The sequence below is a fragment of the Coregonus lavaretus genome, assembly GCF_964263955.1.
Source record: "Coregonus lavaretus genome assembly, chromosome: 2".
NCBI lineage: Eukaryota > Metazoa > Chordata > Actinopteri > Salmoniformes > Salmonidae > Coregonus > Coregonus lavaretus.
In genome coordinates, this window is record NC_139989.1 from 34,838,304 (window position 1) to 34,982,482 (window position 144,179).

The 144,179-nt window shown below is 40.2% G+C and overlaps 11 protein-coding genes and 2 pseudogenes across 13 annotated transcripts; all 13 read left to right on the forward strand.

Moving 5' to 3' along the window:
• Positions 1 to 551: 551 nt before the first annotated feature.
• LOC311101171 (sodium channel protein type 4 subunit alpha B-like) lies at positions 552 to 34,916 on the forward strand (the record flags this gene model as incomplete). The annotated part of the gene is given in 27 exon segments (XM_084142258.1): positions 552 to 683; positions 902 to 1,039; positions 1,358 to 1,480; positions 1,483 to 1,493; positions 10,329 to 10,409; positions 10,681 to 10,809; positions 11,440 to 11,531; positions 11,916 to 12,203; positions 12,857 to 12,920; positions 13,104 to 13,245; positions 13,468 to 13,682; positions 18,878 to 19,106; positions 19,804 to 19,924; positions 20,427 to 20,665; positions 20,860 to 21,033; positions 23,399 to 23,755; positions 24,556 to 25,029; positions 28,860 to 28,977; positions 30,889 to 31,043; positions 31,125 to 31,298; positions 31,473 to 31,595; positions 31,865 to 32,149; positions 32,300 to 32,353; positions 32,457 to 32,598; positions 32,753 to 32,850; positions 33,237 to 33,507; positions 33,643 to 34,916. Coding segments are annotated over 27 exon segments (5,703 nt in total).
• Positions 34,917 to 50,039: 15,123 nt separating this feature from the next.
• On the forward strand, positions 50,040 to 53,185 carry LOC311138850 (somatotropin; the record flags this gene model as incomplete). Its single annotated transcript, XM_084173651.1, has 6 exons — positions 50,040 to 50,049; positions 50,526 to 50,665; positions 50,801 to 50,917; positions 51,490 to 51,645; positions 52,779 to 52,925; positions 53,123 to 53,185. The coding sequence occupies 6 exons, from the start codon at positions 50,040 to 50,042 to the stop codon at positions 53,183 to 53,185; spliced, it is 633 nt and encodes a 210-aa protein (XP_084029777.1).
• A 2,324-nt stretch (positions 53,186 to 55,509) lies between these two features.
• LOC311138861 (RAD52 motif-containing protein 1-like) lies at positions 55,510 to 60,103 on the forward strand (annotated as a pseudogene). Its single transcript, XR_014615218.1, has 4 exons — positions 55,510 to 55,563; positions 57,115 to 57,292; positions 58,488 to 58,613; positions 59,211 to 60,103. The product of XR_014615218.1 is annotated as an RAD52 motif-containing protein 1-like (transcript).
• Positions 60,104 to 71,366: 11,263 nt separating this feature from the next.
• LOC311101186 (interferon alpha-4-like) lies at positions 71,367 to 72,349 on the forward strand (the record flags this gene model as incomplete). The annotated part of the gene is made up of 5 exons (XM_084142286.1): positions 71,367 to 71,492; positions 71,589 to 71,675; positions 71,807 to 71,956; positions 72,045 to 72,137; positions 72,242 to 72,349. The coding sequence occupies 5 exons, from the start codon at positions 71,367 to 71,369 to the stop codon at positions 72,347 to 72,349; spliced, it is 564 nt and encodes a 187-aa protein (XP_083998412.1).
• Positions 72,350 to 77,328: 4,979 nt separating this feature from the next.
• On the forward strand, positions 77,329 to 78,318 carry LOC311101194 (interferon alpha-7-like; the record flags this gene model as incomplete). Its single annotated transcript, XM_084142294.1, has 5 exons — positions 77,329 to 77,454; positions 77,551 to 77,637; positions 77,768 to 77,917; positions 78,014 to 78,106; positions 78,211 to 78,318. The coding sequence occupies 5 exons, from the start codon at positions 77,329 to 77,331 to the stop codon at positions 78,316 to 78,318; spliced, it is 564 nt and encodes a 187-aa protein (XP_083998420.1).
• A 4,545-nt stretch (positions 78,319 to 82,863) lies between these two features.
• On the forward strand, positions 82,864 to 83,853 carry LOC311101237 (interferon alpha-7-like; the record flags this gene model as incomplete). The annotated part of the gene is made up of 5 exons (XM_084142349.1): positions 82,864 to 82,989; positions 83,086 to 83,172; positions 83,303 to 83,452; positions 83,549 to 83,641; positions 83,746 to 83,853. The coding sequence occupies 5 exons, from the start codon at positions 82,864 to 82,866 to the stop codon at positions 83,851 to 83,853; spliced, it is 564 nt and encodes a 187-aa protein (XP_083998475.1).
• Positions 83,854 to 88,315: 4,462 nt separating this feature from the next.
• On the forward strand, positions 88,316 to 89,306 carry LOC311101203 (interferon alpha-7-like; the record flags this gene model as incomplete). The annotated part of the gene is made up of 5 exons (XM_084142306.1): positions 88,316 to 88,441; positions 88,538 to 88,624; positions 88,756 to 88,905; positions 89,002 to 89,094; positions 89,199 to 89,306. 5 exons carry the CDS (start codon positions 88,316 to 88,318, stop codon positions 89,304 to 89,306), a joined length of 564 nt encoding a protein of 187 aa, XP_083998432.1.
• A 4,513-nt stretch (positions 89,307 to 93,819) lies between these two features.
• On the forward strand, positions 93,820 to 94,809 carry LOC311101211 (interferon alpha-7-like; the record flags this gene model as incomplete). Its single annotated transcript, XM_084142317.1, has 5 exons — positions 93,820 to 93,945; positions 94,042 to 94,128; positions 94,259 to 94,408; positions 94,505 to 94,597; positions 94,702 to 94,809. The coding sequence occupies 5 exons, from the start codon at positions 93,820 to 93,822 to the stop codon at positions 94,807 to 94,809; spliced, it is 564 nt and encodes a 187-aa protein (XP_083998443.1).
• Positions 94,810 to 95,644: 835 nt separating this feature from the next.
• Positions 95,645 to 102,828, forward strand: LOC311138872 (uncharacterized protein; the record flags this gene model as incomplete). Its single annotated transcript, XM_084173666.1, has 6 exons — positions 95,645 to 95,655; positions 96,155 to 96,267; positions 96,601 to 96,623; positions 96,774 to 96,893; positions 97,078 to 97,185; positions 102,796 to 102,828. The coding sequence occupies 6 exons, from the start codon at positions 95,645 to 95,647 to the stop codon at positions 102,826 to 102,828; spliced, it is 408 nt and encodes a 135-aa protein (XP_084029792.1).
• LOC311101246 (interferon alpha-4-like) lies at positions 99,408 to 100,398 on the forward strand (the record flags this gene model as incomplete). The annotated part of the gene is made up of 5 exons (XM_084142362.1): positions 99,408 to 99,533; positions 99,630 to 99,716; positions 99,848 to 99,997; positions 100,094 to 100,186; positions 100,291 to 100,398. 5 exons carry the CDS (start codon positions 99,408 to 99,410, stop codon positions 100,396 to 100,398), a joined length of 564 nt encoding a protein of 187 aa, XP_083998488.1.
• Positions 102,829 to 104,523: 1,695 nt separating the features above from the next.
• On the forward strand, positions 104,524 to 105,513 carry LOC311101219 (interferon alpha-7-like; the record flags this gene model as incomplete). Its single annotated transcript, XM_084142328.1, has 5 exons — positions 104,524 to 104,649; positions 104,746 to 104,832; positions 104,963 to 105,112; positions 105,209 to 105,301; positions 105,406 to 105,513. The coding sequence occupies 5 exons, from the start codon at positions 104,524 to 104,526 to the stop codon at positions 105,511 to 105,513; spliced, it is 564 nt and encodes a 187-aa protein (XP_083998454.1).
• A 4,206-nt stretch (positions 105,514 to 109,719) lies between these two features.
• LOC311101226 (interferon alpha-7-like) lies at positions 109,720 to 110,717 on the forward strand (the record flags this gene model as incomplete). Its single annotated transcript, XM_084142339.1, has 5 exons — positions 109,720 to 109,845; positions 109,942 to 110,028; positions 110,167 to 110,316; positions 110,413 to 110,505; positions 110,610 to 110,717. 5 exons carry the CDS (start codon positions 109,720 to 109,722, stop codon positions 110,715 to 110,717), a joined length of 564 nt encoding a protein of 187 aa, XP_083998465.1.
• Positions 110,718 to 115,352: 4,635 nt separating this feature from the next.
• LOC311138883 (interferon alpha-13-like) lies at positions 115,353 to 116,473 on the forward strand (annotated as a pseudogene). The gene is made up of 6 exons: positions 115,353 to 115,374; positions 115,468 to 115,604; positions 115,700 to 115,784; positions 115,911 to 116,065; positions 116,169 to 116,261; positions 116,366 to 116,473. The product of its transcript is annotated as an interferon alpha-13-like (transcript).
• Positions 116,474 to 144,179: the final 27,706 nt, after the last annotated feature.

The window sequence follows — 144,179 nt, forward strand, 5'->3', positions numbered from 1 at the left end:
TCTCCGATCAGACACTGATTAGTACTGCTGAGCATAGAGAAACTAGCAGAGAAAACGGAGCAAGGGAACACAGGGAAGTGAGGGCATAAATACACAGGTGAACAGGTAGACACAGGTGACACCAATATGATAATGATTAGTCCAGACTGTGAGTGAGGAGGTGCCTAAGGTTGTCGGAGGATGACACCTAGTGTTTTACATCAGAACTGCGACCCCCTCCTGAAACATTCAAGGCTACGGATTGTTGTACAAAGTACAGATGAAGGCATGACTGCTCAGAACACAGAAAAGGACCCACATTTCAGCTGAAGCTGCTGCACAGTGTCCTCACCTAGTCTTTTCTCTGTGTCCATGTCCCTCTCCATGAAATACCCTTATGAAACAATATGCTAAAACACGTTGTTTTAAATAATGCATTTTAAATATGTATTTTTTCAACTTCCATTTTCGTGCCTAATATCTTTTCATCTTGCTGATCCATCCCTCCAACTCACAGCCCACTGCTGAGAGACCCCGGTGTGGTTGCATCTCTCGCCCAGCAAAATGTCAAGATGGTCGCCCTGCTCCCTCCCACAGGCACCGAAGTGTTCCGCCGCTTCACCCTTGAGTCGCTGGCGGAGATCGAGAGGCGGATGGCAGAGGAAGCAGTGGAGCAGGAGAGAAAAAAGGCCCTGAACATTGAGGTACATTTAACATTTTAGTCATTTAGCAGACACTTATCCAGATTCCAGAGTGACTTTACGATCAGTGGATTCAAAAAAGGTAGTTAAAACGACCACATATCACAGTCAAGCCATTGCAAGTAAAATTTTCTTTCAAAATAGCTGCTATCTGCTAAATCAGTGCTAGTAAGAAATGGTAAAGTGTTAGTAATCATGTTGTTTTTGTTACCATTTCGAAGGTGGCAGAGGAGGACCTGCCAAAGCCAGCTGTCGACCTGGAGGCCGGCAAGGCCCTGCCATTCATCTACGGAGACCCGCCACCTGAGCTGTTCAACACGCCCCTGGAGGAACTGGATCCTTTCTACAAATCACACAAAGTGAGCACTGCAGCCCCCATCCCTTAGTAGCCTGAAGACTGAGTGTCCACATAACCAGACATTGTCACAAAGTCATTTCCTTTACAATAAGATCAAATCAGATGTGTATTTTGACAGACTTACACATTCCAAATAATATTATTATACATCTTACGTTATTATTCAGAGGGTAAATGCCCTCAGATTACAACAAAAATTGATGTATCATGATGATTCATTCAAACTCTATTTGGCTAATATCCTTAAGACAAACATGAATACGTTCAGTTAAAGTAAAGATAATATTTTTTTTACTAATCTTTATTTCTTGTTTTTCAGACCTTTATTGTCATAACCAAAGGGAATACAATCTTCAGGTTCAATGCTGAGCCTGCCTGCTACATTCTGACACCCTTCAGTATTCTCAGGAGAGGATCCATCAAAATTCTCATACATTCATATCCTTTCAATACAAGTATCACACTGATCTACATGATAAATAAATTGAACTTAAATCAAATCGAATCAAATTTTATTGGTCAAATATACGTGTTTAGCAGATATTATCACGGGTGTAGCAAAATGCTTGTGTTTCTAGCTCCGACAGTGCAGTAATATCTAACAAGCAATATCTAACAATTTCACAACATATACCCAATACACACAAATCTAAGTAAAGCAATGGAATTAAGAATATATAAATAAATATATGGACGAGCAATGACAGAGCGGCATAGGCTAGAATAGTATGTACATATGAGATGAGTAATGCAAGATATGTAAACATTATTAATGTGACGAGTGTTCCATTTATTAAAGTGGCCAGTTATTTCAAATCTATGTATATAGGCAGCAGCCTCTAATGTGCTAATGAAGGCTATTTAACATGGCCTCGAGATAGAAGCTGCTTTTCAGTCTCTCGGTCCCAGCTTTGATGCACCTGTACTGACCTCGCCTTCTGGATGATAACGGGGTGAACAGGCAGTGGCTCGGGTGGTTGTTGTCCTTGATGATCTTTTTGGCCTTCCTGTGACATCGGGTGCTGTAGGTGCCCTGGAGGGCTGGTAGTCTGCCCCTGGTGATGCGTTGGCCAGACCGCACCACCCTCTGGAGAGCCCTGCGGTTGAAGAGGATCCTGCTGCATGTTCAGAGTCCAAGAAGTGTGCTAGTATAGTGTGTGTGTGAGTGTGAGTGTGAGTGTGTGTGTGTGTGTGTGTGTGTGTGTGTGTGTGTGTGTGTGTGTGTGTGTGTGTGTGTGTGTGTGTGTGTGTGTGTGTGTGTGTGTGTGCGCGAGTGCGTGATTGCATGTGTACTAAGGTGCGGAGAATCAGAGCAGGTGGTCAGTCCAGTTCAAGTGATCAGCAGTCTGATGGCTTGTAGATAGAAACTGTCTCTGAGCCTGTTGGTATCAGACCTCATGCTCCGATACCATGTGCCCAACAGTAAGGGAGTGAACAGCTCGTGGCTGGGGTGTGTGGGGTGATGATGCTGCTGGCTTTCCTCATCACCGTTTCGAGTAGATGTCCTGGATGGATGGGAGCACGGTCCCAGTACTGGGCCATCTTCATTACCCGCTGGAGGGCCTTGCAGCCATGGATGGAGCAATATCCATACCAGGCCGTGATGCAACCGGTCAGGATGCTCTCGATGGTGCAGCAGTAGTATTTGAAGAGGACCCGGGGTGGCATTGCGAATTTCTTCAGCCACCATAGGAAGTAGAGACACTGTTGCACCCTATTGACAAGAGTGGTGGTGTTGTTGGTCCATGTCATGTCTTCGGTGATGTGGACGCTGAGGAACTTAAAACTGCTGAGTCTCTCTACTGCAGTCCTGTTGATGTGGATTGGGCATGTTCCCTCCTCTGCTTCCTGAAGTCAACAAGTTGCAGAAGGTGGTGTCCAGACCCAGGGCTCTGAGCTTGGTGTCGAGTTTGGAGGGAACAATAGTGTTGAATGCTGAACTGTAGTCAATGAACAGCATCCTCACATAGGTGTTCCTTTTGTTCAGATGTGTTACGGCTGTGTGAATGGCGATGGAAATGGCATCTTCTGTGGATCTGTTGGAGCAATAGGCAAATTGGGGTGACGACCGGGGTGAGTGCGATGGGGCGATAGTCATTTGGGCATGTCACCTTGTTTTTCTTGGGCACTGGGACGATGGTGGTCTCTTTGAAGCAGGTGGGGACTACAGCCTGGGACAGGGACAGGGACAGGTTGAAGATGTCAGAGAAGACACCCGCCAGCTGGTCAGCACACGCTCTGAGGATGCGGCCAGGGATGCCATCTGGGCCGGCGGCTTTGTGAGTATTTACTCTTTTGAGAGTTTTCCTCATGTCAGCCTCGGAGAGCGAAAGCACCTGGTCGTCTGGAGCAGCCAGACTCTTCCTGGATGGCTCGGTATTGTCTGCCTCGAAGCGAGCATATAATTTGTTAAGCTCGTCTGGGAGGGAGGCTTCGGTGGGCACCACACAGCTGGATTTGCCTTTGTAGTCCGTGATAGTCTAGTCCTTGCCACATGCGTCGCGAGTCTGAGTTGTCCAACATCAATTAAAGTTTGAGTCTGTATTGTCTTTTTGCTTCCCTAATGGATTTGCGGAGCTCGTACCTGCTTGCCTTGTACATGTCGCAAGCCACCGAGTCATCTGGGTTTTTTCTGCTGACACCCCCTACAATGTCAATACTTTGTAGAGCCACCTTTTGCAGCAATTACAGCGGCAAGTCTCTTGGGGTATGTCTCTATAGGCTTGGCACATCTAGCCACTGGGATTTTTGATCATTCTTCAAGGCAAAACTGCTCCAGCTCCTTCAAGTTGGATGGGTTCCGCTGGTGTACAGCAATCTTTAAGTCATACCACAGATTCTCAATTGGATTGAGGTCTGGGCTTTGACTAGGCCATTCCAAGACATTTAAATGTTTCCCCTTAAACCACTCGAGTGTTACTTTAGCAGGATGCTTAGGGTCATTGTCCTGCTGGAAGGTGAACCTCCGTCCCAGTCACAAATCTCTGGAAGACTGAAACAGGTTTCCCTCAAGAATATCCCTGTATTTAGCGGCATCCATCATTTCTTCAATTCCGACCAGTTTTCCAGTCCCTGCCGATTAAAAACATCCCCATGGTGTTCCCGGGGAGACGAGAGGTGTTGGATTTGCGCCAGACATAGCGTTTTCCTTGATGGCCAAAAAGCTCAATTTTAGTCTCATCTGACCAGAGTACCTTCTTCCATATGTTTGGGGAGTCTCCTGCATGCCTTTTGGCGAACACCAAACCTGTTTGCTTATTTTTTTCTTTAAGCAATGGCTTTTTTTCTGGCCACTCTTCCGTAAAGCCCAGCTCTGTGGAGTGTACGGCTTAAAGTAGTCCTATGGACAGATACTTTAATCTCCGCTGTGGAGCTTTGCAACTCCTTCAGGGTTATCTTTGGTCTCTTTGTTGCCTCTCTGATTAATGCCCTTCTTGCCTGGTCCGTGAGTTTTGGTGGGCGGCCCTCTCTTGGCAGGTTTGTTGTGGTGCCATATTCTTTCCATTTTTTAAAAATGGATTTAATGGTGCTCCGTGGGATGTTCAAAGTTTCTGATATTTTCTTATAACCCAACCCTGATCTGTACTTATCCACAACTTTGTCCCTGACCTGTTTGGAGAGCTCCTTGGTCTTCATGGTGCCGCTTGCTTGGTGGTGCCCCTTGCTTAGTGGTGTTGCAGACTCTGGGGCCTTTCAGAACAGGTGTACTGTATGTATGTATGTATGTATGTGTATGTATGTATGTACTGTATGTGTGTGTATATATATATACACTGCTCAAAAAAATAAAGGGAACACTTAAACAACACAATGTAACTCCAATTCAATCACACTTCTGTGAAATCAAACTGTCCACTTAGGAAGCAACACTGATTGACAATACATTTCACATGCTGTTGTGCAAATGGAATAGACAACAGGTGGAAATTATAGGCAATTAGCAAGACACCCCCAATAAAGGACTGGTTTTGCAGATGGTGAACACAGACCACTTCTCAGTTCCTATGCTTCCTGGCTGATGTTTTGGTCACTTTTGAATGCTGGCGGTGCTTTCACTCTAGTGGTAGCATGAGACGGAGTCTACAACCCACACAAGTGGCTCAGGTAGTGCAGCTCATCCAGGATGGCACATCAATGCGAGCTGTGGCAAGAAGGTTTGCAGTGTCTGTCAGCGTAGTGTCCAGAGCATGGAGGAGCTACCAGGAGACAGGCCAGTACATCAGGAGACGTGGAGGAGGCCGTAGGAGGGCAACAACCCAGCAGCAGGACTGCTACCTCCGCCTTTGTGCAAGGAGGAGCAGGAGAAGCACTGCCAGAGCCCTGCAAAATTACCTCCAGCAGGCCACAAATGTGCATGTGTCTGCTCAAACGGTCAGAAACAGACTCCATGAGGGTGGTATGAGGGCCCGATGTCCACAGGTGGGGGTTGTGCTTACAGCCCAACACCGTGCAGGACGTTTGGCATTTGCCAGAGAACACCAAGATTGGCAAATTCGCCACTGGCGCCCTGTGCTCTTCACAGATGAAAGCAGGTTCACACTGAGCACACGTGACAGACGTGACAGAGTCTGGAGATGCCGTGGAGAATGTTCTGCTGCCTGCAACATCCTCCAGCATGACCGGTTTGGCGGTGGGTCAGTCATGGTGTGGGGTGGTATTTCTTTGGGGGGCCGCACAGCCCTCAATGTGCTCGCCAGAGGTAGCCTGACTGCCATTAGGTACCGAGATGAGATCCTCAGACCCCTTGTGAGACCATATGCTGGTGCGGTTGGCCCTGGGTTCCTCCTAATGCAAGACAATGCTAGACCTCATGTGGCTGGAGTGTGTCAGCAGTTCCTGCAAGAGGAAGGCATTGATGCTATGGACTGGCCCGCCCGTTCCCCAGACCTGAATCCAATTGAGCACATCTGGAACATCATGTCTCGCTCCATCCACCAACGCCACGTTGCACCACAGACTGTCCAGGAGTTGGTGGATGCTTTAGTCCAGGTCTGGGAGGAGATCCCTCAGGAGACCATCCGCCACCTCATCAGGAGCATGCCCAGGCATTGTAGGGAGTTTATACAGGCACGTGGAGGCCACACACACTACTGAGCCTCATTTTGACTTGTTTTAAGGACATTACATCAAAGTTGGATCACCCTGTAGTGTGGTTTTCCACTTTAATTTTGAGTGTGACTCCAAATCCAGACCTCCATGGGTTGATACATTTGATTTCCATTGATCATTTTTGTGTGATTTTGTTGTCAGCACATTCAACTATGTAAAGAAAAAATTATTTAATAAGATCATTTCATTCATTCAGATCTAGGATGTGTTATTTTAGTGTTCCCTTTATTTTTTTGAGCAGTGTATATATATATATATTGCGAGAGAGAATAAAACATATGTGGGATTGGAAGTGATGCAGACAATTACATTGATGGAAGTTACAATCTATCTGCAATATTAAAGCTGATCTACCCCCCCCCCCCAAAAAAACAAAAAAATAGATTTTAAAAAAAAGAATGAACTATAGCCATTGAATTCTACCGTGCAAATATACCGTGCGTAATAGGGAAATAATGCACGCTCTAGAATGCCCTTCAAGACAATCAGAAAGGAGTATTGAACAATGTCATGGTATAAACAATATTAATGTTCTAGACACGTTTCATGGGAATGTTGCAAGAACATTTCTGTGTATCAGTTTTCAAGACATGATGGTCCCAAAGAAACGTTCTCCCCCCCCAAAAAAACATTACACCTTACTGTTGCCAAGCCCATCAAATCACATCCAATTTTATTGGTCACATACTGTACACATATTTAGCAGATGTTATTGCGGGTGTAGTGAAAGGCCCTGATTGGTAATCCACTGATCCATTCACAGCTCTTTTTGTCTGTTGGCAAGGTTAGGCATACACACACACAGTGTTTTAACATACAGTGTTTCCAACTTACATATTTGACACACATGGATGCTGGCCCATGTTGACTCCAATGCTTCCCAAAGCTGTCCCACAGTGTCAAGTTGGCTGGATGTCCGTTGTGTGGTGGACATTTCTTGATACACACAGGAAACTGTTGAGCGTAAAAAACCCAGCGGCGTTGCAGTTCTTGACACAAACCGGTTGCCTGGCACCTACTACCATACCCTGTTCAAAGTCACTTAAATATGTTGTCTTGGCAATTCACTCTCTGAATGGCACACATTCACAATCCATGTCGCAATTGTCAAGGCTTAAAAATATTGTTTTACTCCTCCCCTTCATCTACACTGATTGAAAGGGATTTAACTAGTGACATCAATAAGTGATCATAGCTTTCACCTGGTCAGTCTATGTCATGGAAAGAGGAGGTGTCCTTAATGTTTTGTACACTCAGTGTATACAGTCATTATTATTCAACATGTCCTCACCTGGAATTTGAATTCACAACCTCATGGTTCAAGGCATTCAGATCTTCCTGCTACGCCACCATGTCTGTGTCAGTTATCAGTTAATTGAACTTTTCTCTCATCATTGATTTAATTGACTTATTTCAACATTGACTTTCTGTATTGTATGTAATATGTAATTCTGTATTGTATGTCATTGGCTTTCTGTATAGTTGTCTGATGTTGGTGGGGCATTTTAACCTGTTTTAAGGATACTCCTGAATCACTATGATCAATGAAAGTTTTTCTGGAGTGTACTTTTAACAGAGCTGAGATTTACTTCAAAGTGCATTCACCCTATTGTTTATGCATATTAAGTTATTTCAGATCTACATACAGTGGGGAGAACAAGTATTTGATACACTGCCGATTTTGCAGGTTTTCCTACTTACAAAGCATGTAGAGGTCTGTAATTTTTATCATAGGTACACTTCAACTGTGAGAGATGGAATCTAAAACAAAAATCCAGAAAATCACATTGTATGATTTTTAAGTAATTAATTTGCATTTTATTGCATGACATAAGTATTTGATCATCTACCAACCAGTAAGAATTCCGGCTCTCACAGACCTGTTAGTTTTTCTTTAAGAAGCCCTCCTGTTCTCCAGTCATTACCTGTATTAACTGCACCTGTTTGAACTCGTTAGCTGTATAAAAGACACCTGTCCACACACTCAATCAAACAGACTCCAACCTCTCCACAATGGCCAAGACCAGAGAGCTGTGTAAGGACATCAGGGATAAAATTGTAGACCTGCACAAGGCTGGGATGGGCTACAGGACAATAGGCAAGCAGCTTGGTGAGAAGGCAACAACTGTTGGCGCAATTATTAGAAAATGGAAGAAGTTCAAGATGACGGTCAATCACCCTCGGTCTGGGGCTCCATGCAAGATCTCACCTCGTGGGGCATCAATGATCATGAGGAAGGTGAGGGATCAGCCCAGAACTACACGGCCGGACCTGGTCAATGACCTGAAGAGAGCTGGGACCACAGTCTCAAAGAAAACCATTAGTAACACACTACGCCGTCATGGATTAAAATCCTGCAGCGCACGCAAGGTCCCCCTGCTCAAGCCAGCGCATGTCCAGGCCCGTCTGAAGTTTGCCAATGACCATCTGGATGATCCAGAGGAGGAATGGCAGAAGGTCATGTGGTCTGATGAGACAAAAATAGAGCTTTTTGGTCTAAACTCCACTCGCCGTGTTTGGAGGAAGAAGAAGGATGAGTACAACCCCAAGAACACCATCCCAACCGTGAAGCATGGAGGTGGAAACATCATTCTTTGGGGATGCTTTTCTGCAAAGGGGACAGGACGACTGCACCGTATTGAGGGGAGGATGGATGGGGCCATATATCGCGAGATCTTGGCCAACAACCTCCTTCCCTCAGTAAGAGCATTGAAGATGGGTCGTGGCTGGGTCTTCCAGCATGACAACGACCCAAAACACACAGCCAGGGCAACTAAGGAGTGGCTCCGTAAGAAGCATCTCAAGGTCCTGGAGTGGCCTAGCCAGTCTCCAGACCTGAACCCAATAGAAAATCTTTGGAGGGAGCTGAAAGTCCGTATTGCCCAGCGACAGCCCCGAAACTGAAAGATATGGAGAAGGTCTGTATGGAGGAGTGGGCCAAAATCCCTGCTGCAGTGTGTGCAAACCTGGTCAAGACCTACAGGAAACGTATGATCTCTGTAATTGCAAACAAAGGTTTCTATATCAAATATTAATTTCTGCTTTTCTGATGTATCAAATACTTATGTCATGCAATAAAATGCAAATTAATTACTTAAAAATCATACAATGTGATTTTCTGGATTTTTGTTTTAGATTCCGTCTCTCACAGTTGAAGTGTACCTATGATAAAAATTACAGATCTCTACATGCTTTGTAAGTAGGAAAACCTGCAAAATCTGCAGTGTATCAAATACTTGTTCTCCCCACTGTAAGTGCCTAGGGAGGAGGGGTTAGGGTTTATTCTGGACAGGGCCTAACTATACTGGCCAAATAAGTACATTCTCTAGAGATATCCCTTATTGGGACAGTGGTTAGGGTGTTCGTCATTGGTGCTGGTGGCTTGGGTTTGAGACCTACTCACACATCCTTAGCAATATAGTGTATGTTAATGTCATTATTTGGCGAAACAGTTACAACATACCTAACTGATCTAATTAAAATGAGTTTTAGCATCAGAAACTCCAGGTCGGGTGAACAGGAGCTCGAGATGTTTTCAATTTTGGTACACCAGTTGTTGATGAGGAATTATACCCCTCTTGTCACGATCGCCAATGAAGTAGGACCAAAGCGCAGCGTTGGGAGTGAACATGATGACTTTAATGTTGAATACACGACCAAACAAAACACGATCCGTAAAGTCCTCAGTACATCGACTGAACATAGAACAATAACCCACAACCACAAGGTGAAAACACACAGTTTAAATATGGCTCCCAATCAGAGATAACGAGCTGACAGCTGACACTCGTTACCTCCGATTGGGAGTCACCTGACCAAACACGGAAAACAAAACCAATACCAAACACAACAAATGAACACACCCTATACCCAACACAACCAAATGAATACACCCTGGCTCAAACAACACAGTCCCGGAGCCAGAGCGTGACACCTCTCCCTTACTCTTATCAGAAGCCGTCGTTCGATCCATACGGAAAATGGTGGTGATTTTATAATGTGATTTTATAATATTTGTATTATAAAGTATGTTGCCCATTAGCAACAACTGATTACTAGATTAATATGAATCAGAAGTTATAAATAAAATAAAAATTGTTATAATTAAATTGGTCCATAGAATTAGATTTGAGTACTATTGTAACTCCATGTTATTTCCTTAATGTGGGTACATTATTTAGCATGTTCATCATGTTAACAATCATGTCCAACTGTGTGTTTATGACGATGAGTGACCCTCCGGCATGGAGTAAAACTGTTGAGTAAGTTTCAAACCTACATAGGAGATTATTCATGTTTTGTGAAAACTATATTGGCTGCATCAGCATCCCATGTATTTTCAAGTCAATACTTACATTTTGGGGTGGGGGCATTTAAAACAAGTTTAAATGTTCATATAAATATCTGTATTTAAAAATATATATATTTAAAAGATTGGTCATAACATTATTGAGAGTAATTTTGACCACTACATAGTTTCACCAAAAGCTATTTTATAAAGCTTCTCTCTCTTCCCCTCTTTTTGTATTGCAGATATGTTTTCATTGGTATATATACCTTTGAGGCAACAATTAAAGTGTTGTCCAGAGGCTTCTGTGTTGGAGATTTCACATTCCTTCGAGATCCATGGAACTGGCTGGATTTCATGGTGATCAGCATGGCGTGAGTAATGGGAGAGTGATGCCGTCAGTCATCAGCTCAGTACCATTAGACACAGGGGCAGGTGTTAGAGAGTGTGTGTATTTGTGTGTTTCTTTGTGTGTCTGTGTGCATGAGTGAAGGAGTAAGGTCAAAGGTCAGGAAGGTCAAAGGACATCTCCAAAGGCTTGTTGAGTTTGACCATGGCCTTGTCTGCTTCCTTACCTCTCCTCCCCCCAGGTCCCAGCACCCCCTGTACACACACACTCTTTCCCAACACCCCCTGTACACACACATCATGACGTATGCCAGTTCATAACTAAATCTCCATATGGTGTCTTGCTGGTCTAGTCACACTCCTGCCTTCAGCAGTCGGTTTACAGATAACACTGCCATTTGGCTCTAGAAAAAAAATATTTGATAATGTAGAAGTGGACAGTTGCCCTGAGCTAAATATATCTTCCTCTAAACCATATATTTTACCATAGCAACCCTCTGATCCTCTATGTTAAAATAACAACTGAGCCAATGGTATTGAATTAAATGTACATTAAAAGTCCATGAAACTGAAAAGATTTTTGTTCAACTGACACATCAACTGTCAACTCCTCTATTCTAATGTGTGGTTGTGTTGTTATGTTTTGTGCTCGGCAGGTACCTCACAGAGTTTGTTGACCTGGGCAACGTGTCTGCCCTCAGGACGTTCCGTGTGCTCCGAGCCCTTAAAACAATCCCTGTAATTCCTGGTACGTGTCACATAAGAAGGTCCAAGTCCTACTGGGGTTTGTTTGTTAACTGCACCACCTGCTTTTGAACACCTGCTTTGGGTCCTGTGTAGCTCAGTTGGTAAGTGTGTGGTGCTAGCAACCCTAGGGTTGTTTTGGGTTGTATTCCCGCACTGTCCTGTAAGTCACCTTGGAGAAAAGCATCAGCTAAATGGCATCTGTTATTATATTATAAACACAAAGCCTTGCAAGCTACACAATAAAACATGGGTTATTAATTACACCATACAGAGAACAAGGATCAAATAGCAGAATCAAATATTCGCAATGTTATGTTATTCATTCTTCAACAAATAGTTTTCAGGTCACAGATTATTTGAATGTATTTTTGTGTGTTATTTTCAGGTCTGAAAACCATTGTGGGCGCTCTGATACAGTCAGTGAAGAAGCTGGCTGATGTGATGATCATAACAGTGTTCTGCCTGGCTGTGTTCGCTCTGGTCGGCCTGCAACTGTTCATGGGAATCCTGAAGCAGAAGTGTGTTTACTGGCCCCCTGCGGAATGGCGTTTAAACTCCACCAACATCACTATGGCCTTCAACAACATTACTGGTTTCAACAACATTATGGGCTACAATGGCACAAACAGCGGCAACAGTACGTGGGACTTCAAGGCATACATCGACGATAAAGGTATTGACAGGCTTTTGATGGCGCATTGATTTGTGGAAGGGGAGTTGATAATGGCTTAATTAACCATTATATTATATTAATTGGGATATTATCATGGCACTTACTGTAGGATAGTTCAAAATAAGTATATAAATGTGTATAAGTAAATGTGTATAAGTATATACAGTGGGGAAAAAAGGATTTAGTCAGCCACCAATTGTGCAAGTTCTCCCACTTAAAAAGATGAGAGAGGCCTGTAATTTTCATCATAGGTACACGTCAACTATGACAGACAAAATGAGAAAAAAAATCCAGAAAATCACATTGTAGGATTTTTAATGAATTTATTTGCAAATTATGGTGTTTATCGTCTGCTAAATGACTAAAATGTAAAAAATGTAAATGTTAATGCATCAGTGGCAACAGCACGTGGGACTTCAATGCATACATCAATGATTAAGGTTGTGACAGGCTTTTGATGGCACATTGAATTGGGGAATTGATAATGACTTACTGAACCGTTAACTATATATTAGTTTGGATTTTGTGACAGTACTATATGATATTACTGTATAGAATAACTATATAAATATGTAAAAGAAGTACATATATTTATATAAGTATATAAACTTGATGCGCTCTCTAATCGAGGTCCCTTTTCTGTTTTCCTCCAGAGAACCATTACTTCCTTCCTGGAATGTTAGACCCTCTTCTTTGTGGAAACGCTTCTGATGCTGGGTAGGTTTTTTTGGCTATCAGAGTTGAGCATATGGGGAGCTTTATAATCCTCCCTTGTCTCTGTTGATCACGCAATATATGGTGAAAAGAATTTCAACGTAGTTAAAATATAACATATCTTTGAATGCTGAAGATTATAAGTCCCATTCAATTTGTTGTGACACTTCATTGGCATTTTGATAGAAATTGCCCTGAAGGATACACGTGTATGAAGGCCGGAGGGAATCCCAACTATGGCTACACAAGCTACGACAGTTTTGGATGGGCCTACCTTGCCCTATTTCGGCTCATGACACAGGACTTCTGGGAAGATCTATTCCAGCTGGTGCGTATACGTCATGCGCTTCCATGACAACGACATAGAGATGTACGATTTTTTTGTTGTTGCTCCTGACGTTTTCTGAAATCTATATCTGTAACGTCAGTCGGTAGACCAGATTTGAATTTGAGAGATTGCAATCTTATGTGTCATCAGGCATATTGATACAGAAAGAGTGCTCTCTCGGTTTACTGGTGAGTTAACTGGCCGTTTCTCCCTTACCCATAGACTCTTCGCTCAGCAGGGAAAACCAACATGATTTTCTTTGTGGTGGTGATCTTCCTGGGCTCGTTCTACCTGATCAACCTGATCCTGGCTGTGGTGGCCATGGCATATGCTGAGCAGAACGAGGCCACCATGGCCGAGGCCAAGGAGAAGGAGGAGGAGTATGCCATGATCCTGGAACGCCTGAAGGAAAGGAAAAAAGCAGAGGTCAAAAAGGTGTGATCAACTTACTATGTATGTAAAGCACTATGAGCATCTGTGAAAAAAATGACCTATATATATAAATATATATATATATATATATATATATATATATTTTTTTTTTAGGGGGTAGATCAGCTTTAATATTGCAGATAGATTGTAACTTCCATGAATGTAATTGTCTGCATCACTTCCAATCCCCCGTATATGTTTTTCTAGCTAATATACAGTTGAAGTCTGAAGTTTACATACACCTTGACCAAATACATTTAAACTCAAATGTCAGAATAATAGTAGAGAGAATGATTTATTTCTGCTTTTATTTATTTCATCACATTCCCAGTGGGTCAGAAGTTTACATACACTCAATTAGTATTTGGTAGCATTGCCTTTAAATTGTTTAACTTGGGTCAAACGTTTCGGGTAGCTTTCCACAAGCTTCCCACAATAAGTTGGGTGAATTTTAGCCCATTCCTCCTGACAGAGCTGGTGTAACTGAGTCAGGTTTGTAGGCCTCCGTGCTCACACACGCTTTTTCAGTTCTGCCCACAAATGTTCTATAGGATTGAGGTCAGGGCTTTGTGATGGCCACTCCAATACCTTGACTTTGTTGTCCTTAAGCCATTTTGCCACAACTTTGGAAATAGGCTTGGGGTCATTGTCCATTTGGAAGACCCATTTGCCACCAAGCTTTAACTTCCTGACTGATGTCTTGAGATGTTGCTTCAATATATCCACATCATTTTCCTTCCTCATGATGCCCTCTATTTTGTGAAATGCACCAGTCCCTCCTGCAGCAAAGCACCCCCACAGAATGATGCTGCCACCCCTGTGCTTCACAGTTGGGATGGTGTTCTTCGGCTTACAAGCACCCCCTTTTTCCTCCAAACATAACGATGGTCATTATGGCCAAACAGTTCTATTTTTGTTTCATCAGACCAGAGGACATTTCTCCAAAATGTACGATCTTTGTCCCCATGTGCAGTTGCAAACCGTAGTCTATCTTTTTTATGGCAGTTTTGGAGAAGTGGCTTCTTCCTTGCTGAGCAGCCTTTCAAGTTATGTCGATATAGGACTCGTTTTACTGTGGATATAGATACTTTTGTACCTGTTCCCTCCAGCATCTTCACAAGGTCCTTTGCTGTTGTTCTGGGATTGATTTGCACTTTTCTTATCAAAGTACGTTAATCTCTAGGAGATCGAACACGTCTCCTTCCTGAGCGGTATGACGGCTTCGTGGTCCCATGGTGTTTATACTTGCGTACTATTGTTTGTACAGATGAACGTGGTACCTTCAGGCGTTTGGAAATTGCTCCCAAGGATGAACCAGACTAGTGGTCTACAATTTTTTTTCGGAGGTCTTGGCTGATTTCTTTTGATTTTCCCATGATGTCAAGCAAAGAGGCACTGAGTTTGAAGGTAGGCCTTGAAATACATCCACAGGTACACCTCCAATTGACTCAAATGATGTCAATTAGAATTTCAGAAGCTTCTAAAGCCATGACATCATTTTCTGGAATTTTCCAAGCTGTTTAAAGGCACAGTCAACTTAGTGTATTTAAACTTCTGACCCACTGAAATTGTGATACAGTGAATTATAAGTGAAATAATCTGTCTGTAAACAATTGTTGGAAAAATGACTTATGTCATGCACAAAGTAGATGTCCTAACCGACTTGCCAAAACTATAGTTTGTTAACAAGAAATTTGTGGAGTGGTTGGAAATGAGTTTTAATGACTCCAACCTAAGTGTACGTAAACTTCCGACTTCAACTGTATGTGTACAGTGGGGGGAAAAAGTATTTAGTCAGCCACCAATTGTGCAAGTTCTCCCACTTAAAAAGATGAGAGAGGCCTGTAATTTTCATCATAGGTACACGTCAACTATGACAGACAAATTAAGGAAAAAAATTCCAAAAAATCACATTGTAGGATTTTTTATGAATTTATTAGCAAATTATGGTGGAAAATAAGTATTTGGTCACCTACAAACAAGCAAGATTTCTGGCTCTCACAGACCTGTAACTTCTTCTTTAAGAGGCTCTCTGTCCTCCACTCGTTACCTGTATTAATGGCACCTGTTTGAACTTGTTATCAGTATAAAAGACACCTGTCCACAACCTCAAACAGTCACACTCCAAACTCCACTATGGCCAAGACCAAAGAGCTGTCAAAGGACACCAGAAACAAAATTGTAGACCTGCACCAGGCTGGGAAGACTGAATCTGCAATAGGTAAGCAGCTTGGTTTGAAGAAATCAACTGTGGGAGCAATTATTAGGAAATGGAAGACATACAAGACCACTAATAATCTCCCTCGATCTGGGGCTCCACGCAAGATCTCACCCCGTGGGGTCAAAATGATCACAAGAACGGTGAGAAAAAATCCCAGAACCACACGGGGGGACCTAGTGAATGACCTGCAGAGAGCTGGGACCAAAGTAACAAAGCCTACCATCAGTAACACACTACGCCACCAGGGACTCAAATCCTGCAGTGCCAGACGTGTCCCCCTGCTTATGCTAGTACATGTCCAGAACCCGTCTGAAGTTTGCTAGAGTGCATTTGGATGATCCAGAAGAGGATTGGGAGAATGTCATATGGTCAGATGAAACCAAAATATAACTGTTTGGTCAAAACTCAACCCGTCATGTTTGGAGGACAAAGAATGCTGAGTTGCATCCAAAGTACACCATACCTACTGTGAAGCATGGGGGTGGAAACATCATGCTTTGGGGCTGTTTTTCTGCAAAGGGACCAGGAGGACTGATCCGTGTAAAGGAAAGAATGAATGGGGCCATGTATCGTGAGATTTTGAGTGAAAACCTCCTTCCATCAGCAAGGGAATTGAAGATGAAACGTGGCTGGGTCTTTCAGCATGACAATGATCCCAAACACACCGCCCGGGCAACGAAGGAGTGGCTTCATAAGAAGCATTTCAAGGTCCTGGAGTGGCCTAGCCAGTCTCCAGATCTCAACCCCATAGAAAATCTTTGGAGGGAGTTGAAAGTCCGTGTTGCCCAGCGACAGCCCCAAAACATCACTGCTCTAGTGGAGATCTGCATGGAGGAATGGGCCAAAATACCAGTAACAGTGTGTGAAAATCTTGTGAAGACTTACAGAAAACGTTTGACCTGTGTCATTGCCAACAAAGGGTATATAACAAAGTATTGAGAAACTTTTGTTATTGACCAAATACTTATTTTCCACCATAATTTGCAAATAAATTCATAAAAAATCCTACAATGTGATTTTCTGGATTTTTTTTTTCTAATTTTGTCTGTCATAGTTGACGTGTACCTATGATGAAAATTACAGGCCTCTCTCATCTTTTTAAGTGGGAGAACTTGCACAATTGGTGGCTGACTAAATACTTTTTTTCCCCACTGTATATATACAGTGAGGGAAAAAAGTATTTGATCCCCTGCTGATTTTGTACGTTTGCCCACTGACAAAGAAATGATCAGTCTATAATTTTAATGGTAGGTTTATTTGAACAGTGAGAGACAGAATAACAACAAAAAAATCCAGAAAGTCGCATGTCAAAAATGTTATAAATTTATTTGCATTTTAATGAGGGAAATAAGTATTTGACCCCCTCTCAATCAGAAAGATTTCTGGCTCCCAGGTGTCTTTTATACAGGTAACGAGCTGAGATTAGGAGCACACTCTTAAAAAGGGAGTGCTACTAATCTCAGCTTGTTACCTGTATAAAAGACAACTGTCCACAGAAGCAATCAATCAATCAGATTCCAAACTCTCCACCATGGCCAAGACCAAAGAGCTCTCCAAGGATGTCAGGGACAAGATTGTAGACCTACACAAGGCTGGAATGGGCTACAAGACCATCGCCAAGCAGCTTGGTGAGAAGGTGACAACAGTTGGTGCGATTATTCGCAAATGGAAGAAACACAAAATAACGGTCAATCTCCCTCGACCTGGGGCTCCATGCAAGATCTCACCTCGTGGAGTTGCAATGATCATGAGAACGGTGAGGAATCAGCCCAGAACTGCACGGGAGGATCTTGTCAATGATCTCAAGGCAGCTGGGACCATAGTCACCAAGAAAACAATTGGTAACACACTACGCCGTGAAGGACTGAAATCCTGCAGCTCCCACAAGGTCCCCCTGCTCAAGAAAGCACATATACAGGCCCGTCTGAAGTTTGCCAATGAACATCTGAATGATTCAGAAGAGAACTGGGTGAAAGTGTTGTGGTCAGATGAGACCAAAATCGAGCTCTTTGGCATCAACTCAACTCGCCGTGTTTGGAGGAGGAGGAATGCTGCCTATGACCCCAAGAACCTATCCCCACCGTCAAACATGGAGGTGGAAACGTTATGCTAAGGGGGTGTTTTTCTGCTAAGGGGACAGGACAACTTCACCGCATCAAAGGGACGATGGACGGGGCCATGTACTGTCAAATCTTGGGTGAGAACCTCCTTCCCTCAGCCAGGACATTGAAAACGGGTCGTGGATGGGTATTCCAGCATGACAATAACCCAAAACACACGGCCAAGGCAACAAAGGAGTGGCTCAAGAAGAAGCACATTAAGGTCCTGGAGTGGCCTAGCCAGTCTCCAGACCTTAATCCCATAGAAAATCTGTGGAGGGAGCTGAAGGTTTGAGTTGCCAAACGTCAGCCTTGAAACCTTAATGACTTGGAGAAGATCTGCAAAGAGGAGTGGGACAAAATCCCTCCTGAGATGTGTGCAAACCTGGTGGCCAACTACAAGAAACGTCTGACCTCTGTGATTGCCACCAAGGGTTTTGCCACCAAGTACTAAGTCATGTTTTGCAGAGGGGTCAAATACTTATTTCCCTCATTAAAATGCAAATCAATTTATAACATTTTTGACATGCGTTTTTCTGGATTTTTTTGTTGTTATTCTGTCTCTCACTGTTCAAATAAACCTACCATAAAAATTATAGACTGATCATGTCTTTGTCAGTGGGCAAACGTACCAAATCAGCGACTTACAAATTGGTGCATTCACCTTATGATAAGTCTCACTCTTTGATCTGATGATAGTTGATAGAGTAAGATTTAGTTGGTCGATTCAACTCTAGATTCAAATGTCTGCTGAACTGGATAAATACAAAAAATACCTAGTAATCATACTAAGTGTTAATTTGCAGATTACTACTCATGTTGGTGGTTCTCGTCCTTAGTTTGTTTGATTCTTGTCAATGATTGACTGATTATTTGACTGACATGACAGGCATCATGAACACCATGAACACTCTGAAAAAGCTGGCAGTCAGACGTCACTGTCTAGTAGAACATCTAAGAAAGAGAAAGGTGAAAAGTCAGATCAAGACGTTGCTGATGATGAGGAGTTTACGTCCTCCAGCCTTGATAAGGACGGCGAGGCTATAAAGGACTCCAATGGAGGCCTCATGATCAGAGCCAACGCCGACAAGGTCCTGGAAGACCAGGAGGTGAGCCGCATGGCTCAGATGGGTTGCTGTGCGCTTGATGTTATGACCTTTTCACACTACTGTGCCGACCTGAACCAAACTGTGCTGGCTCGGATATTGTTTATTCACCTTTCCCTTTTCAGGACGGTTTCAACAACTATGATGAATGCATAACCAATTAATGTGTAACCAACTTAGTGCAGCTTGGTTTGGTTAGGCTCAGTTTGGCTCTGAAAAAGTGGGTTTCTGGCCTCCTGAGTGGCGCAGCGGTCTAAGGCACTGCATTGCAGTGCTAGAGGCGTCACTACAGACCCGGGTTCGATCCAGGGCTGTATCATAGGGCGGCGCACAATTGGCCCAGCGTCGTCCGGGTTAGGGGAGGGTTTGACCGGGAGGGCTTTACTTGGCTCATCGCGCTCTAGGGACTCCTTGTGGCAGGTCGGGCGCCTGCAGGCTGACCTCAGTTGTCAGGTGAACGGTGTTTCCTCCGACACATTGGTGCAGCTGGCTACCGGGTTAAGCGGGCGGGTGTTAAAAGCGCGGTTTGGCGGTTCATGTTTCGGAGGACGCATGACTCGACCTTCGCCTCCCGAGCCCTTTGGGGAGTTGCAGTGATGAGACAAGATTGAAATTGGGGAGAAAAAAGGGGGTAAAAATAAATAAGTGGGTTGCTATGCGCGTGATGGTTAAGTGTGTCTTGTTTCTCTTTGTTCTACAGTCTGCTGTTGTGTTGAAGAGGGCCAGTGGACCCAAGGGGAGTAAGGACCAGCTGGAAGTATCAGGCCTGCAGAAGAAGACACCCAGTTCACCCAGTGTCTACAGCCAAGATGACATGGATGGTAACTGTCAGAAATCGCAATGGATCTGTGTATGAGAAATTAAATGTCCTAAGGAATGTGTGGGACTGGAATGTGATGTATAGGACTGTTATTGCGATATCCACCCATACCTGTGTTCTAATTGGCTACTGTATTAGAGTAAGGGCTTCTTTTATATCCTCTTATGAGTTATGCAGAGTTTCATCATCACAGTTTGCCATCTTATGCACTGATGGCACATTGTGTCAGCTTCTTCAGCATAAGACCTACAACCTATGGCCTTACACATGTTTGAACTTTAGGTGCTCAAGACAAATAATACTTTTCAAAACCTACATAGACTTTAATAATACTTTTGAACTTTAGGTGCTGCAAATAATACATAAAGGTTGAAAACAAATCATGAACCCATAAAAAATACTTATCATGCAACGTTGTGTACAAAAAAACTACAACTCACAAAATGTACTCTGATGTTAAGCTTGACAAACAAAACCTTCCTCCTTTACCCTCATTCCAACAGATCTGGAGGAGGAACTGAGACCTTGTCCGCCCTTCTGGTACAAGTGTTCAGACGTCTTCCTGAAATGGAACTGCTGTGTGCCCTGGGTGACTTTCAAGAAGTGGATGTACTTCATAGTGAATGACCCGTTCGTGGACTTGGGCATCACCATCTGCGTTGTACTCAACACCATATTCATGGCCATGGAGCACTACCCCATGACAGCAGAATTTGAAGATGTGCTGAGTGTGGGGAACTTGGTGAGTTACCTTCCTTAATGATGCTCTTCCACCTTACCTCTTCTGTAGCCATGATAGTGATACCATAGAAATCTCTCTCTCAAAACGATCATGTTCAAAATTCAGGTTTACAGTGCAGGCAGAAACCATGAGAATCTGCATATCTACACTTTGCACAGTTTTCAATGTAATTCACTCTCTCATCTCTTGTACAGGTATTCACAGGAATCTTCACAGCAGAGATGGTGCTGAAGCTCATCGCCATGGATCCGTACTACTACTTCCAGGTCGGTCGGAACATCTTCGACAGCATCATTGTGACCATAAGCCTGGTGGAGCTGTGGCTGGCCGACATCGAGGGTCTGTCCGTGCTCCGCTCCTTCCGTCTGGTGAGGGTCCCTCCACCCACAGTTTAGAACACACTCTCTCAGTGTAACTGTGCAGTATGTGTCCATATTGTTCATGAGTTTCTAGTGGAGTTTCTAGTGGATAGACTATATGGTTCAATAGAAAATAGTCTAATTAATGAAAAAAGCATCTAATTAACAATGGCATTATTTTTAATCAACTCTTCCAACTATTGACTTTTTTTCACAACTGCCATCAGTTTGACGCTAAAACATTTACAATAAAGACATAGTAAAACACTATTTATTGACATAGTCAAATAAATAGGTGTGAAAATCTTTTTTAAACATGTCATGTTGAAACCCTCATATTAAATACCAATTGTATTCACTAAGTTGATGGTTTATATTTAGGATTGTCATGTGTCAAATGTGCAGCAGTAGGACGGAGTCAGGCGCAGGACACAGAACTGAGTACACGATATACTTTACTCTGAAAAACACGCAGGGAAAACACACCAGCTCACAAAAGTGTATGACACAACACAACAAACAAACACGAACAAAACCATGTGGGAACCAGAGGGTTAAATAGGGAAATAATCATAATGCAATGGGAGCCAGGTGTGTACAAACAAGACTAAACAAATGGAAAACAGAAACGTAGATTGGTGGCAGCTAAAAAGCCGGTGACGATGAACGCCAATAGCCGCCCGCACAAGGAGAGGCACCAACTTCGGCGGAGGTCGTGACATTACCCCCCCCTTGACGTGCGGCTCCAGCAGGACGACCCGGAGGACGAGGCGCAGGACGATCCGGGTGTAGACAGTGAAATTCCTGCAGTAAGGAAGGGTCCAGGATGTCCTCCACCGGCACCCAGCATCTCTCCTCCGGACCGTTCCCCTCCCACTCCACGAGGTACTGAAGGCCCCTCGCCCGACGTCTTGAGTCCATGATGGCTCGTACAGTATACGCCGGGGGCCCCTCGATGTCCAGAGGGGGCCGAGGAACCTCCCGCACCTCAGACTGCTGGAGCAGACCTGCTACCACCGGCCTGAGGAGAGACACATGGAACGAGGGGTTAATACGGTAATCAGGGGGGAGCTGCAACCTATAACATACCTCGTTCAGTCTCCTCAGGACTTTAAATGGCCCCACAAACCGCCGACCCAGCTTCCGGCAGGGCAGGCGAAGGGGCAGGTTTTCTTGTCAAGAGCCAGACCCGGTCCCCCGGTGCATACACCGGAGCCTCACTGCGGTGGCGGTCGGCGCTTGCCTTCTGTCACCCGATGGCCTGCTGCAGGCATACATGGGCAGCGTTCCAGGTCTCCTCCGAGCGCCGAAACCATTCATCCACCGCAGGTGCCTCGATCTGGCTCTGATGCCACGGTGCCAGGACCGGCTGATAACCTAATACACACTGGAAAGGAGTAAGGTTAGTGGAGGAGTGGCGGAGGGAGTTTTGGGCTATCTCTCAGGTACAGCCAATCAGAATGAGTTTTTACCCACAAAAGGGCTTTATTACAGATAGAAATACTCCTCCGTTTCATCAACTGTCCGGGTGGCTGGTCTCAGACGATCTCGCAGGTGAAGAAGCCGGATGTGGATGTCCTGGGCTGGCGTGGTTACACGTGGTCTGCGGTTGTGAGGCTGATTGGACGTACTGCCAAATTCTCTAAAACGACGCCGGAGGCGGTTTACGGTAGAGAGATGAACATTAAATTCCCTGGCAACAGCTCTGGTGGCCATTACTACAGTCAGCATACCAGTTGAACGCTCCGTCAAAACTTGAGACATCTGTGGCGTTGTGTTGTGTGACAAAACTACACATTTTAGAGTGGCCTTTTATTGTCCCCAGCACAAGGTGTACTTGTTTAATGATCATGCTGTTTAATCAGCTTCTTGATATGCCACACCTGTCAGGTGGATGGATTATCTTGGCAAAGGAGTAATGCTCTCTAACAGGGATATGAACAAGTTTGTGCACAAAATCTGAGAGAAATAAGCTTTTTGTGCGTATGGAACATTTCTGGGATCTTTTATTTCATCTCATGAAACATGGGACCAGCACTTTACATGTTGTGTTTACATGTGATAAAGCCACATAGAGGGCCATAGATAATTCCAGACACCTGTGATAATCTGAAGTACCCTAAAAAGATCACTAGATGTCATGTGATAAAAAAATAAAATAAATTAAGTTACTAAAAACCCTCCCTTAGCAACCCTATGCAAGATTAACATCACATTAGCCACAAGTAAAGTGGTACTAACTCTACAAACCTAATTATTGGCCAGTTTCCTGGACACAGCTCAATGGAAAATCAAGTTATACTTTTTTTTGTATCAGTTTCTGGGAAACCAGCTCTATGTAACCTAATAATGTCTCTAATTGTTTTGGGGGCAGATGCGTGTTTTCAAACTGACCAAATCCTGGCCCACACTCAACATGCTAATCAAGATCATCGGTAATTCAATGGGAGCCCTTGGTAACCTCACCCTGGTCCTGGCCATCATCGTCTTCATCTTCTCCGTGGTGGGCATGCAGCTCTTCGGCAAGAGCTACAAAGAGTATGTCTGCAAGATCTCCTCAAACTGCGAGCTGCCCCGCTGGCACATGCATGACTTCTTCCACGCTTTTCTCATCATCTTCCGGGTGCTGTGCGGAGAGTGGATCGAGACCATGTGGGAATGCATGGAGGTGGCCGGACAGGGCATGTGTCTCGTTGTCTTCATTGTGGTCATGGTCATCGGTAAACTAGTGGTGAGTGATGCATTGAACCATGGGATGTGGGCACTGGAGGGTTGGCATTGAAGTATTTTGGTGTTCAGTTAGTTAATGGATTACTCAAAAGGTGTAATGCACATAACATGAAAGATCAGGGAGAGTGTTTGGTGGAGTGTTCCATGCATACAGTGCACATACCACAGATGCAGCTCTTATGTTGCTGTTAGATAATGAGTTGATTATGCCAGCTCCATACTTTTGATGGATACCAGGCGGTCCTTCACTGTAAACGAAACTGATTGTGTTTCCTCTTTGGTTAGTCATAGGACGAAGAGAGGAAATAGCTATGTCAGTTGAGGTAGCAAAAGCCTGACAACAAACTATGTGCCAAAGACAAACAGGGCTTTCTGTCTGAACTCCCGGGAGAATATCATAGACTAACAGTGGCATCACTCAATGAAGGGGCTATTATTAGCTCCATGATATGGGCCAGCAGTTCTGACCTTGGGTTGTTTGGGGATCCAATGGGGCAAGTGGCATAGAGAAAAATAGCTGAGGGCTTACAGGAATCATGGAGGGGGCAGCCTTAAGTCTACTGATGATGTAACAGGTGTTTGAGGTCACACAAGTCCAATACCACTGTTAGATGCTATTGAGAGGTAAAGTTACACGGTTACTGTTTAACTGACCTCCGGAAAACATTTTAGAAAACGTTTGACAATATTAACCAGAAAAAATTTACAAATAATAATTTCACAACCCTGATTCAAGAACATAGGGGACAATAATAACAAATACTATGTGCTAAAATCCAGTTGTTCTAACTATCCATCCAGGTGTTGAACCTCTTCTTGGCCTTGCTGCTGAGTTCGTTCAGCGGTGACAACCTGGCGGCTCCAGAGGAGGACAGGGAGATGAACAACCTGCAGATCGCCATCAGCAGGATCACCAGGGGCATCGACTGGGCCAAGGCATACATAATCAAACAGTTCTGCATTATCACAGGGAAGCAGCCTAAGGAGGATGGAGACGGGGCTGATGGTAATGGGGGTAGTAATGGGGATGTGGATGGCCTCCCGAAGGACAGCTTGGCTTTGAAAAATATAAACTCCAGTGACAACCCAAAGGCTGATTTGGAGCTGAAAATGCTGGACGTTTGGGTGGACGATGTTAACCCAAGTGGATTTCTTACAAATGCGGATTTGACCCTGGATGTACCTATTGCCAAAATGGAGTCTGATGATGAGGATGACAGCTCCAAAGAGGAAGAAGGAGAAGGCGCAAATGGGGATGCTGAAAAGGATACTGAGGTAAGACCTTTGCATTATTGATGAGTAAAACATGACTGGGCACACACTGGTTGAATCGACATTGTTTCCATGTCCGTTCAATTAAATTACGTTGAACCAACGTGGAATAGATGTTGAATTGACGTATGTGCCCAGTGGGTTATATTTTGAGCATTCATTACAAGAGAAATAACCGATATACAAGCACATGCACATCATATATGGTTATCAATTGCCAATACTATTAGTACTAGTATTATTCTATTTTTTTTATGAGGTCTTTGGTTTCATAGTAAATACTGTAGTAATGTCCGCAGAAACACTACAGTCCGCAAAAACTATAAAAAAAAAAAACTATTGTAAATACTACAGTATTTCATTTGCAATTACCCTGCCCATCCCCCTCCACCATATCCCAATTTGTGCCAAGTGAGAAACCTACATTCCAAGTATAGATCATATATTGTGTTCCCTATAAGTTATAGAAAAGAGCAGAAGCTCTGAACTATCCGTTCAGACCCCAGTCCTACCTACCTACCTACCTACAGGTTATGGAAAATTTGCTCTTTTAGTATTTCTCCAGTAGGTTTCCTCAAGGAGAACGCCTTCACTTCTATGTCATACAAAAACAATACAGTAAATACTACAGTATACTACAGTCAGCAAAAACACTACAGTAAATAATACAGTATATTACAATCCGCAAAAACACTACATTAACTACTATACTAAATACTACAGTTTTCTCTAACTACATTAATTATACTATGGTTAACTGTAAATACTACAGTATACTACAGTAAATACTACAGTATTCACTGTATTGTTTTTGCAGACTTTAGTCCACAAAAACTCTACACTCAAATACTACAGTAAAGTCTGCAAAAACACTACAGTGAATAGTATAGTATTTATAGTATAGTATTTGTTCATGTGGGTAGGGAACAGCACCATCAGCCCCAGATGGAAGCTCATAAAGATCACATACAGCCTCTGCTACAGAGAGAACATATATCTATCTTTGAGCGTCTAGTTGCAAAGAGAGGAGAGACCATGTGACTGAATGACGGAGCGTGGGAAAGAATACCAGCGCAGCATGAATAGCAAACCTGACACACACAGCTACCTGCATACTCACACACACTCCTAAAGGAAACACTTCACACCTACTCCTACTCCTACTGTGTCGGGGTACCCATCAAAATCTATGAAAGCTAAATATATATATATATATATATATATATATATATATATATATATATATATATATATATATACAGTGGGGGAAAAAAGTATTTAGTCAGCCACCAATTGTGCAAGTTCTCCCACTTAAAAAGATGAGAGAGGCCTGTCATTTTCATCATAGGTACACGTCAACTATGACAGACAAATTGAGGAAAAATAAATCAAGAAAATCACATTGTAGGATTTTTTATGAATTTATTTGCAAATTATGGTGGAAAATAAGTATTTGGTCACCTACAAACAAGCAAAATTTCTGTCTCTCACAGACCTGTAACTTCTTCTTTAAGAGGCTCCTCTGTCCTCCACTCATTACCTGTATTAATGGCACCTGTTTGAACTTGTTATCAGTATAAAAGACACCTGTCCACAACCTCAAACAGTCACACTCCAAACTCCACTATGGCCAAGACCAAAGAGCTGTCAAAGGACACCAGAAACAAAATTGTAGACCTGCACCAGGCTGGGAAGACTGAATCTGCAATAGGTAAGCAGCTTGGTTTGAAGAAATCAACTGTGGGAGCAATTATTAGGAAATGGAAGACATACAAGACCACTGATAATCTCCCTTGATCTGGGGCTCCACGCAAGATCTCACCCCGTGGGGTCAAAATGATCACAAGAACGGTGAGCAAAAATCCCAGAACCACACGGGGGGACCTAGTGAATGACCTGCAGAGAGCTGGGACCAAAGTTACAAAGCCTACCATCAGTAACACACTACGCCGCCAGGGACTCAAATCCTGCAGTGCAAGACGTGTCCCCCTGCTTAAGCCAGTACATGTCCAGGCCCGTCTGAAGTTTGCTAGAGTGCATTTGGATGATCCAGAAGAGGATTGGGAGAATGTCATATGGTCAGATGAAACCAAAATAGAACTTTTTGGTAAAAACTCAACTCGTCGTGTTTGGAGGACAAAGAATGCTGAGTTGCATCCAAAGAACACCATACATACTGTGAAGCATGGGGGTGGAAACATCATGCTTTGGGGCTGTTTTTCTGCAAAGGGACCAGGACAACTGATCTGTGTAAAGGAAAGAATGAATGGGGCCATGTATCGTGAGATTTTGAGTGAAAACCTCCTTCCATCAGCAAGGGCATTGAAGATGAAACGTGGCTGGGTCTTTCAGCATGACAATGATCCCAAACACACCACCCGGGCAACGAAGGAGTGGCTTCGTAAGAAGCATTTCAAGGTCCTGGAGTGGCCTAGCCAGTCTCCAGATCTCAACCCCATAGAAAATCTTTGGAGGGAGTTGAAAGTCCGTGTTGCCCAGCGACAGCCCTAAAACATCACTGCTCTAGAGGAGATCTGCATGGAGGAATGGGCCAAAATACCAGCAACAGTGTGTGAAAACCTTGTGAAGACTTACAGAAAACGTTTGACCTGTGTCATTGCCAACAAAGGGTATATAACAAAGTATTGAGAAACTTTTATTATTGACCAAATACTTATTTTCCACCATAATTTGCAAATAAATTCATTAAAAATCCTACAATGTGATTTTCTGGATTTTTTTTTCCTCATTTTGTCTGTCATAGTTGACGTGTACCTATCATGAAAATTACAGGCCTCTCTCATCTTTTTAAGTGGGAGAACTTGCACAATTGGTGACTGACTAAATACTTTTTTTCCCCACTGTATATATATATATATATATATACCTCGTATATTTGTTTTAGTGTCTTGTAAATACAGGGCATGCCTTTGTCAGTTCCTCAGCAGGCCAAATCATATAACATTTGTTTCATTCAGCAGCTAAAGCCTGAACGATTGAGCATACCTTTGGTGTGCCTCTAAAATGGATCAAATGACATGTTTCACATGACAGCTCCGCTTACAGCTAAACCCATGGCATTTCAACTCTGACCTCTGCTTTAGCCACCCCAGCTGAGACCCATTTCTCAGAATATGGAGTAAATAAATTATAAAAGGGTAAATAAATTGTTTGGTCACATAAACAAAACAAGAAATAAGACACCACATCTTGTTGAATTATCAGACGGCGCATATTTAAGCACAGTATAAATAAACAAAGCCAGTATTTTTTCATAATAACTCGCAGTTAACATATAACATTATTGAATTACAATTTATGTTTACGTTCTTCAGTGCAGAGGTTGAAGAATTATTTGGAGCTGACATGTTTACAAACTTTAAAGACACTGTAGGGCGACAGTTGCTATGTCCTACTTCTTTCCCACAGTGTGTTTGCTCATTAATCTAATGTGACACGCGGCACTGTATGTGAAAGAGAGATACCACATGAATCTGTGACTGGGCAAAGAGTTATAGGCACATAGGTAACTTCAATCAAACCTCCTCTTACTAAACCTGTATCATTATGTGCTGTGTCTCAGCAAAAGTATGAAGATCTTTATACAATCTGCTCAAAACAGTGAGTAAATAAGGTCATAGTAAGTTGATGATATAGAATTACATTTCATGTCTCTAAATCCAACCCAGTGGGCATGATTAACCTCTGATTTCAATATATAATTTAATTAAAGGGATAGTTCACATTTGATGTTTTTAATTTATTTTAGCTATAAGATTATCTACAAATGGGATATCCCAAATTATCTAATACAGATGTCTCTCCCACTACAGTTAAGGAAACCTATTGCACAGGACAATGCCTCTTCAATCTGCAGCACAGTGGACAATCCCCCTGAAGTGGAGGAAGAAGAGGCAGACCCCACCAGCCCTGAGAACTGCTGGACCGAGAGTAATAGGATCTCCCTCTTACAGGCTTGATGCTACCATGGGAGTCAATATACACTGAACAAAAATATAACCGCAATATATAAAAGATCCCAGAAATGTTTCATACGCATAAAAAGCGTATTACTCTCAAATGTTTTGTACAAATTTGTTTATGTCTCTGTTAGTGAGCATTTCTCCTTTGCCAAGATAATCCATCCACCTGACAGGTGTGGCATATAAAGAAGCTGATTAAACATCATGATCATTACACAGGTGCACCTTGTGCTGGGGACAAAAAAGGCCACTCTAAAGTGCCACAGATGTATTTTGTTTTGAGGGAGCGCGCAATTGGCATGCTGACTGCAGGACTGTCCACCAGAGCTGTTGCCAGAGAATTGAATGTTCATTTCTCTACCATAAGCTGCCTCCAACGTCGTTTTAGAGAAATTGGGAGTCTGTCCAACCGGCCTCACAACCGCAGACCACATGTATGGCATCGTGTTGGCGGTCGGTTTGCTGATGTCAACGTTGTGAACAGAGTGTCCCATGGTGGCGGTGGGGTTATGGTATGGGCAGGCATAAGCTACGGACAACGAACACAATTGCATTTTATCGATGGCAATTTGAATGCACAGAGATACCGTGACGAGATCCTGAGGCCCATTGTGCCATTCATCTTTTATGAATTGTAACTCAGTAAAATCTTTGAAATTGTTGCATGTTGCGTTTCTATTTTTGTTCAGTATACTGTAGTTAACCTACATCAGCCTCCAATGATTTACTTACTTACTTACTTACTTAATATACAGTTGAAGTCGGAAGTTTTCATACACCTTAGCCATATACATTTAAACTCAGTTTTTCACAATTCCTGACATTTAATCCTAGTAGAAATTCCCTGTCTTAGGTCAGTTACGATCACCACTTTATTTTAAGAATGTGAAATGTCATAATAATAGTAGAGAGAATTATTTATTTAAGCTTTTATTTCTTTCATCACATTCCCAGTGGGTCAGAAGTTTACATACACTAAATTAGTATTTGGTAGCATTGCTTTTAAATTGTTTAACTTGGGTCAAACCTTTCGGGTAGCCTTCCACAAGCTTCCCACATTAAGTTGGGTGAATTTTGGCCCATTCCTCCTGACAGAGCTGGTGTAACTGAGTCAGGTTTGTAGGCCTCCTTGCTCGCACACGCTTTTTCAGTTCTGCCCACACATTTTTTGTAGGATTGAGGTCAGGGCTTTGTGATGGCCACTCCAATACCTTGACTTTGTTGTCCTTAAGACATTTTGCCACAACTTTGGAAGTATGCTTGTGGTCATTGTCCATTTGGAAGTCCCATTTGCGACCTTCAATATATCCACATAATTTTCCTTCCTCATGATGCCATCTATTTTGTACACTGGAATTTTGATACAGTGAATTATAAGTGAAATAATCTGTCTGTAAACAATTGTTGGAAAAATGACTTGTGTCATGCACAAAGTAGATGTCCTAACCGACTTGCCAAAACTATAGTTTGTTAACAAGAAATTTGTGGAGTGGTTGAAAAATGAGTTTTAATGACTCCAACCTAAGTGTATGTAAACTTCCGACTTCAACTGTAGTTGTTCAGGAGGAGAGAGGGAGAGAGCAGGGCTCGCTTACTTAGTGTAGATTTGTCTGAGTCATGTTGCATTTCCCTGGCTGATATGACAATGGCTATACTGCCTATTTAAATGGCGGTTCTCTGTATGGTTCAAGTGGTAGAATATACTTTAAGTGAACATGAATTCATTAGCACCCCACTCATCTCCATTAATGAATGGGTTTTTTCACCTGCATTGATTGTAATTCTGAAATGACAAATGTGGATAGTACTGGTAGATGGGGTGCGAGGGTTGTTTTGCCTAATCTTACTAATATGTTCTCCTTCCTCAAATCTCTGGTAGAATGCATTGGACGATGCCCTTGCCTTGATTTTGACATCACCACGGGCAAAGGAAAGACTTGGTGGAACTTCAGGAAAACATGCTTCCTCATTGTGGAGCACAACTACTTTGAGACCTTTATCATCTTCATGATCCTGATGAGTAGTGGATCTTTGGTGAGATAGAGTGATGCCTTCTTTCAGTACAATACAAATACCAACATACAATACCATAATCTTTTGCTAAATTCTTCACAGGCTTTTGAAGACATATACATTGAACAGCGCAGGACCATAAAAATCATCCTGGAATATGCTGATCAAGTCTTCACCTACGTGTTCATTATTGAGATGCTCCTGAAGTGGGTGGCTTACGGATTCCAGGCCTACTTCACAAACGCATGGTGCTGGCTGGACTTCCTCATTGTGGATGTAAGTCAAAGTAATAACTCCAGTCCATCTGTGTAGTGCATCCTCGTCATAATAAGCTATATTATATTTTATCAACATTTATAAGTAATATTTAATCAAAATAAATGATCAATATTTCAGTTCATTTGAGAAAGCTAATCTTCACATGTTGTTGTCACATCCCAAATCTCCTAGGTGTCTTTGATTAGCTTAATGGCTAACATCCTGGGCTACGCTGAACTTGGACCAATCAAATCTCTTCGAACGCTAAGGGCTTTGCGGCCCCTCCGCGCCCTGTCCAGATTTGAGGGAATGAGGGTGAGTAGTCTTTCACAAGTCGAGAAAACCGAAACAAGAGAGGTGGTGTATTTGATGAGTCCCAAACATGTAAATCTGTGGCCCTAGAAATGAAATGCATTTGCTGATACATTTTCGAGAATTGATCAACAATCCAAAGAGTATTTCATTCCATTGAGTCTCAGCAGTTCAACATCAATCCATTTTTACATATTATACAAGCTCTGCTTTTACTAGGGATTTGATTTGCAGGTTTTCTCAAATTTGGACACGTGATTTCCTTTCCACAGGTGGTGGTGAATGCTCTGGTGGGGGCCATTCCTTCCATCTTTAATGTGCTTCTAGTGTGCCTCATCTTCTGGCTCGTCTTCAGCATCATGGGAGTCAACCTGTTTGCTGGGAAGTACTACTTCTGCTTCAACACCACCGCTGTGGAGAGGTTCTCTGCTGACATTGTGAATAACAAGACTGAATGCTATCAACTAATGATGGAGGGTAATGACGAGGTGCGCTGGATGAACGCAAAGGTCAACTATGACAACGTGCCCATGGGCTACCTCTCTCTCCTGCAAGTAGTGAGTTTCAAAACAGTTTGCTTACTAATCATGTAGCCTACTACCGTTGTATAGTTGAAGTTGTTTAAAGTGGTAATACGGGTGTTGGCCTGTGTTACATATACACACCCTACTGTATCTTACAGGATACCTTTTTTCTCTCATGTCCAGGCAACATTTAAAGGATGGTTGGAAATAATGTATGGAGCTGTGGATTCACGTTTTGTAAGACAATTCCTTCTTTATACTGTAATAATAATTAGAAACTTTGAGATGAGTATGAAAACAAACTCATTTCTTATTATTTTATACTCTCTGTTCCAACAAGGTGGAAGACCAGCCCATATTTGAGGATAGTGTTTACATGTACATCTACTTTGTCATATTCATCATATTTGGGTGCTTCTTCACCCTGAATCTCTTCATTGGTGTCATTATCGACAACTTCAACCAACAAAAGAAGAAGATAAGTAGCCTTCCTGCAGCCTAATATCACTAAATACCAAACACAACAAGCTATTTCTAAAACATGTTATCACAACAAGACTATACACATATAAATTACAAGTATTTTAGGTCAATGACATGCACATGAAAATAACTGTATGTCTCTATACTTTGGAGGGAAAGATATTTTCATGACAGAGGAACAGAAGAAATACTACAATGCCATGAGAAAGCTTGGTTCCAAGAAGTCACAGAAACCCATTCCTAGACCCCAGGTAAGCACCTGCTTGGATTACTGGAAAGTTGCCTGAAGATGTAGAACAAAAGAGTGTGTATTCCATAGCATCTACTGTACTACGTGACCGGCCCTTACACATCATTTACTTGACAGTATTCTTAGTTCAAATACAAGTGCATCATCACCAATGTTTAAGAGGAAAACATTCAGCTAAATACAGTACCACTCAATGAAAAGGTATTGGCAAGACTTTATCACTATCTGCTCTTGTCCACTTCTGTTCCTCCCTTATGAAGATATCTTTCCCTCCAAAGTATAGAGACATACTGTTACTTTCATGTGCATGTCATTGACCTAACATACCTCTAATTCAGTCTGTTTTTTCCTCTCCTTCTCTTGGTCTCTATTGATTGGCGGTTGAAGAACAAATTCGCAGGCATTATCTTCGACCTGATCACCCAACAATTCTTCGACATCTTCATTATGGTGCTGATCTGCCTCAACATGGTAACGATGATGGTGGAGACGGATGACCAGAGCATGGAGAAGGAGGAAATCCTCTACCTCCTCAACCTGGTGTTTATCATCATCTTCACCACAGAGTGTATCCTCAAATTGATCGCACTGCGACAATATTTTTTCTCAGTCGGATGTAATATTTTGGATTTTGTCGTCGTCATTCTCTCCATCGTTGGTGAATATGAAGAAATTATTGTATTCGTTAGTCGTATAGCTACAGAATGTTTTATTTTTGCTGAAATGAAACATGATTGAAGAACATAGTAATAATAATGAAAACTAAAACATTTATATTTTCTTTCCATTCCAGGTATTCTGCAGGCGGACATCATAGGGAAGTATTTTGTCTCACCTACCCTTTTCTGTGTCCTAAGACTGGCCAGGATTGGTCGAATTCTGAGACTCATCCGAGGAGCTAAAGGCATCCGGACACTGATGTTTGCCCTGATGATGTCACTTCCTGCTCTCTTCAACATTGGGCTCCTGCTCTTCCTCATCATGTTTATCTACTCCATTTTCGGAATGTCCAACTTTGCGTATGTCAAGAAAGAGGCCGGAATAGACGATATGTTAAATTTTGAAACTTTTGGCAACAGTATCATTTGTCTGTTCATGATCACAACCTCAGCCGGTTGGGATAGTCTCCTCTCACCCATTCTGAATAGTGGACCTCCGGACTGTGACCCGTACGTGGTAAATCCTGGCACAGATGTAAGAGGAAACTGTGTCAACCCTGGTTTGGGAATTTTTTTTTTCTGCAGCTACATCATCATGTGTTTCCTTGTTGTGGTCAACATGTACATTGCCATTATCCTTGAGAACTTCAATGTGGCCACAGAGGAGAGTGGCGACCCTCTGTGTGAAGAAGACTTCGAGATGTTCTACGAGACCTGGGAGAAGTTCGACCCTGACGCTTCACAATTCATTGCCTACGACATTTTGTCGGAGTTCTGTGACACGCTTAAAGACCCGCTCAGGATCCCCAAACCCAACACAATCAAGCTGATCACCATGGACCTTCCCATTGTCCCTGGGGATAAGATCCACTGTCTGGACATCCTGCTGGCACTGACCACAGAGGTGCTGGGAGAGTCAGGGGAGATGGACGCCATGAAGGAGAGCATGGAGGAGAAGTTCATGGCCAACAACCCCTCTAAAGTGTCATACGAGCCAATCACCACCACCCTGAGGCGAAAGCGGGAGGAGGTAGCAGCTGTTGTTATTCAGAGAGCCTATCGTAAGCATCTGCTGAGACGTTCGATGAAACTCGCTTCCTACAAGTACTGCGAAAAGAACGAGTTAACCAAGGAGGACGAAGCACCGCCAGAGAAGGAGGGAATGATTGCCATCAGGATGAGCAAACTGTATGGAAGCCAACAATTACTCAGAGGGGATGAAACTGTTGTAGAAGTGGATTCTTTTGAAAAACGGGACAGCAAAGAACTGACAGAGACACAACCTCCTGAGGAGACTACTGAGGAGCCACCGCCTGTTGAGCTTCAGAACGAGATCATCTTGCGCTCTGCCCCCTTTGTCATCCCTGCCTCAATCCATAACTCACAGCTGAAAGAGTCCGATGTTTGAATAACTAGTGCAAACAATGGATAAAAACTGCATTATCATGGTGCCATTCTGCCTTTGACGATGAGACTGCTTGTTCATCTCCAAAGTCCAACTTTGGTATGCTTGGCTTGGGTCAAAGACAGGGTTCTCGCTAACTAAGTCTCTGAGGGACACATTGAGCCCAGCCCACTGAATCAGTGATTGCACAGAGATGATGATATAACGAATATAGCAGTCAATTTAATTGATGTTGATGATGATAACCTGGAATGTATTGACTGAGAAATCATGGCTATTGTTGGCAAGACAATAACCAAAGCCTGAGCTGAAAGTTTGGGCCCATTTATGGATGCAAGCCCAGTTGTGGTAGCAGACCCCTTATAATATATAGTTGAGATCAATTGAGAATTAAATAACCTAAGAGATAGGTAGCAATGTATAAAATGATAATAAGTCAATAAAACTCCATCTCACCAGAGAGTAGGGACCTGACTCCTATGGTTTTGCTCTTAACAGAAAAACATACTTTTCAGTGCCCTGAAAGTAATTGAATAAATATGTTCCTTTTCGTATTTTTAATGCCTTTTTTATTCAAGATGTATTCTTCAAGTCAAATCTGCACTTACAGTATTCAATTGCAACAAAAAAGGCCAACAATTGTCATGCGTCAGTGTGTAGCGGTAGGAAGGAGTCAGGCGCAGGACACTGAACTTAGTAAACAACGTACTTTACTTAACAAAAGTAACAGAGCATATCTTCCACGCAGGGAAGAAAAAATACCAGCTCACAAGAAAGACAGCAAAACAACGAACAATCACGCACAACACCATGAGGAAACCAGAGGGTAAAATAGGGAAACAAATTAACATGATGGGAATCAGGTGTGTGCAATCAAAACAAAACAAGTGGAACACAGAAACATAGATCGGTGGCAGCTAGTACTCCGGTAATGACGAATGCCGAAGCCTGCCCGAGCAAGGAGGAGGGGCAGCCTCGGCTGAATTCGTGACAACAATATTTTCAGCTGTATCTTCAAAGTTTAAATATGACTCCAAAAACAGGATTCTCAAAAAGTATTATAGTTTTTTCATATGGAATCTGACTTTTGGTACATCTGTCATTTTAATCTAAACTTTTATGACTGCCCTATCATTTTCCAAATACCAGTACAAGAATGTCAAATAAAAATGTTAAATATATTTTTCAGTGAATACAATTGTATTTTTCAAAAGTTATTATTTGTCTGGAGTTTGGTTTGACATATTTGGCCAACACTTTTGTGTGTTCATTTTAAGGTATTAAAGCAAATACTCACACTGGGATGTACAGTATATACAAAGTATTTTATAAATTTTTTAACCAAAATATATTTTATATGACCTGTGCCTTTAACAGATGAAAATGACAAAAAGCTTTAATGAAGAAACAGATTTAGAAAACAGACAGAGAAATTATTTGCATTTGCAATAATTAACTAATTCTGCTGACTAACACAATAATGTGTCAAATTTGTATAAAGTCTGTTTTTTTTATTGTCGATTTTCTTAATTTTCTGTATATTTCCATTGATTTTATTGTTAAGGAAACTAACTATTTTTAATTTTTTATCACTGTAGTAACACAAGTAACCTCCTGTAGTAACACAAGTACTGTAGTAACACAAGTAACCTCCTGTAGTAACACAAGTACTGTAGTAACACAAGTAACCTCCTGTAGTAACACAAGTACTGTAGTAACACAAGTAACCTCCTGTAGTAACACAAGTACTGTAGTAACACAAGTAACCTCCTGTAGTAACACAAGTACTGTAGTAACACAAGTACTACTAACAGTGTTCGGTTTTTAATCTGCAATTATTTATGGTATTAAGCAGTATGATGATAGAAATTAATAATTACATATTTTCACAATAGGTGCACATACTGAAAATGTACTGGTCAGTTTATTGGAACATGGGACTTGTAACACCAGAGTTGTTGTTTTGATTTTCACAAGGGGCACATACTATATGTGTTAACTGAGTCGCTTCGGATAAAAGCTTCAGCTAAAATGACCATACAAGTCTTAACACAGAAATGTCTTAATCATGGGAATACAGTAGGAAAGCACTTTGAAACATAATTGGTACTGGAGAATGAAGCCTTGTTAGGAATGCAGTTTATTAATTAAAAAGTATGATGTTAACTACTTTTTAATTATACTGTAATATCAATCTCACCTAAATGTGTGTACAGTATCTTACACAATCTCTGTCTGGAGAGGCATATTTGACTATTGATACTAATATACTTCGATAAGCACAATCAAGCACACTGCAAGTTCTTTGGAAACTGGTATGAGAAAGGCATGGATTAATTACCAAAGCATGGAACCGCCTTGAGTTACTACTACAATTCTTAACTGCACCATCAAATTTGTGTCTGTTTGTGTTTTGAAAACAATGTGTGGAGGATAACTTAGATAACATAAATACATTTTCTATTTATTTCAGTGATTCACTAATTCTAATCAGTTAGTACTTCATTACAAGGGGTCTTGAGTTTGAATTAAGGACGAATACTAAGTTAGCAACTGCTTACTTTTGTACAAGATCTTCCATGTTTGTTAAGCCAAGTGTGCCTATTTGTAAGTGCTACCTACAACAGCAGTTCATGCAAAGGGAGAAGGGTTTGCCTCTAAATCATGTTCTATGCACTGTGTGAACATTCAAGTAGAGGACCTTGGAATTGTGAAATGTCAATTATATAGATATCATGCACCATTATTTACAAAACTAATACGTTGTGAAAGAGATCGAGAAGGAAGCTTATATTGTATTTTTTCGGAGACTGTGGCCTGTAAATATTGTATGTTCAATGCTCTATTCTGGAGGTTTTTGTAGATTGTAATCCTTTGTATTATCGATATAAAGAGCATTTAATTCATGTAATGATAAACTATAAATGCAAATACACAGCAGTACATTTTATGCTTTACAGCTTTACTTTCTAACAATTCTAATACATTTCAAATAAAAAACAAAGATGTGTTTGGGTGCTCTGCCAGTTGAATTGTATTACACAAATATTTTGGAGGGATCTTTATGATGTATTTGTTCACATGCATACTGTATATGCCATCTGCTGGACAACTATACAAGTCACAACTTGCCTGCCAGTAATGAGTAGCTTTCAGTTATTTCACTTTTACCAGTCATGACACCTTTGTTCCCAGTTATGATCAATAACAATTTCCAGATGTTTTTCCAGATGTTTTCCCCCTGGAGTACAAGAGTATACGTAATCCCTTAAGCATTTGTGAATTCTGAGATTTAGATTTTGTTCATCTTTCTATTTCCTGTGGGCGGTCCTTAACCAGCAGTCAGATATCTATTTAAACCTTATAGTGTTAGGACTTAGTTCACAGTCCATAAATACTCTCTCACCTTATTATCGTGCCTCAAAGACATCAATTAGATAGATCTCACAGCCATACCATAGTTTAGTCTGTCATGTAAAAGACTTCCAGTTTACAGGATATCATGCACTAAATATTGTCAAATTCCCTCATTCTACTGTCGGTAAGGCCTGAATACAGTACAGTAAATAGCTAAACAACTTCTTTCTTCAATGATGAATGTATAATTCAACTCAAGAGAAACAGAATTTATCATTAAAACAGTGGTAGAACATTTAGTTTGTTTCCTGCCAACGCTATCAATGCAGCATTCCGTTTAAAAAACAAAACAGAGCGCTGTGTTACAAGTGCTGAACTTTGGTTGTGTTCACTTCACATGAAAAACATTAAGCTGTGCCTTCAGGACGTCTCACCCAGCAGGCATTTGACTGCAGCAGCAGCAGTACTGTAATCAGAACCCATTGGGTTTGGAGCATTTGCCCTCTAATACCAAAGCACAACCCCTCCCCTCTTCCCCAGACACATGCATGAGCACACACACACACACACACACACACACACACACACACACACACACACACACACACACACACACACTATCTCTCTTTTGGTCTCTCTCTTTAACCAGGCCCTTCCTTTAGGAGAGCGGTGGGGGCAATGGGGCCTCTGGCTGGAGGTGTCTGCCGGACTATTCCTCTCCGAATTCCAAGTTTACGGCACAAGTCAGGGGTCATCAGTGCATAACGACCTTAAGCGTGGTCTGTGTGTTCTACATGTCTCTCTTTAGTTTGCAGGACCAGGAGTGAGACTACGACTATAATGTTACACCCATTCACTCCTCACACTGACCGATCCCTGTTACACATGCCAAGCTTGGTCCTATGACCAATCAGGAGGTCAAGGAGATTAGCTACAGATGTTAGCTACATGCTTGTGATGACTGGAGGGAAGGGGCTTGGATGTGGTGTGGTGACTATAATGAGCAGAATAGAGGCTCACTCAAATTGTAGCACATGATAACTGGCAGCTAATATAACTTACTAGTCCAACTATCTGATAGTGTCATAAATGTGTTTCAAAATACAACAAATGTTGCCACTATCATGTTATCATGTGTGACGACCCTTCCACTCGGTCTCCCGAATTCTCTCTTTGTTCTTGTTTTCCTTAATAGGATGTCGGTGGGCGGAGCCGGGAGGGTCGTCAGAGAAATGGGACACACCTGGGCTCGGGTGTGTCCCAGGGATAAATACACCTTTCCCCCATTCATTGTGGAGACTCTCTCCATGTAGACACACTGTTGGAGTTTGTTTGTGGCATTTTTTCTGGCTGTATTGCTTGTTTGTTTTGGCACCTTTCAACCCTCCTCATTATCCCCTCTATGCACGTATTCACTCACACTACTGATTACTGACTACACACACCATTGTTAATTGTATATCGTTTTGCTTTAGTTAATAAGTATATTTGGTTATTCCTTATCTCCACTTTGTCTCCCTGTTTGTCACGGGCTACGAGCCGGTTCGTGACACATGTAATGTAAAGAATCTCTATTACAAGTTGTGTCATGTATAACTGCTCTATACAGGTTTAGAGAAAGCCATTTCAGTGTAATTGTTTTGTTTGTGTAGCCTATTTGTTTTAACTTCACAGTCACTGAGCTGTGAGGCTTTTCCTCAAGTTCACTTAGGACAAGGTTTAGTTTCAAGTTTTATTAGTGGTACGTACAGAATAAACATGGTATACACCATGAAATGCTTACAGTCAGGTTCCTTCTCGACAATGTAACAAGAATAAGAAATAACAAAAGAACAGAGAAAGGGATCAAGCGTTCTGAGGTGAGTTATGGTCAGGGAGGGAGGGAGGGAGGGAGGGAGGTGTGTTAGTGAGGAGGGGTGAGAGGATCAGAGGAGAGGATACGAGGGTATGCCCCCTCTGGGACCAGCTGGTGCCCAGTCCTAGATCTCTGATGGCAATCAGGGTCAGAAGTCAACCAGCTAGTGCATGGTACCCACTGTAGGTACCACTCCGCCGCTCTGATGAGACGTAAAAATGTCAGCCATAAAACATGACACCATTTATAACCCCACCACATGTCTACTACAAATTAGAGGCAAATGCCTATAAAATATAAAATACTTACAGTACAGTTGCAATCAACTATGTGTGAAAAAAGGGCAGTGTAGAGTGAAGCTATGATACACCTTACACTCTTAGAAGTAAAAGTGCCTGGAAGAACCTTATGGGTTGCTTTCCAGTTTAAAATGGTTCCTAAAGGTTCCTAAAGGGTCGTAGAAGAACCCATGTCTAAAGGTTAAAACCGGAACCTTTTTGTGATGGGAGGGGTACATTTTTTAAAACCTTTTTAATAATATATTGTAGAGGTGGAAGTTTATCAGATTGGAGGCGTGGCTTATTTGAGACATGGCTTTAAGACAGTTATTTTTTGTCACCTGTTAGCATAAATGTCATTCCTGTTCATCATGTTAAGTTTGTACACTGCAAATGTAAATGTTCCTTGAATACTTATGCATATAACATATTCTAATATAATATTAATAATATTAACATTGATGATTACATACGGTAATAAAGTGGTAACTATTACAACTTCGGGATTTGCATAGGCTCTTGAGGAACTCATTGAAGCTACAAAACTGTCAGTGTTCAACCTTACCATGTGATGACAATACAGCAGAACAGATTAACAGGAATTACATTTACTCTAATGGGTGGCCCAACAAAAAAAACCCGCTGCTACATTGAACCATTAAAGGATCCTCCCAAGAACCGCTCAACTAAACGAAGGCACAAATATGAACCATTGACTAACAATGGTTCCTTGAGGAACTCCAGGTGTTCCTTGAGGATCTGCAGGGTTTCTCGAGTCACCACTAATTCTAGTGTAAGGGACAGATGTTACAAATGTCACAAAAATGTAAGCTACTTCAAAAGGGTCACACAAAATGTTTTATCTTAAGATAACACAAGTAACAACTCAATCTTACGTTAATCTAATTAATAAACTCGGTATAGCCTAGGCCTATTTGCGGCAGCTTTGGAAATGTATGGTCCACCGGGAGGAGATGAAACCCTTCCAGAAGTGACACTGGATGGCAAAATAAGTTTTGTTTCTTGATAGACAACTAACACCAGCCGCCGTTTCCTCGTTCGAACATCAGACCCAAATTGTTATATTATATTTTTTAGATACCAGGAGCAGTAGGAGCGGAAGTAACAGTCTCAAATGTTAATAGAGATACTTGATAGTTGTCTAAAATAGTTATTGGAGTCATATCTAAAAGGGACACGACGCGGCCCTGTACATTAACATTGCACTTTCAGGAGAAGGTGGGCAGATGGGTGGGTGAGGGTGCATGTAATAGAGACAACTGGAATCGGGATCATTCAACTCTGCCCCCTCCCCACACCACCCTTTCCTATTCATAGAATACGTTAGAAAAACATGCCCCTGTTGCATGGTAAGGGGAACATAACCTTTCATTAATGTGGAATGACACTGAACTCTGCCCGCTGCTTTGCTGTTCACCCTTTACCCTTTCCCATTCTCAATCCCCATTAGCTGCTAAGGAAATGCCTGGGTGATTACTTAGCTAGCTACCTACTCTACCGCATGACTGACTCAATGCCAGCTCCACCAACAGGGGCGTCACCAGAGTTTCGGAACATTCCGGGCTCAGCCCTTGCATGCATATCATTCTATTTGCGGGTTTGAGAAAAATGTCATTTTCTAAAATCATTTCATGCAATTCTACATAATTTTACACAACTGGAGACGTTACAATAATGTTTTTTAGTACCACACAAATGACAGCCCACTCTGACACTGACATAAATATAACGAATGACTCTGTCTTAAATGCAACTAATAGCACACAGGCCAATGAAAAGAGTGGAGACACAGATTGTACAACATGAGGAGGAAATTATAGTCCACCAACTTTCCAGTGGCACTCACTCATCCAAACAGTTTTTTCCTTCAATTGTATTTTGAAATATTGAGAAAGTCCTTTTAGCTGCTGCCTTCTGTTCATTGACAGCCACAACTCAACAATCAGCTGTTTGATATTTCCCGCGGGCTTTCCAATTGCAGGCTTTCCGACTGTAGGCTTATATGCGCTGATGATCAACAGCATTTAAAAAAAAGAAGCTATTGATTATCTGTGGCTAAATTATGCTCTCTGGTGTAGTATTTTAAATTATTTCATTTATTTCTGTACAGACAAGAGTAATTATATAATTATGCAAATGTATTTAAATGTATCTGCAGCACTTCCAGCACCCCTTCCCACGGCTAGGTTTTCTTCCATGCTCTGTGCTCTACCCAAGGCAAAATAATCAACACTTAGTGTTAATTCAATGGATTGTGGTCAGTAACCCAATATGAGGTTATTGCGTAGGTAGGCCTACTGTTACAATAATATTAAAAATAGTCTATCAGCTAGTAGCCTACAAGTCAATTCTCAAGTGATTCTATCTAATCGCTTTTTTTTCCTGTTGAGACAATAATGGTTTCAGCTATATAGTTATAGAAACGATGTAGGCCTTATTAACTTTTTAATCATGGTAGCACAGTTTCTATATTCATAAGGCTAATAAGAAAATATGATAAATGACTTGAATAGCCAATGGTAAGTGTAAAAATCGCATTGGTAGGCTGTGACCAAAATGCATTAGAAAAGTATTGGAAAGTTCAGGAAAACATCAGCAAAGCTCATCAGGTAGGGTATATAGGCCTAATTGTGTGTGTAGAGAAGATCTGCATTGCTTTCAATTTGCTAGACGAATGATCATGAGTACTCACCTCAGCCTAATTGTAACCAAATATCCAAACAGAGATTCAGTAAAAACAAAAATCTGGCATTGATTGATTTATAAAGACAAGCCCCCATGCTCGTCTCAATCAAACCGGTGCTCAAATGACCATCTATTTGACCACACACAACAATTGCTTTACATTTATTATAACGGTTGGATGACTTTGGGAGTTTCACGTAACCACGGTTCTATGAACTAAGCAGCGCATTCAGTTGATGTATTTTTTTCCAGCAGCAGCAGCGCAAAAGATTCAGGGCAGACATGCAATCTCCACAGACAAACATTGGCAGTAGAATGGCCTGTACGGAAGAGCTCAGTGACTTTCAAAGTGGCACCGTCATAGGATGCCACCTTTCCAACAAGTCAGTTTGTTAAATTTCTGCCCTGCTAGAGCTGCCCCAGTCAACTGTAAGTGCTGTTATTGTGAAGTGGAAACATCTAGGAGCAACAACGGCTCAGCCGCGAAATGGTAGGCCACACAAGCTCACAGAACAGGACCGCCGTGTGCTGAAGCGCTTAGCGCATAAATATCGTCTGTGCTCGGTTGTAACACTCACTACCGAGTTCCAAACTGCCTCTGGAAGCAACGTCAGCACAATAACTGTTCATCGGGGGCTTCATGAAATGGGTTTCCATGGCCGAGCAGCCGCACACAAGCCTAAAATCACAATGCGCAATGCCAAGCATTGGCTGGAGTAGTGTAAAGCTAGCCGCCATTGGACTCTGGAGCAGTGGAAACGCGTTCTGTGGAGTGATGAATTACGCTTCACCATCTGGCAGTCCGACGGACTAATCTGGGTTTGGAGAACTCTACCCACCCAATGCATAGTGCCATCTATAAAGTTTGGTGGAGGAGGAATAATGGTCTGGGGCTGTTTTTTATGGTTCGGGCTATGCCCCTTAGTTTCAATGAAGGGAAATCTTAATGCTACAGCATACAATGACATTCTAGACAATTCTGTGCTTCCAACTTCAAATCAAATCAAATCAAATTTTATTGGTCACATGCGCCGAATACAACAGGTGCAGACATTACAGTGAAATGCTTACTTACAGCCCTTAACCAACAGTGCATTTATTTTAAACAAAAAAGTAAGAATAAAACAACAACAAAAAAGTGTTGAGAAAAAAAGAGCAGAAGTAAAATAAAGTGACAGTAGGGAGGCTATATATACAGTAAAATAAAGTGACAGTAGGGAGGCTATATATACAGGGGGGTACCGTTGCATAGTCAATGTGCGGGGGCACCGGCTAGTTGAGGTAGTTGAGGTAATATGTACATGTGGGTAGAGTTAAAGTGACTATGCATAAATACTTAACAGAGTAGCAGCAGCGTAAAAAGGATGGGGTGGGGGGGCAGTGCAAATAGTCCGGGTAGCCATGATTAGCTGTTCAGGAGTCTTATGGCTTGGGGGTAGAAGCTGTTGAGAAGTCTTTTGGACCTAGACTTGGCACTCCGGTACCGCTTGCCGTGCGGTAGCAGAGAGAACAGTCTATGACTAGGGTGGCTGGAGTCTTTGACAATTTTGAGGGCCTTCCTCTGACACCGCCTGGTATAGAGGTCCTGGATGGCAGGGAGCTTTGCCCCAGTGATGTACTGGGCCGTACGCACTACCCTCTGTAGTGCCTTGCGGTCAGAGGCCAAGCAGTTGCCATACCAGGCGGTGATGCAACCAGTCAGGATGCTCTCGATGGTGCAGCTGTAGAATTTTTTGAGGATCTGAGGACCCATGCCAAATCTTTTTAGTCTCCTGAGGGGGAATAGGCTTTGTCGTGCCCTCTTCACGACTGTCTTGGTGTGTTTGGACCATGATAGTTCGTTGGTGATGTGGACATCCAAGGAACTTGAAGCTCTCAACCTGTTCCACTACAGCCCCGTCGATGAGAATGGGGGCGTGCTCAGTCCTCTTTTTTTTCCTGTAGTCCACAATCATCTCCTTTGTCTTGGTCACGTTGAGGGAGAGGTTGTTGTCCTGGCACCACACGGCCAGATCTCTGACCTCCTCCCTATAGGCTGTCTCATCGTTGTCGGTGATCAGGCCTACCACTGTTGTGTCGTCGGCAAACTTAATGATGGTGTTGGAGTCGTGCCTGGCCATGCAGTCATGGGTGAACAGAGAGTACAGGAGGGGACTGAGCACGCACCCCTGAGGGGCCCCCGTGTTGAGGATCAGTGTGGCAGATGTGTTGTTACCTACCCTTACCACCTGGGGGCGGCCCGTCAGGAAGTCCAGGATCCAGTTGCAGAGGGAGGTGTTTAGTCCCAGGATCCTTAGCTTAGTGATGAGCTTAGAGGGCACTATGGTGTTGAATGCTGAGCTGTAGTCAATGAATAGCATTCTCACGTAGGTGTTCCTCTTGTCCAGGTGGGAAAGGGCAGTGTGGAGTGCGATAGAGATTGCATCATCTGTGGATCTGTTGGGGCGGTATGCAAATTGGAGTGGGTCTAGGGTTTCTGGGATTATGCTGTTGATGTGAGCCATGACCAGTCTTTCAAAGCACTTCATGGCTACAGACGTCAGTGCTACGGGTCGGTAGTCATTTAGGCAGGTTATCTTAGAGTTCTTGGGCACGGGGACTATGGTGGTCTGCTTGAAACATGTTGGTATTACAGACTCAGTCAGGGACATGTTGAAAATGTCAGTGAAGACACTTGCTAGTTGGTCAGCACATGCTCGGAGTACACGTCCTGGTAATCCGTCTGGCCCTGCGGCCTTGTGAATGTTGACCTGCTTAAAAGTCTTACTCACATCGGCTACGGAGAGCGTGATCACATAGTCGTCCGGAACAGCTGGTGCTCTCGTGCATGCTTCAGTGTTGCTTGCCTCGAAGCGAGCATAGAAGTGGTTTAGCTCGTCTGGTAGGCTTGTGTCACTGGGCAGCTCGCGGCTGTGCTTCCCTTTGTAGTCTGTAATAGTTTTCAAGCCCTGCCACATCCGACAAGCGTCAGAGCCAGTGTAGTATGATTCAATCTTAGACCTGTATTGACTCTTTGCCTGTTTGATGGTTCGTCGGAGGTCATTTGTGGCAACAGTTTGGGGAAGGCCCTTTCCTGTTTTAGCATGACAATGCCCCTGTGCACAAAGCGAGGTCCATACAGAAATGGTTTGTCGAGATCGGTGTGGAAGAATTTGACTGGCCTGCATAGAACCCTAACCTCAACCCCATCGAACACCTTTGGGATGAATTGGAACGCCGACTGCGAGCCCGGCCTAATCGGCCAACATCAGTGCCCGACCTCACTAATGCTTTTCTGGCTGAATGGAAGCAAGTCCCCGCAGCAATGTTCCAACATCTAGTGGAAAGCCTTCCCAGAAGAGTGGAGGCTGTTATAGCAGCAAAAGGCGGACCAACTCCATATTAATGCCCATGATTTTGGAATGAGATGGCCATGTAGTGTATCCAAATACTTCACAACTCAACATGTCAAGAACAGAAACTGCAAATCAATATGAGCTGACATTTGATTTACATAAGAGTATTCACAAGGTAAAACCCTGCCCCGCTGACCATGCACCTCTCTCTCTCTCTCTCTCTCTCTCTCTCTCTGTTTACTAAATTGCCACCTGGGGGCCAATGATAGAACTGCAAGTCCTATCAAACCGAAGAAACCTCTGATAGGTTAACTTGGTGATAACGTTCTCAGAGACACTTCTCTCCTGACACACACTCAACACATCTTCTAGAAAAAGAAACATATTGAGCCACTGCAAGTTAAAACAGTATTCTGCACAATGGAAATGACAAAATGTCAACATGAATGGTCAAGGGAGGAAGATACAATCTGTGAACGACAAGATCTAAAGTAAGGGAAAATGTTGCACAATTTTCCATTAGGACAAATCTCAAATGTTGACCATTGCTTGTGCTATTCCTTCATGTAGCTCCTACTATAGTCTCTGACATAGAAGGCATGAAGACATCTTGGCCTGGGACCAAACACTGGGAGACTCCAGGGGCCAGGGAGGATCACTCTTTGCCAGGGGATGGGAGGGTGGGGGAGCGCTGGTGTTTGCTAGGGGGGCCATGGGCTTTTCCGCTCCAAGTCAATGTCAGTGTTTCAGGTTCAAGTTTCAGATGTGCATATCACCTTTGATTGCTTCAGGGTCTCAGGCTTGTTTGACACAGAGTGGAGGTGGGTCGTGTACCTCGCCTGGGGAGATGCCATTTGCCATTTCATCGGTATTGAGCAGCTGAGGCTGAACTGAGTGATATAATCACCCACTGGCACCTGGCTGCAGTTTCATTCCTTAAAACAGTGTAGAGGTAGCTCACCTCTATCCCCTTGATGTGAATCCACGCCCTATATCTAGGTAAGTGTAACAAGACAAACCAGTGGGCACAGACGTCAATTCAACATCTAGTCCACGTTGGTTCAACATAATTTCATTTCACAGAGAGGTATTATAGTGCACCATTACACTTCCTACCTATAAGGTCAGTGTGATGTGGCACAGAGGCCCAGGCAGAGTTGGAGTGAGATACAACCACATCAAACCTGTGAGCTGTGACAACCCCATAGGCACATGCTGCTCTACATGGACATACTGCACTCTGTGTAGCTGTCCTCAGTAATAAAAGGGGAATCCATTGTGAGGAATACGTGAACCCTGGCCTCTTTTATTTACATTCTGTCCTATACTCTTTCATTGTATGTTCTCTTTCTCCCTCCAGTTCGCTCTCCCTTAGCCTATTAATCTTGTGCGCTCTTAAAGGGGCACACACTCATTTAACATGAACCTCACACACTCATTTAACATGACCCTCACACACTCAGTCATGACACACTTGTTCAAAGAATTTGTCAGGTTTAAGCCAAGGGAACCCCGATGCAGCTGTAGGGTATTACACTTCCCTACAGGTTGTGTTATAGACTTACATCAATAATGTGTGTATTGCTCAAAACAGTAGTACCCAATACCCATGCAGGAAATGTTCTGGAATGTAGAGTATCTTTCTTCTACAGCCTGATAATAATGTTCAAGAATAATTTTCAGTTCATTTGTAATTTGGCTAATCCAGATCGATTGAAACATGCTAAAACATAAATGGGTATGAGGCCATACAGCCGATTGAGTATGATAACAGATGGAGAGAATTGGTTGAGGCTGCCCTTACAGAAAGAACACTTGATTTCACATGTGGAAAATAAATAATGTGTTTTTGGAACACTTCACATGTGATAACATGTTTTCACATGTGCAGTTTCATGTTATCACATGTTACTTTACATGTTATCACATTAACTTCACATAAGATCACGATATCACGTGAAATTCATGTGGATTTCCATAAGGGCCAATAAGGGTATAAAGGAAAGAGAATTTAGGAACCACTGTGATGCAGTATATAACTAAACCTAAACAACAACTTAACTTTTGGAGTGATTTCGGACAATTTGTTACAGGCAATACATATCCCACAATGGGGCCAGATGATGAAAGGTTGGTTGAATGAATAAAACCTTTATCGATATATGCTATACATCCAGTATTTTTAATTTGCTGTACTATCAAAACAAGTCATCCCTATATCCAATCAGATAGCGTGACCGAAACTAACCTTGGTATAATGCTCTTTTGAAAGCCAGCTACCACATATTCAACAAGGTAATGTGGTCAGTAAATGCACTTGCAGCCACCCTTCCAAAGTGATGCAGGTTAACAGATCGATTTCTGTTTTCGCCAGGAAAGGATTAGGACAGCGCTGGGCCTGACATTCAGCACGTCTCTGTGTCCTGAACGCTGAATATGGACCTCGTTCACAACTTATGTTGAATATGTTCACACTGGATCAGTCAACACCCCCGTACGCCACACATCAACCATGATCTCATTACTGTCATGACTATTGACCAGGTTACCTTTATAGGTGTCATGACACCATACACCTACACCTACCTGTGTAGCGTAAACAACACACAGTAAGGTGGTGTGGCACAAACAAAGTGAAGGCTTTGGGCTAGTAGCATTGTGTAGTCAAGCACACATGCTGCTAGGCTGAAAGAATGAATGTGTTATCCTCTGAGATGTGTACTTTCTTAACGGCATATAGATTTTAACCCCAAAATCAATCAATCAATCAATCAATAAAGTAGGGCCTACACTTGCTCCAACACATACCTTTATTAGGCTTATTCACAATGTTTCTATTACTGAAAGGATCTTCGTCAGGTATAACAAAGGCTCTCACAAAAATACTGGCATGGACTGGTATTGATCAAGTGACTGTTTATGTACTGTACGTTAATGGTAACAAGACCCCGTCTGAATTTAAACAAATAAAAACAATACTTTCTAACATGTGCGTCTCAAGTCCTTGAAAGGTCCTTCTTTGAGTGTCTCTACTTTGAAGTCTTTGAAAAAGTGTTAACGCCACAGCACATTCAATTGATATTAAACAATACAATATTGGTGCTAATAAAGAAGCAATATAAATCATTTATTGTCAAATAATTCCTGTCATCTACAGTATCACAACGGAATGGCAGAATAACTGGCGTTGTCGTCAAGTTACAGTGTGTGTGTGTGTGTGTGTGTGTGTGTGTGTGTGTAACTTGTGTTCATTTAATACATCCTAGACCACAGAGGTTTATGTTGCATGTGTTTTTACCCTAGTTCTTTCAGTCATCAAGTAAGTTGTTTTTAGGACACATCACGTCTTCCCGAACTCATGGAAAAATGAATGATTGATTTGACGCATTATACTGATTGTTCCACAATCACATACAAAAACAGGTCCTATCAATGAAAGGTGGTAACAGGAGAAAATCTCATGTTTCCGCCTGTTGATACATTAAAACATGGGTTTCCCATCTATAAAAACAGTGCCCCCAAACAAACGGCAACATACTCAACCGACCATCGCACTTTCAAGTTAAGAAATCATCCTTGGCTATTAAGAGTAAAAATGGGACAAGGTAAGCCAGCTTTTTCTGTCTATTTCTTTTTTCAGTGGGAAGTACAATTGAACTTAAACATTTAATCACTGAAACAGGGGCCAACAAGGCACAGAAAGAGTGAACAAGTATTGTACTGCCATGAGGTTATAAAATCTATTGACACAGATCCACTTTCTTTTGATTGAACAACCTAACTATGTGATGGTCTATAAAATTTACATTTTAGTCATTTAGCAGACACTCTTATCCAGAGTGACTTACAGGAGCAATTAGGGTTAAGTGTCTTGCTCAAGGGCACATCAACAGATTTCTCATCTAGTCAGCTCAGGGATTCAAACCAGTAACCTTTCAGTTACTGGCCCAATGCTCTTAACAGCTAGGCTATTGATGTACGAAGGCTGAGAATATCTTACTAATATATCTCACTATAATTAGACTTACTCGTTTTATACATTTCTTAAATCAGCTATTATTTTCTTTCATCTCTCTTTTAGTGTTTCTGCTGATGCCAGTTTTACTGGTCAGTGGTTTTCTGAGTCAAGGGGCAGCGATGGAAAACCAACGGCTCTTCAACATCGCAGTCAACCGGGTGCAACATCTCCACCTAATGGCTCAGAAAATGTTCAATGACTTTGTAAGACAGCTTTTGAATCTACTTTTGACATAGCAAATAGTGTTTCAAAGATTGTTCTTCTTCTTGCAGACAGTGTCCTCTTCACACAAGCCTAGTGGCTAAAATATATCTCTCCCTTCTTGTGATTGTGTGCAGGAAGGCACCCTGTTGCCTGATGAACGCAGACAGCTGAACAAGATATTCCTGCTGGACTTCTGTAACTCTGACTCCATCGTGAGCCCAATCGACAAGCACGAGACTCAGAAGAGTTCAGTAAGTTACCTGGCTGAGCCAATTACCCATGTTATGCCCTTTACAACCATATAAAGTGTAAAAGCTTGACAGTTCCACTCTGCTATTCACCTTAAATATTAATTCCTCCATGATGCATGATTCCAAAATAAATAATAGGCCATCTCAATGTGAACAATCGATACAACTTAGTCATTAGTTATTGGGCAAGCAGACCACCGATTGTCTAAACTCCATGGGGAAATATATACTTTAGATAAGCAGAGACAGCATCATGCATGGTGGAAATTAAATCTAGCCATGACAAGGAGTATTTAATTCTACACGTAAAATTGGCATTAAAATGTTGCTACACCTCAGTGCCTTCAACTAAGATAAGTAAAACAACTACATATCACAATCATTGCTAGTAAAACCATCACTCTCTAATCGATGATTTCTCTACGTCTCCATTCTCCATTTTGTGCTTTTCTGCCCAGGAAACCAGCCCAAAAAGTATTTAGCTCAATCATGTAAACAGGGCATCTCAAACTGTACAATACAACTCAACTTAATTCTCTAATAATCTGGGGTTTCTCTACATCTACACACAGGTCCTGAAGCTGCTCCATATCTCTTTCCGCCTGATTGAATCATGGGAGTACCCTAGCCAGACCCTGACCATCTCCAACAGTCTAATGGTCAGAAACTCCAACCAGATCTCTGAGAAGCTCGGCGACCTCAAAGTGGGCATCAACCTGCTCATCAAGGTAAAGCAAGGAGGGAGAACAATGACTATTTGTGGTGCCACACTTTGTGCACTGTAAACCCCAAGGCATTTTAACTCAAATACTTCTAGTAAGTTGAACTCAAAGTCAATGAAAAGTCATTACTTAAAATGTTTATGTGGTACTGGCTCAAAACTAAATGAGAAGTCACATCAACTCAATTTTTTAAAGTTATGATAACAAATTAACTTTTTACCCAGCATGCTCTACGGCAGGTACATTTTTTGGAATGGTTTTTAATATTTGTGTTTTTGCATGTACATTGAGGGATTGATTGATTAATCTTATGCTACACAAAGATAAATAACATACATTTTTCTACATTTTCACAAAGATAAATAACATACAAGTTACCAGAATTTTGCAACCCTACTTACAGGCCTGATGTGGCCTGTAAACCATGAGTTTCGGGCCACTGTATTAGGGTAAAGCTATGCCTCAAAATAAGGCCTTATGAGATATGTAATGTATTGTTATAAAGAGTTTAATTATAATGATAATATTTGCCTAGGAACTCACTTTAAGGCCACAGGAATGACAACCATGTCTCTGTCAATAACAAATACAGTCATGGGTGATAACTCTATAATTCACTCAAAAAGCCAAGGCACACTGGGAAAATATATTGGAGAAGTAGCTTAGTCGGGGCATTACAAAAAAATGTCAAGCTGATACAACTCAAATTTGGACCCTCTACAGGGTGACTCTATAGGCTTGAGTAATTACTATAAAATCACTTTAGGTAACTGCACTCAGATTCTGTATATTAAGTGCAACGGGTTTCCTCAAAGGTTTTGAGTAATGACAGCACATTGGGGTTTACAGTGTGGTTTTTATCTTCCACTGACATGAAAGTGAAATACCACTATGCTTTCCTAGTTAGAAAGCATAATGTAGGACTACGTATGCCTCTTCTCAGCAGATATTTCTGTGCTTTACATTGTGATGCTAACTCACCTCATCTATCATCACTAATAGTGACTATATCAGTAACACACCATTAAAGGACATTTATGCATGTGTCTTTTGCTATGTGTGCTTTTAGAATGACCCAATAAACAAATATTGATATGCACACATCCACTCCACCATGCATCTCTCTCTGTCTCCCACAGGGGAGCCAGGATGGCGTGCTGAGCCTGGATGACAATGACTTTCAGCAGCTGCCCCCCTACGGAAACTACTACCAGAACCTGGGGGGCGACGGCAACGTCAGGAGGAACTACGAGCTGTTGGCCTGTTTCAAGAAGGACATGCACAAGGTGGAAAACCATGTTGCCTTCAATTGCATGTGCCTTCCTATATTTTCTACAGTGCATCATTTTTTTGTGTTCAATATAACCCAAATATTATTCCTATTATTGTTCATTGATCAAGACTGGTCTCGAGAAAGGCCTAGTGACCTAGAACATTGACATTAAAATGTGTAAACTATAACCTCATTATTTTTTTCCCCAAGGTCGAGACCTACCTGACCGTTGCCAAGTGCAGGAAGTCACTGGAGGCCAACTGCACTCTGTAGACGTTGGCTGGAGAGGCAGCCAGCAAGAGCCTGTCTCCAGGGTTTGGTTTCCCAGATACAGAGTAGGCCTTGCCCTGCACTGAAGAGCATTTTCAATTGAGATTCTCCATTAAGCATGCTTTTTGGTCTAGAGTAGATTTAATTTGGATCTGGCAGAGCCTGACTCCAGGGGTTTTCAGGCATTTGCATTTTGTTCTCTGAAATCAACAACAGCACTTTCTATATTCACTCTATTACTCTGAGATACCATTGATTCATGGACATTTTAGATTAGTACATTTATAGAAAAGTTAATTACATTTCTTATTTAGATATATGATTCTAGGTGGTGCTGATGTTTATTCGTAAATTAATATTTGGGGTGAAATGGGAACTTGTAGAGCTCCAAGCTTTTGGTATGTACACAGATGGAGAATATATTTTAGAGTAATTTCCTTTAAGTCTTTTAATTCCTTAATCTTATTGTTTGAAACTAATAGTGATGAGTTGTTCAATAAAGCTGTTGTTCTCTGCAGTACATGATATCTTGGCTACTATTTATTATCTTTCAAATCAACATTTTTGACAAGTTCCTAGCCCCAACATTCCTATGGTGTCCCTTGGACAATTTAGGGCTGGATTCAATCCGTATCACAGACACTCCATTGAAATGTAAAGGCCATATTCCCGCATTTGCGGAGACAGCATTCACTGCAAACGCTGCATATGTCGCCTCAATAGGAAATTACCTTAAAAATGTTACGTGGTTCTTCAGCGATACGGATTGAATCCAGCCCATGGTCACGTACATTTGTATTGGCAAAAACCTATATGTCCCCTGTCTGTCTTGAATGTTGAATAAAGCTCAATTTGAACTTTCTCTGCCGATTGTCCGTAGGGTTGGTTGTTATATAGCGCGGAATTCGAGAAAAGATATCCAAAGGAACATATTACTGAACAGACTTTCCAAACGTGGGTCTGCTGCAGATGCCTAACATGTCAAAACACTTCACGTCAAAACAAAGTCCTGCAAGTGCGCCATATGTCGGCAAGCAAGGGATAACTTGTGCCAGACTTTTATTTTGACAGAGAGGAAGAGGGTATGCAGCAGACATGTTTATTGATATGTTCCTTTAGATATTTTGTCTCAAATTCTGCCCTGTATAAAAACCAACCCCACGGACAATCGTCAGAGTAAGTTCAAATGGAATTTTATTCAACATTCGTGACACACAGTGTACGTGAAGCTAGCTTTCAGGATTTGGCAATGGATTTTTGCGCGCTGATGATGTGAAAGAGGGATAGCATCGCTGCATCATGACTAACAACTTCCATACTTAAAGTATAATGAACATTTTAGTGAAAGTGAGTTGTCTTAGTAGTACCCGAATCTTAGATTTAGAAAAGCACCACGCCATCTCACATCAACTCCCACCATAACTCAATCTACGAATTTACCTTCAGTACTAGTAGTTGTGTTATAATTTAGCATTCATCATTAATGTCAATGCCATGACCAGTGGCGTACCGCAGTTTCGCGAGGCTCCCCTACAAGGCCGAGCAAGTCCAATTGCAAAGCCAGGGAGCGGGAAATAGAATGTGATGCTAATATTATCATTTTTACCTCAGGAACATTTTACCTTATTGCCAACAGACAATTAGCCTACCAACCTGTCTGAATATATTGAATCGATTGTGGTTCTAGTGAAGGGACTTCAATGGTGAGCTAAAACGATTAGATTATTTTACTTTTCTCTGGTCTTCGAGCATGGGCGACTCCAAACCCTTTGGCGACCCCAACAAACTTTAACCAGATGAAGGTGTGTCCCGGCACTTGCAATTTCATTGGTTACACAGCTGTAAACACTACCCGGTGCTCGAGCTCATTGGTCTTGCTGCGTACAGGAAATCTACTGCAGGAGTAAAGTCAGAGCTTTCTCAAATTCTTCAATTAGTAAACTGTTGTTTATCATTGACATTTACAGCTATATCAACTGTTCGGTGGTCGATCGAACGATGTTGTTGGTTGTGCCAAGTGAGGACAATACTGCACGGAATGGAGACGCTAGATAGATACAACGAGAGGACGAGAAGGATGAGGGTTTCCGGAGTGGAGGAATGTGGAAGGTGGATGGACAAATTTTAATCTGGCCCGGTCGTGGCAGATTGTGCAATGGCGGAAGCGGATGCAATGTTTGATTCTGTTGGTGCGAGTAAAGATGGTAAGAATGACTGGACCACGGTAATATAGAAGAATGGAGCTAAAGCTGGAAATGAACAGCAGTTTCTGGTTGGAATACCATTATAAGGATGTTTATTTGGGAGACCTGTTTGCTATTACGAAGATGGTGAAGGACGATTTGAGAAAGGTGGAGTCAGTGACCAGGAGCAGTATGATGGTGATTTCATGTGTATCGAAAGAGCAAAAGGAGAAAGCTCTATGGCTATCTATAAACTGTCAACGTACGAAGTGGAGAGTTGTGTTTTTCAGAGTAGGGCACCAAAGAAAGGTGTCATCTTGCTGGATAGCGAGGCTTCATGGTTTAGGGACAACAACAACATGCCGGGAATAGTTGGGGCACATGCTTAACCCTTTTTGTGAATGGAAAGAAGGAGGGAAACCTGTCTGTTCGATGAAGAGTCTCTCCCGACCCATGTAAAGCTGGGATATGAGATATGCAGTGCGAGTGTATGTACAAAAGTCACTGCAATGTCATGCATGTAAAAGGTTTGGCCACGTATCAAGTATTTGCAGACGGAATATAAGTGTTGAAGAGTCTGAGGATGCACGATGCTGCAATTGTGATGGGAAGCATTTTCCAGAGTTCCTTGAGTGCCCTGTTAGGGTGAAGGAGGTCAAAGTAGGGAGGCTTAGGGCTGTCAAGCAGGTCTCCTATGTGGAGCCGGTGAAAAGGAGAGAGTAGAGATGATGATGCTTTGGCAGTGGATGACAAGAAAGCAGCCTGTTGACATTGTTAATCAGATCAAATATCCTGAAATCTAATGGTGAAGAAGGTGGATTTTGTTGCATTCATTGTGCAGGTTATTGATTGTACAGGACAAACTAATAAAAAATGGAAGAAACTGGATATCATTGTGAAAGCGGCAAAAAGGTTATTGGATCTTCAGGACTTCATGGCTGAAACATTGCAGGGAATACAGTCGGAAGATACTCCTCCCTCTCAGGCCCCAGAGCCTGTGTAGGGATCTGAGTAGACATTTGAAACTGACTGAAGTAGTACATTGATGTTTGTTTTAGTAAAAACTTTTGAGAATAATATGTGTATGTTTTTTTCAACCTTTTTTTCGCTGTATTACATTTCCCCAGTTTTCACCCCATACAATAGGTGGCGGCATGCACATCTAACGTGTGTTTGCGGATCATCATAATACCATAGAAGAAGAAAATCTACCGCGTAACGAATGACTTTTTCAGCGCGGGGAAATCAGAGGCTCTTGTGCGGAAGTCAACGTAAACATGAACGTCATGTCAAAGATTCTGCGATAGATTGATTCATAATATCCTCCAGAAAAGACTTGACTAGGGGGACATTGACACCAACATTGAAACCATTTCGTGCAACACTTGGCGGAGCAGAGTAGTAGCCTACAATAATAATGTTGCTCTAGTCAGTGGAGGTAATAGTGGACGTAATAGAGTTCAGGGTACCCATTGAAAATAACAAAATACTGTTTGTCTGGAATATTCAACCCACATTTTCAGAAGCTTTTATTTAATCGACATTCACGTCATCGGTGCCCGGGGAACAGTGGGTAAACTGCCTTGCTCAGGGGCATAACTACAGATTTTTACCTTGTCAGCTCGGGGATTCGATCCAGCAACCTTTCTGATACTGGCCCAATGCTCCTACCGGCGAGCCTTTGTAAAGTAGGCTAATAAGTGATTGTCACTGCCATGAATTGAAATTCTATACTGTGTTCTTTTAAAGGAATCCATCTGGAACATCTTCTGTAAGTTTGGACCGCTGTATCTGGTGAAGGTGTCCCAATGCTGCCGTGGTCGAGCCAGGGTTCTATGCCCTAGTCAAGGACTTCTCCGCAGCCCAGGCATCTAAAGCACAGAGAGCCACACACGTAAGAGGCTTTTTCCAGAACTCTCCTTTGAAGGTAAGGGAACTTTCAGAGAGAAACTTACTCAAATGTTGCAGGCTATAGAGCCCCACAGTGGAGGTGTCATAATACCCATAAAACTAGTGGTCAAACAGGAAAATGGTTCCAATGGTTTTTCCACCATTAATTTTTCCCATAGGAGATTTTAGAAACACTTCAAATAAGGGCTGTGTTTCGTGTAGGCTTACCTTGGCATGATGTTTTGATAACCATTTAAATCTCTTTTGGACAAGGTGACTTTTATAAATATATTAGGCTCTATTTACTCTCAGATTCGAAAATGCTAATTAGCATCTAAGTAGACATCATGCAAACCTACAAATCCCTGCAAGCTCCTGCACATCATCGCCAGCTGCCACCTATGCTAACAGGTATTGTGTCAATTTAAAACTTGCACAAAAAGTTAGCCAATTTATTCATTACTACATTTAACTAACATTAGATAGTAAATCCAGAGATTCTTACCTTTGCCTTGATTCGTCAGTCTCGTCCAGATCATTTGTAGTTCTTTATGATAGCCACATGAGCAGCTAATTAGCGTTTCATTTTTGAGGGTTAAATAAAGGCGAAGATATTGATAAAAGTCACCTTGTCCTAGAGAGATTTACACAGTTATCAAATCGTCCCACCAGGGTAAGCCTACACGAAACACAGCCCTTATTTTAAGTGTTTCTAAAATCCCTTATGGGAAACATTTATGGTGGAAAAATGATTTAGATCCATTTCCTTGTTGACCGCTATGTTTTGTGTGTATTATGACTCGTACGGTGGTACTCTATTGTACAATTTAGTGCTTGCAGTTCTCATATGTATTTACAAACATCAATTCCAAAGAGATATCAAAATACTCTCCAAATTGATTGTATTATAATTTTATTATTTCGTAAGATCATTGCTTATGTGACATAAACGTGTATATATTTTCAACCAAGCACTTTTTCCCTTTTAAAACAACTTCGAGGCCCCAAGAGTAGTCTTTTTCTCACAGCTGCTGTGAACCTTCACAGTAACACTTGACCAATAACTAATACCAGACCTTGACCAGTAGATGGCAATGTCTTACCACTCCATGATGATTTGTAGACCTGCCTCTTGCTGCACTTTCTGCCCAAAACACTGTTCACCATGAAGTCATAACCATTCTAATGATTGACATTTAGAACTGATTGTACATTCTCTGTTTGTTCTCCAGCTAAAGCTGAGCACAAAGCAGTACCCAAACTTCCTTCACAACTCCAAGCCACTGAGCCATAGCAAGTGCCAGGACTTGGCCAATCACTACCTGGGATTTAATGGATGGAGCACCCACATTGTTACAGTAAGGAGCAGCAATGCCCCCAGATTTGTCTCTTTTATGTTCCAATACTAATATATTTGCCTGCATGTTACAGTATGATACAACAGATACATTATTTGTTTGGTTAGGTGGGTGCAGCCGATGTGAAATCGATAACTAGTTAGCTTTGTGTGAGCAATGACCTAAAGTATTTATAAAGACATTTAAAAGATTGACAACACAAGCAGATGATAGGTTGTCAGACTTTAAAGTAACACATCTTCAGTCCCAAATTTTGAAGTCAATACATTTCTGCTGTAGAGAATATGGACCATGTCGTATACTGTCGCTGTATTATGAAAACCTCATAAATCCGAAACAGAAACCTTTCCGAAAATTTTTAAAAAAGACCATATTTTTCTGTTAAAGAACATACAATTATGAAACTTCAGAAGCTATTTTGAATATATTTTCTTGGTCCTAGAGTCATAAAATGTTCAGAGTACATTGAGGGGAGTTACTGCTTTCAATAAATTAAAAGTTTTTTTTATATATGACAATTGGCAAAAATGAAGTTACAACGTTTTCATCAGACAACGACAATATGTAATATAGTGAAACCTTCCTTTCTCTGGACAGCTGAAGGACATCTCCAACTGTGACAATGCCGGCAGGTCATCCACCACACCTGGTGACCCTCAGGAGATTACCCTGAAGTACGGCTGCATCATGGAGGTCACCTTCCCACAGCATGGCCTTAGCTGTCGAGGCGTCGGAATGGCAGAGGAGACCGTGGAGGGCACCGGTGAGATTCAGTAGAACAGCCACAGTGCCTATGTGAAGGTTGTGTTTCAGAAAGAATGAGAATCACCTTTATTTGCGAAGTACAGGAATTTGACCTTGTGAAATGGTGGTGACAGGGCCTTATAATAAACAGAATATAGACAAAATAATTTACGCATACTTTTGCCCAACTCAGGGTTTGTTGACATGAAGGTGTTGATCTCTAATTGCCTTTTAAAATGTCTGTGTTATTCTCGGAACAGAGCACATTGAGGGCAAAAGATACGATTTGTGTCTTTGTAATGAAATACAGATGAAGTCGGAAGTTTACATACACCTAAGCCAAATACATTTAAACTCAGTTTTTAACAATTCCTGACATTTAATCCTAGTAAAAATTCCCTGTCTTAGGTCAGTTAGGATCACCACTTTATTTTAAGAATGTGAAATGTCAGAATAATAGGAGAGAGAATGATTTATTTCAGCTTTTATTTCTTTCATCACATTCCCAGTGGGTCAGAAGTTTACATACACTCAATTAGTATTTGGTAGCATTGCCTTTAAATTGTTCAACTCGGGTCAAACGTTTCGGGTAGCCTTCCACAAGCTTCCCACAATAAGTTGGGTGAATTTTGGCCCATTCCTCCTGACAGAGCTGGTGTAACTGAGTCAGGTTTGTAGGCCTCCTTGCTCGCACACGCTTTTTCAGTTCTGCCCACACATTTTCTATAGGATTGAGGTCAAGGCTTTGTGATTGCCACTCCAATACCTTGACTTTGTTGTCCTTAAGCCATTTTGCCACAACTTTGGAAGTATGCTTGGGGTCATTGTCCATTTGGAAGACCCATTTGCGACCAAGCTTTAACTTCCTGACTGATGTCTTGAGATGTTGCTTCAATATATCCACATAATTTTCCTTCCTCATGATGCCATCTATTTTGTGAAGTGCACCAGTCCCTCCTGCAGCAAAGCACCCCCACTGCATGATGCTGCCACCCCCGTGCTTCACGGTTGGGATGGTGTTCTTAGGCTTGAAGGCCTTCACCTTTTTCCTCCAAACATAACAATGGTCATTATGGCCAAACAGTTCTATTTTTGTTTCATCAGACCAGAGGACATTTCTCCAAAAAGTACGATCTTTGTCCCCATGTGCAGTTGCAAACCGCAGTCTGGCTTTTCTATGGCGGTTTTGGAGCAGTGGCTTCTTCCTTGCTGAGCGGCCTTTCAGGTTATGTCGATATAGGACTCGTTTTATTGTGGATATAGATACTTTTGTACCAGTTTCCTCCAGCACCTTCACAATGTCCTTTGCTATTGTTCTGGGATTGATTTGCACTTTTCGCAACAAAGTATGTTCATCTCTAGGAGACAGAACGCATCTCCTTCCTGAGCGGTATGATGGCTGCGTGGTCCCATGGTGTTTATACTTGCGTACTATTGTTTGTACAGATGAACGTGGTACCTTCAGGCGTTTGGAAATTGCTCCCAAGGATGAACCAGACTTGTGGAGGTCTACAAAAAAGATTTCTGAGGTCTTGGCTGATTTCTTTAGATTTTCCCATGATGTCAAGCAAAGAGGCACTGAGTTTGAAGGTAGGCCTTGAAATACATCCACAGGTACACCTCCAATTGACTCAAATGATGTCAATTAGCCTATTAGAAGCTTCTAAAGCCATGACATCATTTTCTGGAATTTTCCAAGCTGTTTAAAGGCACAGTCAACTTAGAGTATTTAAATTTCTGACCCACTGGAATTGTGATACAGTGAATTATAAGTGAAATAATCTGTCTGTAAACAATTGTTGGAAAAATTACTTGTGTCATGCACAAAGTAGATTTCCTAACCGACTTGCCAAAACTATAGTTTGTTAACAAGAAATGTGTGGAGTGGTTGAAAAATGAGTTTTAATGACTCCAACCTAAGTGTATGTAAACTTCCGACTTCAACTGTATATAACATTCAATTTACATTTACAGTCATTTAGCAGACGCTCTTATCCAGAACGATTTACAGTTAGTGAGTGCATACATTATTATTTATCTTTTTTCATACTGGCCCCCCGTGGGAATCAAACCCACAACCCTGGCGTTGCAAACGCCATGCTCTTCCAACTGAGCTACATCCCTACATTCAATGACTTGGCACATGAAACTGTTCATGAATGCAATGTGTAAACTCAATAAATACAAGTTCCCCCCCAAAATAAACCTGTCTGGAGTAGATCACCATATGTTATTTGGGTTGAGTAAAGTATATTTTTTCAAGTGTAGATAATCAAATGATGTGATCTCTGATGTTTATAGACTTTTATAAGTGAAGGTTTCGGTACACCGGTTAACTTCTATAATCAACATTCTCCACAGTCTCATCATAAGGTTTATGGTGAATCACACTATAGGCTAATCAGTTGTCCCTTCTCGGTTGGCTGTCAGGAATTTTTGGGAGGTGTTTATATAGGCTACATATTGATGCTTGTCTCAGATGTATTTCTAATACTTTGTGAAATGTTGTTGTAGCCTACCATCATGATAAACAGTTGGACATGGTGGAGTGTTTCATTTAGCATATATATGGTATGGGATGCACATTTCTCGTCTCAAAATCCTAAATAAGTACAACATCAAACTTCTTCAATATTTGGTGAGTTGGCTGACATAAACCATTGATGATTGTGTCCGAACATTAAACGAAGCCTAATTTCTAAATCTGGGCACAATTGGCATCTTGGCTGACCATATCATGTTTTAAATACCTAGGGTGGTTGTTTTCCGGTGCAGTGCTTGCAAGAGAACGTGAACATCGAATTCAACATGAATTTGATATTTGATGACACCCATTATCAACAGTTAGGTTAAGTCTGTAACCTTTACAGTGGCCAAAGAATCTCCTGGAATGGAATGGTTTTATAGCACATTGATTTACATCCATTTATTTTTCCCAACAGAGAGAGATGGTTTTGACTGCATGAATCATTTTAGGGCAAGTGGGAAAAATATTTGCTAATCCTCTTCAGCCTCTGTAATGGAACAAAAATAACCTGGATTACTTTACAAATAAAAATGTCCGACAGACAACCAATTTATCTGAATGCGTGAGTATGATTTTTTGCTTGCAAATTGAAATGTCTTCCCTGATATGACAATACCACTTACTACATTGAATCGTTTCACACAGTTAAATGCAGATGAGAATTCTACCATTGGACACGTTTTCATGGAGAAACTATGTCATTCTACAAATCGCTACTTCAGCAAAATGAAGCAACTTTTAAAGTAAAGGGTAAAAATAACACAGTAGCTTATATTGAATGATTTTTATTTGAATCACTTTAAATTTTTCTATTTACTCATTTCAATTTACTGTGGGGTTTTTGTCGTTTTAGAACATTTATATTTACGTCATTTAGCAGACGCTCTTATCCAGAGCGACTTACAAATTGGTGCATTCACCCTATAGACGGGACCTCCTAGTGTTGACACTGAGCCCCGCCGATCCAACACGACTGGTTTGCCGATGAAATAGTCTGATGTGGTTTCAACAGGCTTCCCGTTGCGACGACCACGAAGATCCATCTGCCAGCCCCGGCCCGCTAGCACACGCAAACTACAACTGTGCTCCCTGCTAGCTGTGCTGAAGCACCAATTAGAACTGCTCTCGGACTCACATATTGCTGTTCACTGGACCTTATGATCACTCAGCTGCACAGCTGATGCCTGCTGGACTGTTCCTTTACACGGTACCCTGTCCTGTTTATTCTGTTTAGTCTTAGCCCAAACGTTATCGCTATTTCCAGTTGTGTCTTAGCTCTCTCTAATAACACCTGCTTTATGCCTCTCTCCCATGTCAATTATGCCTTGCCTATTGCTGTTTGGGTTAGTTCTTATTATACAATTTCACTGTAGAACCCCTAGTCCCTCTCAAACTGCCTCATATAGTTCCTTTGTTCCTCCCCCCATACACGCCGAGACCGGCTCAATCGATGCCTCCAATGACGCTATCTCTTTCATTGTTACCCAACGCTTAGGGTTACCTGAACTGTACTCATATCCTTCCATATCCTTTTCTGTACATAATGCCCTGAATCTTTTCTACAACGCCCGGAGAACTGCCCCCTTTATTCTATGTACCCAACGCACTAGAAGACCAGTTCTTAAAGCCTTTAGTCGTATCCTTATTCTAGTCCTCCTCTGTTCCTCTGGTGATGTAGAGGCTAACCCAGGCCCTGCAGCCCCCAGTATCACTCCTACTCCCCAGGAGCTATCATTTGTTGACTTCTGTAACCGTAAATGTCTTGGTTTTCTGCACATAAATATCAGAAGCCTCCTTCCTAAGTTTGAGTTATTCACTGCGTTAGCACACTCCGCCAACCCTGATGTTCTAGCAGTGTCTGAATCCTGGCTTAGGAAGGCCACCAAAAATTCTGAAATTTCCATCCCCAACTATAACATTTTCCGTCTAGATAGAACTGCCAAAGGGGGTGGAGTTGCAATCTACTGTAGAGATAGCCTGCAGAGCTCTATCATACTATCCAGGTCTGTGCCCAAACAGTTTGAGCTTCTACTTCTAAAAATCCACCTTTCCAGAAATAAATCTCTCACTGTTGCCGCTTGCTACAGACCCCCCTCAGCCCCCAGCTGTGCCCTGGACACCATATGTGAATTGATTGCCCCCCATCTATCCTCAGAGTTCGTACTGCTTGGTGACCTAAATTGGGATATGCTTAACACCCCGGCCATCCTACAATCTAAACTAGATGCCCTCAATCTCACACAAATTATCAACGAACCTACCAGGTACAACCCTAAATCCGTAAACATGGGTACCCTCATAGATATCATCCTGACTAACTTACCCTCTAAATACACCTCCGCTGTCTTCAACCAGGATCTCAGCGATCACTGCCTTATTGCCTGCGTCCGTAACGGGTCCGCGGTCAAACGACCACCCCTCATCACTGTCAAACGCTCCCAAAAACACTTCAGCGAGCAGGCCTTCCTAATTGACCTGGCCCAGGTATCCTGGATGGATATAGATCTCATTCCGTCAGTAGAGGATGCCTGGTTGTTCTTTAAAAGTAATTTCCTCTCAATCTTAAATAGACATGCCCCATTCAAAAAATACAGAACTAAGAACAGATATAGCCCCTGGTTCTCCTCAGACTTGACTGCCAGCACAAAAACATCCTGTGGCGTACTGCATTAGCATCAAATAGCCCCCGCGATATGCAACTTTTCAGGGAAGTTAGGAACCAATATACACAAGCAGTTAGGAAAGCAAAGGCTAACTTTTTCAAACAGAAATTTGCATCCTGTAGCACTAACTCCAAAAAGTTTTGGGACACTGTAAAGTCCATGGAAAATAAGAGCACTTCCTCCCAGCTGCCCACTGCACTGAGGCTAGGAAACACTATCACCACCGATAAATCTACAATAATCGAGAATTTCAACAAGCATTTTGCTACGGCTGGCCATGCTTTCCACCTGGCTACCACTATCCCGGCCACCAGCTCTGCACCCTCCGCTGCAACTTGCCCATGCCCCCACCGCTTCTCCTTCACACAAATCCAGACAGTTGATGTTCTAAAAGAGCTGCAAAATCTGGACCCCTACAAATCATCTGGGCTAGACAATCTGGACCCTTTCTTTCTAAAACTAGCCGCCGAAATTGTCGCAACCCCTATTACTAGCCTGTTCAACCTCTCTTTCGTAACGTCTGAGATCCCCAGAGATTGGAAAGCTGCCGCGGTCATCCCCCTCTTCAAAGGGGGTGACACTCTAGATCCAAACTGTTACAGACCCATATCCATCCTGCCCTGCCTTTCAAACGTTTTTGAAAGCCAAGTCAACAAACAGATCACCGACCATTTCGAATCCCACCGTACCTTCTCCGCTATGCAATCCGGTTTCCGAGCTGGTCATGTTTGCACTTCAGCCACGCTCAAGGTCCTAAACGATATTATAACCGCGATCGATAATAGACAGTACTGTGCAGCCGTTTTCATTGACCTGGCCAAGGCTTTCGACTCTGTCAACCACCGCATTCTTATTGGCAGACTAAATAGCCTTGGTTTCTCAAATGACTGCCTCGCCTGGTTCACCAACTACTTCTCAGATAGAGTTCAATGTGTCAAATCGGAGGGCCTGTTGTCTGGACCTATGGCAGTCTCTATGGGGGTGCCACAGGGTTCAATTCTTGGGCCGACTCTTTTCTCTGTGTATATCAATGACGTCGCTCTTGCTGCTGGTGACTCTCAGATCCACCTCTACGCAGACGACACCATTTTGTATACATCTGGCCCTTCATTGGACACTGTGTTAACAAACCTCCAAACGAGCTTCAATTCCATACAACACTCCTTCAGTAGCCTCCAACTGCTCTTAAACACTAGTAAAACTAAATGCATGCTCTTCAACCGAACGCTGCTTGCACCCGCCCACCCGACTAGAATCACTACTCTCGACGGGTCTGACCTAGAGTATGTGGACAACTACAAATATCTAGGTGTCTGGTTAGACTGTAAACTCTCCTTCCAGACTCACATTAAGAATCTCCAATCCAAAGTTAAATCTAGAATCGGTTTCCTATTTCGCAACAAAGCCTCCTTCACTCATGCTGCCAAACATGCCCTCGTAAAACTGACTATCCTACCGATCCTTGACTTCGGCGATGTCATTTACAAAATAGCCTCCAACACTCTACTCAGCAAATTGGATGTAGTCTATCACAGTGCCATCCGTTTTGTCTCCAAAGCCCCATATAATACCCACCACTGTGACCTGTACGCTCTTGTTGGCTGGTCCTCACTACATATTCGTCGCCAAACCCACTGGCTCCAGGCCATCTATAAATCACTGCTAGGCAAATCCCCGCCTTATCTTAGCTCATTGGTCACCATAGCAACACCCACCCGTAGTCTGCGCTCCAGCGGGTATATCTCACTGGTCATCCCCAAAGCCAACACCTCCTTTGGCCGCAATTCCTTCCAGTTCTCTGCTGCCAATGACTGGAACAAATTGCAAAAATCTCTGAAGCTGGAGACACTTATCTCCCTCACTAACTTTAAGCATCAGTTGTCAGAGCACCTTACCGATCACTGCACCTGTACACAGCCCATCTGAAATTAGCCCGCCCAACTACCTCATCCCTATATTGTTATTTATTTTGCTCATTTGTACCCCAGTATCTCTATTTGCACATCATCTCTTGCACATCTATCATTCCAGTGTTAATACTAATTGTAATTATTTTGCACTATAGCCTATTTTATTGCCTTACCTCCATAACTTGCTAAATTTGCACACTGTATATTATATGTATTTCTGTTGTATTTTTGACTTTGTTTTGTTTTACCCCATATGTAACTCTGTGTTGTTGTTTTTATCGCACTGCTTTGCTTTATCTTGGCCAGGTCGCAGTTGTAAATGGGGGGGGGGGGGGGGTAGAAGGATTACTTTATCCTATCCCAGGTATTCCTTAAAGAGGTGGGGTTTCAAATGTCTCCGGAAGGTGGTGAGTGACTCCGCTGTCCTGGCGTCGTGAGGGAGCTTCTTCCACCATTGGGGTGCCAGAGCAGCGAACCGTTTTGACTGGGCTGAGCGGGAACTATGCTTCCGCAGAGGAAGGGGAGCCAGCAGGCCAGAGGTGGATGAACGCAATGCCCTCGTTTGGGTGTAGGGACTGATCAGAGCCTGAAGGTACGGAGGTGCCGTTCCCCTCACAGCTCCATAGGCAAGCACCATGGTCTTGTAACAGATGCGAGCTTCAACTGGAAGCCAGTGGAGTGTGCGGAGGAGCGGGGTGACGTGAGAGAACTTGGGAAGGTTGAACACCAGACGGGCTGCGGCATTCTGGATGAGTTGTAGGGGTTTAATGGCACAGGCAGGGAGCCCAGCCAACAGCGAGTTGCAGTAATCCAGACGGGAGATGACAAGTGCCTGGATTAGGACCTGTGCCGCTTCAGGACAACATTTAGAACAACAGTTATTGTACTTGGGAGGTTGTTCGAAATGAAATCGTGAGGATATTGAAGGACCTACAGATTCTCCTCGAGTCTATGCACCACAAATGAGCAGATGTAATATGTTTATTTAATAACACGACTGACTGTAGGCTACCAAAATAAACATGTTGACCCACTTAACCCGTTTGTAATTCATTGACTGCACAAATAAAGTGAAATTCATCTCACGCTTGAAAATAATCATTCATTTGTTGATAGGCATACAATGTTGCTCAATCAATACCATGATCAGTTCATTGCTACAAAGTGACATAATATAAATGCTTAATATAAAAACTGCATAATCAGAAACCTACATCTCCAATTAACGTCTTCATCATCACCATAACCATCATCACCATCGTCATTCTATGATTCTATATCTCAATGGGACTTTCCTACTTAAATCAAGGTGTTCAAAAATAATAATCATCATCATTCACATTAGGCCAAACTCACACATCCTCTTCATCATTGTCGTCGTCTTGGTAAGCGCCTAATAAAGGCAAATTTAGGGCATATACTCTTTTATTAAACAGAAATTAACAAACTGTAAATAGATCCCTTGGAATTTACCGAATCAATTTAATAAGAATGAACCGCATGGGAGAAAAGGAAAAGTAATTCCCCTGCATTCTGGCAGCAAAGTCAATACCACTGCGCTCTACTCTCGATTATAGAGGCGGTACGGCTTTAGCTTTCATTCAACACTACCAGTCACTCTATTAATAAAATGTGTTTTCATTTCATAAATGTGCAATATTAACACTGTACATCCTTGCTTCAGATTTAACTACCTGATTAAAAGAGAGTCAGAACAGACAATGTGTGAGCAAAATTATTCTGGTTAACCATACACAGAATTTGAAAAATGTGGTGTGCAATGTCCACAATATTGAACATGGCCCTCATTTGCTAAGAGAGAGCCCTGCAACATTGTAGAAATAGGCTACCGTTTTTTTTAGTTTTTCGTATTCAATATTGCCTGCTGAATAACTGCTTTCTGTTCTCATGAAATGCATTGCTCCAATGCAATTCTCTGCATAGACATGTATGAAAACGGTTAACTTGCTGGACCCCCCAAAAAATCGGATTAATTTCACAATAGCATAATTAAGAATCAACCACTGAAAAGTGGGGCTTATGAAGGGAAACGAAAACCTGAACGATGCAGCCTTCTTCACCCCAAAGGAGTGTTTTATACTTTCACGTATAGCGATATTTGGGTTTATTATATAAGATGGGCAACTTCAGCAATTGGCTATCATATCGAATCAAGATTAAGATAATCGGTTGTTAATCGTTTCGAAAGTCTGTTACACTTAAATTCTATCAAAAGCTGTATTGAAATAGATGAGTATCTGCCTGGCTGTTCTGCCTAGACACAGCAGCATCCGATCCGTGCAGGTGGACGCAGTTCATGCACCAGTCCGCTATTTGATGCTCAATATATCTCATTATAAGGCCTACATTTTAATGTATTTATTATAGCACATTTTATCTAACCAATGCTATCACTCTCTGTACCACAATGTTTCATTTAAGGTTACTATCCCAATACAGTTCACTTATTTATATTGATATGACTTTATTTCAGGGTGGACAATTTCCAGCTCTGTGTCTAAAAGAAAAGTCGAGCGCATGATTCCAGAGCATGTTTACAAGAACACACAGGTAGGATACACTTCAGTATCATATATCAAGATTTTGATAGCCTAAACTATAGTATATGATTTCTTGCAATTTCAAAGTGGTAAATTGGAAGTTTAACCATGTAATTTATGAGACACCCTAATGACTAAAACCTTGTTTTCTTTTATCCAGGGCGAGGACGTCTCTGTGGTTGCTTTAGAGGCTTTGGGATATATGGACCAATTATTTAACAGCCCGACTTCTGTCACCTGGAACAAGGAAACACTGAACCTGTTCAAAAACAGATTACCAGTGAAGTTAAGAAATTAGAGGGATGCGTTAGTATGATCCCTCATGGTGTAGCCTAAGCTATATTTAGGGGGCAGACAATAATTGGCATAGGTCTTTAATTTGTGGTTTAATATAAACTATATATTTTCAGAACCTGTCTTAAGACATAATTAATTAACTCAGCACCATTTTATTTTGTCTCCAGGTCAGATGTGGTGTTGAGGTATCCTCTGGAGATGGAGGGTTGGTTACTTCAGCCAACGCGTCTATGAAAACATATTTAGACAAGCTGAACACCGTCTTGAAACAGAAGGTGGGTCCAATATCAAATGCACTGGAAAATAGGCTAAATTAATCCGAGGAAAAGTTAATCACCACAAATCACATATGAAACTTGGAACTTCCAAGCGCCGTTTTAGTTTCGTCGGATGCGCTTGTGCAGCACCTGCGGAGGTTCGCTACAAAATTGTGCAGTTTTAAAAAAGTCCCTCGACTGCAGAGTCAAGCCGTGAGGAAGAAGCGGTCTGTTGGACAACCACATAATCATCATTGGAGACATGTGACATGTTCCTGAGACTGGCTAATAGATTGATGGCTGATATAGTTACTGACTGACTGATTTATTTATTAATGAAAAATACATGCATCTATTATCATATTGTTTTTATTAATTCATTTATATATTCAGTCATCCATGCATTCATCCATTCAGTCTTTCATGCATTCATTTGTTTTTAGACTTACTTTTTTAAAGTGGCAATTTGAAGTTCAAACAACATCATAGTGGACACTCAACCACTATTTTGGTAAATAGCTGACGGAAGGGGTTCAAGAAAAGTAACCACTGTCAGAGAGCTATTGATTCAAGTAATGACCATCCAAGAGATCAAAATTATAGTTTTAACTAAATGTTGAAGCTATACTGTGTTTGTTTTGATTTATATTGTTTCAAACAAAGTATATTTTGGGTTCTGTTGAAGTAAGACAGTTGAACTAAGCTCATGAGACATTTAAAAGTTATATATTCTTCAAGAGTCAATAGGTAGCCTGTGTATCATTAATTTAAAAGTCAAAAATTGAATGTAGCAATCGCAGAAATTGCCCCTTTAACTTAATATATTCAAGACGATGAAATATAGTTCTATAAGAATTAGGATTTAGGTCATTTTCTAATAAACCTACGATAATGTTATCACAACACATTGGCAAATAGGTTTATTTATAGAAATGGGCCTGCTAGTCTCTCGTAAGGAATAAATAGTCAAATGTTAATTGTATCCTGATTATTCAGATAGACTTCATAAAATGCCGGTTAATTTCTATTTAATCATTGTTATTATCAACAGTTTAATTCAAATGTATAGACATGAATGGGATTAAAGACAGAAGATACAAACAGAAAGAGATCACATTAAATCCTCATCTCTCACTCCCTCTCTAATACAGACACATACACACGCACGCACGCACGCAAACAAACAAACACACGCACGCACGCAAACACACACACACACACACACACAGAGAGAGAGAGAGAGACAAACAAGCAAATAGCAGTTTTGTGATTAAAAAACAAACATTGTAGTAAGCGCCATTAGTTTAATATTGGTGTTAAAGGGTCGATATTCTCTCCCTCTCCTTCTCCCTGTCTTTCTTAGCTACGTTTGAGTCTTCACAATGCCAGCTATGAGTTCCATTTTTTAAACCTAATGAGGACAATGTGCCTCCCATGAACGATCACTCAAAACATGACGAGAGGGAAGTAGAGCACACGAAAAGGGAAATCCGGTCTTGCGGTTCACCAGGCAAAACTTTCCCAAATTCATTCATTTTAACTCTTAATTTAGTGAGACTCCCTTTCACTTTTTGTACATCCGTTCAATCCTCACTATTTAAGTTAATCCGCAGATATGGGATCAGAACACAAACCACATTCTGACTGGAGTAAATTTGCAATATACTGGCAACAGGTGAGTCAACAACATGCTATCATTTGATCATTGCTTCAGGCTTCAATGAATGAATCATATTCAGGATTATATTCAACTAACAATGATCATCTGTTGCAGGTCATCTAACTACCCTAAGAATGGCACTTCAGGCTATTACTTGGATGAGCGCCTTCCTCTGCCTCGCACAAGTTTGCTCCATGCCCATGCCTTGCCACCTACAAGGAGAGCTGGTGCGAACAACCCACAACCTACTGAGAGACATGGTACATTTTTTAAATTACTTTTGACTTGAGATGTATTATCCAACTATGTTTAACTGAATAGCTCAAAGTGAATACTGTGTTTTCTCTTTCTTTCAGGGGGGTTATTTTCATCTGGAGTGCCTGCAGGAGAATGTCTTCATGACATTCCCAGCCGCCGCATTTGCAACCTCCGGCACGCCACAGGTAAGGGCAAGCGCGCATATCCAAGTGTTCTTTACAACATGAAAGAGTTTTTGCAACCGTTAGGATTAGAAAGTAGAAAACTTACAACTGCCATTCATGTTATTTGAAATTATTGTTGTTGTCCGTTTCAGTTGAGCAGCAGTGGTGCTAAGGCTATTTATGATACATTGAAGAACATCGACTCATTATTTGGAGCTGACGACCTGCCAACTAAGTGGGACCAACAGAAGTTGGAGAATTTTCAGAATATTATATACCGCCAGATTGAAGAGAGCAAATGTGTGAGTTGCTATACCAACACAGATAGCTTAACTGTTTAATTGTGGTATTTTAATTATTATTCATCGCCTACCTCTTTCTTTCTGGCAGATGATGGGCAGTGTGGATACAAGTGATTATCCCATCAGGGCAGAGGGACTGAAGACATACTTTGGGAAGATTGCAGCAGTCCTAAAAGAAAAGGTAGGCTATAGGGTAAAAACAAAAATACACATTGTTTTGATAATATCTCTATATTGGACAATATTACCCTACATTGCCCTAACAGTTTATTTTTATTTTCACAGAATTTCAGTTACTGCGCCTGGGAAGTGGTTCGAAAAGAACTCCTGTACACCCTACAGTTCATTCTGAAACACAACTCTGATAGCCTTCTGTGGTCCAACAGAACATAAATTTGAACTTACAGAACATATTACAATTGGGTTTTACAATTGTGCTTGATTTGAAAAGCCTACTATTCTACAATCGTGTAATGTGAAATGTCAAACTGCAATATTGTACATGTATTTATTTATTTATCAAGGATATTTATTTATGTAGGCCTATTTATGAATTTATTTATTTATCTCTTTGAAAATCGTGCCTATATGTTAATCGTCATCAAATGTTAAGTTAATAAACATTTTTATACTTTTAAATATTGTTAATCCGAGTGCTCATTCTGTAGCCAAGTCTGTCGGTGTGTGAACATTCATATTTTGGATTAAACATGCTCGGGACATATGCACGGATGGCAGTACAATTAATTCCATAGCCTACTAATACAGAAAGGAAAGCCATAAAAACAAGTAAAATGTATCTTCTCAAAATGTAGTTATATTCAAAAGCCTTTTTTCAATAAAGTGTGTTTTAGTACTGGACAGGGTGGGCCTTTTTTGAACGTTGTACTTTGAGCTCCTATACGAATTATGTTCCTACCATAGAGATCCTATTAAATTATTCGAATTCCTAATTATATGGTGATAGATTAATTATTAATGACTAATTATTACACCCTGAAATTGTGTATAATGTGTTAGAAATGTGTGAGTGTAGGACTAGTAAGCTACCATTGAGCTACTATTTAGCAATGTGAGTAAGACTTAGACCAGACAACAATGGAGAACTGTCTAAACCAAGATAAAGGGGCCTCCCAATTTAGGGAGGATGCGATATCTGCACCTGGCCGAGCAAGGAGTGGGAAAAGATAAGAACAGTATGTGCCCTGATGGTCAGGAGAGCAGAGGAAAACATGAGCTGAGCCGAGCTGTGTGTGTGCGTACAAGATGTGTATAGTGGAAAAATATGATTTTTTGTATGACGTATGAGTATAAAAGATGGACTCTGAAATTGTGATGGCAGAATTCTCAATGAATAAAGATCTCTGACTATGCAGATCGGGACTCTGTCCGTTATTTAAATCCCAAAAGACTTACAACCTTTTGGGAGACGCACAGAGACACTGAAATAGTTTGTTAAATAATTCACATAACAATGGTTCCAACCCCCTCAGTGAAATTGGATTCCACAATCAATAACGTAAATCGGAACAATATTAGCCGAATAGACTGAACAGGTGCACTTTGAATTCACAAGCAGTGGTGTAAAATGGTCGAACTTTAGCCTTCATTCAACACTATCAGTCTCTCTATTAATAACATCTATTTTTATTTCAAGGATGTGCAATATAAACACTGAACAGCCATATGCTTCAGATTGCACTGTCTGATTAAAAGAGAGTCAACGGACTAAATGTGTGAGCAAAATGTGGTCTCTGTGAATCGCCTATTGAAACAATGGTTCTTGCTAACCCTACACAGAATCTGAAAAGTGTGGTGTGCAATGTCCACAATTTCAGCATATTTATATTGATCATGGCCCTGATTTAATAAGACAGAGCCCTGCACCATTGTATTATAGAGTTATTCGTTTTTCATATTCAATATTGCCTGCTGAATAACTGCTTAATGTTATCAATAAATAAATTGCTCCAATGCAATTATTTGCATACACATGTATGAAAATTGTTAACTTGCATTATATTTTTCTGATTAATTTCACAATAGAATAATTAAGAATCACCCACTGAAAATTGGTGCTTATAAAGGGAAGCGAAAGCCTGAACCATGCTACCTTCTTCACCACAAATTATTTTTGTATACCTTCATGTAGCGATACTTGGGTGTATACTTCAGCAATGTAGGTATCATATCGAATCAAGATGATAGGTTGTTAATCATTTCTAAAGTCTGTTGGACTCAAGTTCTATCAAAAGAAACATGGCTGTATTGAAATGGTTGCACATCTGTCTGACTATGTTCTGCCTAGACACAGCAGCATCCGATCCGTGCAGGTGGACGCAGTTTATGCACCAGTCTGCCACTTGGTGTGCACAATTTGATGCTCAATATATCTCATTATTAGGCCTACATTTTAATGTATTTATTATAGCACAATTTCCAGCTCTGTGTCGAAAAGAAAAGTCGAGCCCATGATTCCAGAGCATGTTTACAAGAACACACAGGTAGGATACACTTCAGTATCATATATCAAGATTTTGATAGCCTAAACTATAGTATATGATTTCTTGCAATTTCAAAGTGGTAAATTGGATTTTTACCCATGTATTTTGTGAGACACCCTAACGCCTAAAACCTTGTTTTCTTTTATCCAGGGCGAGGACGTCTCCGTGGTTGCTTTAGAGGCTTTGGGATATATGGACCAATTATTTAACAGCCTGACTTCTGTCACCTGGAACAAGGAAACACTGAGCCTATTCAAAAACAGATTACCAGTTAAATAAGAAATAAGAGGGATGCGTAAGTATGATCCCTCATGGTGTAGCCTAAGCTATATTTGGGGGGCAGACAATAATTGGCATTGGTCTTTAATTTGTGATTTAATATAAACGATTTATTTTCAGAATCTGTCTTAAGACAGAATTAATTAACTCACCACCATTTTATTTTGTCTCCAGGTCAGATGTGGAGTTGGGGCATCCTTTGGAGATGGAGAGTTGGTTACTTCAGGCAACGCGTCTATGAAAACATATTTCAACAAGCTGAACACCGTCTTGAAACATAAGGTGGGTCCAATATCAAATACACTGGAAAAGAGGCTAAATTAATCTGAGGAAAAGTTCTAGATCACCACAAATCGGATGAATTTCAATGCCACAACTCACATATGAAACTTGGAACTTCCAAGCGCCGTTTTAGTTTCGTCGGATGCGCTGGTGCAGCACCTGCTGTGGTTGAGTTGAGTAAAAAAATGCATGGCTTGTATAAACTCCAGGAACACAGCGCAGGCGCTTGGAAGATCGTGGGAGTGGAGGTTCGCTACAAAATTGTGCAGTTTTAAAAATCCCTCGACTGCAGAGTCAAGCCGTGAGGAAGAAGCGGTCTGTTGGACAACCACAGAATCATCATTGGAGAAATGTGACATGTTCCTGAGACTGGCTAATAGATTGATGGCTGATATATTTACTGACTGACTGATTGATATATTTATAATACATTTAAATGAAAAATACATGCATCTATTATCATATTGTTTCTATTCATTCATTTATATATTCAGTCATCCATGCATTCATCTATTCAGTCTTTCATGCATTCATTTGTTTATAGACTTACTTTTTTAAAGGGGGAATCTGAAGTTCAAACAACACCATAGTGGACAGTCAACCACTATTTTGGTAAATAGCTGACGGATGGGGTTCAAGAAAAGTAACCACTGTCAGAGAGCTATTGATTCAAGTAATGACCATCCAAGAGATCAAAATGATAGTTTTAACTAAATTTTGAAGCTATACAGTGTTTGTTTAGATTTATATTGTTTCAAACAAAGTGTATTTGGGGTTCTGTTGAGGTAAAACAGTTGAACTAAGCTCATAAGGCTTTTAAAAGTTATATATTCTTCAAGAGTTGTCACGGCTGTCAGTGAGATGCGGTTGAAGAAGTCAGGCGCAGGACACGGAACTCTTGGAAACGTATTTTAATCCGATATTGAAAAGATGAACACAGAATAACTCCACACAGGGAGGAAAATACCCGCTCACAAAACGACATACGTGAAGGGAAACAATCACACACAAGATAACGATGAGAGACAGGGGTAATTATAGGGCAACAATCAAACATAATGATGAACAGGTGTTAAAAATACAGACAAGACTAGACAGATACCGATAACATCGATCGGCAGTAGCTAGTACTCCGGGGTCGACGAACGCCGAAGTCTGCCCGAGGAAGGAGGAGGAGCAGCCTCGGCAGAATCCGTGACAAGAGTCAATAGATAGCCTGTGTATCATTAATTTAAAAGTCCAAAATTTGATGTAGCAATCGCAGATATTGCCACTTTAACTAAGCATATCCAAGACGATGAAATGTAGTGCTATTAGGAATTAGGATTTAGGTCATTTTCTAATAAACCTACGATAATGTTATCACAACATATTGGCACATTGGTTTATTTATAGAAATGTGCCTGCTAGTCTCTCGTAAGGAATCACTAGTCAAATGTTAATGTTATCCTGATTATTCAGATACAGACTTCATAAAATGCCGGTTAATTTCTATTTAATCATTGTTATTATCAACAGTTTAATTCAAATGTATAGACATGAATGGGATTAAAGACAGAAGATTCAAACAGAAAGAGATCACATTAAATCCTCATCTCTCACTCCCTCTCTCTCACAGACACATACACACGCACGCACGCACGCAAACAAACAAACGCACGCACGCACGCAAACAAACAAACGCACGCACACACACACACACACACACAGAGAGAGAGAGAGAGAGAGAGAGAGAGTGAGAGAGAGAGACAAACAAGCAAATAGCAGTTTTGTGATTAAAAAACAAACATTTCAGTAAGTTCCATTAGTTTAATATTGGTGTTAAAGGGTCGATATTCTCTCACTCTCCCTCTCCTTCTCCCTGTCTTTCTTAGCAACGTTTCAGTCTTCACAAGGTCTGCTGTGAGTTACACTTTTTAAACCTACTGAGGACAACGTGCCTCCCATGAACGATCACTCAAAACATGACTAGAGGGAAGTAGAGCACACGAAAAGGGAAATCCGGTCTTGCGGTTCACCAGGCAAAACATTCCCAAATTCATTCATTTTAACTCTTAATTTAGTGAGACTCCCTTTCACTTTTTGTACATCCGTTCAATCCTCACTATTTAAGTGTTAATCCGCAGATATTGGATCATAACACAAACCACATTCTGACTGGAGGAAATTTGCAATATACTGGCAACAGGTGAGTCAACAACATGCTATCATTTGATAATTGCTTCAGGTTTCAATGAATGAATCATTTTCAGGATTATATTCAACTAACAATGATCATCTGCTGCAGGTCATCTAACTACCCTAAGAATGGCACTTCAGGCTATCACTTGGATGAGCGCCTTCCTCTGCCTCGCACAAGTTTGCTCCATGCCCATGCCTTGCCACCTACAGGGACAGTTGGTGCGAACAACCCACAACCTTCTGAGAGACATGGTACATTTTTTAAATTACTTTTGACTTTAGATATATTATCCAACTATGTTTAACTGAATAGGTCAACGTGAATACTGTGTTTTCTCTTTCTTTCAGGGGGGTCATTTTCCTCTGGAGTGCCTACAGCAGAATGTCTTCCTGGCATTCCCAGCCGCCGCATTTGCAACCTCCGGCGCGCCACAGGTAAGGGCAAGCAACATATACAAGTGTTCTTTATAGAATGAAATAGTTTTAGCAACCGTTAGGATTAGAAAGTAGAAAACTTTAAACTGCCATTCATGTTATTTGAAATTATTGTTGTTGTCCGTTTCAGTTGAGCAGCAGTGGTGCTAAGGCTATTTATGATACATTGAAGAACATCGACTCATTGTTTGGAGCTGACGACCTGCCAACTAAGTGGGACCAACAGAAGTTGGAGAATTTTCAGAATATTATATACCGCCAGATTGAAGAGAGCAAATGTGTGAGTTGCTATGCCAACACAGATAGCTTAACTGTTTAATTGTGGTATGGTGGCATTTTAATTATTATTCATCGCCTACCTCTTTCTTTCTGGCAGATGATGGGCAGTGTGGATACAAGTGATTATCCCATCAGGGCAGAGGGACTGAAGACATACTTTGGGAAGATTGCAGCAGTCCTAAAAGAAAAGGTAGGCTATAGGGTAAAAACAAAAAGACACATTGTTTTGATAATATCTCTACATTGGACAATATTACCCTACATTGCCCTAACAGTTTATTTTTATTTTCACAGAATTTCAGTTACTGCGCCTGGGAAGTGGTTCGAAAAGAACTCCTGTACACCCTACAGTTCATTCTGAAACACAACTCTGATAGCCTTCTGTGGTCCAACAGAACATGAATTTGAACTTGCAGAACTTTTTACAATTGGGTTTTACAATTGTGCTTGATTTTAAAAGCCTACTATTCTACAATCATGTAATGTGCAATGTCAAACTGCAATATTGTACATGTATTTATTTATTTATCAAGGATATTTATTTATGTTGGCCTATTTATGAATGTATTTATTTATCTCTTTGAAAATCGTGCCTATATGTTAATTTTCATCAAATGTTAAGTTAATAAACATTTTTATACTTTTAAATATTGTTAATCTGAGTGCTCATTCTGTAGCGAAGTCTGTCGGTGTGTGAACATTCAGATTTTGGTTAAAAATGCTCGGGACATATGCACGGATGGCAGTACAATTAATTGTATAGCCTACTAATCCATAAAGGAAAGCCATAAAAACAAGTAAAATGTATCTTCTCAAAATGTAGTTATATTCAAAAGCATTTTTTCAATTAAGTGTGTTTTAGTACTGGACAGGGCGGGCCTGTTTTGAACGTTGCACTTTAAGCTCCTATACGAATTCCTTTCCTACCATAGAGTTCCTATTAAATTATTCGAATTCCTAATTCTATGGTTCCAACCCCCTCAGTGAAATTGGGTTCCACAATCAATAACGTAATCGGAACAATATTAGCCGAATAGACTGAACAGGTGCACAGTGAATTCACAAGCAGTGAGGTAAAATGGTCGAACTTTAGCCTTCATTCAAAACTATCAATCTCTCTATTAATAACATCTATTTTTATTTCAAGGATGTGCAATATAAACACAACAGCCATATGCTTCAGATTGCACTGTCTGATTAAAAGAGAGTCAACGGACTAAATGTTTGAGCAAAATGTGGTATCTGTGAAACGCCTGGTCCTCTGTAGCTCAGCTGGTAGAGCACGGCGCTTGTAACGCCAAGGTAGTGGGTTCGATCCCCTGGACCACCCATACACAAAAATGTATGCACGCACGACTCTAAGTCGCTTTGGATAAAAGCGTCTGCTAAATGGCATATTATTATTATTATCATTATTATTATAAACGCCTATTGAAACAATGGTTCTTGCTAACCCTACACAGAAGCTGAAACGTGTGGTGTGCAATGTCCACAATTTCAGCATATTTATATTGATCATGGCCCTCATTTAATAAGACAGAGCCCTGCAACATTGTATTATAGAGTTATTCGTTTTTCATATTCAATATTGCCTGCTGAATAACTGCTTAATGTTATCATTGAATGCATTGCTCCAATGCAATTATTTGCATAGACATGTATGAAAATGGTTCACTTGCATTATATTTTCCTGATTAATTTCACAATAGCATAATTAAGAATCACCCACTGAAAATTGGGGCTTATAAAGGGAAGCGAAAGCCTGAACCATGCTACCTTCTTCACCACGAATTATTTTTGTATACCTTCATGAAGCGATACTTGGGTGTATACTTCAGCAATGTAAGTATCATATCGAATCAAGATAATAGGTTGTTAATCATTTCTAATGTCTGTTGGACTCAATTTCTGTCAAAAGAAACAGGGCTGTATTGAAATGGTTGCGCATCTGTCTGACTATGTTCTGCCTAGACACAGCAGCATCCGATCCGTGCAGGTGGACGCAGTTTATGCACCAGTCTGCTATTTGGTGTGCACAATTTGATGCTCAATATATCTCATTTTTAGGCCTACATTTTAATGTATTTATTATAGCACATTTTATCTAACCAATGCTTTCACTCTCTGTACCACAATGTTTCATTTAAGGTTAATATCCCAATACAGTTCACTTATTTATATTGATATGACTTTATTTCAGGGGTGGACAATTTCCAGCTTTGCGTCTAAAAGAAAAGTCGAGCGCATGTTTACAGCGCATGTTTACAAGAACACACAGGTAGGATACACTTCAGTATCATATAGCAAGATTTTGATAGCCTAAACTATAGTATATGATTTCTTGCAATTTCAAAGTGGTAAATTGGAAGTTTAACCATGTAATTTATGAGACACCCTAATGACTAAAACCTTGTTTTCTTTTATCCAGGGCGAGGACGTCTCTGTGGTTGCTTTAGAGGCTTTGGGATATATGGACCAATTATTTAACAGCCTGACTTCTGTCACCTGGAACAAGGAAACACTGAGCCTGTTCAAAAACAGATTACCAGTTAAGTTAAGAAATTAGAGGGATGCGTAAGTATGATCCCTCATGGTGTAGCCTAAGCTATATTTGGGGGGCAGACAATAATTGGCATAGGTCTTTAATTTGTGATTTAATATCAACGATATATTTTCAGAACCTGTCTTGAGACAGAATTAATTCACTCAGCACAATTGTATTTTGTCTCCAGGTCAGATGTGGTGTTGGGGCATCCTCTGGAGATGGAGGGTTGGTTACTTCAGCCAACGCGTCTATGAAAACAAATTTCGACAAGCTGAACACCGTCTTGAAACAGAAGGTGGGTCCAATATCAAATGCACTGGAAAAGAGGCTAAATTAATCTGAAGAAAAGTTCTAGATCACCACAAATCGGATGAATTTCGTTGCCACAACTCACATATGCAACTTGAACTTCCAAGCTCGGTTTTAGTTTCGTCAGATGCGCTGGTGCAGCACCTGCTGTGGTTGAGTTGAGTGAAAAAATGCATGGCTTGTATAAGTTCCAGGAACACAGCGCATGTGCATGGAAGATCGTATGAGCGGAGGTTCGCTACAAAATTGTGCAGTTTTAAAAATCCCTCGACAGCAGAGTCAAGCCGTGAGGAAGAAGCGGTCTGTTGGACAACCACAGAATCATCATTGGAGACATGTGACATGTTCCTGAGACTGGCTAATAGATTGATGGCTGATATATTCACTGACTGACTGATTGATATATTTATAATACAATGAAATGAAAAATACATGCATCTATAATCATATTGTTTTTATTAATTTATTTATATATTCTGTCATCCATATATTAATCCATTCAGTCTTTCATGCATTCATTCGTTTATAGACTTACTTTTTTAAAGGGGCAATTTGAAGTTCAAACAACACCATAGTGGACACTCAACCACTATTTTGGTAAATAGCTGAGGGATGGGGTTCGAGAAAAGTAACCACTGTCAGAGAGCTATTGATTCAAGTAATGACCAGCCAAGAGATCAAATTATAGTTTAACTACATTTTTGAAGCTATACTGTGTTTGTTTTGATTTATATTGTTTCAAACAAAGTATATTTTGGGTTCTGTTGAAGTAAGACAGTTGAACTAAGCTCATGAGGCATTTAAAAGTTATATATTCTTCAAGAGTCAATAGGTAGCCTGTGTATCATTAATTTAAAAGTCCAAAATTGGATGTAGCAATCGTAGAAATTGCCCCTTTAAATAAGCATATCCAAGACGATGAAATGTAGTACTATAAAGAATTAGGGGCGGCAGGTAGCTTAGTGGTTAAGAGCGTTGTGCCAGTAACCGAAAGGTCGTTGGTTCTAATCCCCGAGCCGACTAGGTGAAAAATCTGTCGATGTGCCCTTGAGCAAGGCACTTAACCCTAATTGCTCCTGTAAGTCGCTCTGGATAAGAGCGTCTGCTAAATAACTAAAATGTAAATGTAATTAGGATTTAGGTCATTTTCGAATAAACTTCCGATAATGTTATCTTGGCACATTGGTTTATTTATAGAAATGGTCCTGCTAGTCTCTCGTAATGAATAAATAGTCAAATATTAATGTTAAACTGATTATTCAGATACAGACGTCATAAAATTCCGGTTAATTTCTATTTAATCATCAGTTATTATCAACAGTTTAATTCAAATGTATAGACATGAATGGGATTAAAGAGAGAAGATGCAAACAGAAAGAGATCACATTAAATCCTCATCTCTCACTCCCTCTCTCTCACAGACGCACGAACGCACGCAAACAAACACACGCAAGTACGCACGCAAACACACACACACACACACACACACACACACACACACACACACACACACACACACAGATAGAGAGAGACAAACAAGCAAATAGCAGTTTTGTGATTAAAAAACAAACATTGTAGTAAGTGCCATTAGTTTAATATTGGTGTTAAAGGGTCGATATTATCTCTCTCTCTCTCCCTCTCATTCTCCCTGTCTTTCTTAGCAACGTTTGAGTCTTCACAATGCCAGCTATGAGTTACATTTTTTTAAACCTAATGAGGTCAACGTGCCTCCCATGAACGATCACTCAAAACATGACGAGTGTGAAGTAGAGCACACGAAAAAGGAAATCCGGACTTGCGGTTCACTAGGCAAAACTTTCCCAAAATCATTCATTTTAACTCTGAATATAGTGAGACTACCTTTCACTTTTTGTACATCCTTTCAATCCTCACTATTTAAGTTAATCCGCAGATATGGGATCAGAACACAAACCACATTCTGACTGGAGGAAATTTGCAATATACTGGCAACAGGTAAGTCAACAACATGCTATCATTTGATCATTGCTTCAGGCTTCAATGATTGAATCATTTTCAGGATTATATTCAACTAACAATGATTATCTGCTACAGGTCATCTAACTACCCGAAGAATGGCACTTCAGACTATGACTTGGATGAGCGCCTTCATCTGCCTCGCACAAGTTTGCTCCATGCCCATGCCTTGCCACCTACAAGGAGAGCTGGTGCGAACAACCCACAACCTACTGAGAGACATGGTAAATTTTTTAAATTACTTTTGACTTGAGATGTATTATCCAACTATGTTTAACTGAATAGCTCAACGTGAATACTGTGTTTTCTCTTTCTTTCAGGGGGGTCATTTTCCTCTGGAGTGCCTGCAGCAGAATGTCTTCCTGGCATTCCCAGCCGCCGCATTTGCAACCTCCGGCCCGCCACAGGTAAGGGCAAGCAACATATACAAGTGTTCTTTACAGAATGAAAGAGTTTTTGCAACCGTTAGGATTAGAAAGTAGAACACTTTAAACTGCCATTTATGTTATTTGAAATTATTGTTGTTGTCCGTTTCAGTTGAGCAGCAATGGTGCTAAGGCTATTTATGATACATTGAAGAACATCGACTCATTGTTTGGAGCTGACGACCTGCCAACTAAGTGGGACCAACAGAAGTTGGAGAATTTTCAGAATATTATATACCGCCAGATTGAAGAGAGCAAATGTGTGAGTTGCTATGCCAACACAGATAGCTTAACTGTTTAATTGTGGTATGGTGGCATTTTAATTATTATTCATCGCCTACCTCTTTCTTTCTGGCAGATGATGGGCAGTGTGGATACAAGTGATTATCCCATCAGGGCAGAGGGACTGAAGACATACTTTGGGAAGATTGCAGCAGTCCTAAAAGAAAAGGTAGGCTATAGGTTAAAAACAAAAAGACACATTGTTTTGATAATATCTCTACATTGGACAATATTACCCTACATTGACCTAACAGTTTATTTTTATTTTAACAGAATTTCAGTTACTGCGCCTGGGAAGTGGTTCGAAAAGAACTCCTGTACACCCTGCAGTTCATTCTGAAACACAACTCTGATAGCCTTCTGTGGTCCAACAGAACATGAATTTGAACTTGCAGAACTTTTTTTACAATTGGGTTTTACAATTGTGCTTGATTTTAAAAGCCTACTATTCTACAATCATGTAATGTGCAATGTCAAACTGCAATATTGTACATGTATTTATTTATTTATCAAAGATATTTATTTATGTAGGCTTATTTATGAATGTATTTATTTATCTGTTTGAAAATCGTGCCTATATGTTAATCTTCATCAAATGTTAAATTAATAAAAAAATATATACTTTTAAATATTGTTAATCTGAGTGCTCATTCTGTAGCCAAGTCTGTCGGTGTGTGAACATTCAGATTTTGGTTAAAAATGCTCGGGACATATGCACGGATGGCAGTACAATTAATTGTATAGCCTACTAATCCATAAAGGAAAGCCATAAAAACAAGTTAAATGTATCTTCTCAAAATGTAGTTATATTCAAAAGCCTTTTTTCAATTAAGTGTGTTTTAGTACTGGACAGGGCGGGCCTGTTTTGAACGTTGCACTTTGAGCTCCTATACGAATTCCTTTCCTACCATAGAGTTCCTATTAAATTATTCGAATTCCTAATTCTATGGTTCCAACCCCCTCAGTGAAATTGGGTTCCACAATCAATAACGTAATCGGAACAATATTAGCCGAATAGACTGAACAGGTGCACAGTGAATTCACAAGCAGTGAGGTAAAATGGTCGAAATTTAGCCTTCATTCAAAACTATCAGTCTCTCTATTAATAACATCTATTTTTATTTCAAGGATGTGCAATATAAACACTGAACAGCCATATGCTTCAGATTGCACTGCCTGATTAAAAGAGAGTCAACGGACTAAATGTGTGAGCAAAATGTGGTCTCTGTGAAACGCGTATTGAAACAATGGTTCTTGCTAACCCTACACAGAATCTGAAAAGTGTGGTGTGCAATGTCCACAATTTCAGCATATTTATATTGATCATGGCCCTCATTTAATAAGACAGAGCCCTGCAACATTGTATTATAGAGTTATTCGTTTTTCATATTCAAAATTGCCTGCTGAATAACTGCTTAATGTTATCATTAAATGCATTGCTCCAATGCAATTATTTGCATAGACATGTATGAAAATGGTTCACTTGCATTATATTTTCCTGATTAATTTCACAATAGCATAATTAAGAATCACCCAATGAAAATTGGGGCTTATAAAGGGAAGCGAAAGCCTGAACCATGCTACCTTCTTCACCACGAATTATTTTTGTATACCTTCATGAAGCGATACTTGGGTGTATACTTCAGCAATGTAAGTATCATATCGAATCAAGATAATAGGTTGTTAATCATTTCTAATGTCTGTTGGACTCAATTTCTATCAAAAGAAACAGGGCTGTATTGAAATTGTTGCGCATCTGTCTGACTATGTTCTGCCTAGACACAGCAGCATCCGATCCGTGCAGGTGGACGCAGTTTATGCACCAGTCTGCTATTTGGTGTGCACAATTTGATGCTCAATATATCTCATTTTTAGGCCTACATTTTAATGTATTTATTATAGCACATTTTATCTAACCAATGCTTTCACTCTCTGTACCACAATGTTTCATTTAAGGTTACTATCCCAATACAGTTCACTTATTTATATTGAAATGACTTTATTTCAGGGGTGGACAATTTCCAGCTTTGCTTCTAAAAGAAAAGTCGAGCGAATGTTTACAGCGCATGTTTACAAGAACACACGGGTAGGATACACTTCAGTATCATATAGCAAGATTTTGATAGCTTAAACTATAGTATATGATTTCTTGCAATTTCAAAGTGGTAAATTGGAAGTTTAACCATGTAATTTATGAGACACCCTAATGCCTAAAACCTTGTTTTCTTTTATCCAGGGCGAGGACGTCTCTGTGGTTGCTTTAGAGGCTTTGGGATATATGGCCCAATTATTTAACAGCCCGACTTCTGTCACCTGGAACAAGGAAATGCTGAACCTGTTCAAAAACAGATTACCAGTTAAATTAAGAAATTAGAGGGATGCGTCAGTAAGATCCCTCATGGTGTAGCCTAAGCTATATTTGGGGGGCAGACAATAATTGGCATAGGTCTTTAATTTGTGATTTAATATCAACTATATATTTTCATAACCTGTCTTAAGACAGAATTAATTCACTCAGCACAATTTTATTTTGTCTCCAGGTCAGATGTGGTGTTGGGGCATCCTCTGGAGATGGAGGGTTGGTTACTTCAGGCAACGCGTCTTTGAAAACATATTTCGACAAGCTGAACACCGTCTTGAAACAGAAGGTGGGTCCAATATCAAATGCACTGGAAAAGAGGCTAAATTAATCAGAGGAAAAGTTCTAGATCACCACAAATCGGATGAATTTCGTTGCCACAACTCACATATGAAACTTGGAACTTCCAAGCTCGGTTTTAGTTTCCTCAGATGCGCTGGTGCAGCACCTGCTGTGGTTGAGTTGAGTGAAAAAATGCATGGCTTGTATAAGTTCCAGGAACACAGTGCATGTGCATGGGAGATCGTATGAGCGGAGGTTCGCTACAAAATTGTGCAGTTTTAAAAATCCCTCGACAGCAGAGTCAAGCCGTGAGGAAGAAGCGGTCTGTTGGACAACCACAGAATCATCGTTGGAGACATGTGACATGATATATTTACTGACTGACTGATTGATATATTTATAATAGAATTAAATGAAAAATACATGCTTCTATTATCATATTGTTTTTATTCATTCATTTATATATTCAGTCATCCATGCATTCATCCATTCAGTCTTTCATGCATTCATTTGTTTATAGACTTACTTTTTTAAAGGGGCAATCTGAAGTTCAAACAACACCATAGTGGACAGTCAACCACTATTTTGGTAAATAGCTGACGGATGGGGTTCAAGACAAGTAACCACTGTCAGAGAGCTATTGATTCAAGTATTTTCCACCCAAGAGATCAAAATGATAGTTTTAACTAAATTTTGAAGCTATGCAGTGTTTGTTTAGATTTATATTGTTTCAAACAAAGTGTATTTGGGGTTATGTTGAGGTAAAACAGTTGAACTAAGCTCATGAGGCTTTTAAAAGTTATATATTCTTCAAGAGTTGTCACGGCTGTCAGTGAGATGCGGTTGAAGAAGTCAGGCGCAGGACACGGAACTCTTGGAAACGTACTTTAATCCAATATTGAAAAGATGAACACAGAATAACTCCACACAGGGAGGAAAATACCCGCTCACAAAACGACATACGTGAAGGGAAACAATCACACACAAGATAACGATGAGAGACAGGGGTAATTATAGGGCAACAATCAAACATAATGATGAACAGGTGTAAACAATACAGACAAGACTAGACAGACACCGATAACATCGATCGGCAGTAGCTAGTACTCCGGGGACGACGAACGCTGAAACCTGCCCGAGCAAGGAGGAGGAGCAGCCTCGGCAGAATCCGTGACAAGAGTCAATAGATAGCCTGTGTATCATTAATTTAAAAGTCCAAAATTTGATGTAGCAATCGCAGATATTGCCACTTTAACTAAGCATATCAAAGACGATGAAATGTAGTGCTATTAGGAATTAGGATTTAGGTCATTTTCTAATAAACCTACGATAATGTTATCACAACATATTGGCACATTGGTTTATTTATAGAAATGTGCCTGCTAGTCTCTCGTAAGGAATCACTAGTCAAACGTTAATGTTATCCTGATTATTCAGATACAGACTTCATAAAATGCCGGTTAATTTCTATTTAATCATTGTTATTATCAACAGTTTAATTCAAATGTATAGACATGAATGGGATTAAAGACAGAAGATGCAAACAGAAAGAGATCACATTAAATCCTCATCTCTCACTCCCTCTCTCTCACAGACACATACACACGCACGCACGCAAACAAACAAACGCACGCACGCACGCAAACACACACACACACACACACACACAGAGAGAGAGAGAGAGAGACAAACAAGCAAATTAGTTTAATATTGGTGTTAAAGGGTCGATATTCTCTCTCTCTCCCTCTCCTTCTCACTGTCTTTCTTAGCAACGTTTCAGTCTTCACAAGGTCTGCTATGAGTTACACTTTTTAAACCTACTGAGGACAACGTGCCTCCCATGAACGATCACTCAAAACATGACGAGAGGGAAGTAGAGCACACGAAAAGGGAAATCCGGTCTTGCGGTTCACCAGGCAAAACTTTCCCAAATTCATTCATTTTAACTCTTAATTTAGTGAGACTCCCTTTCACTTTTTGTACATCCGTTCAATCCTCACTATTTAAGTGTTAATCCGCAGATATGGGATCAGAACACAAACCACATTCTGACTGGAGGAAATTTGCAATATACTGGCAACAGGTGAGTCAACAACATGCTATCATTTGATAATTGCATCAGGCTTCAATGAATGAATCATATTCAGGATTATATTCAACTAACAATGATCATCTGCTGCAGGTCATCTAACTACACTAAGAATGGCACTTCAGGCTATTACTTGGATGAGCGCCTTCCTCTGCCTCGCACAAGTTTGCTCCATGCCCATGCCTTGCCACCTACAGGGACAGCTGGTGCGAACAACCCACAACCTACTGAGAGACATGGTCCATTTTTTAAATTACTTTTGACTTGAGATGTATTATCCAACTATGTTTAACTGAATAGCTCAACGTGAACACTGTGTTTTCTCTTTCTTTCAGGGGGGTCATTTTCCTCTGGAGTGCCTGCAGGAGAATGTCTTCATGACATTCCCAGCCGCCGCATTTGCAACCTCCGGCACGCCACAGGTAAGGGCAAGCGCGCATATCCAAGTGTTCTTTACAACATGAAAGAGTTTTTGCAACCGTTAGGATTAGAAAGTAGAAAACTTTAAACTGCCATTCATGTTATTTGAAATTATTGTTGTTGTCCGTTTCAGTTGAGCAGCAGTGGTGCTAAGGCTATTTATGATACATTGAAGAACATCGACTCATTGTTTGGAGCTGACGACCTGCCAACTAAGTGGGACCAACAGAAGTTGGAGAATTTTCAGAATATTATATACCGCCAGATTGAAGAGAGCAAATGTGTGAGTTGCTATGCCAACACAGATAGCTTAACTGTTTAATTGTGGTATGGTGGCATTTGAATTATTATTCATCGCCTACCTCTTTCTTTCTGGCAGATGATGGGCAGTGTGGATACAAGTGATTATCCCATCAGGGCAGAGGGACTGAAGACATACTTTGGGAAGATTGCAGCAGTCCTAAAAGAAAAGGTAGGCTATAGGGTAAAAACAAAAAGACACATTGTTTTGATAATATCTCTACATTGGACAATATTACCCTACATTGCCCTAACAGTTTATTTTTATTTTCACAGAATTTCAGTTACTGCGCCTGGGAAGTGGTTCGAAAAGAACTCCTGTACACCCTACAGTTCATTCTGAAACACAACTCTGATAGCCTTCTGTGGTCCAACAGAACATGAATTTGAACTTGCAGAACTTTTTACAATTGGGTTTTACAATTGTGCTTGATTTTAAAAGCCTACTATTCTACAATCATGTAATGTGCAATGTCAAACTGCAATATTGTACATGTATTTATTTATTTATCAAGGATATTTATTTATGTAGGCCTATTTATGAATGTATTTATTTATCTCTTTGAAAATCGTGCCTATATGTTAAATTTCATCAAATGTTAAGTTAATAAACATTTTTATACTTTTAAATATTGTTAATCTGAGTGCTCATTCTGTAGCGAAGTCTGTCGGTGTGTGAACATTCAGATTTTGGTTAAAAATGCTCGGGACATATGCACGGATGGCAGTACAATTAATTGTATAGCCTACTAATCCATAAAGGAAAGCCATAAAAACAAGTAAAATGTATCTTCTCAAAATGTAGTTATATTCAAAAGCATTTTTTCAATTAAGTGTGTTTTAGTACTGGACAGGGCGGGCCTGTTTTGAACGTTGCACTCTAAGCTCCTATACGAATTCCTTTCCTACCATAGAGTTCCTATTAAATTATTCGAATTCCTAATTCTATGGTTCCAACCCCCTCAGTGAAATTGGGTTCCACAATCAATAACGTAATCGGAACAATATTAGCCGAATAGACTGAACAGGTGCACAGTGAATTCACAAGCAGTGAGGTAAAATGGTCGAACTTTAGCCTTCATTCAACACTATCAGTCTCTCTATTAATAACATCTATTTTTATTTCAAGGATGTGCAATATAAACACTGAACAGCCATATGCTTCAGATTGCACTGTCTGATTAAAAGAGAGTCAACGGACTAAATGTTTGAGCAAAATGTGGTATCTGTGAAACGCCTGGTCCTCTGTAGCTCAGCTGGTAGAGCACGGCGCTTGTAACGCCAAGATAGTGGGTTCGATCCCCTGGACCACCCATACACAAAAATGTATGCACGCACGACTCTAAGTCGCTTTGGATAAAAGCGTCTGCTAAATGGCATATTATCATTATTATTATAAACGCCTATTGAAACAATGGTTCTTGCTAACCCTACACAGAAGCTGAAACGTGTGGTGTGCAATGTCCACAATTTCAGCATATTTATATTGATCATGGCCCTCATTTAATAAGACAGAGCCCTGCAACATTGTATTATAGAGTTATTCGTTTTTCATATTCAATATTGCCTGCTGAATAACTGCTTAATGGTATCATTGAATGCATTGCTCCAATGCAATTATTTGCATAGACATGTATGAAAATGGTTCACTTGCATTATATTTTCCTGATTAATTTCACAATAGCATAATTAAGAATCACCCACTGAAAATTGAGGCTTATAAAGGGAAGCGAAAGCCTGAACCATGCTACCTTCTTCACCACGAATTATTTTTGTATACCTTCATGAAGCGATACTTGGGTGTATACTTCAGCAATGTAAGTATCATATCGAATCAAGATAATAGGTTGTTAATCATTTCTAATGTCTGTTGGACTCAATTTCTGTCAAAAGAAACAGGGCTGTATTGAAATGGTTGCGCATCTGTCTGACTATGTTCTGCCTAGACACAGCAGCATCCGATCCGTGCAGGTGGACGCAGTTTATGCACCAGTCTGCTATTTGGTGTGCACAATTTGATGCTCAATATATCTCATTTTTAGGCCTACATTTTAATGTATTTATTATAGCACATTTTATCTAACCAATGCTTTCACTCTCTGTACCACAATGTTTCATTTAAGGTTAATATCCCAATACAGTTCACTTATTTATATTGATATGACTTTATTTCAGGGGTGGACAATTTCCAGCTTTGCGTCTAAAAGAAAAGTCGAGCGCATGTTTACAGCGCATGTTTACAAGAACACACAGGTAGGATACACTTCAGTATCATATAGCAAGATTTTGATAGCCTAAACTATAGTATATGATTTCTTGCAATTTCAAAGTGGTAAATTGGAAGTTTAACCATGTAATTTATGAGACACCCTAATGACTAAAACCTTGTTTTCTTTTATCCAGGGCGAGGACGTCTCTGTGGTTGCTTTAGAGGCTTTGGGATATATGGACCAATTATTTAACAGCCTGACTTCTGTCACCTGGAACAAGGAAACACTGAGCCTGTTCAAAAACGGATTACCAGTTAAATTAAGAAATTAGAGGGATGCGTAAGTATGATCCCTCATGGTGTAGCCTAAGCTATATTTGGGGGGCAGACAATAATTGGCATAGGTCTTTAATTTGTGATTTAATATCAACGATATATTTTCAGAACCTGTCTTAAGACAGAATTAATTCACTCAGCACAATTGTGTTTTGTCTCCAGGTCAGATGTGGTGTTGGGGCATCCTCTGGAGATGGAGGGTTGGTTACTTCAGCCAACGCGTCTATGAAAACATATTTCGACAAGCTGATCACCGTCTTGAAACAGAAGGTGGGTCCAATATCAAATGCACTGGAAAAGAGGCTAAATTAATCTGAGGAAAAGTTCTAGATCACCACAAATCGGATGAATTTCGTTGCCACAACTCACATATGCAACTTGGAACTTCCAAGCTCGGTTTTAGTTTCGTCAGATGCGCTGGTGCAGCACCTGCTGTGGTTGAGTTGAGTGAAAAAATGCATGGCTTGTATAAGTTCCAGGAACACAGCGCATGTGCATGGAAGATCGTATGAGCGGAGGTTCGCTACAAAATTGTGCAGTTTTAAAAATCCATCGACAGCAGAGTCAAGCCGTGAGGAAGAAGCGGTCTGTTGGACAACCACAGAATCATCATTGGAGACATGTGACATGTTCCTGAGACTGGCTAATAGATTGATGGCTGATATATTCACTGACTGACTGATTGATATATTTATAATACAATGAAATGAAAAATACATGCATCTATTATCATATTGTTTTTATTAATTCATTTATATATTCTGTCATCCATGCATTCATCCATTCAGTCTTTCATGCATTCATTCGTTTATAGACTTACTTTTTTAAAGGGGCAATTTGAAGTTCAAACAACACCATAGTGGACACTCAACCACTATTTTGGTAAATAGCTGAGGGATGGGGTTCGAGAAAAGTAACCACTGTCAGAGAGCTATTGATTCAAGTAATGACCAGCCAAGAGATCAAATTATAGTTTAACTACATTTTTGAAGCTATACTGTGTTTGTTTTGATTTATATTGTTTCAAACAAAGTATATTTTGGGTTCTGTTGAAGTAAGACAGTTGAACTAAGCTCATGAGGCATTTAAAAGTTATATATTCTTCAAGAGTCAATAGGTAGCCTGTGTATCATTAATTTAAAAGTCCAAAATTGGATGTAGCAATCGTAGAAATTGTCCCTTTAAATAAGCATAACGAAGACGATGAAATGTAGTACTATAAAGAATTAGGGGCGGCAGGTAGCTTAGTGGTTAAGAGCGTTGTGTCAGTAACCGAAAGGTCGCTGGTTCTAATCCCCGAGCCGACTAGGTGAAAAATCTGTCGATGTGCCCTTGAGCAAGGCACTTAACACTAATTGCTCCTGTAAGTCGCTCTGGATAAGAGCGTCTGCTAAATGACGTAAATGTAATTAGGATTTAGGTCATTTTCGAATAAACTTCCGATAATGTTATCTTGGCACATTGGTTTATTTATAGAAATGGTCCTGCTAGTCTCTCGTAATGAATAAATAGTCAAATATTAATGTTATCCTGATTATTCAGATACAGACGTCATAAAATTCCGGTTAATTTCTATTTAATCATCAGTTATTATCAACAGTTTAATTCAAATGTATAGACATGAATGGGATTAAAGAGAGAAGATGCAAACAGAAAGAGATCACATTAAATCCTCATCTCTCACTCCCTCTCTCTCACAGACGCACGAACGCACGCAAACAAACACACGCAAGCACGCACGCAAACACACACACACACACACACACACACACACACACACAGAGAGAGAGAGACAAACAAGCAAATAGCAGTTTTGTGATTAAAAACAAACATTGTAGTAAGTGCCATTAGTTTAATATTGGTGTTAAAGGGTCGATATTCTCTCTCTCTATCTCCCTCTCCTTCTCCCTGTCTTTCTTAGCAACGTTTGAGTCTTCACAATGCCAGCTATGAGTTACATTTTTTAAACCTAATGAGGTCAACGTGCCTCCCATGAACGATCACTCAAAACATGACGAGTGTGAAGTAGAGCACACGAAAAAGGAAATCCGGACTTGCGGTTCACTAGGCAAAACTTTCCCAAAATCATTCATTTTAACTCTGAATATAGTGAGACTACCTTTCACTTTTTGTACATCCTTTCAATCCTCACTATTTAAGTTAATCCGCAGATATGGGATCAGAACACAAACCACATTCTGACTGGAGGAAATTTGCAATATACTGGCAACAGGTGAGTCAACAACATGCTATCATTTGATCATTGCTTCAGGCTTCAATGATTGAATCATTTTCAGGATTATATTCAACTAACAATTATTATCTGCTACAGGTCATCTAACTACCCGAAGAATGGCACTTCAGACTATCACTTGGATGAGCGCCTTCCTCTGCCTCGCACAAGTTTGCTCCATGCCCATGCCTTGCCACCTACAAGGAGAGCTGGTGCGAACAACCCACAACCTACTGAGAGACATGGTACATTTTTTAAATCACTTTTGACTTGAGATGTATTATCCAACTATGTTTAACTAAATAGCTCAACGTGAATACTGTGTTTTCTCTTTCTTTCAGGGGGGTCATTTTCCTCTGGAGTGCCTGCAGGAGAATGTCTTCCTGGCATTCCCAGCCGCCGCATTTGCAACCTCCGGCCCGCCACAGGTAAGGGCAAGCAACATATACAAGTGTTCTTTACAGAATGAAAGAGTTTTTGCAACCGTTAGGATTAGAAAGTAGAAAACTTTAAACTGCCATTTATGTTATTTGAAATTATTGTTGTTGTCCGTTTCAGTTGAGCAGCAGTGGTGCTAAGGCTATTTATGATACATTGAAGAACATCGACTCATTGTTTGGAGCTGACGACCTGCCAACTAAGTGGGACCAACAGAAGTTGGAGAATTTTCAGAACATTATATACCGCCAGATTGAAGAGAGCAAATGTGTGAGTTGCTATACCAACACAGATAGCTTAACTGTTTAATTGTGGTATGGTGGCATTTTAATTATTATTCATCGCCTACCTCTTTCTTTCTGGCAGATGATGGGCAGTGTGGATACAAGTGATTATCCCATCAGGGCAGAGGGACTGAAGACATACTTTGGGAAGATTGCAGCAGTCCTAAAAGAAAAGGTAGGCTATAGGTTAAAAACAAAAAGACACATTGTTTTGATAATATCTCTACATTGGACAATATTACCCTACATTGACCTAACAGTTTATTTATTTTTTCACAGAATTTCAGTTACTGCGCCTGGGAAGTGGTTCGAAAAGAACTCCTGTACACCCTACAGTTCATTCTGAAACACAACTCAGATAGCCTTCTGTGGTCCAATAGAACATGAATTTGAACTTGCAGAACTTTTTTTACAATTGGGTTTTACAATTGTGCTTGATTTTAAAAGCCTACTATTCTACAATCATGTAATGTGCAATCTCAAACTGCAATATTGTACATGTATTTATTTATTTATCAAAGATATTTATTTATGTAGGCCTATTTATGAATGTATTTATTTATCTGTTTGAAAATCGTGCCTATATGTTAATCTTCATCAAATGTTAAATTAATAAAAAAAATTATACTTTTAAATATTGTTAATCTGAGTGCTCATTCTGTAGACAAGTCTGTCGGTGTGTGAACATTCAGATTTTGGTTAAAAATGCTCGGGACATATGCACGGATGGCAGTACAATTAATTGTATAGCCTACTAATCCATAAAGGAAAGCCATGAAAACAAGTTAAATGTATCTTCTCAAAATGTAGTTATATTCAAAAGCCTTTTTTCAATTAAGTGTGTTTTAGTACTGGACAGGGCGGGCCTGTTTTGAACGTTGCACTTTGAGCTCCTATACGAATTCCTTTCCTACCATAGAGTTCCTATTAAATTATTCGAATTCCTAATTCTTTGGTTCCAACCCCCTCAGTGAAATTGGGTTCCACAATCAATAACGTAATCGGAACAATATTAGCCGAATAGACTGAACAGGTGCACTTTGAATTAACAAGCAGTGGTGTAAAATGGTCGAACTTTAGCCTTCATTCAACACTATCAGTCTCTCTATTAATAACATCTATTTTTATTTCAAGGATGTGCAATATAAACACTGAACAGCCATATGCTTCAGATTGCACTGCCTGATTAAAAGAGAGTCAACGGACTAAATGTGTGAGCAAAATGTGGTCTCTGTGAAACGCCTATTGAAACAATGGTTCTTGCTAACCCTACACAGAATCTGAAAAGTATGGTGTGCAATGTCCACAATTTCAGCATATTTATATTGATCATGGCCCTCATTTAATAAGACAGAGCCCTGCAACATTGTATTATAGAGTTATTCGTTTTTCATATTCAATATTGCCAGCTGAATAACTGCATAATGTTATCATTTAATGCATTGCTCCAATGCAATTACTTGCATAGACATGTATGAAAATGGTTCAATTGCATTATATTTTCCTGATTCATTTCAAAATAGCATAATTAAGAATCACCCACTGAAAATTGGGGCTTATAAAGGGAAGCGAAAGCCTTAACCATGCTACCTTCTTCACCACGAATTATTTTTGTATACCTTCATGTAGCGATACTTGGGTGTATACTTCAGCAATGTAAGTATCATATCGAATCAAGATAATAGGTTGTTAATCATTTCTAATGTCTGTTGGACTCAATTTCTATCAAAAGAAACAGGGCTGTATTGAAATGGTTGCGCATCTGTCTGACTATGTTCTGCCTAGACACAGCAGCATCCGATCCGTGCAGGTGGACGCAGTTTATGCACCAGTCTGCTCTTTGGTGTGCACAATTTGATGCTCAATATATCTCATTATTAGGCCTACTTTTTAATGTATTTATTATAGCACATTTTATCTAACCAATGCTATCACTCTCTGTACCACAATGTTTCATTTAAGGTTACTATCCCGATACAGTTCACTTATTTATATTGATATGACTTTATTTCAGGGTGGACAATTTCCAGCTTTGCGTCTAAAAGAAAAGTCGAGCGCATGTTAATAATAATAATAATAATAATAATATGCCATTTAGCAGACGCTTTTATCCAAAGCGACTTACAGTCATGCGTGCATACATTTTTTTTTTTGTGTATTTTTTGTGTATGTTTACAGCGCATGTTTACAAGAACACACAGGTAGGATACACTTCAGTATCATATAGTAAGATTTTGATAGCCTAAACTATAGTATATGATTTCTTGCAATTTCAAAGTGGTAAATTGGAAGTTTAACCATGTAATTTATGAGACACCCTAATGCCTAAAACCTTGTTTTCTTTTATCCAGGGCGAGGACGTCTCTGTGGTTGCTTTAGAGGCTTTGGGATATATGGACCAATTATTTAACAGCCTGACTTCTGTCACCTGGAACAAGGAAACACTGAGCCTGTTCAAAAACGGATTACCAGTTAAATTAAGAAATTAGAGGGATGCGTAAGTATGATCCCTCATGGTGTAGCCTAAGCTATATTTGGGGGGAAGACAATAATTGGCATAGGTCTTTAATTTGTGATTTAATATAAACGATATATTTTCATAACCTGTCTTAAGACAGAATTAATTCACTCAGCACAATTTTATTTTGTCTCCAGGTCAGATGTGGTGTTGGGGCATCCTCTGGAGATGGAGGGTTGTTTACTTCAGCTAACGCGTCTTTGAAAACATATTTCGACAAGCTGAACACTGTCTTGAAACAGAAGGTGGGTCCAATATCAAATGCACTGGAAAAGAGGCTAAATTAATCAGAGGAAAAGTTCTAGATCACCACAAATCGGATGAATTTCGCTGCCACAACTAACATATGCAACTTGAAACTTCCAAGCTCGGTTTTAGTTTCGTCAGATGCGCTGGTGCAGCACCTGCTGTGGTTGAGTTGAGTGAAAAAATGCATGGCTTGTATAAGTTCCAGGAACGCAGCGCATGTGCATGGGAGATCGTATGAGCGGAGGTTCGCTACAAAATTGTGCAGTTTTAAAAATCCCTCGACAGCAGAGTCAAGCCGTGAGGAAGAAGCGGTCTGTTGGACAACCACAGAATCATCATTGGAGACATATGACATGATATATTTACTGACTGACTGATTGATATATTTATAATACAATTAAATGAAAAATACATGCATCTATTATCATATTCATTCATTTATATATTCAGTCATCCATGCATTCATCCATTTAGTCTTTCATGCATTCATTTGTTTATAGACTTACTTTTTTAAAGGGGCAATCTGAAGTTCAAACAACACCATAGTGAACAGTCAACCACTATTTTGGTAAATAGCTGACGGATGGGGTTCAAGAAAAGTAACCACTGTCAGAGAGCTATTGATTCAAGTATTTACCATCCAAGAGATCAAAATGATAGTTTTAACTAAATTTTGAAGCTATGCAGTGTGTGTTTAGTTTTATATTGTTTCAAACAAAGTGTATTTGGGGTTCTGTTGAGGTAAAACAGTTGAACTAAGCTCATGAGGCTTTTAAAAGTTATATATTCTTCAAGAGTTGTCACGGCTGTCAGTGAGATGCGGTTGAAGAAGTCAGGCGCAGGACACGGAACTCTTGGAAACGTACTTTAATCCGATATTGAAAAGATGAACACAGAATAACTCCACACAGGGAGGAAAATACCCGCTCACAAAACGACATACGTGAAGGGAAACAATCACACACAAGATAACGATGAGAGACAGGGGTAATTATAGGGAAACAATCAAACATAATGATGAACAGGTGTAAACAATACAGACAAGACTAGACAGACACCGATAACATCGATCGGCAGTAGCTAGTACTCCGGGGACGACGAACGCCGAAGCCTGCCCGAGCAAGGAGGAGGAGCAGCCTCGGCAGAATCCGTGACAAGAGTCAATAGATAGCCTGTGTATCATTAATTTAAAAGTCCAAAATTTGATGTAGCAATCGCAGATATTGCCACTTTAACTAAGCATATCCAAGACGATGAAATGTAGTGCTATTAGGAATTAGGATTTAGGTCATTTTCTAATAAACCTACGATAATGTTATCACAACATATTGGCACATTGGTTTATTTATAGAAATGTGCCTGCTAGTCTCTCGTAAGGAATCACTAGTCAAATGTTAATGTTATCCTGATTATTCAGATACAGACTTCATAAAATGCCGGTTAATTTCTATTTAATCATTGTTATTATCAACAGTTTAATTCAAATGTATAGACATGAATGGGATTAAAGACAGAAGATGCAAACAGAAAGAGATCACATTAAATCCTCATCTCTCACTCCCTCTCTCTCACAGACACATACACACGCACGCACGCAAACAAACAAACGCACGCACGCACGCAAACACACACACACACGCACACACACAGAGAGAGAGAGAGACAAACAAGCAAATTTGCAGTTTTGTGATTTAAAAAAAATATTTCACTAAGTGCCATTAGTTTAATATTGGTGTTAAAGGGTCGATATTCTCCCTCTCTCCCTCTCCTCCCTGTCTTTCTTAGCAACGTTTCAGTCTTCACAAGGTCTGCTATGAGTTACACTTTTTAAACCTACTGAGGACAACGTGCCTCCCATGAACGATCACTCAAAACATGACGAGAGGGAAGTAGAGCACACGAAAAGGGAAATCCGGTCTTGCGGTTCACCAGGCAAAACATTCCCAAATTCATTCATTTTAACTCTTAATTTAGTGAGACTCCCTTTCACTTTTTGTACATCCGTTCAATCCTCACTATTTAAGTGTTAATCCGCAGATATTGGATCATAACACAAACCACATTCTGACTGGAGGAAATGTGCAATATACTGGCAACAGGTAAGTCAACAACATGCTATCATTTGATAATTGCATCAGGCTTCAATGAATGAATCATATTCAGGAGTATATTCAACTAACAATGATTATCTGCTGCAGGTCATCTAACTACACTAAGAATGGCACTTCAGGCTATTACTTGGATGAGCGCCTTCCTCTGCCTCGCACAAGTTTGCTCCATGCCCATGCCTTGCCACCTACAAGGAGAGCTGGTGCGAACAACCCACAACCTACTGAGAGACATGGTACATTTTTTAAATTACTTTTGACTTGAGATGTATTATCCAACTATGTTTAACTGAATAGCTCAACGTGAACACTGTGTTTTCTCTTTCTTTCAGGGGGGTCATTTTCATCTGGAGTGCCTGCAGGAGAATGTCTTCATGACATTCCCAGCCGCCGCATTTGCAACCTCCGGCACGCCACAGGTAAGGGAAAGCGCGCATATCCAAGTGTTCTTTACAACATGAAAGAGTTTTTGCAACCGTTAGGATTAGAAAGTAGAAAACTTTAAACTGCCATTCATGTTATTTGAAATGATTGTTGTTGTCCGTTTCAGTTGAGCAGCAGTGGTGCTAAGGCTATTTATGATACATTGAAGAACATCGACTCATTGTTTGGAGCTGACGACCTGCCAACTAAGTGGGACCAACAGAAGTTGGAGTATTTTCAGAATATTATATACCGCCAGATTGAAGAGAGCAAATGTGTGAGTTGCTATACCAACACAGATAGCTTAACTGTTTAATTGTGGTATGGTGGCATTTTAATTATTATTCATCGCCTACCTCTTTCTTTCTGGCAGATGATGGGCAGTGTGGATACAAGTGATTATCCCATCAGGGCAGAGGGACTGAAGACATACTTTGGGAAGATTGCAGCAGTCCTAAAAGAAAAGGTAGGCTATAGGTTAAAAACAAAAAGACACATTGTTTTGATAATATCTCTACATTGGACAATATTACTCTACATTGACCTAACAGTTTATTTTTATTTTCACAGAATTTCGGTTACTGCGCCTGGGAAGTGGTTCGAAAAGAACTCCTGTACACCCTACAGTTCATTCTGAAACACAACTCTGATAGCCTTCTGTGGTCCAACAGAACATGAATTTGAACTTGCAGAACTTTTTTTGTGCTTGATGCTTGATTTTAAAAGCCTACTATTCTACAATCATGTAATGTGCAATGTCAAACTGCAATATTGTACATGTATTTATTTATTTATCAAGGATATTTATTTATGTAGGCCTATTTGTAGGCCTATTTATGAATGTATTTATTTATCTCTTTGAAAATCGTGCCTATATGTTAATTTTCATCAAATGTTAAGTTAATAAACATTTTTATACTTTTAAATATTGTTATTCTGAGTGCTCATTCTGTAGCGAAGTCTGTCGGTGTGTGAACATTCAGATTTTGGTTAAAAATGCTCGGGACATATGCACGGATGGCAGTACAATTAATTGTATAGCCTACTAATCCATAAAGGAAAGCCATAAAAACAAGTAAAATGTATGTTCTCAAAATGTAGTTATATTCAAAAGCATTTTTTCAATGAAGTGTGTTTTAGTACTGGACAGGGCAGCCAGTTTTGAATGTTGCACTTTAAGCTCCTATACGAATTCCGTTCCTACCATAGAGTTCCTTTTAAATTATTAGCCGAATAGACTGAACAGGTGCACAGTGAATTCACAAGCAGTGAGGTAAAATGGTCGAAATTTAGCTTTCATTCAACACTATCAGTCTCTCTGTTACTAACATCTATTTTTATTTCAAGGATGTCCAATATAAACACTGAACAGCCATATGCTTCAGATTGCACTGCCTGATTAAAAGAGAGTCAACGGACTAAATGTGTGAGCAAAATGTGGTCTCTGTGAAACGCCTATTGAAACAATGGTTCTTGCTAACCCTACACAGAATCTGAAAAGTGTGGTGTGCAATGTCCACAATTTCAGCATATTTATATTGATCATGGCCCTCATTTAATAAGACAGAGCCCTGCAACATTGTATTATAGAGTTATTCGTTTTTCATATTCAATATTGCCAGCTGAATAACTGCATAATGTTATCATTTAATGCATTGCTCGAATGCAATTATTTTCATAGACATGTATGAAAATGGTTCACTTGCATTATATTTTCCTGATTAATTTCACAATAGCATAATTAAGAATCACCCACTGAAAATTGGGGCTTATGAAGGGAAGCGAAAGCCTGAACCATGCTACCTTCTTCACCACGAATTATTTTTGTATACCTTCATGAAGCGATACTTGGGTGTATACTTCAGCAATGTAAGTATCATATCGAATCAAGATAATAGGTTGTTAATCATTTCTAATGTCTGTTGGACTCAATTTATTTCAAAAGATACATGGCTGAATTGAAATGGTTGCGCATCTGTCTCACTATGTTCTGCCTAGACACAGCAGCATCCGATCCCTGCAGGTGGACGCAGTTTATGCACCAGTCTGCTACTTGGTGTGCACAATTTGATGCTCAATATATCTCATTTTTAGGCCTACATTTTAATGTATTTATTATAGCACATTTTATCTAACCAATGCTTTCACTCTCTGTACGACAATGTTTCATTTAAGGTTACTATCCCGATAAAGTTCACTTATATATATTGATATGACTTTATTTCAGGGTGGACAATTTCCTGCTTTGCGTCTAAAAGAAAAGTCGTGCGCATGTTTACAGCGCATGTTTACAAGAACACACAGGTAGGATACACTTCAGTATCATATAGCAAGATTTTGATAGCTTAAACTATAGTATATGATTTCTTACAATTTCAAAGTGGTAAATTGGAAGTTTAACCATGTAATTTATGAGACACCCTAATGACTAAAACCTTGTTTTCTTTTATCCAAGGCGAGGACGTCTCTGTGGTTGTTTTAGAGGCTTTGGGATATATGGACCAATTATTTAACAGCCTGACTTCTGTCACCTGGAACAAGGAAACACTGAGCCTGTTCAAAAACGGATTACCAGTTAAGTTAAGAAATTAGAGGGATGCGTAAGTATGATCCCTCATGGTGTAGCCTAAGCTATATTTGGGGGACAGACAATAATTGGCATTGGTCTTTAATTTGTGATTTAATATCAACGATATATTTTCAGAACCTGTCTTAAGACAGAATTAATTCACTCAGCACAATCGTATTTTGTCTCCAGGTCAGATGTGGTGTTGGGGCATCCTCTGGAGATGGAGGGTTGGTTACTTCAGCCAACGCGTCTATGAAAACACATTTCGACAAGCTGAACACCGTCTTGAAACAGAAGGTGGGTCCAATATCAAATGCACTGGAAAATAGGCTAAATTAATCTGAGGAAAAGTTCTAGATCACCACAAATCGGATGAATTTCGTTGCCACAACTCACATATGCAACTTGGAACTTCCAAGCTCGGTTTTAGTTTCGTCAGATGCGCTGGTGCAGCACCTGCTGTGGTTGAGTTGAGTGAAAAAATGCATGGCTTGTATAAGTTCCAGGAACACAGCGCATGTGCATGGAAGATCGTGTGAGCGGAGGTTCGCTACAAAATTGTGCAGTTTTAAAAATCCCTCGACAGCAGAGTCAAGCCGTGAGGAAGAAGCGGTCTGTTGGACAACCACAGAATCATCATTGGAGACATGTGACATGTTCCTGAGACTGGCTAATAGATTGATGGCTGATATATTTACTGACTGACTGATTTATATATTTATAATACAATTAAATGAAAAATACATGCATCTATTATCATATTGTTTTTATTAATTCATTTATATATTCAGTCATCCATGCATTCATCCATTCAGTCTTTCATGCATTCATTCGTTTATAGACTTACTTTTTTAAAGGGGCAATTTGAAGTTCAAACAACACCATAGTGGACACTCAACCACTATTTTGGTAAATAGCTGAGGGATGGGGTTCGAGAAAAGTAACCTCTGTCAGAGAGCTATTGATTCAAGTAATGACCAGCCAAGAGATCAAATTATAGTTTAACTACATTTTTGAAGATATACTGTGTTTGTTTTGATTTATATTGTTTCAAACAAAGTATATTTTGGGTTCTGTTGAAGTAAGACAGTTGAACTAAGCTCATGAGGCATTTAAAAGTTATATATTCTTCAAGAGTCAATAGGTAGCCTGTGTATCATTAATTTAAAAGTCCAAAATTGGATGTAGCAATCGCAGAAATTGCCCCTTTAAATAAGCATATCCAAGACGATGAAATGTAGTGCTATAAAGAATTAGGATTTAGGTCATTTTCGAATAAACTTCCGATAATGTTATCACAACACATTGGCACATTGGTTTATTTATAGAAATGGGCCTACTAGTCTCTCGTAAGGAATAAATAGTCAAATATTAATGTTATCCTGATTATTCAGATGCAGACGTCATAAAATTCCGGTTAATTTCTATTTAATCATCAGTTATTATCAACAGTTTAATTCAAATGTATAGACATGAATGGGATTAAAGAGAGCAGATGCAAACAGAAAGAGATCACATTAAATCCTCATCTCTCACTCCCTCTCTCTCACAGACGCACGAACGCACGCAAACAAACACACGCACGCACGCACGCACGCAAACAAACACACACACACACACACACACACACACACACACACACACACAGAGAGAGAGAGAGAGAGAGAGACAAACAAGCAAATAGCCGTTTTGTGATTAAAAAACAAACATTGTAGTAAGTGCCATTAGTTTAATATTGGTGTTAAAGGGTCGATATTTTCTCTCTCTCTCTCTCCCCCCCCTCCTTCTCCCTGTCTTTCTTAGCAACGTTTGAGTCTTCATAATGCCAGCTATGAGTTAAATTTTTAAACCTAATGAGGTCAACGTGTCTCCCATGAACGATCACTCAAAACATGACGAGTGTGAAGTAGAGCACACGAAAAGGGAAATCCGGTCTTGCGGTTCACTAGGCAAAACTTTCCCAAAATCATTCATTTTAACTCTGAATTTAGTGAGACTCCCTTTCACTTTTTGTACATCCTTTCAATCCTAACTATTTAAATTAATCCGCAGATATGGGATCAGAACACAAACCACATTCTGACTGGAGGAAATGTGCAATATACTGGCAACAGGTGAGTCAACAATATGCTATCATTTGATCATTGCTTCAGGCTTCAATGAATGAATCATTTAAAGAGATTATATTCAACTAACAATTATTATCTTCTACAGGTCATCTAACTACCCGAAGAATGACACTTCAGACTATCACTTGGATGAGCGCCTTCCTCTGCCTCGCACAAGTTTGCTCCATGCCCATGCCTTGCCACCTACAGGGACAGCTGGTGCGAACAACCCACAACCTACTGAGAGACATGGTACATTTTTAAAATTACTTTTGACTTGAGATGTATTATCCAACTATGTTTAACTGAATAGCTCAACGTGAATACTGTGTTTTCTCTTTCTTTCAGGGGGGTCATTTTCCTCTGGAGTGCCTGCAGCAGAATGTCTTCCTGGCATTCCCAACCGCCGCATTTGCAACCTCCGGCGCGCCACAGGTAAGGGCAAGCAACATATACAAGTGTTCTTTACAGAATGAAAGAGTTTTTGCAACCGTTAGGATTAGAAAGTAGAACACTTTAAACTGCCATTTATGTTATTTGAAATTATTGTTGTTGTCCGTTTCAGTTGAGCAGCAGTGGTGCTAAGGCTATTTATGATACATTGAATAACATCGACTCATTGTTTGGAGCTGACGACCTGCCAACTAAGTGGGACCAACAGAAGTTGGAGAATTTTCAGAATATTATATACCGCCAGATTGAAGAGAGCAAATGTGTGAGTTGCTATGCCAACACAGATAGCTTAACTGTTTAATTGTGGTATGGTGGCATTTGAATTATTATTCATTGCCTACCTCTTTCTTTCTGGCAGATGATGGGCAGTGTGGATACAAGTGATTATCCCATCAGGGCAGAGGGACTGAAGACATACTTTGGGAAGATTGCAGCAGTCCTAAAAGAAAAGGTAGGCTATAGGGTAAAAACAAAAAGACACATTGTTTTGATAATATCTCTACATTGGACAATATTACCCTACATTGCCCTAACAGTTTATTTTTATTTTCACAGAATTTCAGTTACTGCGCCTGGGAAGTGGTTCGAAAAGAACTCCTGTACACCCTACAGTTCATTCTGAAACACAACTCTGATAGCCTTCTGTGGTCCAACAGAACATGAATTTGAACTTGCAGAACTTTTTTTACAATTGGGTTTTACAATTGTGCTTGATTTTAAAAGCCTACTATTCTACAATCATGTAATGTGCAATGTCAAACTGCAATATTGTACATGTATTTATTTATTTATCAAGGATATTTATTTATGTAGGCCTATTTATGAATGTATTTATTTATCTGTTTGAAAATCGTGCCTATATGTTAATCTTCATCAAATGTTAAATTAATAAACTTTTTTATACTTTTAAATATTGTTAATCTGAGTGCTCATTCTGTAGCCAAGTCTTTCGGTGTGTGAACATTCAGATTTGGAATAAACATGCTCGGGACATATGCACGGATGGCAGTACAATTAATTGTATAGCTTACTAATCCATAAAGGAAAGCCATAAAAAACAAGTAAAATGTATCTTCTCAAAATGAAGTTTTTTCAAAAGCCTTTTTTCAATTAAGTGTGTTTTAGTACTGGACAGGGTGGGCCTGTTTTGAACGTTGCACTTTGAGATCCTATACGAATTCCTTTCCTACCATAGAGTTCCTATTAAATTATTCGAATTCCTAATTCTATGGTTCCAACCCCCTCAGTGAAATTGGGTTCCAAAATCAATAACGTAATCGGAACAATATTAGCCGAATAGACTGAACAGGTGCACTTTGAATTCACAAGCAGTGAGGTAAAATGGTCGAACTTTAGCCTTCATTCAAAACTATCAGTCTCTCTATTAATAACATCTATTTTTATTTCAAGGATGTGCAATATAAACACAACAGCCATATGCTTCAGATTGCACTGCCTGATTAAAAGAGAGTCAACGGACTAAATGTGTGAGCAAAATGTGGTCTCTGTGAAACGCCTATTGAAACAATGGTTCTTGCTAACCCTACACAGAATCTGAAAAGTGTGGTGTGCAATGTCCACAATTTCAGCATATTTATATTGATCATGGCCCTCATTTAATAAGACAGAGCCCTGCAACATTGTATTATAGAGTTATTCGTTTTTCATATTCAAAATTGCCTGCTGAATAACTGCTTAATGTTATCATTGAATGCATTGCTCCAATGCAATTATTTGCATAGACATGTATGCAAATGGTTCACTTGCATTATATTTTCCTGATTAATTTCACAATAGCATAATTAAGAATCACCCACTGAAAATTGGGGCTTATAAAGGGAAGCGAAAGCCTGAAACATGCTACCTTCTTCACCACGAATTATTTTTGTATACCTTCATGAAGCGATACTTGGGTGTATACTTCAGCAATGTAAGTATCATATCGAATCAAGATAATAGGTTGTTAATCATTTCTAATGTCTGTTGGACTCAATTTCTATCAAAAGAAACAGGGCTGTATTGAAATTGTTGCGCATCTGTCTGACTATGTTCTGCCTAGACACAGCAGCATCCGATCCGTGCAGGTGGACGCAGTTTATGCACCAGTCTGCTATTTGGTGTGCACAATTTGATGCTCAATATATCTCATTTTTAGGCCTACATTTTAATGTATTTATTATAGCACATTTTATCTAACCAATGCTTTCACTCTCTGTACCACAATGTTTCATTTAAGGTTACTATCCCAATAAAGTTCACTTATTTATATTGAAATGACTTTATTTCAGGGGTGGACAATTTCCAGCTTTGCGTCTAAAAGAAAAGTCGAGCGCATGTTTACAGCGCATGTTTACAAGAACACACGGGTAGGATACACTTCAGTATCATATAGCAAGATTTTGATAGCTTAAACTATAGTATATGATTTCTTGCAATTTCAAAGTGGTAAATTGGAAGTTTAACCATGTAATTTATGAGACACCCTAATGCCTAAAACCTTGTTTTCTTTTATCCAGGGCGAGGACGTCTCTGTGGTTGCTTTAGAGGCTTTGGGATATATGGCCCAATTATTTAACAGCCCGACTTCTGTCACCTGGAACAAGGAAATGCTGAACCTGTTCAAAAACAGATTACCAGTTAAATTAAGAAATTAGAGGGATGCGTCAGTAAGATCCCTCATGGTGTAGCCTAAGCTATATTTGGGGGGCAGACAATAATTGGCATAGGTCTTTAATTTGTGATTTAATATCAACTATATATTTTCATAACCTGTCTTAAGACAGAATTAATTCACTCAGCACAATTTTATTTTGTCTCCAGGTCAGATGTGGTGTTGGGGCATCCTCTGGAGATGGAGGGTTGGTTACTTCAGGCAACGCGTCTTTGAAAACATATTTCGACAAGCTGAACACCGTCTTGAAACAGAAGGTGGGTCCAATATCAAATGCACTGGAAAAGAGGCTAAATTAATCAGAGGAAAAGTTCTAGATCACCACAAATCGGATGAATTTCGCTGCCACAACTCACATATGCAACTTGGAACGTCCAAGCTCGGTTTTAGTTTCGTCGGATGCGCTGGTGCAGCACCTGCTGTGGTTAAGTTTAGTGAAAAAATGCATGGCTTGTATAAGTTCCAGGAACACAGTGCATGTGCATGGGAGATCGTATGAGCGGAGGTTCGCTACAAAATTGTGCAGTTTTAAAAATCCCTCGACAGCAGAGTCAAGCCGTGAGGAAGAAGCGGTCTGTTGGACAACCACAGAATCATCATTGGAGACATGTGACATGTTCCTGAGACTGGCTAATAGATTGATGGCTGATATATTTACTGACTGACTGATTTATATATTTATAATACAATTAAATGAAAAATACATGCATCTATTATCATATTGTTTTTATTAATTCATTTATATATTCAGTCATCCATGCATTAATCCATTCAGTCTTTCATGCATTCATTCGTTTATAGACTTACTTTTTTAAAGGGGCAATTTGAAGTTCAAACAACACCATAGTGGACACTCAACCACTATTTTGGTAAATAGCTGAGGGATGGGGTTCGAGAAAAGTAACCACTGTCAGAGAGCTATTGATTCAAGTAATGACCAGCCAAGAGATCAACTTATAGTTTAACTACATTTTTGAAGCTATACTGTGTTTGTTTTGATTTATATTGTTTCAAACAAAGTATATTTTGGGTTCTGTTGAAGTAAGACAGTTGAACTAAGCTCATGAGGCATTTAAAAGTTATATATTCTTCAAGAGTCAATAGGTAGCCTGTGTATCATTAATTTAAAAGTCCAAAATTGGATGTAGCCATTGCAGAAATTGCCCCTTTAAATAAGAATATCCAAGACGATGAAATGTAGTGCTATAAAGAATTAGGATTTAGGTAATTTTCGAATAAACTTCCGATAATGTTATCACAACACATTGGCACATTGGTTTATTTATAGAAATGGGCCTGCTAGTCTCTCGTAAGGAATAAATAGTCAAATATTAATGTTATCCTGATTATTCAGATACAGACGTCATAAAATTCCGGTTAATTTCTATTTAATCATCAGTTATTATCAACAGTTTAATTCAAATGTATAGACATGAATGGGATTAAAGAGAGACGATGCAAACAGAAAGAGATCACATTAAATCCTCATCTCTCACTCCCTCTCTCTCACAGACACATACACACGCACCCACGCAAACAAACAAACAAACGCACGCACGCACGCACGCACGCAAACACACAGAGAGAGAGAGAGAGAGAGAGAGAGAGAGAGAGAGAGAGAGAGAGAGAGAGAGAGAGACAAACAAGCAAATAGCAGTTGTGTGATTAAAAAACAAACATTGTAGTAAGTGCCATTCGTTTAATATTGGTGTTAAAGGGTCGATATTCTCTCTCTCTCTCCCTCTCATTCTCCCTGTCTTTCTTAGCAACGTTTGAGTCTTCACAATGCCAGCTATGAGTTACATTTTTTAAACCTACTGAGGACAACGTGCCTCCCATGAACGATCACTCAAAACATGACGAGTGGGAAGTAGAGCACACGAAAAGGGAAATCTGGTCTTGCGGTTCACCAGGCAAAACTTTCCCAAATTCATTCATTTTAACTCTGAATTTAGTGAGACTCCCTTTCACTTTTTGTACATCCTTTCAATCCTCACTATTTAAGTTAATCCGCAGATATGGGATCAGAACACAAACCACATTCTGACTGGAGGAAATTTGCAATATACTGGCAACAGGTGAGTCAACAATATGCTATCATTTGATCATTGCTTCAGGCTTCCATGAATGAATCATTTAAAGAGATTATATTCAACTAACAATGATCATCTGCTACAGGTCATCTAACTACACTAAGAATGGCACTTCAGGCTATTACTTGGATGAGCGCCTTCCTCTGCCTCCCACAAGTTTGCTCCATGTCCATGCCTTGCCACCTACAGGGACAGCTGGTGCGAACAACCCACAACCTACTGAGAGACATGGTACATTTTTTAAATTACTTTTGACTTGAGATGTATTATCCAACTATGTTTAACTGAATAGCTCAACGTGAACACTGTGTTTTCTCTTTCTTTCAGGGGGGTCATTTTCCTCTGGAGTGCCTGCAGGATAATGTCTTCATGACATTCCCAGCCGCCGCATTTGCAACCTCCGGCACGCCACAGGTAAGGGCAAGCGCGCATATCCAAGTGTTCTTTACAGAATGAAAGAGTTTTTGCAACCGTTAGGATTAGAAAGTAGAAAACTTTTTTTTTTTTTTTTTTTTTAATGTTATTTGAAATGATTGTTGTTGTCCGTTTCAGTTGAGCAGCAGTGGTGCTAAGGCTATTTATGATACATTGAAGAACATCGACTCATTGTTTGGAGCTGACGACCTGCCAACTAAGTGGGACCAACAGAAGTTGGAGAATTTTCAGAATATTATATACCGCCAGATTGAAGAGAGCAAATGTGTGAGTTGCTATGCCAACACAGATAGCTTAACTGTTTAATTGTGGTATGGTGGCATTTGAATTATTATTCATCGCCTACCTCTTTCTTTCTGGCAGATGATGGGCAGTGTGGATACAAGTGATTATCCCATCAGGGCAGAGGGACTGAAGACATACTTTGGGAAGATTGCAGCAGTCCTAAAAGAAAAGGTAGGCTATAGGTTAAAAACAAAAAGACACATTGTTTTGATAATATCTCTACATTGGACAATATTACCCTACATTGCCCTAACAGTTTATTTTTATTTTCACAGAATTTCAGTTACTGCGCCTGGGAAGTGGTTCGAAAAGAACTCCTGTACACCCTACAGTTCATTCTGAAACACAAATCTGACAGCCTTCTGTGGTCCAACAGAACATGAATTTGAACTTGCAGAACTTTTTTACAATTGGGTTTTACAATTGTGCTTGATTTTAAAAGACTACTATTCTACAATCATGTAATGTGCAATGTCAAACTGCAAGATTATACATGTATTTATTTATTTATTTATTTATCAAGGTTATTTATTTATGTAGTCCTTTTTATGAATGTATTTATTTATCTCTTTGAAAATCGTGCCTATATGTTAATCTTCATCAAATGTGAAGTTAATCAACATTTGTAAACTTTTAAATATTGTTAATGTGAGTGCTCATTCTGTAGCCAAGTTTGTCGGTGTGTGAACATTCAGATTTGGATTAAACATGCTCGGGACATATGCACGGATGGCAGTACAATTAATTGTATAGCCTACTAATCCACAAAGGAAAGCCATAAAAACAAGTAAAATGTATCTTCTCAAAATGTAGTTATATTCAAAAGCATTTTTTCAATGAAGTATGTTTTAGTACTGGACAGGGCAGGCCTGTTTTGAACGTTGCACTTTGAGCTCCTGTACGAATTCCGTTCCTACCATAGAGATCCTATTAAATTATTCGAATTCCTAATTCAGGCTCTGATCAGACCCTACACCCAAACGAGGGAACTACGTTCATCCACCTCTGGCCTGCTAGCTCCCCTACCTCTACGGAAGCAAAGTTCCCGCTCAGCCCAGTCAAAGCTATTCGCTGCTCTGGCACCCCAATGGTGGAACAAGCTCCCCCACGACGCCAGGACAGCGGAGTCACTGACCACCTTCCGGAGACACTTGAAACCCTACCTCTTTAAGGAATACCTGGAATAGTATAAAGTAATCCTTCTACTCCCACCCATAAAAAGAAGAAGAAAAAATTAGTTTTCCCACTGGCTATCATAAGTTGAATGCACCAATTTGTAAGTCGCTCTGGATAAGAGCGTCTGCTAAATCATGTAAATGTCAATGTAAATGAATAGACTGAACAGGTGCACAGTGAATTCACAAGCAGTGAGGTAAAATGGTCGAACTTTAGCCTTCATTCAACACTATCAGTCTCTCTATTAATAACATATATTTTTATTTCAAGGATGTGCAATATAAACACTGAACAGCCATATGCTTCAGATTGCACTGTCTGATTAAAAGAGAGTCAACGGACTAAATGTTTGAGCAAAATGTGGTCTCTATGAAACGCCTATTAAAACAATGGTTCTTGCTAACCCTACACAGAATCTGAAAAGTGTGGCGTGCAATGTCCACAATTTCAGCATATTTATATTGATCATGGCCCTGATTTAATAAGACAGAGCCCTGCAACATTGTATTATAGAGTTATTCGTTTTTTATATTCAATATTGCCTGCTGAATAACTGCTTAATGTTATCAATACATGCATTTGTCCAATGCAATTATTTGCATAGACATGTATGAAAATGGTTCACTTGCATTATATTTTTCTGATTAATTTCACAATAGCATAATTGAGAATCACCCACTGAAAATTGAGGCTTATAAAGGGAAGCGAAAGCCTGAACCATGCTACCTTCTTCACCGCGAATTATTTTTGTATACCTTCATGTAGCGATGCTTGGGTGTATACTTCAGCAATGTAGGTATCATATCGAATCAAGATGATAGGTTGTTAATCATTTCTAATGTCTGTTGGACTCAAGTTCTAGCAAAAGAAACATGGCTGTATTGAAATGTTGCGCATCTGTCTGACTCTGTTCTGCCTAGACACTGCTGCATCCGATCGATGCAGGTGGACCCGGTTGGGCAGACTGAATGATCTGAGCATAGATCTGATATTAGATATGGTGATTTATTTTAATTGCACCAGTCCACTATTTGGTGTGCCCAAATTGATGCGCAATATTCGCAATGATATTCACATTTTACTTTGTATTATAGCTCATTTCATGTAACATACGATTTCAATATCTGTACCACTTGATATTAATTTGACTTCTATTTCAGGGTGGACACTTTCCAGTTCTGTGTCTAGAAGAAAATGTCAACGCATGTTTCCAGAGGACGTTTACAAGAACACACAGGTAGCATACACTTCAGTACTCCTGAGTGGCGCAGTGGTCTAAGGCACTACATCGCAGTGGTAACTGTGCCACTAGAGATCCTGGTTCGAATCCAGGCTCTGTCGCAGCCGGCCGCGACCGGGAGACTCATGGGCGGCGCACAATTGGCCCAGCGTCGTCCAGGGTAGGGGAGGGAATGGCCGGCAGGGATGTAGTTCAGTTGATAGAGCATGGCGTTTGCAACGCCAGGGTTGTGGGTTCGATTCCCACGGGGGGCCAGTATAAAAAATATATATATATGTATTCACTAACTGTAAGTCGCTCTGGATAAGAGCGTCTGCTAATAGGGGATGTAGCTCAGTTGGTAGAGCATGGCGTTTGCAACGCCAGGGTTGTGGGTTCGATAAAAAAATAATGTATGCACTAACTGTAAGTCGCTCTGGATAAGAGCGTCTGCTAAATAATGTAAATGACTAAAATGTAAATGTATCATATAGCAAGATGCTGATAGCCTAAACTACGTCTATTCCACTTTGGTTCAAAGTAATTTAATTGAAAGTACCTGGAAACAACGTCGAGTCAACCAGTGTGGATAATGCCTAAACCCCTGTTTTATTTTATCCAGGGCGAGGACGTCTCTGTTTTTGCATTAGAGGCTATGGGATATGTGGCCCAATTATTCAACAACAGCGTGACTGCTGTCACTGAGAACAATAAACAACTGAACCTGTTTAAAAACATATTATCTCGATCCCTCTTGTGTAGCCTAGAGGTTATATATTTTTGGGGCAGACAATCGTGGGCATTGGTATTTAATTTAGACACTACAGTTATTTATTCAAATATTTTATTAATCTTTCATAAGACAGAACTAATGCACTCACCACCATCTTATATAGTCTCTAGGTCGGAGGTGGTGTTGGGGCATCCTCTGGAGATGGAGGGTCGGTTACTGAAGCCAACGCGTCTCTGAAAACATATTTCGACAAGCTGAACACCGTCTTGAAACAGAAGGTCGGGCCAATATCAAATGCACTCGAAAAGACTAAATTAATCTGAGCAAAAGTTCTAGATCACCACAAATTGGATGCATTTCTCTGCCACAACTCACATATGAAACTGGGAACATCCAAGCGCCGTTGTAGTGTCGTTGGATGCGTCGGCGCAGCACTTGCTGTGGTTGAGTTGACTGAAATGTTTGTATTTATTGTATGCTCTCCAGGAAAACAGCACATGCGCATGGGAGATGGTGAGAGAGGAGGTTCCGGACAACCTCGTGCAGTTCAATAAATTCCTCGACAGCAGAGTTAAGCCGTGAGGAAGTCGACTGCAGAGTCAAGCCATGATGAATAAGCGGTCTGTTGGACAACCACAGAATCATCATTGGAGACATGTGACATATTTCTGACGCTGGCTAATAGATTGATGGCTGATATATTTACTGACTGACTGATTGACTGATATTTATATGTGAAGGCTATGTATTTATGTATTTATTTATTTATAATACAATTAAATGAAAAATACATGCATCTATTATCATATTGTATTTATTCATTAATTTATATATTCAGTCATCCATGCATTCATCCATTCAGTCTTTCATGCATTCATTTGTTTATAGACTTACTTTTTTAAAGGGGCAATCTGAAGTTCAAACAACACCATAGTGGTCACTCAACCACTATTTTTGTAAATAGCTGAGGGATGGGGTTCGAGAATAGTAACCACGATCAGAAAGCTATTGATTCAATTAATGACCATCCAAGAGATCAAAATTATAGTTTTAACTACATTTTGAAGCTATACAGTGTTTAGATTCATATTGTTTCAAACAATGTCATACAAAATGTATTTTGGGGGTTCTGTTGAGGTAAAACAGTTGAACTAAGCTCATGAGGCAATTAAAATGGATAAATTCTCCAAGAATCAATGGGTAGCCTGTATATAATTAATTTAAAAGTCCATAAATGGATGTAACAATCGCAGAAAATTCGCCTTGAACGTAGCATGTCCAGGATGATAACGTTTTATAATTTAAGGAATTAGGATTTAGGTCATTTTCTAATAAACATACGATAATGTTATCACAACACATTGGCACATTGTTTTATTCATATTGGCCTGCTAGTCTCTCCTAATGATGAAATACTTGCATGTTAATGTTAGACTGATTATTCAGATACAGACGTCGTAAAATGCTGGCGAATTTCTATTTGATTTCTATTTAATATTCAGTTATTATCAACAGTTTAATTCAACTGTAATGTAATGACATCATATTAAGTTATTTGTGGCTCAGCTGGTAGAGCATGGTGCCTGCAATGCCAGGGTCGTGGGGTCGATACCCACGGGGGACAAGCAAAGAAAATAAATAAATGTATGCACTCACTAATGTAAGTCGCTCTGGATAAGCGCGTCTGCTAAATGACAAGAATGTCAAAAAAGGGAAATCTGGTAGGCCTATTGCGGTTTTCACTAGGCCAAACTTTCCCAAATTCATTCATTTTTTACTCGAACCTAGTGAGACCCCCTTTCACTTTTATACATCCTTTAAATTCTCACAATTTAAGTTAAGCCGCAGATATGGGATCAGAACACAAACAATATTCGGACTCTGTAGGAAATGTGCACTATACTGGCAACGGGTGAGTCAATATATCATTTGTTCATTGCTTCAGGTTTCAACGAATGAATTATTTTCAGGATTAAATTCAAATAACAATGATACTCTGTTGCAGGTCATCTAAGAATTGCACTTCAGACTATAACTTGGATGAGCGCCTTCCTCTGCCTCGCGCAAGTTTGCTCCATGGCCATGCCTTGCCAGCTGCAATAACAGCTGTTGCGAACAACCCACAACCTACTGAGAGACATGGTAATTTTTTAAAATTACTTTGGGCTTTTATTGTATTATCTAACAAAGTTTATTAAATGACTCAGCCTGACTTCTGTGTTTTCTCTTTCTTTCAGGGAGGTACTTTTCCTCTGGAGTGCCTGCAGGATAATGTCTTCATGGCATTCCCAGCCACTGCTTTCGCAAACTCCTGCGCCACGGGTAACCACATGGGCTCATATCCAAGTGTTCATTAGAGCATGAAAGTATATTTACAACCCTTACAACAAATAAGACAATCTTACACTGTCATATGTTATTTGAAATTATTGTTGTTGTCCGTTTCAGTTGTGCAGCAGCGGTTCTAAGTCTATTTATGAGACATTGAAGAACATCGACTCATTGTTTGGAGCTGACGACCTACCAACAATGTAGGACCAACAGAAGTTGGAGTATTTTAATTTCAGAACATTATCTACCGTCAGATTGAAGAGAGCAAATGTGTGAGTACCTACCTATGCCAATACAGATAACTTAAGTGTTTAAGTGTGGTATGGTGACATTTGAATTATTTTTGTTCGCCTGCCTCTTTTCTTCTTGTGTCAGATGATGGTGAGTGTGGATACAGGGGATTATCTAGTATGGGCAAAGGTGCTGAAGACATACTTCGGGAACATCACAGAAGTCCTAAAAGAAAAAGTAGGATAAAAGCAAAAATACTATAATGGAAAACACTACTTTGATAATTTCTCTATGTCAATATCAGCCTACATTTCCCTAACAGTTTATTTTTATTTTCACAGAATTTCAGTAACTGCGCCTGGGAAGTGGTTCGAAAAGAGCTCCTGTAAACCCTACAGTTCATTCTGAAACACAACTCTGATAGCCTTCTGTGGTCCAACAGAACATGAATTTGAACGTGCAGAATTGATTTACATACTGCACTTGATTTTGATTGCCTACCATTCTACAATTTTGTAATGTGCGATGTCAAACTGCAATATAATGGATTTATTTATGTATATTTCAAGGTTACATATTTATTTACATATTTATTTATTTGAAAATCATGCATATTGTTGCTGTCAAGTCAATACACATTTTTATACTTTTAAATATTACTACTCTGTGTGCTCATTCTGTAGCATCTTGATGCACTGTCTGTCGGTGTGTAAACGTTCAGATTTGGGTTAAACATGCTCAGGACATACACGGATGGCAGTGGAATTTGGCCTATAGCATACTAATCTATAAAGGAAAGCCCTAAAAACAAGTCAGATGTAACTTCTCTAACTATAGTTAGGCTATATTCAAAAGCCTGTCTTCAATGAGGATAAGTAAACGGGTTTCAGCAGGGCTCTGTTTTGAACACAGTACTTTGAGCTCTTACGAATTCCGTTTCAACCCCCTCCATGAAATTGCATTCCACAATAACGTAATCAAAACAATATTCGTCGAATAGACAGAACAGATTGAATTCACAAGCAGTGAGGTAAAGAGTTTTCCCTACTGTGTCCTTTTCCACTTTCAGTTTCAGTTTCCATTTCCTAGCGCATACAGTGCCTTCAAAAAGTGTTCATACCCTAAAACTTATTCCACATTTTGTGTTACAGCCTGAATTCAAAATGGATTAAATACAATAATCCCCCCCTCACCCATCTACACACAATACCCCATAATGACAAAGTGAAAAGATGTTTTTAGAATTTTTTGTAAATCTATTGAAAATGAAATAAGGAGTCCATGCAATGTATTATGTTAAGCACATTTTTAGTCCTGAACTCATTTAGGCTTGCCATAACAAAGGGGTTGAATACTTATTGACTAAAGACATTTCAGCTTTTAATTCTTTATTAATTTGTAAAAATCTTGAAAAACATATTTCCACTTTGAATATTATGGGGTATTGTGTGTAGGCCAGTGACAAAAAATCTAAATGTAATCACATTTTTAATTCAGTCTGTAACACAACAAAATGTAGAAAAAGTCAAGGGGTGTGAATCCTTTCTGAAGGCAATGTACATGCATGTAGCCTATTGCTGTATGGTTCATGTAAGGTTACAGCCAGGTGTAGTCTGATCATGTCTAAATGGTGAGGTTTGACTGAGGGCCAGTTAAGCTCAGTGAGAATCAGAGGATTTATGTCTAAAGGAGCCAGACTGTTAAACAGAAGGACACACCCTGCACCACTCATTATGTAAACCTGAAATAGAAACATGGAGGTGAATCATATTTTATGGCATATGATTCACTTACTTGAGATTGAAACAGATCTATTCAAAACATCACTGCTAATCAACAGGTGTCAAGGTGTTAAGTGTTATGATTCACCACATAGACCTACAGTACATTATCATAGGTCTGATTTTTATCAACCGCTGGCTAAAACAGAAATATTGTGTCTGATTCACATGGGATTATTACTGTGGAAGTTCATGAAGGGGCTATAAATGCTGTGGTATATCTGTATGAGAACTACACCCTAGAATATGACATGTTGGACGGGTCTGACAGTCTGAATTAGGGCAGAATGTCAACATTTGGCAGAACATTGCTAATCACTAAAGAAAAGTTATGGTATTAAATGTCAGTTTTTCATATTGCTTTTTCTCATCATCAGTTACCATTACATTTTTATTAACAATTAACTATTACATGTAAGGAAATAGTCTTACGCTATTGCAGGAGTAACATTCTAATTCCTTTTTAAGTCAAAGTTATGGATTAACCCTAGCGCAGCTCATTTGACTCAATAATTCACATGCAAATATATGAGAGTTTGGGTTATGATTGAGGTTAAAACCTTTCACAAGGTCAGGAAATAGCATCTGGTTTTGTAAACCTCAGTCTCTTATAGGTGATTTATTCATCTTCTTCTGAGGTCAAGTACTACTCATCATCCTTGGCCCAATAATTGTCTTCAAAATCCCCTCAGTCTGCCACTTCCACCGAATGTGTGTTATTAGTCGGTATTTAGCAGAACTAGTGTTATGAAGGGAGGTGTGAGCTGTGAAGTGACTCACAACTTCAGCCCACACCTGTGAAACCAACAAGCTAACCCTGGAAAACACCACAGACATGAGGCTTTAGGCAACCGACCATAAACCACTTCTCTTCTAATCCTCAAATCAAAAGGTGTTGGCCAATACAGTCACGCCCATAATTATTGGCACCCTTGATAAAGATGAGCAAAAAAGACTGTATATAAAATACAGTAAATAATACAAATACTGAGCTACAGTATATTGTATGCTAAAAAAATTGGGAAATGATATAACACAGGTTTGAGGTATACCCATAGATATGAGCTACTTTGCTCCCGTACTTTGTTTCCGTTTTTCAGGTCAAAAAGCTCTATTTTCATGTCATCTGACCATTTGGAGTTTGATGGTCAGAAGACAGTGGTGGGTTTGGCGTGGAAAAACAGAAGCATATGCAGAAAATTACCTTATACCTACAGTAAAATATGGTGGTGGATCTTTCATGTTATGGGGCTATTTTGCTTCCACTGGTCCTGGGGCCCTTGTTAATTGACCACAAAATCAACATTTTGCAATGTCCATCTCAGTCTCTGGACTTGAACCCCATTGACAACTTGTGGTTTGAATTGAAGAGGGCAGTCCATAAGAGCAGAAGAAGGATATCAACGATCTGGAAAGATTCTGTGTGGAGGAATGGTCAAAGATCCCTCCCAACATGTTATCCAATCTCATAAAACATTTTAGAAAAAGGCTCAGTGTTGTTATCCTAGAGTATTGAAAACAGGAGTGCCAATCATTTTGACCCCCATCTTTAACAAAAAAAATGTGGTTACTTGTTAAACAAAATCTGTTTCTCTGAGCAATTGTATTAGTATAAAATTACATCATGTCCCAAATTTTTTTGGAGCACACAACATAGCTCAGTATTTTTGCTACTCTTTATCAAGGGTACCAATAATTATGGACCTGACTGTATGTCTCCTCCCAAACCATCCATGGTTGCCTACTTATCTCTCTCTTCATTTGGGATTATTCATCATACCAGAGTGTGGATAAGTTCGAAGTTGATGCTGACTAATATAGATTAGACTGTAAATTTAACAGAGACAACATATTGCAACTCCAACTTTCAACACATATTGTACCTCTCATATTGGGCTGCCAAAATGGCTGCCTGGTTATGTCTCCTCATTCAGATTCCAGGACTACTACTCATCATACCGGAGGGTGGATAAGCTAGGAGACGAGTCTAATGCTGACTAATATACATTACTGTTCGTACATTTCACAACAACAAATTGAAACGATCTATACTTTTATGTGTTTGGCTGTCAATCACTAAAACCTGCTAATCAGGAGGGAAAACGTAATACTACTGGACGTGGCACTGACTGCACTTTGTTGTAATTCAAGAAATAACATTACAACTGAAAATATTTTACTTTTTTACACTTTCATCCTACAATAACATACATTATCATAAAATGACTGTGACCCACCACAGTGACTTACAGTAAAATAGTGTCTGCAATGCACTCATACACTTCTAATGATGCAGAGGCAGACTAGGATACAGAGGAGTTCGGTATCCATGACTGCAGATGTTTAGATTAGAAAACGAAAACAATGAAAGGAAAAAAAATCTAAACAAGAGAAGAAAACACCCTTTGAGACGTTGTGATATGATGATCTCATGGCATGACAAATAGCACTGGTGAGACTGGCAGCGGTTTGAGGAAGCTAACACACACACCGTGCCAGTGGTAAAGAGGCTCCCCTGGGGGGAGCACACACACGCACAGGCGAGCCAACGCTCAGTGCCTGCTGGCGGATTGTGACTCCTTTACTGCCTCATTGCTCAACCATCTAATTGGACAATTTGACACATTTTACCACAAAACACAAACACTGACTGGCTGCTCTCGATTTCTCTCTCTAGGAGACACAAACACGATAAGGAAAGAAGAACTTGTGCTTTTAATAAAATATCGAGTTGTCAAAAGTTCATAAACATTTACAGAATTTCAAAAGCATGTTATATCCAGTAGTAGTACATCAAGAAATACAGTTTACGAGAGGTATGTTCTACAAAACATTAAATACAATTTCTCAGGTACATTCTTCTAAAAGTAACAGGAAATGCCAAGTTGTTCTTTGGCACTAACTTGAACACAGTGAGTGTAGGTGAACACAGGTGAACTGTCTCCAGGTACATGTCACATGTTGACACTGAGGTCCAACGGTATATCCTCATCCTCCTCCTGGCCGTCAGGGTCAAATTGGCTCCAGGGAACGTCATTCACCTGACAAAGAAATAAAAAGAAAGGACATTAATTCCTGAGATCAGATTTGATTTAGATTTGATTAATGCTTGCAGTCAACAAGACTGAGTTATGCAGAATACACAATGACATATAATCAGTTACATTAAGTTATAAAGTATACTACTAAACTTAATATTACATAAAGTTAACACCAGTGATTGTCCAGTAAAGTTACCAATAATTTAAACTGCACTGGCAATTTTTGTGAATACTATAATGGCCAAAATACATACAGACTAAACATCCCATGTGGGTAGAAAACAATTTAAAGAATACAATGGTAATGTAAAGTGTGGAATAATTACTGTAAGAGAACAGTGTGGTACCTTTATGAGTCCTTCCAGATCCTCGTCTTGTAGGACATCATCTCGCTCCATCCTGCATTCAACTACAACTTTCTCGTTACCTGGAAGAATTTTTTTTGTGATTACATTTTTATTCCCTTATGTCGGAGAAAAATATGAAAATATGCTGAGCTGATATCTTCAAACTGATTCCAATGATTCGCTCACTTAGAGTTCAGGGCCTCGTTTCTCAGAGCCTTCGTAGCGTTAAGAACCATCTTACGATGTATCTTTAGTAGCCTATCTGTTTCCCAGAGCCTTTGTTAATAACGTTGATCTTAAAAACCTTTGCACATCTATGAGTGATCCAGACCACTTGTAGAGCAGCCAAAGTGCATTGTTAGATGTTCTTTGCCCTTCCGCGCCACTTTATTCACAGAAGATCTCCGCTAAATATAGATTTAAGATGTTTAGGGTATCTGTCTAACTGTGACCACTGATAACTTCAGAACAAGGTGAACTACAAATACAAAGTGGCCAAAGTATTTGCAATTGTTACAAACAAGTGAAAAATAAAACAATGCTTCAAATTAAAACCGAGATGACTGCATTAAAAGATAAATAGGCTACATGGGCCTATACATTTGAATCATATTGAAATCATAGAGTTTTATTTTGCCACTAGGCTACGGTCTAATTTTTGCCTCAATATGTGTCATGATGAGTGACAAGATGTGGTCAACGATGTGCCCAATCAGCCATATGGGAAAAAACTCAAGTGGTGGCGGGAGCTTGGACTGTCGTTTCCGCATCTCCCCAATTTAAATGAAGCTTTACTCACCCAGAACCAGCAGCAACACCTTCTCGAAAGCGTCAACTACTGCTTTGTCCCTGGCCAATCTCTGGAGCTTTCCTCTTTTTGGCCGGACAATGTCTGGACCTATGGCCCAAAACAATAGAGAGGCGTTTTAGTGAAATAAATGCAGAGCGTTATCTAGCATGTGTTGACAGACTAGAGCTTTCACTTTTGTTGCACAAGAAGTATGAGTTACAGTTGAAGTCGGAGGTTTACATACACTTAGGTTGGAGTCATTAAAACTCATTTTTCAACCACTCCACAAATTTCCTGTTAACAAACTATAGTTTCGGCAAGTCAGTTAGGACATCTACTTTGTGCATGGCACAAGTAATTTTTCCAACCATTGTTTACAGACAGATTATCTCACTTATAATTCACTGTGGGTCAGAAGTTTAAATACACTAAGTTGCCGGTGCCTTTAAACAGCTTGGAAAATTCCAGAAAATGATGTCATGGCTTTAGAGACTTCTGATAGGCTAATTGACATCATTTGAGTCAATTGGAGGTGTACCTGTGGATGTATTTCAAGGACTACCTTCAAACTCAGTGCCTCTTTGCTTGACATCATGGGAAAATCAAAAGAAATCAGCCAAGACCTCAGAATTTTTTTTGTAGATCTCCACAAGTCTGGTTCATCCTAGGGAGCTATTTCCAAACGCCTGAAGGTACCACGTTCATCTGTACAAACAATAGTACGCAAGTATAAACACCATGGGACCACGCAGCCGTCATACCTCACAGGAAGGAGATGCGTTCTGTCTCCTAGAGATTAACGTACTTTGGTGCGAAAAGTGCAAATCAATCCCAGTCTTATGAAAGGACTGTGTGCTGCCACGTTGAGCTATATAATACATACTTTTGTCTAAAGTCATACAGGAATTGACCTCATTCATCCATTGACAGATATTAGGTGGCTCTTAATGATGCCACCTAAAAGTTATGTATATTTTTGATATAAGCTAAATTCATTGTTTATTTTTCTTTTATACCCAATCATAGTATGACATACAGTAGGTGTTTAATACAATGGACAGTCTTTATAAATAAACATCCCACAAATGGCAAGTGGGACTTAAAAGTTCCTGGACCACAGATGATCCTCTGCTCCTCAACCAGATCTCCCCACCCACTTCAGCCCACTGCCTCAGTGTGATTGACAGCAACAACAACAACAAAAAAGAAAAACAATAAGAACAGTAACCCTTGCAAACTACAAAAACACATAAAAAATGATTTACACAAAGAAACAAAACAATAAGAATACATCAACTTAACGTATAATTATCATGTGACTGACAATCAGCAACAAGTTTAATCTGTATCACCTCTGATGGTTTGATAAAATCACTCAATATTATAAATCCACTCTCATCGGTTTTAGACAAGATTGAAATTTGGACAATTTATGGAAAATACATTTTTATTCACATTTTCAATATTCTTTTTTTTACAGGATTTCCAAGTAGACCGGCAATACAGTTCAGTTCAACACAGCTACACAAGGAAATACAAAATATACTGAAAAAAAGATTAACATTTTACAATTTAAACGATTTTACTCGGAAAGCATAGGCCTTATACAATGCGTTCGGAAAGTATTCAGACCCCTTGACTTTTTCCACATTTTGTTACATTACAGCCTTATTCTAAAATTGATTAAATTGTCCCCCCCCCCCCCATCAATCTGCACACAATACCCCATGATGACAAGCAAAAACAGGTTTTTAGATTTTTTTGCAAAAAAACAAACAAAAAACAACTAAAATATAACATTTACATAAGTAATCAGACCCTTTACTCAGTACTTTGTTGAAGCACCTTTGGCAGCGATTACAGACATGAGTCTTCTTGGGTATAACGGTACAAGCTTGGCACACCTGTATTTGGGGAGTTTCTCCCATTAGTCTCTGCAGATCCTCTCAAGCTCTGTCAGGTTGGATGGGGAGCGTCGCTGCACAGCTATTTTCAGGTATCTCCAGAGATGTTCGATCGGGTTCAAGTCCGGGCTTTGGCTGGGCCACTCAAGGACATTCAGAGACTTGTCCTGAAGCAACTCCTGCATTGTCTTGGCTGTGTGCTTAGGGTTGTTGTCCTGTCGGAAGGTGAACCTTCGCCCCATTCTGAGGTCCTGAGTGCTCTCAAGCAGGTTTTCATCAAGGATCTCTCTGTACTTTGCTCCGTTCAGCTTTTCCTCAATCCTGACTAGTCTCCCAGTCCCTGTCACGGAAAAACATCCCCACAGCATGATGCTGCCACCACCATGCTTCACTGTAGGGATGGTGCAAGGTTTCCTCCAGACGTGACCTTTGGCATTCAGGCCAAAGAGTTCAATCTCGATTTCATCAGACCAGAGAATCTTGTTTCTCATGGTCTGACTCCTTTAGGTGCCTTTTGGCAAACTCCAAGCGGGCTGTCATGTGCCTTTTACTGAGGAGTGGCTTCCGTCTGGCCAATTTACCATAAAGGCCTGATTGGTGGGGAAGGTTCTCCCATCTCCACAGAAGAACTTTGGAGCTCTGTCAGAGTGACCATCTGGTTCTTGGTCACCTCCCTGACCAAGGCCCTTCTCCCCCGATTGCTTAGTTTGGCTGGGACGGCCAGCTCTAGGAAGAGTCTCAGTGTTTCTAAACTTCTTCCATTTAAGAATGATGGAGGCCACTGTGTTCTTGGGGACCTTCAATGCTGCAGAATTTTTTTGGTACACTTCCTCAGATCTGTGCCTCGACACAATCCTGTCTCTGAGCTCTACGGACAATTCCTTCGACCTCATGGCTTGGTTTTGCTCTGACATGCACTGTCAACTGTGGGAACTTATATTGACAGGTGTGTGCCTTTCCAAATCATGTCCAATCAATTGAATGTACCACAGGTGGTCTCCAATCAAGTTGTAGAAACATCTCAAGGATGATCAATGGAAACCGGATGCACCTGAGCTCAATTTAGAGTCTCATTGCAAAGGGTCTGAATACTTATGTAGATAAGGTATTTCTATTTTTTATTTGTAACACATTTGCAAAAATGTCTCAAAACCTGTTTTCGCATTGTAAATCTGGGGTATTGTGTATAGATTGATGAGAAACATTTTTTATTTAATCCATTTTAGAATACGGCTATAACATACAATGTTTTAGATAAAGTCAAAGGGTCTGAATACTGTCGTGGAAATTCTAATCAATAATGAGGAGAGACAAGGTCAATCACCAATCAGGATCTTACTTTATTCAAAACGTATTAATAGGGTAGCAAGTGAGGCTGGTCGACCCAACACTCTTGAGTGTTGGGCTGAGAGCTCTGACATACAGACAATACAAATATATTTTATAGCAAAGTCTAAATGACAAACAGAAGATGTGTGGAATGAGTCAAAAGGTTAGGATTTGTATGAAATAAATGAATAATTCACAGCAGACAGTATCTGCGGTGAAGACTGTTCCCATTGTATGGAAACCAGGGTTTGGCCCCCAAGACAAGATTCCTCTCATAATTATCCATACCCGAGCCATCTCTCCCTGGTACCGTACATTACACAAACACCAACTCATTCTATGGAATGCATGCTGTAGGTTTTATCTCCAATCCATTCATAAATCAATTGTCAGCTCCAGCTTCAGAGGCTCCTCTCACACTGTATATAATAGTGCTGAAGTTGCCCATCTTATATAATAAACCCAAATATCGCTATACGTGAAAGTATAAAACACTCCTTTGGGGTGAAGAAGGCTGCATCGTTCAGGTTTTCGTTTCCCTTCATAAGCCTCACTTTTCAGTGGTTGATTCTTAATTATGCTGTTGTGAAATTAATCTGAATTTGTTTTCTACATCAAGTTAACAGTTTTCATACATGTCTATGCAGAGAATTGCATTGCAGCAATACATTTCATGAGAACAGAAAGCAGTTATTCAGCAGGCAATATTTAACATAAAATAGTAAGAAAACAGTATCCTATTTCTGCAATGTTGCAGGGCTCTCTTAGCAAATGAGGGCCATGTTCAATATTGTGGACATTGCACACCACATTTTTCAGATTCTGTGTATGGTTAACCAGAATCATTTTGCTCACACATTGTCTGTTGTGACTCTCTTTTAATCAGGCAGTGCAATCTGAAGCATGACTGTACAGTGTTAATATTGCACATCTTTGAAATAAAAACACATTTTATTAAAAGAGTGACTGGTAGTGTTGAATGAAGGCTAAAGCCGACCAGCCTCTAAAGTCGAAAGTAGGGCCCAGCGGTGTTGGCTTTGCTGCCAGCATGCAGGGGAATTACTTCTCCTTTTCTCTCAAGCGGTTCATTCTTATTAAATTAAATCGGTAAATTCCAAGGGGTCTTTTTGCTGTTTGTTAATTTCTGTTGAATAAAATAGGATATGTCCTAAATTAGCCTTTAGGCGCTTACCAGGATGACGACAATGATGACGATGATGTGTGAGTTTGGCCTAATGTGAATGATGAAAACCTTGATTTAAGTAGGAAAGTCCCATTGAAATATAGAATCATAGAATGATGATGATGATGATGATGATGATGATGATGATGATGACGACGTTAATTGGAGATGTAGGTTTCTGATTATGCAGTTTTTATATTAAGCATGTATATTATGTCACTTTGTAACAATAAACGGATCATGGTATTGATTGAGCAACATTGTATGCCTATCAACAAATGAATTATTATTTTCAAACGTGAGATGAATTCCACTTTATTTGTGCAGTCAATGAATTGCAAATGTGTTAAATGGGTCAACATGTTTATTTTGGTAGCCTACAGTCAGTCGTGTTATTAAATGCACATATATCATCTGCTCATTCGTGGTGCATAGACTCGATTTCATTTCGAACAATCTCCGAAGCACAATAACTGTTGTCCTGAAACGACTGTTGTCCTGAAACGACAAAACCCCACAGTAAATTGAAATGAGTAAATGGAAGAACGAAACAGTGATTCAAATAAAACCGTCTAATGTAAGCTACTGTTGTATTTTAACATTTTGCTTTAGAAGTTGCTTCTTTTTGCTGAAGTAACGTTTTGTAGAACGACATAGTTGCTCCATGAAAACGTGTCCAATGGTAGAATCAGTGGCGATTTTAGCATGTAAATCTTTGCGGGGCAAACACCACAAAAATGTTGGGGATGCATGCCAGCAAAGCCACTACACAACACAACACAACACTAAACAATACATTAATTGCACTATAACGGTGACAAACGGTGCCCACAAACTGTTAGGGCCTACATAAATCTGCCCCAACAGCAGAGTCCAAACAGCAGTACCAATACCTTGCCACTGCTACACCTGGCTATAAGCGGAGCCTTGTCTGGCAGCGAAACAGTTCATTCAGCCTCATTTACTGCCTTATTTTTTTTATAGCTGATATGGCTGACTTGCTTAAACAAATGTGGTTTCTGCTGACAATTGGGATGTACAAACTATGGCATAAGGGGACAACAAGCGGATAAGAGGCAATCCATAATTTTGATATTGACATTAATGAGCAAGCTAGGACGGACGGAGTCAATATAACTATTTGTTCAGCACTTTTGAAATGTACAGCGACAGAATTCAGAACATGGGCCGTTCTTACAGTGTTCTCCCGGACCACAAAGTCAGAAACGTAGGATAAATAAAGGGGGCATATAAGCAGACAATGAAAGCTCTTACAATATTTGATGATTCTCTTAAACAGGTTATAGGCTACATGTGCACCACCAAATCAGAACAGTAGGCGAAATTAAGAGGGGAAAATAGACCAAATTATTAGGGTGAGGCACATGAGCTACTAATAGCTTACTACACAACATACACTTAATATTACTTTCTTAGCTACAGTATACATATCTCCCTGGCATATTACATCATTTATGCAGCAGCATACAATACATTTTTCGACTCACCTTGTTGTGCTCTGCTCACTTGAACAGGAAGGTGGGGCGGCGGTGTTTCATGGGCAAATGTTGTCATCAAACTTTGTCATCAAAGTCTGGCATTCTCTGGATTTATGGTGCTTTCAAGACAACTGGTAACTCTGATAAATACAAGTCGAATCATGATGACGTCAGTGATCTTCAGGTCGTAGCTCTAGAAAGAGGCCCGAGTTCCCGACTAACAATTCCGAGTTGGATGACCATTCAAAACTTATTCTCCCAATCGGAGCTCGTTTTTCCCTGAGTTAACAGTTGTTTTGAGCGCGGCAGAAATCATGCTGGATTGTTTGCAAACTGATATGTGACAAGTATTAACGAGAAAATAATATGAAAAACAGGCAACCCCCGCAAAAAATATATTTATTTAATTTATTTTTTTGCTAAAAATGTGGGGCTCAAAACAGGTGACGGTTCGCCACTGGGTAGAATTATCATCTTCATTTAACTGTGTGAAACGATTCAATTTAGTAAGTGGTATTGTCATATCAGGGAAGACGTTTCAACTTGCAGGCAAACAACCATTCTCACGTGTTCAGATAAATTCGTTGTCTGTCGGAAAATTATATTTCTAAAGTAATCCAGGTGACTTTTGTTCCATGACAGAGGCTGAAGAGGTTGAGCAAATATCTTTCTCACTTGACCTAAAATGATATATGCAGTCAAAACCATTTCTCTCTATTGGGAAAAATAAGTGGATCTATATCAATGTGCTATAAAAATCATTCCATTGAAGGAAATTATTTGGCTACTGTAAAAGTTACAGACTTAACCTACCTGTTGATTACGGGTGTCTTCAAATAACAAATTCATGTTGAATTGGATGTTCACGTTCTCTTGCAAGCACTGCACCGGAAAACGACCACCCTAGGTATTTAAAACATGATATGGTGAGCCAAGATGCCAATTGTGCCCAGAATTAGAAATTAGGCTACGTTTAATGTTCGGACACAGTCATCAATGGTTTATGTCAGCCAACTCACCAAATATTGAAGAAGTTTGATGCTGTGCTTATTTAGGATTTTGAGACGAGCATCCTTCCATGTGCATCCCATCGTCACATACACACCATACATAAGCAAAACGAAACACTCCACCATGTCAAACTGGTTATCATGATGGTCGGCTACACAACAAAATCTCACTAAGTATTAGAAAGATCGGTCTGGAAATATGAGACAAGCATCAATATGTAGCCTATATAAACGCCTCCCAAAATTCCTGACAGCCAAGCGAGATGGGACAACCGAGTAGCTAGCTGTGTTATTCACTTTAAATAAGTCTTATGATGAGACTCTAAAGAATGTTGATTATAGAAGTTAACACGGTGTACCGAAACATTCCCGTGAAGCCTATAAACGTCAGTGGTGATAATCTCATTGGATTATCTTCACTTGAAAAAATATACTTTACACAACCCAAGTATTTTTTAAATAAATACACCAAACTTACAGCAAAACATTCAGATACAGCACATATGAGTACTATACCATATAATGTAAACACACATACACACCATTCTAGATGTTACCCCAAATAACCTCATACCATTATATAAATGGATACATATCTACAATATCTCTGTTCTATTCAGGAATTCCAAGTCTTATGAAAGGACTGTGGGTGCCTCGTAGGCCTATGTAGTACATATTTTTTTCTAATGTCATACAGGAATTGACCTAATTTATCCGTTAAGAGATATAGTATTAGGATGCAACTTGAAAGTTATATATATTTTTTGATATATGACTAAACTAAATCAATGATTTATGTTTATTTTTTTGCCCACCACCACCTTTTCTCAATCAGGGGACTAAACTATTATCTATTAAAAGTATTTTTCGTTTTTTGTCTCTTTTTCCATATTGTCTTTCCATGTCTTTTTTCTTATTTTTCCTCCAATCATAGTAAGACATACAAGTGTTAAATGCAATGGACAGTCTTTATAAATGAACATCCCACAATGGCAAGTGGGAGCTAAAAGTTCCTGGTCCCCCAGATTATCCTCTACTCCTCACCCAGATCTCCCCACCACCTTCAGCCCAGTGTGATTGACACACAAAAACAAACAAGAAAAACAAAAATAACAGTAACCCTCACAAACTACAAAACACAAAAACACATTAAAAAGAAATTACACAAAGAAACAAAACTACAAGAATACATACACTTAAAGTAGAATTATGATCAGCAACAAGTTTAATGTGCTGATGTAGAATGATGGTTAGACAAGACCACTCAATATTATAAATCCACTCATTGGTTTTAGACAGGAATGAAATTCGGATATTTTTATTCACATTTCCTATATTAATTTTTGTACAGGTTTTTCAAGTAGACAGGTAAAACAGTTCAGTTCAACACAGGTACAAAAGGGAAATACAAAATATAAATAATAATTTATCAAAATAAAAACAATAATTTATGCATTTAAATATAATAAATAGACTAACAGGATCCCACATGATTGTATTCATGCTTTATAAACTGGTAAGGGCGTAGCTTCTGAGATGAGTCTGGATGATCAGTGCATCTGTCCCACAAGGATATCCAATCTTTGCAGAAGAAGTTTCGTCTCTCTCCTGATGAGCTCCCACGCCGGTTCACTGTAGTGCTGAGAAACAAATGAACATGTAAATATTAATGGTGTGGACTTTCTGGCCAATATAATGATCATATTGTCTTGATCAACTGTAGTAACTTGACAAGGAATGCCCACACGCATTTCAATATTACTTTACTTTACTTTCAACCCAATAAATAAAAGGTGTACAGCCATGTACAAACGGTACAAAAACATCAGAACGATACAGCCCACTCAACCTGTGGTATAATCACATTGTACAGATCTGACTCTTGGTGATGACATCATCAAAGGGGAAAGGTCACGGTCAATGCCAATAATAACCATGCACACATGAATAGCAATCATACTATACTGCAGGTAAGTACAACACATATTCAATGTAATTATTTATATAGTGTCCACACTATAACAACAACAAATAAAGGCCTGGTGCCGTATGTATTAAGCTTCTCAGAGTAGGGGTGCTGATTTAGGATCAGTTTAGCCTTTTAGGTCACTATAGATAAGGACAGAGGAGACCTGATACTAGATCAGCACTAGATCAGCACTTCTCTGAGACGCTTGATACATATGGTCCCAGAACCAAAAAGTGTTTTAAAACTGCTCCTGTTTAGCCTAGCCTAGTTTATATTCATTTGATTACATGTATTAAACACATTGCAATTCGAAACCAAATTCACAATTTCTATCAGAACATCATTCAACATCATGAAGTAGCTTTTCAGTATCCACTCAGGTTTCTTGTCAGGTGATACCTGTTGGACAAAATTAAAACATTAGCCTCCCACTGAACATAATAGCCCATATAGATTTTCTCACTTGTACAGTTTGTCGGCTACACCTAAACCAGGGCTCTCCAACCCTGTTCCTGGAGAGATACCGACCTTTAGGTTTTCACTCCAATCCTAATATAGTACACCTGATTAATTAGCTGGTTGATAAACTGAATCAGGTTAGTTACAACTGGGGTTGGAGCGAAAACCCACAGGAGGGTAGCTCTCCATGGACAGGGTTGGAGAGCCCTGACCTAAACAGGGATTATATTTTAAATTGAGTCGTTACTTACACAGGACTGAAGGTTCTTAAATTGGCGTTCGAGATTGTAGACGAAATTGGTCAGGTTTGTTTTGTTCCAGGTGACAAGCTTCATATTCCCATGAAACAGTTTTGTGATTTGAAAGATGGTCTCGTTCAGGAATCTGACTTTGTCATCAAACTACACACGAAGATATGAAAAGAAGATTAGAAACAGTATAGGCTTCAATTATGGCATCAATGTAACGTTGGGTCAAGACCGCTATACTAAAGCATATCAGAACATGAGAAGTCAAAATTCTAGTTTTTACCTTTGCATCATATATGGGTCTGTAAAGTGATTCGGGGAAATAGACAAAGGCATTCTGCTCTGTAATATCTTCTCCCTGGAAAACAATCAATACAGTATGTTAAGTCACGTGTCAAAAAGTATAGCTTAAACTGCACGGACAGTATAGGCTTAATGTAGATAGCCTCTCGTGATCGCTCTGTCGTACTAGCCAAGCACCCTTTTACTATGGCTATTCAAATATAGGCTAACAGTCTTCTAACATGAAACATATTATTATTTTGCTTGGTTGATCGCTTTCCTGAATACATCTATTCAGTCTTCAATACAGTGTGCTGATAACTCACCATCTGGTCCAGCAGGGAAAGGTATTCTGCGCTCAAGAGGCCGTAGTGGTGTGGGATCCAGTCACAGCAATGACACACGCTCTGCATACTGCAAAGAATAAGACAAATACACGTCCAGCTCTCTATTGTATACATCGTAAATAGTAGTTTGCTTCACTCTTAACTTTCCAGTTGAGTTTGAACATTTTGGCTCTGTTAAGGAGTTTTATGTGGAGTTGGGAAAGTGAAAACTGTATGGAGAATTTACCAGATCAACCTACCGGAGGCGGGGACTTTAACTTTCCAGACTCTACCACAGGCAGCCAAAGGAATTCCATGCCTGGTCCGTCTTCTGGACGACCAAATCCCAGAGTTGAATGAGAGTTGAACCACGATAATATACGTTTTTATATTTAGATATAGGCTATTCGCGAGAATAGGCTACACGCGAGCTAGGCTTTTAACTGCCATTAACTTTGCGTGAACCGCCCAAAAAAAATACTTGATAAAAAAGTCTGATGACAAAATCGTTGAAGACGAAATAATACCCAAACATCAGAAATGTACCCACATAAGAAATCAATTTAATGGGTTTCGTTCTAAGTTAGTCTGAAATATTGTTTCGCGGGATTCCTGCAAGTATTTGCTGTTGCGCTTGTCGTATATGATGAATGGTGGCAATTATCGCTGTCAACAAAGAGTTCGCCATACTGCATCGTGTTAGAGGCTTTTATTAAAATCAAGAATCTACAGCATAGATACAGACTCGCGATGTCCGGAGAACGGCTCCCAGATTGATATGGCCATTCTGCCGTCTAATCGTTTACCCCCTATTTATAAACAATGCAAAGGGAGGGGCTACTCCCTTCTTCTGGCCAATCACCAGTCTCCCCTCGGGCGTCACCCTCCAAGCGGCACATTTCAAATAACATCATAAAACATCCCCCCTTTGGCCTGAACAACCAACATTCCATTTCGTCATGAAAAACATTTAACAAAGGCATAATCTTCAGATACGATATGCTACAAATGAAAAGTGAAAAGGAAACGTCAGCGTCACTACCCCCCATCTTTCTACTTTTAATTTAAACAATTACGTTACCAACTTTCACCTGCTGGTGATGCAATTTTGACGAGCAACGACAACACGATTAGTTGGAATTTTCTCTTTGTCGTTTTCTTTACAAAGGAAAAGTTGAAAGTAATATTTGACTATACACTGAGTGAACAAATCATTAGGAACACCTTCATAATATTGAGTTGCACCCCATGTTGCCCTCAGAACAGCATCAATTCGTCTGGGCATGGACTCACAAGGTGTCGAAAGCGTTCCACAGGCATGCTGGCCTATGTTGACTCCAATGGGTCCCACAGTTGTGTCAAGTTGGCTGGATGTCCTTTGGGTGGAGGACCATTCTTGATACACATGGGAAACTGTTGAGCGTGAAAAACCCAGCAACGTTGCAGTTCTTGACACACTCAAACCGGTGCGCCTGGCAACTACTACCATACCCCGTTCAAAGGCACTTAAATATTTTGTCTTGCACATTTACCCTCTGAATGGCACACATACACAATCCATGTTTCAATTGTCTCGAGTCTTAAAAATCCTTCTTTAACCTGTTTCCTCTGCTTCATAATGTATTTAAAATGTATATCTGCCTTAATTTTGCTGGACCCCAGGAAGAATAGCTGCTGCCTTGGCAGCAGCTAATGGGGATCCATAATAAATACAAATACAAATCTATGCTGATTAAATTTGATTTAACAGGTGACATCAATAATGGATCATAGCTTTCACCTGGATTAACCTAGGCAGTCTATGAAAGCCTCTAATGTTTTGTACACTCAGTGTAGTTCCTTGGTATATGATATCAGGGATATTTTCCCTGTTCCCAAGAAAGTGAAGGTAACTGAACTAAATGACCAGTGGCAATTTTAGCATGTGGGGCAAACTGCATTTTTTATTTATTTTTGCATGCCAGCAACACTAAACAATAAATTAATTGCACTATAATGGTGACAAACGGTTCCCAAAAACTGTTAGGGCCTATATAAAGCTGTCCCAACAGCAGAGCTTTCTTTTCAGCACAATGGAGTGAATCCTTACCACTGCTACACCTGGCTATCAGCGGAGTCTTGTCTGGCAGCCAAACAGCCTCATTTACTGCCTTTTAAAAAACAGCTGACATGGCTGACTTGCTTAAACTAATGTGGTTTCTACTGACAATTGAGATATACAAACTATGGCATAAGGGAAGGACGAGCGGATAAGAGGCAGTCATCATTTTGAGTAAGACAGTAATGAGCGAGCTTGGACGGACGTAGTCAATTTAACTATTTGTTCAGCACTTTTGAAATGTACAGCGACAGAATTCAGAACATGGGCCGTTCTTACAGTGTTCTCCCTGTACACGAAGTCAGAACCGTAGGATAAATAAAGGGGGCATATAAGCAGACAAAGAAAGCTCTTACAACATTGGATGATTACATTGCTCTAAAACAGGCTATAGGATACATGTGCACCATCAAGTCAGAACAGTAGGCTAAGTTATGAGGGAGGAAAGGGACCAAATTATTAGGGTGAGGCAGATGGGCTACTAACAGCTTACTACACAACATACACTTAGTATTATTTTCTTGGCTACGGCATACATATCTCCCTGGCATATTACATCATTTATGCACCAGCATACAATACATTTTTGGACTCACTTTGTTGTGCTGTGCTCACTTGAACAGGCTCGGTGGCGCGACGATCCTTCTTGTGGGCTCTAGAAAGAGGCCCGAAATCCCGACTTGTAATTCAGAGTTAGATGACATTTCAAAATTATTTTCCGTATTTTCCCAGTCGGAGCTAGTTTTATCAGAGTTCCCAGTTGTCTTGAACTCGCAGAAGTCTGAGATTTACCAGTTCCGAATTTCCAGTTGTTTTGAACGCGGCAGAAGTCATTACATTTACATTTTAGTCATTTAGCAGACGCTCTTATCCAGAGCGACTTACAGTTAGTGAATACATATTTTTTTATACTGGCCCCCCGTGGGAATCGAACCCTCAACCCTTGCGTTGCAAACGCCATGCTCTATCAACTGAGCTACATCCCTGCCGGTCATTCCCTCCCCTACCCTGGACGACGCTGGGCCAATTGTGCGCCGCCCATGAGTCTCCCGGTCGCGGCCGGCAGAGCCTGGATTCGAACCAGGATCTCTAGTGGCACAGTTAGCACTGCGATGCAGTGCCTTAGACCACTGCGCCACTCAGGAGTCTGCTGAATTGACAGCATGGCCAATGTATTCAAACTTTTCTGTCCCATGGCGTTACCCCCTTTTTCGTGATATCCAATTGGTAGTGAAGATCTTGTCTCATCGCTGTAACTCCCCTACGGACTCGGCGAAGGTCGAGAGCCAAGCCGCATTGCTTCTTGAAACACTGCTGGCTTAACCCGGAAGCGGAATGTGTCGGCGGAAACACGTTTGAATTGACGACCGAAGTCAGCTTGCAGGCGTCCGGCCCACCACAAGGAGTCGCTAGAGCACGATGCGACAAGGACATCCCGGCCGGCCAAACCCTCCCCTAACCCGGACGACGCTGGGCCCATTGTGCGCCGTCCCATGCGTCTCCCGGTCACGGCCGGCTGTGACACAGCCTGGGATCAAACCCGAGGCTGCAGTGGCGCTTTAGCACTCATTGTTGAATTTGCGATTTCCAAATTGTTTTGTAATATTTATGTCCAATGGCCGATGTGCACCGATGCGTTTTATCTATAATATCTCTTCATATGACAAGGATTGAAAAGGATATGCCAGAAGATTGCCAACTTGAAGCATGATGATGACTGCTTGTCTAGCTTGCTAGCTAAGATTTTGAAAGTATGGATGTTGACATGATCTGTCCAATCAAAGCTATGGTAGATATAATGTGATTTGACGTTGTTTTATCTGCGGCCAATGACCTTGAGCCTTCTTGGATGGGCACTTCTAATGTAAGTCTATGGCAGTACCCAAGGGGCTTGAATTTTCGAGCTCTACCCGTAGATTTTGCAGTGACGTAGTGTCCCCATGAGTGACAGAACACTGAGCCAATCATGGCGCAACTAGAGAACATTACCAACCCCTACGCTCCGTATTATTTTCCGTTGGCTGCCCCACCACCACAGAAAGCACTGAGCTAGGCTGAAACACCTACATTTTGGAGCTGCTTTACTCAGGAAAGCAAAAAAGAGACCATGTTTGTATGCGGCTTTAACAACTCAATGATTATTTTTATTTTTTTACATTGTTTGCAAAGTGATATGTGACACGTATTAAAGCAAAAATAAAAAGCACATTTTTTTTTTTAGCTAAACAGGCGGGGCTCTTCCCCACATGCCCTGAATGACACATCGCCACTGTAAATGACTATCACCTCGTAGCACTCACTTCTGTCATCATGAAGTGCTTTGAGAGGCTAGTTAAGGATCATATCACCTACACCTTACCTGACACACTGGACCCACTGCATTTTGCATACCACCCCAATGGATCCATGGATGACGCAATCGCAATGCACACTGCCCTATCCCATCTGGATAAGATGAATACCTACAGTGGGGAGAACAAGTATTTGATACACTGCCGATTTTGCAGGTTTTCCTACTTACAAAGCATGTAGAGGTCTGTAATTTTTATCATAGGTACACTTCAACTGTGAGAGACGGAATCTAAAACAAAAATCCAGAAAATCACATTGTATGATTTTTAAGTAATTCATTTGCATTTTATTGCATGACATAAGTATTTGATACATCAGAAAAGCAGAACTTAATATTTGGTACAGAAACCTTTGTTTGCAATTACAGAGATCATACGTTTCCTGTAGGTCTTGACCAGGTTTGCACACACTGCAGCAGGGATTTTGGCCCACTCCTCCATACAGACCTTCTCCAGATCCTTCTGCTTTCGGGGCTGTCGCTGGGCAATACGGACTTTCAGCTCCCTCCAAAGATTTTCTATTGGGTTCAGGTCTGGAGACTGGCTAGGCCACTCCAGGACCTTGAGATGCTTCTTACGGAGCCACTCCTTAGTTGCCCTGGCTGTGTGTTTCGGGTCGTTGTCATGCTGGAAGACCCAGCCACGACCCATCTTCAATACTCTTACTGAGGGAAGGAGGTTGTTGGCCAAGATCTCGCGATACATGGCCCCATCCATCCTCCCCTCAATACAGTGCAGTCGTCCTGTCCCCTTTGCAGAAAAGCATCCCCAAAGAATGATGTTTCCACCTCCATGCTTCACGGTTGGGATGGTGTTCTTGGGGTTGTACTCATCCTTCTTCTTCCTCCAAACACGGCGAGTGGAGTTTAGACCAAAAAGCTCTATTTTTGTCTCATCAGACCACATGACCTTCTCCCATTCCTCCTCTGGATCATCCAGATGGTTATTGGTAAACTTCAGACGGGCCTGGACATGCGTTGGCTTGAGCAGGGGGACCTTGCGTGCGCTGCAGGATTTTAATCCATGACGGCGTAGTGTGTTACTAATGGTTTTCTTTGAGACTGTGGTCCCAGCTCTCTTCAGGTCATTGACCAGGTCCTGCCGTGTAGTTCTGGGCTGATCCCTCACCTTCCTCATGATCATTGATGCCCCACGAGGTGAGATCTTGCATGGAGCCCCAGAATGAGGGTGATTGACCATCATCTTGAACTTCTTCCATTTTCTAATAACTGCACCAACAGTTGTTGCCTTCTCACCAAGCTGCTTGCCTATTGTCCTGGAGCCCATACCAGCCTTGTGCAGGTCTACAATTTTATCCCTGATGTCCTTACACAGCTCTCTGGTCTTGGCCATTGTGGAGAGGTTGGAGTCTGTTTGATTGAGTGTGTGGAAAGGTGTCTTTTATACAGGTAACGAGTTCAAACAGGTGCAGTTAATACAGGTAATGAGTGGAGAACAGGAGGGCTTCTTAAAGAAAAACTAACAGGTCTGTGAGAGCCGGAATTCTTACTGGTTGGTAGGTGATCAAATACTTATGTCATGCAATAAAATGCAAATTAATTACTTAAAAATCATACAATGTGATTTTCTGGATTTTTGTTTTAGATTCCGTCTCTCACAGTTGAAGTGTACCTATGATAAAATTTACAGACCTCTACATGCTTTATAAGTAGGACAACCTGCGAAATCGGCAGTGTATCAAATACTTGTTCTACCCACTGTATGTAAGAATGTTATTGATTGACTACAGCTCAGCCTTCAACACCATAGTGCCCTCCAAGCTCATCACTAAGCTCGGGGCCCTGGGTCTGTCAAGTTTGAAGACGAAAAAACTGTGGTAGGCCTGATTACCAACAACAAAAAGACAGCATAAAGCAGGGATCATCAACTAGATTCAGCTGTGGGGGCCGAAACATAATTAAGCAATAAGGCCCAAGGGGGTGTGGTGTATGGCCAATATACCACAGCTAAGGGCTGTTCTTATGTACGACGCAACGCGTGGTGAATGGAAACAGCCCTTAGCCATGGTATATTGGCCATATACCACAAACCCCGAGGTGCCTTATTGCTATTATAAACTGGTTACCAACTTAATTAGAACAGTAAAAATAAATGTTTTGTCATATCCGTGGTATACGGTCTGATATGCCAGACAATCAACATTCAGTGCTCGAACCACCCAGTTTATAATTACAATTATTTGTAGACTGCAGATTGACTGCAAGAAGCCCAAATATATATAATATTTGACTAAAACATAAGCATTTCAAACCGTGCTTCCATTTGTATAAGATCACATGTCTCTCTATTATCTGTGGGAATAATTGGGAAAACATTTTTATATTAAAATCACTTGGAGCTCATTTCCTGGTGTTTTTACAATCTTTTATGTCCAACAATGAAAAAAGTAAAAAAGTATAAAATAATATACATACATAAACTCAGCAAAAAAAGAAACGCCCTCTCACTGTCAACTATATTTATTTTCAGCAAACTTAACATGTGTAAATATTTTTATGAACATAACAAGATTCAACAAGAGACATAAACTGAACAAGTTCCACAGACATGTGACTAACAGAAATTGAATAATGTGTCAAAATCAAAAGTAACAGTCAGTATCTGGTGTGGCCACCAGCTGCATTAAGTACTGCAGTGCATCTCCTCCTCATGGACTGCACCAGATTTGCCCGTTCTTGCTGTGAGGGTCTGAATACTTTCCGAATGCACTGTACAATTCAATACACTTTTTTTCTGTGAACTCAACCACAGCAGGTGCTGCGCCAACCCATCCAACTACACCAAAAAGGCGCTTGGAAGTTCCAAGTTGCATATGTGAGCGGTGGCAGCGAGATGCATTCAATTTGTGTTAATCTAAACTTTTCTAATGATTAATTTTACCTATTTTCGAAGGAATTTGATATTGGACCCACCTTCTGTTTCAAGACGGTATTCAGCGTGTCGAAATATGTTTTCAGAGACGCATTGCCTGCAGTAACTGACCCTCAATCTCCAGAGGATGCCCCAACACCACCTCCGACCTGGAGACTATATAAAATGGTGGTGAGTGACACCTGCTGTGTTCTTGTAAACATCCTCTGGAAACATGCGTTCGTTTTCTTCAAGACACAGAACTGGAAAGTGTATAGGGGATAGTAACCTTAAATAACATATTGTGGTACAGAGAATGAAAGCATTGGTTACATAACATGTGCTATGATACAAAATAGAAAATGTAGGCCTAATAATGTGACATATTGTGCATCAAATTGTGCACTCCAAATAAAAGACTGGTGCAATTTATACTGAACAAAAATATAAACTAAATATTCAACAATTTCAAAGCTTTTACTGAGTTACAGTTCATGTAAAGAAATCAGTGAATTGATATAAATTCATCAGGCCCTAATCTATGGATTTCACATGACTGGGCAGGGGTGCAGCCATGGCTGGGCCTTGGAGGGCATAGGCCCACCCACTTGGCAGCCAGGCCCACCCACTGGGGAGCTAGGCCCAGCCAATCAGAATGAGTTTTTTCCCACAAAAATGGGCTTTATTACAGATAGAAATACTCCTCAGACATTGCACACTACATTTTTCAGATTTTGTATAGGGTTAACCAGAAACATTGTTTTAATAGGCGTTTCACAGAGACCACATTTTGCTCACACATTTAGTCTGTTGTCAAATCTCTTTTAATCAGGCAGTGCAATCTGAAACATGACTGAGTGTTAATATTGTACAAAACACATTTTATTAATAGTGACTGATAGTGTTGAATGAAGGCTAAAGCCAACTGTCATGACGTGCCTTTCATTACTGTGATGACTATTATTTATTGAATAATTACCTACTATGTTTAATTGTTACTAGATTAAATTAATCATGTAACAATTAACTCATTAAGAATTTGGGGCACCACGGGAAAAGTTGTTTAACAAGGTACCGTTTCCCGAATTAACTCTAACGATATCTAGATATCTCTTATCATTTAACAGTCATTTATTAATAATTTACCTCATATCAGTCTCATTCTGAAAGTCGTACGCTCTTTAAGTCTGCACGAACCCGGGTCTTACTGATCATTCCGTAACCACACAAATTTATTTAATTATTTATTTACTAACTAATAAAAAATGATAACACAAGATACAAACACATACACGGTATAGGTAGGGATTAGAAACTTAATACAATGAAAACGGGTCCCTAGCGGACTAACACAATATGACACTTGTTACAAAAGATGGCGAGTTAAAGAGAGCGAGAGAGAGAGAAACACTTGGATACACATGGACCTAAGCTCATAGTAATCATAATACTTTGCCAGAACTGCCGCCCGTTTGGTAAGAAGTAATGCATGTATTTACATGTTTGTCTTCGTCGTCTCTGTTGGACCCAAGCCTTCGTGGGAAGGGTCGATTGGGCCTTCTCTTTTCGGATGGCCTTTTAGATGTAAGGTTCAGATGTAAGGCTCAGATTGTCCACAAGAGGTCACAATGTCCTTCTTCTTAGTCGTCTGTTTACTTTCACTCGTTCTGGAAGTGGTCTTCTGAGGACGGCTAATCAGCGGTGTCGATGATCCCCTGTGGGGTGATGAGAGCAGTGTAGTAGACGATGGTTTGAAGGGAGTAACAGGATGGTCCCACTAAAATTCAGCTTCTTAGATACAGTACTTAGAACAGCTACTCAGCCGTAACATTGATTGTTAGTGGAGGCAACTTTGTCATCTTCACCTCATGTTGATTTTCAGTGTCGGAACCAATATGGACAACAGCTGCAGCTTGAGGTCCGTCTAGTCTGATCTGCTCTTCTTATCTCAGTCTTTTATACACTCTGGTAAAGAGGGGCGTTCCCGTCATACTGACACGCTCTCTGAGCTCCCTCAGGTGTGGCTAGTTATGAGGCAAAAGTATTATTATCACTATGATTTTGTTAGAAAGCTAAAATCACATTCCTGTCTTCATGAAAACATTGTCTTCCTCCTTGATATTTTCTACACAATGTAAAGGATGTACACCTGATATACACAGTGTAAAAGCTATTCAAGTTACAATGTTTTTGTTATAACACCTTTATACAATTTTTTATGACATCACAAAATAGACATACATTTTCCATATTCCATTTCTCATCATTCCCAACGTTTGGATGTTGAAATATATTGTCCCAATGTTCATTGTTGGATGTTGAAGTTTTGGGCGGAAAAAGTATCTGAAACAAAGGACATTCCTTTCACCATACTACAGGGCCAGAGATAGATTCTCCTATCTCTAAGTTATGGCAGTATTAAGGTGTCAAGACCGGCACAGCCCCCCCCCCCCATCAAATGAATGATGATGATTATTATAAAACATTTAAATAAAGTTAAACCTTTATTTAACCAGTAAAATCCCATTGAGATGTAGAATAGAGGGATGATGATGACGACAACGTTAATTGGAGTTGTAGGTTTCTGATTATGCTGTTTTTACATTAAGCCTTTATATTAGGTCACTTTGTAACAATTAACTTGATCATGGCATTGATTGATCGACAACATTGTAGGCCTATCAACAAATGTATGATTTTTTTTGTTTATTATTTGTCCAGTCAATTAATTACAAATGGGTTAAATGGTTCAACATGTTTATATTGGTAGCATACAGCCGTGCTATTAAATAAACATATTACATCTGCTCATTTGTGGGGCATAGACTCGAGTAGAATCTTTAGGTCCTTCAATATCCACACGATTTCAATTCGAACAATCTCCCAAGTACAGTAACTGTTTTCCTGAAACGACAAAACCCCACAGTAAATTGAAATATGTAAACGGAAGAACGGAAAAGTGATTAGAAAAATCATTCAATATAGGCTTCTGTGTTTTTTTAAACTTTTGCTTTAGAAGTTGCTTCATTTTGCTGGAGTAGAGTTTTTTGTTCCCGTAGTTTCTCCATGAAAACGTGTCCAATGGTAGAATTCTCATCTGCACTCAACTGTGTGAAACGATTCAATGTAGTAAGTGGTATTGTCATATAAGGGAAGACATTTCAATTTGCAGGCAAGAAAACATACTCACACATTCACCAAAATTTGTTGTCTGTTGGAAAAATGTATTTGTAAAGTAATCCAGGTGACTTTTGTTCCATTACAGATGCTGAAGAGGTTTAGTTTTACTACTGTAAAAGTTACAGACTTAACCTACCTGTTGATAATGGGTGTCTTCAAATAACAAATTCATGTTGAATTCGATGTTCACGTTCTCTTGCAAGCACTGCACTGGAAATCGACCACCCTAGGTATTTAAAACATGATATGGTCAGCCAAGATGTCAATTGTGCCCAGAATTAGAAATTAGGCTTCGTTTAATGTTCGGACACAATCATCAATGGTTTATGTCAGCCAACTCACCAAATATTGAAGAAGTTTGATGTTGTGCTTATTTAGGATTTTGAGACGAGAAATGTGCATCCCATCGTCAAATGAAAAACTCCACCATGTCAAACTGTTTATCATGATGGTAGGCTACAACAACAACATTTCAAAAAGTATTAGAAATAAATCTGAGGCAAGCGTCAATATGTAGCATATATTAACGCCTCCCAAAAATTCCTGACAGCCAACCGAGAAGGGACAACTGATTAGCCCATAGTGTGATTCACCATAAACCTTATGATGAGACTGTAAAGAATGTTGATTATAGAAGTTAACCCGGTGAACCAAACCTTTGCTTATAAAAGTCTATAAACATCAGAGTTAACATTATTTGATTATCTTCTCTTGAAAAAATATACTTTATTCAACTCAAATAATAATGAAGTAGCTAGAGTTTGCCTCTGAGGTGAGGTCGGGTGAGGTCGTCGGGTGAGGTCGTCGGGTAAGCTTGGCTTTATACATAGTTTGGGCTTTGTCGAGTAAGGCTTAAACTATGTATTTAGATTGTAGTTAGGTATTGTAGTTAGGTATTGTAGGTAGCTATCGTGGGTTGTTGTATGTAATTATTGTAGGTTAGTATTGTATTCGACTGAGCACGGTGTAGCACGAAGCTAGCTGGCTAACCCACTACCTAGCCGGTAGCTACTGGCAACTATTAGCAACGGTATAGTTGAGAGTGCCTGTAATTACGCCAGCTGGCTGCCTACAATAATTACATACAATATTTGCCTACCATTCAGCTGTTTTCTAACCTCATTGTCTGAACCGTTAACGTTAGGTAGTAAGTGGCTACTGTGCTTGAAATTTAGCTAGCTTGTTGCTACCTGGATAGCAACTAGTAAACAATAGCTGGAACGACCTGGCGAACAGACGCGAAGTGGCTGAGTCAATTCAGTGGCTAGCTTTGCACTTGGCTAGCTAACAGTAGCTGCTAGGGGTAAGTCATAACCTACATTTGTGTTTTATTTTTACATATTGGTAGTTAGAGTCGTTCAAGGAATTCGGGACATGGGTGACTAGTTAACGTTAGTTTTGCTCTCTATGTGTGTTCGTGCCGTGAAAGGAGGGGTTTCTTCTTTGTCTGAAAGCAATGGCTAGCTAGTATGCTAACTATTCTAGCT